This window comes from Lissotriton vulgaris, chromosome 1_1, assembly GCF_964263255.1.
Source record: "Lissotriton vulgaris chromosome 1_1, aLisVul1.2, whole genome shotgun sequence".
Taxonomy (NCBI): Eukaryota; Metazoa; Chordata; class Amphibia; order Caudata; family Salamandridae; genus Lissotriton; species Lissotriton vulgaris.
This window is the reverse complement of record NC_141685.1, coordinates 1,649,661,347-1,649,805,525: the sequence shown is the minus strand read 5'-3', so window position 1 is coordinate 1,649,805,525 and position 144,179 is coordinate 1,649,661,347.

Below are 144,179 nucleotides of genomic sequence, written 5' to 3'. Positions count from 1 at the left end.
TTTTGTCATTCCTAAACCTTCATTTTTATTACGTATGTCACTCCCAGGTTAGGCTCTAAACAGCCTACTAGTGTGCATTATATTTAGAAGGTTGGACATGTAGTTGGAACTTTTGCATGTTGTGGTAGTGAAAAACTCTTACATTCGTTTTTCACAACTGCAAAGCCTACCCCTCTCATAGGGTAACATTGGGTTACCTTATCGCATTTAATATGTGATTACTTTCAATTGGGAGCATCTAGGAATATCAAACTTGGGGTCAAAAGAATTGCAATTTGAAGCCCTCTTTACTGGTAAAGTTGGAGTTTAAGTCATAATTCTGAAATTGAACTTTTAGAAAGTTGGCATTTTCTTATCCTAACAATTTAGTGCCTCCAGCCTATATCTTGAGTCACATGACTATAGGTAGTTGGCTGTTGGTATTTATGTGTTACTCCCAGACAGTGAGACAAAGGGGGATATATGTTGGCTGGATAAGTCATCTCATACTTGATGAAGGGGACATACCTGTCATCTACCATTCTTGCACCTCACAAAGACTCTACATCAGCACACTGACAAAGGGTTTGAGACTAGCCTTTTGCGCACCCCAGACAAGCTGGGGCCAGGGCAGAGAGGAAGGACATTCCAAAGACCTTTGGGGCTGGAACCCCCCAAAACCTTCTCCTAATTCAAAGCTGGAACCAAGTGTAAATATTGAACCCTCAGACCCAACTCTTCAGTACACCTCTGGACCTGTGGAAGACTCAGAAGAACGGGTGTGCTTCTGTGTTGTAAGAAGAATAACTTCTCTGCTGCCCTCCTACTTTGCTGCCCTGCTGCCTGAGTGATTAGGACGAGCTCTGCATCTTGAACCCAGGACCACAAATGTAACTCCATGGGCTAGTTGGGTCACCACCTGATCAGAGCCTCAGGGACAGAAAATGGTTGAACCACCTTGAACTCAGCACCTGAACTCTCTCTGATGTGAGTCACAACACCAAAAAGTGGTGCCACCTCAGTCCTGGACCCTTTGAAGTGGGCTTAAAGGTGCCTGCCCAGCTGTGGTCTTTGGTAGAACTGATGAGGGCGCAATGCATGTACTTGCAGTTTCACCTTGGAATTGCCATTGTGCAACACATCCTCAGCACGGGACCTCAGACTGCTCTGTAACCAGGATTTAAGAGACTTTATTCAGAATGACTACCTTGGTCACTGTATTCAGCCTGCGCTCCATTGTGGCCAGCCTGAACTTGTGACTTTGACCCGGTCTGGTGAGACCACATAACCACAGTTGACGTGTTGTGCTTTTAAGCATTACTTTTACCTAAATCTTTGGAATCTTCAGAATTGCATGTCTCAGCACTCTCTGGTTCTATTTTATTTTAAAGTATACTCTATTTTCCTTAAATGGTATGGGATTTTTCTTGTGTTGTGTTATTACTGATTGCATGCTGCATAAATGCTTTACACTTTGCCTCTAAGTTAAGCTTATTAAATATCTATGAAAATACTTAAATTTTTTCTCTGCAACAGACCCCATACTACCCACCTAAATACCCTAAAATGTGTTTTCTCTAGTAAATCATTTGGTCATTTTTTAAAGGACATTTAATAACATTATATATATCAAAATAGTTTGTTGTTCTCCCTCCTGCAGGTTATAACATTTTCTTGCCCAAGAGGTGTAAAAAAGTATCAAAGTTAATATTTTTAAAACCAGGAACTTTGCTAAGTTTCCAGACCATTTACTGCAAATCAAGGATAGTATCAAAACACAATACATGATATTCCTTAAGCACTTGGTCTAACCTTTGTCATTCCTTTTGTGCCAAACTTTAATGCTATTGATGGTGTTTTAACTAGAAAAAAGAAAATGTGCTAGCCCTCGGAATGATTTACCTCACAATTTTTGAGAATACAAACATGGGGGAACCTTTTGTTTGTATGGGTTATTTTATTTAAACCCTTTTATACATTTTTTATCATTTTTAGAAACATTTTTTCATGGGTGAGCAAAACACTAAATACAAACATTTACAATATTTACAGCTATCATACATACAGCTATCATACAACTATCCAACAACTGACATATATACAAATGAATCCACATTTATGTACAAGCTTCTTTTACAAGAAAGAATACGTAACAATTCGACAACCACAAATAGTTAATCTTTGCGGAAATTCAAATCATTATAGTGCCCCACCAGGGTCAAAAAACAGAAAAAGGCAACAAGAAATTGAATTTAAACTCTTCAATTAATTCAAATTGATGAATAAACAGCTGCAGATTACTAAATCAAAATGCCTATTTGCCGTTTGCCGACGCGTTTCGAATCTGGATACAATCTCAGATTCTCCTCAGGGCTCTTTCAATGTGGTACTCTAAAAAAAGAAAGGAAGCTTGTTGTAACCACTATTTATAGTGATGTGTGAACCCCCTGACTAGACAGATAGTCACAGGATTTTGTTACCTTCTTGAATGGATAACGCGGTCCCGCGGTCCAATTATTCAGGTAGGAATAGGGCATTTGTTTTGGCAGAGGTTCTGTTAAAAGAATATATATATGCGAGATGGTTACCAGACCATCCAGAGATGCGCAGTTACTGTGGCTCTACAACTATAAAGCTAACAAGTCCTACCTTAAGTTGTTAAAACGGGGACGCTACTGTTTTCTTTCACGCTGTGAATTCTCTGCTCACAAGGCGATATCACTACTGCCTGAAACGCACAAACATGAGCTGTGCTCAGTGCAAGTTGCTCTAATGGAAAACAACATTCGAAGTTACAAGGGAATGCGGTGGGACATACCTGGAGATTTTTGATTTTGGAGCAGAGGTGGTTGCTATTGCGCCAAACCCAAAGATCCTTTGCTATCGAGCGGGGGGCAAGCTGAAAGCTCCTCCGGGGCGTGCCACAAGACGTGCTTCAATCGCGCTGGTTTCTAAAAAAATATATTACATTGTTTAGCGCTGAATGCAGCATTTTCTCTGCCATAGTCTAAGGACATGCTGGCACTCACCTCACTCTCCAACAGATGGACCAGGAAATGCGAACTCATTGGTGTAAAACCACCATGTGAGGTTCCTACATCATGGCAAACCCGCCGCTCGGCATTATGGTAAATGTAGTTTCTCAGGCAATAAACGCGTTATGATTTTACAAACGAGAAATCTCAGATAAAGAGTTGAGCCCCGTTTGGGTACTGTTAAATTTGAGTATCAGATACGCTTCTTTCCTTAATAGCATTTGTTCACTATTTGTGCCCAAATTAGATTGATTTAGATTGAACAACACAGTCCAATGGAACTCATTTTCCCCATGTTTGTTGTCAATGAAATGTTGAACAAGGGGCGCTGTAAGCACCTTGTTCTTGATGCGTGACCTATGTTGCGTCATGCGTGTGTTGGCTTGTTGGCTTGTCTTGCCTATATAGATTTTAGGACAAGGACAAATAATGGCATAAACCACATACTTGGTTCTGCAATTGGTGAAATTCGAGTGGGTCCACGTCGTGGTAATGTGGTGGAAAATTTTCCCTTCAATGGTTGTGTCACATGCAATGCAATTCCCACATCTGTGGTGACCCTCTATCGGTTTAAGTCCCCATTTTGACAATAAGTCGCTTTTCGGTTTGATTGTTCTGATGTCTGCGCGGACTAGTTGCTGTCAATATTTTGTTTTTTTCTGAAAGCAAATATTGGACGGGGGAACGGTATTTCCAGTTCTTCTAGCAGATGCCAGTGTTTCAGGACCATTTGTCTTATTTTATGGGTTTCTGCACAGAATGTCGTGACGCAGACCAAACTCTCTAGTTCACGTTTACTTTTTGTCTCAAAGAGGCATTCTCTAGGTGTATATCGAGCCCTCTTGAAATAGTGTTTCAATAATTTTTTGGGGTAACCCCGCTGCACTAATTCATCGCAGAAATGTTGGCCATGTTGTTCGAACTGTTCAACTTCTGAACAATTTCTCCGGATCCGCAGGAGTTGCCCATATGGCAAATTCGCCCTCAAATTTCTGGGATGCGAACTGCCATAGTGAAGGATGGTGTTTTTGTCCGTTGCCTTCTTAAATAGTGACGATTTCAAGGTTCCTCCAACATTTCTTATTTCTACATCAAGAAAGGTCATTTTGACATTACTTGAATCGAGTGAGAAATGTATGTCCTGGTGTCTTGAATTTAACCAGTGGTGAAAGTTACTCAAGTCGGCGTGGCTCCCCTGCCACAAGAGCCACACGTCGTCGATGTAACGATACCAGTGCATTATGTGTTGTGTGTAAGGATTATTTGTCTCTACGAATTTTTTCTCGTATTCGGCCATGTACAGTACGGCCATTTCCGGAGCATAAGGGCACCCCATCGCGGTGCCCTTAATCTGCATGTAGAAGTCGTCATTGAAGCGGAAATAATTCTTTTTCAGAGTTATTTCAGCAAGTCTCAGTATGAAAGACGTGGGGACTTATTGTCAAAATGGGGACTTAAACCGATAGAGGGTCACCACAGATGTGGGAATTGCATTGCATGTGACACAACCATTGAAGGGAAAATTTTCCACCACATTACCACGACGTGGACCCACTCGAATTTCACCAATTGCAGAACCAAGAATGTGGTTTATGCCATTATTTGTCCTTGTCTTAAAATCTATATAGGCAAGACAAGCCAACAAGCCAACACACGCATGACGCAACATAGGTCACGCATCAAGAACAAGGTGCTTACAGCGCCCCTTGTTCAACATTTCATTGACAACAAACATGGGGAAAATGAGTTCCATTGGACTGTGTTGTTCAATCTAAATCAATCTAATTTGGGCACAAATAGTGAACAAATGCTATTAAGGAAAGAAGCGTATCTGATACTCAAATTTAACAGTACCCAAACGGGGCTCAACTCTTTATCTGAGATTTCTCGTTTGTAAAATCATAACGCGTTTATTGCCTGAGAAACTACATTTACCATAATGCCGAGCGGCGGGTTTGCCATGATGTAGGAACCTCACATGGTGGTTTTACACCAATGAGTTCGCATTTCCTGGTCCATCTGTTGGAGAGTGAGGTGAGTGCCAGCATGTCCTTAGACTATGGCAGAGAAAATGCTGCGTTCAGCGCTAAACAATGTAATATATTTTTTTAGAAACCAGCGCGATTGAAGCACGTCTTGTGGCACGCCGCGGAGGAGCTGTCAGCTTGCCCCCCGCTCGATAGCAAAGGATCTTTGGGTTTGGCGCAATAGCAACCACCTCTGCTCCAAAATCAAAAATCTCCAGGTATGTCCCACCGCATTCCCTTGTAACTTCGAATGTTGTTTTCCATTAGAGCAACTTGCACTGAGCACAGCTCATGTTTGTGCGTTTCAGGCAGTAGTGATATCGCCTTGTGAGCGGAGAATTCACAGCGTGAAAGAAAACAGTAGCGTCCCCGTTTTAACAACTTAAGGTAGGACTTGTTAGCTTTATAGTTGTGGAGCCACAGTAACTGCGCGTCTCTGGATGGTCTGGTAACCATCTCGCATATATATATTCTTTTAACAGAACCTCTGCCAAAACAAAAGCCCTATTCCTACCTGAATAATTGGACCGCGGGACCGCGTTATCCATTCAAGAAGGTAACAAAATCCTGTGACTATCTGTCTAGTCAGGGGGTTCACACATCACTATAAATAGTGGTTAAAACAAGCTTCCTTTCTTTTTTTAGAGTACCACATTGAAAGAGCCCTGAGGAGAATCTGAGATTGTATCCAGATTCGAAACGCGTCGGCAAACGGCAAATAGGCATTTTGATTTAGTAATCTCCAGCTGTTTATTCATCAATTTGAATTAATTGAAGAGTTTAAATTCAATTTCTTGTTGCCTTTTTCTGTTTTTTGACCCTGGTGGGGCACTATAATGATTTGAATTTCCGCAAAGATTAACTATTTGTGGTTGTCGAATTGTTACTTATTCTTTCTTGTAAAAGAAGCTTGTACATAAATGTGGATTCATTTGTATATATGTCAGTTGTTGGATAGTTGTATGATAGCTGTATGTATGATAGCTGTAAATATTGTAAATGTTTGTATTTAGTGTTTTGCTCACCCATGAAAAAATGTTTCTAAAAATGATAAAAAATTTATAAAAGGTTTAAATAAAATAACCCATACAAACAAAAGGTTCCCCCTTGTTTGTATTCTCAAAAATTGTGAGGTAAATCATTCCGAGGGCTAGCACATTTTCTTTTTTCTAGTTATATCAGGTCCAGCTGCCCCTCTGTCCCAGGACCAAACTCCGTTTTGTTTACAAATTGATGGTGTTTTAGGCACTTTTAAATCAAAATTGTATTCAAAATGTTATAAACACTTTTTTAACTTGCTTAAAAAAGCATGGGTATAACAGTTTTTAAACAGAAGTATCTTTTTTCAATCTTTTAGGTCTATAACTAGTTTTTTAAGCATCCAAAACAAGAATAACAATAAAACCAAGACAACTTTGTCATCAAAAAACAATATTCACCTCTAAAAACTAAGTATCCTTACAAAAACCTACCCAACAACTTGTTAACAAAATTTAAACCTAAAATAAAAAATTGATTTGTATTTTCTTTTCTTCAAACAGAATTAAAAAACATTAACAGGATTGTTATAAAAAAAACAAGTATAGCAAATATTGACATTATAATTTTATAAAGAGGTTTAAACAGAAAAAGCAAAACTATTTGTAAACTTTACTTTAAAAACAATTCAAATTATTTGTATTCCGTTTCAGATCATCTAAATATGGGAAATCTCTATAAAGCACATTATGTTCCTGATTATATGATCTTGGCAGTAATGGTCACTCCGTAGCAGCGGTAACAGTTTACCTTTCCGTCTAGGAGGTATTCTGTCTGCCCTATTTAGATGTCTGCCATTTGTCAGCTGAAAGACCGACCGGCTCCACCAGTCTTGCTCACCCAGCCCGATGGCTGATCTCAGTAGCCCAGCCACTTTCTCCCCCCCACTAATCACAATGTGCTTTCCCACCAAAGCAACTGTGACAGTCAAACTTCCACACCTGAGCAGGTGAAAGCAATGCATATAAGGCTGAAACTCACCATTGCACTTCGTGTACTGCCATGGATCTGATCCTATAAGTCATGCTGCTGCTTCAACACAAACAAAATCAATGACAGGTTCCTGTGTCCTCTGGGCCGTCTGCAGGGTAGTGCTTCTCTGGTTTGATATGGAGTGTGTTGTATTGAGTGGTATGCAGGTGAATGGAATTAGTCAACTCACATCAGGTGTGTGTATTTTGCATACATCCAATGGCCACAAGAATAGTACATACGGACTGTGTCCCACAATGACAACCTGCCATCGGGAAACAGACACCAGGACCCCGCCAATTCAACTGTGAGATCTAGACATGCGTGATGTAATCCCATCACCCTGACGGGATGAAGCAATAATCACCAGCTGAGGAGTCGACCTCATCAGCGGCGCATGATCCAGGACCTCAGCGAACAGCACTCCGTCAACGCGGAGTGTGGCCAGCCTGCCAGGATCTCTATATGGCGGGCGGGAACACGCAGAATCAACGGTGCTCTTGGAACAGCCGTCTCTGTGGTCCAGCAGTAAGAACGCCTAGATCGAAATCAGGCCCTAAGTTCTTTCTAAGAGAGGGAATAGACTTCTTAAGCATGGTGTGCACATTTATTGTAAGGATCAACTTACTGGGCTCAGGTGTCTTTGGAGATGTGCACATTATTTCTCAATCCTTTCAAAAGACATAGCAGATACTCGTGGTAATATTGTGGAGAGGACTACTGAGCAGGTCCACTCAGCCTCTGCAATAGAGTTAGAAGTTGAAAACAAGTCCAGCACATAAATGCTCTTGGTGCTACCTATAATGAATTATGTGGCTTAGTGTTGACAGGGGTAATACAGAACAGTCCCATGCATGTAGCAAGTAGTGTGCCCACAATCCATGATTTTAGAAGAATGGTGCAACAACATAAACAAGCAAGTAATCCATAACTAAGGACCTCTCAAACATATTCTAATATTAATATTCTCCCTAAACAGAATCCTTTAACATGAACGTTTCCTTATCTATGATGACATGCACCCTCAAAAACATATACTAATCTTTGCAATCCTACATCACTCTGTATCACTTGAGAATAGTGAAATTTGGATGATGAATGATCCATTTATGTTCACCCCCATTCATTCAACCAAATTTACACTATATATGGTCACATAAATAACACTACTATGCCACTAATTTATGCTTTACTACAAGACAAGCAATCCTCAACATAAGCTGAATTTATATCAGTAGTATCATCTAAAACTACAAAATAAAATCCTACGATAAAATCAATTGACTTTGCAATACATTTAGATTTATTGAAACAAACAAATGAATAGTTTTCATTTACCCCAGGTATATTTGAAAAAGAATCAAACAACATCCTTAGCTGAGGTTTGCATGTCTAGTAGTAAATTACAGTTTGAGCTAAGGAAACTAACAGCTTTTAGATCTGTGCCCCCTTAATGTGTAGATGACATATATATATTATTGTAGAGTCAGGCTATTTTACTCACAAAGAAGAGAAATTGACACCACTAATGAATTACTTTGAAGAGATAATTATTGGTGATCTAAACAGGTTGGGTTGCAGAAAAAAAATGCAATTGCCAATTGAACAGTGGAACTGCTACTCAAACTGCAAAGACAAATAATGTCATTGAGGATTGGCATACATCTTTTAGCAGCTCCATCGATAGAACTTACCCAAAACGGCATCTTTTTCTGGAAATGTAGAAAAAGAACAAAGCTTTCAGGAAATGGGATAGACACAATCTTTGACAGGTAAGTTTGAATCCTTGGATTTTGTAAAGAAGCAAAGAAATGTATGAAATATTATTGGCCAAAATCTAACGGTTTTCAATGCTGCAAGCTTCAGACTACCCTAACAATGTTGCATGCACATTACATTACTAATAACAATAATGCAAAAAAGGCATTACTCTCCTGTTTTGGAAGTAACATTACCGAAGTTCAATTGCCATTTTTCTAGATTGCTTTATATTTATTAAATTTATTTTGCCCTGCCTGCTGTTCTATTCTGTCTTCAACTCTTAGGTCCTTATTAGGATGTCAGATGGCCCGCCTCCGTCAGGTCATCGGTGAAGGTCTGTCTGACATCCAAGGAGTAGGTCCAACCGCCAGATTATGGTCCCATCGATCTGAGCAATGTCATCAGAGGGACCGACTGCTGCCTCCGACAGGATCAAGGATGCCATCAGCATGTCGGTCGGAGGCCTAATCATTATAATGGTGCATGCGGAGGCACCGCTGTAGGGATTAGGATGTCCCTTTCTAACAGCCTTACCATGTCATCCTTTCCAACATGGAAAGGCTGTCGGAAAGTGACTTTGTGGACCTTTAGCAGGACCACCAAACCCCTCAGACTGCACCATGTGGTCTGGGGGCACATGTAGTGCCCCCCCTAAACATCTATGCGCTGTTTGCCAGAAACATACCCTTTACCATTGCAACTTGTGCTGCGCTACTTTTCCGCAGCACAAGGCACAATGGTAAAGGCTATGTTTCCAACTGATATGCTGGTGGTTGCATCATTATAGCGACAGCAGAACAGCCGTCTACTTGTCGGGTGGTTCCACTCCCAAAACGATGTTGACCTGACACTAGTTCAACCGGCAATATAATAAGTAACCCTGGACATAGTACTACGCTATGCTAACGGAGCATACGTAGTTTGTACTAATTCGCACTCCGCAAATTGCACGTAGCACAGTACAAAAACTGTGCTTAATCACTTAGCGTAGCAGCTAAATCAACAACATCCTCAGATGCTTTGATAAAGCAATTTTAAAAGCATATAACCAATTCACAAAGTTAACTTTTTCAATTAAAACTTTAGGCATTGAAAGAGATGATGATTTTTGTGTTCCCCCTAATCTAGGGGAAGGACCAAGCAGATGCCTTGAACACAAAGAGCATAAACAAAAAGCATATCTTGTTGAACTTCAGTGGTGGTCCCATCCTCCTAGGACCACCCCAAGCACAGTTATAGGCAAAAGAACAATCCCAAACAAAGGCCCTGCAAAGCATTATGGGACAAGATTAGCAGTGGGCAGTGAATATTATAGTATCCAATATCAAAATAATTCTACAAACAGTTGCAGTTCAACTAGTTACTAGATGTTCCTCACGAGTCAAATGCAAAAGCATTGAAATTATTCTTACATCAAGCTGCAGTTCCACTAGTCGTTACTAGATGTCCCTCATGAGTCCAAATGCAAAAGCATTGAAACCCTTTCAGCAAGCATTCGCATTGTATTCACGCATTTGCATTTTGATTGACTATATATAGATATATATAAATATATATGTATTAAACAAATTTTGAGAATAATTTATAGTCAGAAAAACTATATTGTTTTTTAAGTATTATTATAGAGAAACCGCGCACCCTGCACGACTCTACGCGATGAGTGCCCACACCTTGCTAGTGCACATTTTAGAAGTTGCGCTGGATTCGTGACTTCGGCGTAGTTTGAAAAGTATTAAATATCATTAAAGAAATTATCAATAAAAGTTTTGGTTAAAGTGGTTGACTAATTTAGAAATCTATTTAAAAACAATTTTTTTCTGTGAAATATTAACGATACGAAATTTCATGACAGCGCGACATATGCGCATATGGTGCATGACCCCTCCCTGCATGTATTTCCTGGGTCGCACCAGGATCTCGCCGTGGTCGCGACTTCGGTGTATTTTCAAAGTTTGAAATATTGCTATTGAAAGTTAGAATATCAAATTGTAATAAAGACTTTTACTAAAATCCCTTTTAAAATATTGTATAAACATTTACTTAGTCAGCGGGAAAAGAAAGAATCTGATTGGTTTAAATCATATTCATTCTGTAAGAGGGAAGATCCATCCTTGTTATATTCCTCTTATTTTTTGGCCGTCTTGCTGGCAACACCTGTTCTTTGTTGCTCACTACTTTTTTCCAGTTTTTGTGTGTTTTGATTTCTTTAAAAGCATTATGGCATCTGCTCAAGGAGACATCAATCCATTGGATCTGTAAGAGGACGACATTATGGAGCCAGATAGAAATAGGAATGAGACTCTTGTGTGGGCCTTTTTTACGGTGCCAGAAGGCAGGAAGAAGGTAAATGTTCGCAAAGTGACTTGCACCATTTGTGCATGGATTTTGTCATGGGGCTCAGACAATAAATATTCATACCGGACATCCAGCTTGAAGAAACACCTTAAAACTCTCCATCCTGTACACTTGGCCAGAGAAAAGAGGAGAAGACAACTGAATGAAGCAGCACAGCAAGGCCTAAATGCCCCTTCTACCTCTTCTCAACAAGCTCCTCCTGCACCAAAAAGTGTGATGTCAAACTGTGCATCACGAAGCACTGCATGGTCGTTATTACGTGTGCCAAAAAAGCACATAAAAGTGATTTTTTTTATATAATGTGCTCCTAAATGTCTTTTCCTTTGCTTTTTGTTAAACAGCCCGTTTGCTGTTTTCAATCTTCTTTTGTTTAAAACAATCAAAAACACACAAAAAAGAAAAAAGGTTACAAAAATATATATTTTTTTAAATTGTTAAAAAAACAAAATAAAAGGTTCTTACAGAACCACATTCATTCGAGTGAATGAGTAGTGTCTAGGTGATTAGAGGACTGCATGGCAAGTGCACAGGAGATTGTAGCAGTGCATGGTTAGTGCCTCAGTCATTCCATGAGTACATGGGTACTGACTGGATGATTAGAGTCCTGCAAGGATAGTGCATGGTGAATTTATAAGTGCTTGGGTTTTGGCGGAGTGATTGGATAAGTACATGGTACTGCCTGGGTGATTGGAGGAGTACATGGGTAGGGACAGGATGATTACTGGAGTGCCTGGATGCTATGTTGTGAGATAGTATCTACCTTTTTGGACTTGGCTGTGTCCAGTCCCCATGTTCAGTTGTGAAGAACGTTCATGTCATGCTGTTCCACGAGTGACAGTTGGTGTTTAGCTAGCGTGAGGGGAACATGCTTCTCTTGCTGTACTGAGGAACTGTCTGTCTTGGAAATTAACCCCTGTTCCTAGTCCTTGTGTCCGATGTCATTACAACATTTCTGTAGTGACACCTGTGCAGCAAGTGGCGTGTGCGATAGACATGTCCGGCCGACCTGTCTGTTCTGTGAAGGGAGCTGCCTACTGTGGTGAAGCGCTCGCATTGATGCGCAGGAATATTCGAGATAAGGAGCATTTACATTCTTTAAGCGAGGCAGAGTAAAGAATGCTGTGTGAATAGAAGTTGGAGCCAAGCCAGCTAACAAGTAAGCCTTCTGGAGGTGGTGAATTTAAGTGAAAGAGAATAGCTTCTTTAATCTTTTGTGAGGAGTACTCTTGCCGCGTGTCAATATCAAGTAAATATTGACTGAGATGTTCCGTGTTGTGTAGAGAGTTTTGGATCCAAATTCAGCGTGTCAGCAGAGAAAATATTTTTTAAAAAAGAACTGTGTTGAGGAGAGCGTAACCGTCTTGAAATTGATGGCAGAATTAATGCGTAGTGAGATTGAGGGATACCTCTTGGCTTACTTCTCACATATCCATTCCTCTTTGTTCTCCTTTCCTTTCATGTGAAGGGAGGGGGTGTGTTGTGATGTAGTATCTACCTTTTATGGACTCGGCTGCGTCCACTTCCCACATTCTGTTCTTTAGAACGTTCATGTTCGGCTGTTCCACGAGTGACAGTTGGTGTTTGGCTGGCATGAGGGGAACACGCTTCTCTTTCTGTTCTGAGGAACTGTCTTTCTTGGAAATAAACCCCTGTTCCTAGTCCTTGTGTCTGGTGTCTTTACTACATTCTACCTGCATAATTGAAGAGTGAATGAGTAGTGTCTAGGTTATAAGAGGACTGCATGGGTAGTGCACAGGTGAGTGTAGCAGTGCATGGTTAGTGTTTGGGTCATTCCACGAGTACATGGGTAATGACTGCAGGATTAGAGTATTGCAAGGATAGTGTATGGTGAATTTATAAGTGAATGGGTATTGGCGGAGTGATTGGATAAGTACATGGTAATGAAGTTCTGACCCACATAGCTGGTCATACTTTAGATATTGTATTTTCAAACTCTTCTATGATTCAGTGCAAACCCTCACAACAATTTACTTTGTCTGACCATTCAGTTATTGAACATTTTATCCAGTACCTTATAGTTCCCAAAGTACCTAAATTAGCTACAAGTCTCTGCAGAAAATGTTCAAAGTTTTTTTTGAGGCCTCAAAATTCTGCATTGGACAATAGTGAGGAAGCACTGTCCAAATATAACTTGCAGTCTCAATAGTCATTGACCATATTGCGCCTCTGAAATCTTTTCCGAACCTTACTATTCGCCCACAGGCAGTTTGGTTCTCGACTCAACTGCGAGTTCAAAAACAACTTTGCAGAAAGTTGGAAAAAATTTAGCATGCTTTTTATGATGAGACGGGCAGAGATCGTTTTTATTCCACTCTGTCCAGCTATCATAAAAATATAAAATTAGCACGGAAAACCCACATAGCTTCTCTGCTAGCCCAGGCCGGCAACTCTTCCAAAACCCTGTACCAAATTCTTCAGTCTTTCATTAACCCCAAGGCTTGTGAAAGCTTAGATGCTCCTTCCCAACTACTGTGTAATGATATTGCTCTCTATTTTTCACAAAATATAGAGCTTATTTAGGAAAGAATTATTGCACTAGGAAGTCTGCAGCAGATCCCTATGGCTTGGAACCAATTAAATCCAATAGACCCTCAGTTGCTAGAGAACTTTCGGGCAATCACATTAGCAGAGGTTGAATCACTGATCTATAAGATAAAGTCTGGTTCCCCTTCTGACCATATGCCAACTAAAGTCATTCCGTGTCTAGTAACAAATCTGCCCCCCTCTATGCAATCTCTTATTAACCCCTTCGCTGCGGGGGTTAATCCCCTGCTGTGCTGGGGGGAGCACACAGCGCCCCCATGCTCATGACGAGCTGAGCTTGTCATGAGCTGTGGCGCTCATGACGAGCTCAGCTCGTCACAGGTGTATTGCCTCCCATGTAACGCTCAGCACAGCGGGGGAATTCTCCCCGCACCTGAGCGTTCCACGGGCCATGACGAGCTGAACTCGTCATGAGCACCGGAGCGCCGTGGCTCATGACGAGCTCAGCTCGTCATGAGCATCCAAGGTGTTAATCTCTCCTGAGCGGAAGTCCATGTACCACTGGAATGGAAAGTTGCTCAGGTTAGACCAATTCGTAAGAGTACTAAAATTCCATGGACCGATCTTTCCAACCTCCGTCCTATTTCACTCCTCCCAGTCCTGAGCAAACTAATGGCAAAACATGTAAATACCAACCTCTCCAACTATGTCGAACAGACAGGATGTTTAGATCCCTCTCAGTCCAGTTTTAGGCCCAAATACAGCACCAAATCAGCATTACTAGTGGTCACTGATAACATCAGGATGACCCTAGATAATGGCCACTTTATGATTCTGGTGCTGTTGGACCTATCCGCAGCGTTCAACACGGTTTCCCATAATATCTTGATTAAAAGACTGGACGAGGCTGGGCTAAGAAAATCAGCCTTACAATGGATGAGGAGTTTTCTATCTGACCGCTCCCAGATTGTCAACCAGGGCCCGTATCATTCAGCCCCCATAGAACTGTCCCAGGGAGTACCCCAGGGCTCATGTTTGAGCCCTGCATTATTTAACATCTATATTGCTCCCTTGGCAAATCTCCTGAGGACACATGGGTTCATCCCCAATTCCCCATATCATATGCTGATGATACCCAGTTACTCTTTCCATTTGATAAATTCACCTCTGCGGTACTAGTAGCCTTCTCCGATGGGATGAGAGCCATAACACACTGGATGAGGAATCATTTTCTCCAGTGTAATGTGGGAAAAAACAGAGATCATGTTCTTTGGAGAGACCCCCTCCTATTGACACCAGACTGGTGGCCGACCGACCTAGGTCCCCATCCCGCTCCCAAGTCTACAGTAAAAAACCTGGGCATCCGTGTAGATCAAGCCCTTATTTTAAAGGAGCACGCTGCTCAGACAGCTGGTTTCTGTTTTCATGTAATAGGCCTGCTCCACCGAGTTTTCCCTCTGCTCCCTGATTCTACCCGGAAAACTGTAGTCCAGGCGCTGGTAATAATTCGCCTGGATTACTGTAATGCCCTGCTGGTTTCTGCTAATGATGCCTCACTTAGTAGACTGCAGGTAGTTCAGAATACGGCGGCACGGTTGGCTCCTAATGCTCCCCCCAGGACTCCCTCTCATCCTCTATGGCTGAGATACCCATCACCCCCTCTCAACACAATCCCCAAGGATGGGAAACCGGAAACGGTTCTGAACTTTTGGAAGGCGGGAGGGAGTGACCCTCCCGGCCGTATTTATTAAAATATGAAACAAAATCAAAACATTAAAATAACAGTTTCATATTATGTACAATTTCATTTCCACATTACGATGTTTGGCTAACCTTAACAGATCTCTAATACAAAGGTTCTCCTAGCCGAACTAACATCCTACAAAACATTTCATTTGAAATTGTACATCCTAACGTTAAGGGCCAACGGCAAGGTCATAACCGGTGTCAGATCCCTAAACCAGAAATACCACCCTCACTTGTGAGGGGGCCAACCGCACAGAGGCGTACCTCAAGTGCATCTACCAATTTCCCTTGGACTTGACGGGGGCCCCAATGAACTCGACGCCATTTAACGGTCGTCCGAGGACTCGTGTGAGGTGTCTAAGAGGTAGCGTAAACCCCCTCCCGAGCCCCACACAACTTACACATCTGCCGTCGCAGATGTCCTGGCCCCGGGAAATTCCCCAGGAGGGCCCGTAGCCCCTCCTATCCAGGAAGGGGCCTTGACCACCTTTCCTTTCCTTCCGGCGGCCTATCCTTAGACGGGACCGCCTCCCCGTTGAGGGGCCAATGGCCACCTCCCCCGAGCGCTCCCATCCGTAATGGGTGACGCCCCCCCATAGGGATCTTCCAATTACTGCTCACCGATCATGACCTTACCGCCACAGACCGGATAGTTGACCGGCTATCCGGACCCCCCACAACACTCCTGCCTAAAGGTCATGTTATAAACTCTTTAACCAAGCTATGAGGTCTCCTATGAGTAACTCGTTCCCCACCCGGGACAAATGAACACCATCCCCCAAATACATACTGTCCCCTTTAATACAACCATGCGAAACAGAATGCAGTGTACGTGAACGAAACAATCTACTCACTTTGTTATTAATTTTTCTTACTGAATGATTCAGAGCAGAAACCGAAATAGCCCCCCGCCACACTTTTCGTGGGATCATATGGGACCATGCAATTATGCACCCTGGAACTCTTCTTGCCAACCAACTTACTGTGGAAAGCATTGCCTCAAGAAGAAGTCGTCTACCAGTGGCCACCAAATCGTTGCCCCCAAGATGGACTATGATTATAGACGGCGGTGACCTTGTCCGCCCTAACAAACCCTCAAAAAATGATTGAAATTGGTCAATACAGAGCCCGCCCTTTCCGTAGAAGGACACCCTGTACCCGTATTCCCCAGCCACGTGAATCATGTCACCTGCTTTGAATACGTCCGCGGCACGCCTCACGTATGAGTGGCCCACGACCCACACCTCCTTTTTCACAGCCGGTGATGTCTGACCGCTGGTCCCCAGGTGTCGGGTCGACTGCACAGTCCGCCCCGCCTCGTAGGCTTGCGCAACTGAAAACCAAACAAAAACAAGAAGCGTGAGTACATCATTACAGCTTCACAACATGTGCAACCGCACATACCTTTTATAACAGTTCGAGGACCAACGCCCCACACGTTTTACTTCTTCTACACTCAGACCCCTGGCTGTAGCCTCTGTAGCAGCCCCTATCCGAAAGGAATGGGTCCCAAACTCGCCGGGGTTCAAGCCCGCGGCCGAAATCGACATCGCAAGCACCCGCTGGAACTGAAACCTCGTCAGTGGGGTGGCGTCAGCGTGTCTCAACAAGGTCCCCCCCCATGATGCCACCCTTTGCGCTAAATATTCCTCTACGCAAACCACAGGGCACATGGAAGACCCGGGAATCCTCTGTATGACTATGCAGTCCCCAATCGCACCCTGATCGGTTTTGGACCTGACAAATGAGACAGTCATCGTCTCCCCCTTGACCTGAATGTGCTCTGGACACAGTCCCCCCATCGTATCCTGCTTGTTCTTCGCCACTAGTTCGCTTACCCGCATAGCCCCATGGAATGCCAGCGCAAAAGTGGCTCGGAATAACACTGTTTCATACTGGGATGAACACGTAGCAGGGAGTACGGATAATAACAGGGCCAACCTATCCAGACCTATCAGGTGCCTCTCATCTACGCTGCGACCCTCAAGGCGTTGCCACCCACGTAGCGCTTTTTGCACAACGAAAGACGCTGTCGGGTCCTGGATCCCGTGAGCCCTTGCCATAAAGGAAATGGCGGCCCGATGCCTCTGGGCCGTAGCTACTGATTTGCCTGCTCGACGTAAAGACAGCAGAAATTTTACTACAAACTCTTCCTGGCCCCAAAGCTCCCCCCTAGCAGTCCCCAAAAAGGCCCAATAGGAACGGAACGCCCCTTCGTATGCCTTCCTCGTCCTGGGTGCTAAACTCTCTCCCACGAGGTTTTGTAGTTCGGGGCACCGAGAGACCAGAGAGCTTCGGGAAAGGGTGCCGCCACCGGGTCCGCTGTGGGCAGAAAACCCCAGAAGGCCTGCATACGGAAACGAGAAAGCGCATCAGCCGCTTGGTTCATTACCCCCGGCACATGTCTTGCCTTAAATAGCACATTCAATTGCATACACAATAACACAATTTCTTTGAGCAGTCTCAGAATCCATTTGCATCGTGCTGCCTGACTATTGATACACTCAACCACGGTCATGTTATCAGACCAGAATACCACAGAGTGATCTCTGAACCCTTCGGGCCAAGTTTTCAGGGCCACCAGAATAGGGAAAAGTTCAAGAAAGGCAATGTTACTTGTCAGCCCGCACTCGTGCCACCATGTCGGCCATTTTTGAGCCGACCATCGAGTGCCGAATATGGCACCAAAACCAATACTTCCTGCCGAATCTGTCCACAGCCCCAGCTCCTCGGAGGACACCGCCGGTTTGTTCCAGACAATTCGACCATTGAAATCCGCCAGAAATGCCAACCAAATGCGCATGTCCTGGCGAACCTCTGCCGAGAGCCTCGTGCGATGATGACCCTCCTTCAGGCCGACCATGGCCTGAGCGATCGAGCGGGAAAAGGGGCGGGCCATCGGCATTATTCTCAGGGCAAAATTCAACTGGCCCACCACTTGTTGCAATTGATGCAATTTTACCTTAGCCTCACAAATACACGTCTCAAGAGATGCCCTGAATTTTAACACTTTTTCTTTTGGTAAACGAAAACAACCTTCCTTCGAGTCGAGCTCAATCCCCAGAAACTCGAGGCAAGTCGAGGGACCCACAGTCTTACCTGGCGCCAATGGTACACCAAAATGATTCATTAAGACACAAAATTCATTCAAAGCCTGTCCACATTCTGGATCCCCGGCTGCCCCCAGAAACAGGAAGTCATCGAGATAATGCATAACATGTTGAAAACCCGTCTTCTTTGTGAAGACCCATTGCAAAAAACAACTGAACTTTTCAAAATAGGCACAAGATATAGAGCATCCCATTGGCATACATCTATCCATGTAATATCGACCCTGAAACATGAAACCAAGGAGACGCTGATCATCTGGGTGTACCGGGAGCAACCGGAACGCTGACTCAATATCTGATTTTTCCATCAGCGCCCCGGGCCCCAGGCGATTCAACATGGCGACGGCCCCATCGAAAGATGCGTACCGCACCGAACACATTTCCGGGTCTATCGCATCATTCACGGAAAGACCACGTGGGGCCGACAAGTTATGTATCAGCCGAAACTCACCCGGGTCCTTCTTGGGGACCACCCCTAAAGGGGAACAAACAAAATTTGCTACCGGTGGCACATCAAATGGACCGGCGACTCGACCTCGAGTAACCTCCTTCCCAATCTTTACCTGTACCACGGTCGTATGCTGCAAGACCGACAGTTGGTTCTTACATCTTGCTACACCCTGAAAATCCCCCACTGGGATGCGGAAACCATATGAAAACCCGTTTCGCAACACCCCAGCAGAAGCATGATCCGGGTATTCGTTGAGCCAAGGAATCATTGCCATGGTATCAATCGGGGTAGGTAAAGGCGCCCCTCGGACTATTTCAGACCTGTTTGGCGCTTCCCCTACCACCGTTATCACCCGTTTTGGCTCTGCACATGGACTCAGGATGGGATGGCTGCCCACACCCCCCACATTCATGTTTGAACTTGCATGACCCCTGGGGCCTCGTACATTTTCCTCTGTTAAAATTCCAACAAATCCCCCTTTTACCTGCGTTGCCACTCGGTTTTGAGTGATATTCGTTACCTGCACCCGATCGAAAGGGTGTCCCAGAGTATTGGCGGGAGGATTCACCCCCACTACTTCCAACCAATGGTACTTTCAACATTCCTGTACTCTCCATTTTTTGCCATGAAACAGAGTCGTAACAATCCCAAGTCAGGATTGGGTTTTGTTCTTTCGATTTTCTAAAAATATTATCATAGCAGAACCACTGATTACCCCCATACGCTACGGAATACTCCATGATTCGTGACTGATAAATAGGCAACTCGGTCAGCAACTCGGGCCTACGCTCACCCATGATGGAGGTAAAAATGCCCCACGCTCTACCCCACGTACCAATGTTTTCGTCAATCTTAAAGGCGGCCATTTTGGCGCGCCAAACACTCGGATGCATGAGCTCTTTTTGGCTCTTAACATGCTCCATCTCATAATGGTCGGTAAGCAAAGAAAAAATGTTTACATACTTATCCGCCCAAATCTTTTCCTTAATTTCCAGTGGAACATGCTGAGCCACCTTCTCCCTTCGTGAAGGTACAGCCCCCTCCCCCGCAATCGGCAATGGCCGCTTACCTGAACCAGAAGCTGCATTTGCCGCCGAACCTGGGCCTGTTGCATTTTCCGCCCCCGGAACCGGCGGGGTAACAGACAATGGTGCCTTTGCAGCCTCCCTGGATTCCCGCAGCTGTCTATGTCGAACAGACAGGATGTTTAGATCCCTCTCAGTCCAGTTTTAGGCCCAAATACAGCACCAAATCAGCATTACTAGTGGTCACTGATAACATCAGGATGACCCTAGATAATGGCCACTTTATGATTCTGGTGCTGTTGGACCTATCCGCAGCGTTCAACACGGTTTCCCATAATATCTTGATTAAAAGACTGGACGAGGCTGGGCTAAGAAAATCAGCCTTACAATGGATGAGGAGTTTTCTATCGGACCGCTCCCAGATTGTCAACCAGGGCCCGTATCATTCAGCCCCCATAGAACTGTCCCAGGGAGTACCCCAGGGCTCATGTTTGAGCCCTGCATTATTTAACATCTATATTGCTCCCTTGGCAAATCTCCTGAGGACACATGGGTTCATCCCCAATTCCCCATATCATATGCTGATGATAGCCAGTTACTCTTTCCATTTGATAAATTCACCTCTGCGGTACTAGTAGCCTTCTCCGATGGGATGAGAGCCATAACACACTGGATGAGGAATCATTTTCTCCAGTGTAATGTGGGAAAAAACAGAGATCATGTTCTTTGGAGAGACCCCCTCCTATTGACACCAGACTGGTGGCCGACCGACCTAGGTCCCCATCCCGCTCCCAAGTCTACAGTAAAAAACCTGGGCATCCGTGTAGATCAAGCCCTTATTTTAAAGGAGCACGCTGCTCAGACAGCTGGTTTCTGTTTTCATGTAATAGGCCTGCTCCACCGAGTTTTCCCTCTGCTCCCTGATTCTACCCGGAAAACTGTAGTCCAGGCGCTGGTAATAATTCGCCTGGATTACTGTAATGCCCTGCTGGTTTCTGCTAATGATGCCTCACTTAGTAGACTGCAGGTAGTTCAGAATACGGCGGCACGGTTGGCTCCTAATGCTCCCCCCAGGACTCCCTCTCATCCTCTTCTTATGAAGCTACACAGGCTCCCCATTAGCCAACGGGTCAAGTTTAAAATCTGCTGCACTATTCATAAGCGCATGACATTGTTCTGCATTCTGTCCATCAACTGTGGTTTTTGCAATTGTCACCCCGAGTGGGATGGGTATGCTCAGAAGTGAGTCCCATGCTCTCCACACCACTGGATTCAAGCAAGCCGGGCTGAAGACGGCTGAAATGCCAGAAACATGTCTGAACTGGGTGGTGTGGAATGCAAAAAAACGATGGATTTAGGCCCAGATCTCTGTACTGGGGTGAATGTATGACATTGTTCTGCATTCTGTCCATCAACTGTGGTTTAAAAAAATCAAAAACACACAAAAAAGAAAAAAGGTTACAAAAATATATATTTTTTTAAATTGTTAAAAAAACAAAATAAAAGGTTCTTACAGAACCACATTCATTGGAGTGAATGAGTAGTGTCTAGGTGATTAGAGGACTGCATGGCAAGTGCACAGGAGATTGTAGCAGTGCATGGTTAGTGCCTCAGTCATTCCATGAGTACATGGGTACTGACTTGATGATTAGAGTACTGCAAGGATAGTGCAGGGTGCATTTATAAGTGCTTGGGTATGGGCGGAGTGATTGGATGAGTACATAGTATTAACTGGGTGATTTGAGGAGTACATGGGTAGTGACAGGGTGATTGCTGGGGTGCATGGTTACTACCTGGATAATTGAAGGAGTGAATGAGTAGTGTCTATGTGACTGGAGGACTGCATGGGTAATGCACAGGAAATTGTAGCACTGCATAGTTTGTGCCTGGGTCATTGCATGAGTACATGGGTACTGACTGGATGACTAGAGTACTGCAAGGATAGTGCATGGTGAATTTATAAGTGCTTGAGTATTGGAGGGGTGATTGGATAAGTACATGGTACTGCCTGGGTGATTGGAGGAGTACATGGGTAGTGACTGGGTGATTGCTGGACTGCAAGGGTACTACCTGGATAATTGAAGGAGTGAATGAGTAGTTTTAGGTGATTAGAGGACTGCATGGGTAGTGCACAGGTGATTGTAGCAGTGCATGGTTAGTGCTTGGGTCATTCCATAAGTAGATGGGTACCGACTGGATGATTAGAGAGTACTGCAAGGATAGTAGTGCATGGTGAATTTATAAGTGCTTGGGTATTGGCAGAGTGATTGGATAAGTACATGGTACTGGCTGGCTGGTTGGAGGAGTGCATGGGTAATGACAGGGTGATTTCTGGAGTGTATGGGTACTACCTGGGTAATTGAAGGAGTAGTGTCTAGGTGATTACAAGACTTCATGGGTAATGCTTGGGTCATTGCATGAGTACATAGGTACCGAGTGGATTATTAGAGTACTGCAAGGATAGTGCATGGTGAATGTATACATGCTTGGGTATTGGCATAGTGATTGTTTAAGGATATGGTACTGGCTGGGTGATTGGTGGAGTACATGGGTAGAGACAGGGTAATTTCTGAAGTGCATGGGTACTATCTGGATAATTAAAGAAGTGAATGAGTAGTGTCTAGATGCTTAGAGGACTGCATGGGTAGTGCACAGGTGATTGTAGAAGTCCATGGTTAGTGCTTGGGTCATTGCATGAGTACATGGGTACTGATTTGATGATTAGAGTACTACAAGGATAGCGCATGGGGAATTTATAGGTGCTTGGGTATTGGCAGAGTGATTGAATAAGTACATGGTAAAGGCTGGGTGATTGGAGGAGTACATGGTAGTGAGAGGGTGATTGCTGGAGTGTATGGGTATTCCCTGCATAATTAAAGGAGGGAATGAGTAGTGTCTAGGTGATTACAGGATTGCACGGGTAGTGCACAATGGATTGTAGCACTGCATGGTTAGTGTCTGGGTCATTGCATGAGTACCTGGGTACTGACTGGATGATTAAAGTACTGCAAGGACAGTGCATGGTGAATTTACAAGTGCTTGGGTATTGGGAGAGTGATTGGATAAGTGCATGGTACTGACTGGGTGATTGGAGGAGTGCAATAGTGACAGGGTGATTGCTGGAGTGCATGGATACTACCTAGTTAAATGAAGGAGTGAAGGAGTAGAGTCTAGGTGATTACAAGATTCCATTGGTAGTGCTCGGGTGATTGTAGCAATGTATGGTTAGTGCCTGGTTCATTGCATGAGTACATGAGTAGTGACTGGATGATTAGAGTACTGCAAAGAAAGTGCATGGTGAATTTCTAAGTGCATGGGTATTGGTGGAGTGATTGAGTAAGTACATGGTACAGGGTGGGTGATTGGAGGAGTGCATGGGTTGTAACAGGGTGATTGCTGGAGTGCATTGGTAGTACCTGGGTAGTTGAAGGAGTGAATGAGTAGTATCTAGGCGATTAGAGGACTGCATGGCTAGTGCGCAGATGATTGTAGCAGTGCATGGTTAGTGCTTGGGTTACTTAATCTTACCTTTTTTGTAGAAGTTATGAAAGTCATTGAAACATTTTTTCAGTTGTTTTATTATAATGTAAATTTAAAATATTTTTACACTTTTGAATTCGTTTCTGTAAAAGAGAAGAAAATTTACTATTATTACATATAATATTACAGTTTAAGAATACAACATAATTTTACAATTACATAACATATCCAGTTTACTTTTTTTGCTGTTTTCAGATTCTATTGAATTTCACCATACACAGTGATTTCAAATAATGTTGATTATCATAAAACAGCGGGCAGAAGAATACAATCAATAAGATTGTAAAAAAACAACAAATCTCTGTTCAAAATATTCACAACTTCCACTATCTGATTACATATTATAAATAAACATTTTCATTTATGTTGCATAAAATACAAAGACCAAATATATGAACTACTTTTTTCTATCACATTTTTCCAAATGCAATATCAATGAACCGCAATGAAAATAAAAACAGTAATTGGTCACATCTACCCAATAGGCCAAGTGATGTTTCCCAAACTGTTTCTATTGAAAATATCCAAAAATAACTCATTATTTTTTATATCTTCCCAATAGGCCGAGTGATGTTTTTGAATTCATTTGCATTGACAATATCTGAAATAAACTGGTTAATACATATTGACATCTTCCCAAAGACCAAATTATGTTTTCAGAACTTTGGCATCAAAAATATTAGGTATGAATTTGGTAATTCAAAGGGCAAACGGCAGTTGAATTCTAAATGGGCATCATTACAAAGTGCCCATCCTTTATTGCATCTTAAGTACACAATATAGCGTCCAGATGTTGAACTAAGTGCATCCTGGAAAATAATGGCCACTGCTTTAAAAGTTCTTCCTGAAATTGACACTTAACTTGCCACAACATTTTTAATTTATGTTTCCAATTTTCTTCCATCTGCTCTACAACTTTGTAACATTAAAAAGATATATTGTCCAAATCTTTCTATAGATAATGTTGACAACATTTCCGATTTGCAGTGAGTACATTTGATGTCTTGATTAGCAGATTTGACTAATTTGTTAAAAGACACTGTTTTGCAATCTGGTATTGTCAAATATATGAATCGTTCAGTGTCTATTTCAGTGGTAGAAGAAATAACAGTCTACAAATTTATGATCCCATCTGTAAAGTACTCCAAACAGATTTTCAATTTGTATTCCTTCACCTTCCAATACTGCAAGCATAAGCATAATAATTTCTTGAGCTGTACATTAAGTGTAAATTGTGAAGAACCAGAACATATATCCAAAATATGCCAAATGCCAAAAGCAGTTTGGATTTCAGTTTTATCAGTTGTCAATTTTTCAAAAATATTATGCAACAAAGAACAACATTTTGTTTCTCGATTCTCCATAATTTGATGATGTAGATTTTCTAGAAAAAACAAAACGTTCACAATTACATTATCATAGCAGTTGATACCTGAACTATTTTCTAACTGGTATCCTACAATATCATCAACAGTGGCCATTTTCATTTTCTTCGGAGCCTCAACATTCTCTTGATTTTTTTCTTCTTTGCAACCTCATTACAGTGTTTCTCATATTTTTATTTTGAACATACTACATGCTTTTCATATACTGGATATTGACCTAAGTTGGGAGCATACAGTCTTCTTAACCGATTATACTCTCTTACAGAATTTGCATCTGCACTAATCTTTCTCTCATCAAAACCAACCAAATACAATTCAGATAATGGTCTTACTCAAGACAATGCAACATATGCCATACTCTCTTTAAACACAGAATTTTCAATATTTACCAAACACTGTCTTGACTTAAACCTTGTGATTTATGAATAGTCACCGCATATGCTAAACAAAGAGGAAACTATTTTCTACGAACATGCAAATATTTGACAAGCAAGACACGAACAGCACAACATCCAATCTGTTTAACCTCTTCAATCTGAAATTCCATCTCAGTTTTGATAATTGACAAAATCAACAACTTTTCCCATTTCTCCATTGAATAAACCTTTTTCAACATCTAAATTACGCCGCAATATTACCCGACAGTTTGCACATACATATAAGGTCTTTTCCAAACCAGCAGTCTTAGATGTAGATTTTTCCAAAGAGTCTAATTTTGACTGCAGTTTCTCTCCTTCATGCTCTATTTTAACAGTGGCTTCCATTTTCATTATTGGTTGTTTCTCCACTTTCAACAGTTCTTCATTGAATGAAGAGCATTCTTTCAGTGTTGGCATAAGGCAAATTATAGGCTTCTTTTGTGCAATTTTTTGGTACATTGTTCCAGTGCAATATTTTCATTTGGAAACAAGTTTGCTAGTAGTCGACTTTGTAAAGCTTATTTTGCCATTCTTTGTCAAGACACCAATTCTAATATCTTGGAGAATGTTTCCATAATGTTCGTCACTTGATTGTGACGTATTCTTAATAAGTTCTTCATATTAAAAATGAGAACAAATGTTCACATTTCCAGTACTTCCCAATGATTTTTTAGTTTCTTCCTAAACAAGGGTCTCAAAAACTGGTTGACCTTTCACAGAAGTAAGTTGTAATAGATCGCCGAAAACAATTAGATGTTTTCCTCCAAATAAAACGTCATAGTCTGTTGCATTCTTAAATGTACAAAGGCAAGCATTAAGTTTGAGACCATGCTTACCTCAGCAATTATCAGAACTTTCATTTTCTTCAGTACTTTAGACACTTCATAACAAGCTTTTCCAGATAGCTTGTGATATTCCAACCTATTTTCATGCTCTACTGGTAACATGAGTAAATAATGTAATGTAATCACTTTAATATTGTGTGCTGATAACCCAGTTGAAGCGGTTACAACACAAGATAAATGTCAGTCAGTGGTTTTCTGTAGATAACTTCTCAAACCTTTAATTAAGAAACTTTTCCTGTTCCAGCTTGACCACTGATGTATATTCAAATAGGTTTAAAGTATGTGCATTGGCATTCTTTCTTTTCATGCAGTAAACCATGTTGTATCTGTTGTATACGTATCTTTCTGTTCAATATTCAGTTGTTCTTCTAAGTTTTACAAATCAATAGTGTCATGTTGTGCTTGTTGCATAGCTGTTTGCACTTCTCTCATTGCTATTGCAGCTTCATTTTCAACAATGGGTTCTCCTAATGGATCTTGACTTAGTGCAGCAGAGCTCTGACTATCTTGAAAACTGACTCTAGCTATTCGAACTGCAATCGTAGTTTCTTGATTAATCTCTTTGTTCAACATTTGCAGATAATTTGGAAAAATTGTACATTCAATGCTATCTTTACATGCATTGAACGAATCTGCATAACATTGAAAATATCCAAGTAATTCCATTTCAGTCTGCCAAGGCTTGAAGAGTTGTAGAATTGCTAATTGAAAAAAAAATCTCTTTTATCTGGAGTATCGCAACCGAGTTTCCTGTGATTAATCAGATATCCTTTGGCATGTTTTACCAAACATCCATCACATCCAATCACTGAATATGTTCCTTCATTTATATTTTCTTTTACATTTCTCTTAAAGGTGTAATGTTGCAGTACTTCATAGAGACATATGTTTTCCAGTTGTGGACTTCTTTTAGGATAGTACGTATCCAACATATTTGTTTTACGAATACTGTACTTTCCGGTTCATTCAGTGCCAAGTATTCAATTACTTGTACAGATTTCAATACACGATTTCATGTTGCAGCAAGACCGAGACTTACCCAAACCATTCCTCTTGACTTTGAATATAAACTTGCAGATGTCAACAAATCTGAACATTCATAGGATCCAATCTCTTGATGGGAAAGCATCTTCAAACTAAGCTGTACATATTCCTACTAAGACTCTTCTCTTGTGAAATATCTTCCCACATTTCTTTTAACTCCGTCTTTTCACATTTTGTTATCTAAGATGTAACATAGCGAGCAACAGCAATGGAATTATCTGTAACATGCTGGATATCTATATTAGCATTCCAACTTGACAAAATTACTGGATTGTAGTCATTAATATATTTTGATTCTTCACTTCTTTTTATATTGTAAGTATTCTTTGGAGATTTTTAGTGATAGTTTGTCTCACTTCTGACATAAAACTGTTGTCTCTTCCTTTGGAAATTACTGGACGTGGAAAACCAAATCGACATTTTGTATGGAATTTTTCCTTGGACTTGTATTTCCGTCGGCAATGCTTTCCACATTGATGATTTTGAAACTTTAAAACTTGCTCTCTTAAGGTGTTTTCTTCTCCTGTTTTTGAAATACCACATGTAACATAGTCTTCAATGAAAGATAAAACAGTCTCGTCCGTATCGGTTCCAAATTTAGGAGCATCCTTAATCCATAATAACATATGCATATAAAGAGCACCTCTGGCTTAGTACTCCTTTCTTCAAAAGAAATCAATAACTTCTCCAAGCATAACAAACTACATAGGGGTTCCTAAATTCCTTAGCATACATTTCAGTTCTCCGTGACGATGATACCAATTCTCAGTAGTGCCTCGTTGACACGTCATCAAATTAATCAACTGAGATTCTAAATGATCATCTCTTTGTTCCACTTTGTGCATGAATTCCTTTGAAGAAAGATATGTAAGATGAACTCCTGTCTTTAATATGTGGTTTACTTCATATGAAAGCGCAGACAAATCACTTTCAAACAAAAGATGAAATATGTATGGAATACATTGTCAAAAGTTTGGATCTTCTGAATATAATCTTGTACAATATTTCGAAGCTGGAATCTGCACAGGTTGTTCATATCTTCCACCTTTTCTAGTGGGGAACAGCTGTGGAAAACAACAAGCTTCTGAACTTCTTTCCCCAACACTCATGGGAGTTCCCTTTGCTTTCTTAATTTGGAATAATTGAATAGTAGTTCCAATCTCTTCTTTTGAATGTAAAGGATGATCACTGCAATGTTCATAAATTGCTTCAGTCCTGGAGACATCGACTTTTTCAATTTTGCCACTTGAAATTTCTGTGTCATCTCCTAAAGATATTTCTTCTTTGTCCACAGCTATATTTTTATACTAAATATTGTTCTGTATAAGATATAATGTAGCTTTTTTAAGTTTGCTCACATCTACTAACTCTTGTCAGATTTGCCGACTCTTTGTTGGTACACCATTAACTAGAATAACTACCGGTTCACTTTCTTCTCAATTAACACCAACTGTTTTAATATTTTTTTTTTAAATCCATAGGTAAATACAATAAACCTCTTAGTAAATCTGTAGGAGGCAACTTACCTGTTTTAGGCTCCATACGAACAATAGCCAGAAACAGGTGCACAGATTGAACTAGAATACATTCATATGTATTTAAATCTTCTAGTTCTGAAGGAATACCTTCCAACTCTAGGCTATTATGTACAGCTATAGCTGGTAATTTATTTTCTTCTAGTTTGCTGTAACAATGTTTACAAATACATTGATCAGTACCCAACTCAAAACGACCTTCCACCATCAAATAAGCACCAAATTGCTCCCACTTATCATTGTTTTCCTTTTCACTTTTTAAATACACATCAACATTACTAGTTTGATTTTTATAGTGACTACGTTTACAACAGATACAAACATATTTATTTCACTACAAACTACATTAAACTTTGTTATTTCTTCAGCAAACTTTTGAGTTCTACTTTCTTCCACCTCTTGTTCAACACCTATATTAATGACACTCTCACCTTCTCTATACTCTTCTTCAGGACTGAAAAAACGAAACAGTATTTCATCACAAACCTTTTTTACATCCGATTCTGAACCATGCAAAAGCTAAACATAATGCTAGACTCTTTACATAGTACAATCTTCTTACTAACTTCCGCATTTATGAGTGATGTACTGCTAACATTCTTAACTGATTAAAGAAACTTTTCTAGAAAGACAAGATAGAGAATGACTCTGCCAACCAGTATATTTTCTGACTTTGCCAGGATCTAATCCTTGCAACATTTTTATCTTCTGTTTAACACTTTTTGTTACTGTATTCTACTAAAAAAATTACAAAAATATCAATATATTCCTGTTGTATACTACAAATGATACTACAATCCCATTTATACACTGGAGCTTGAGAATGTCTCCCTCCAACTTCTTCAGATATTACTTCTTCTACATTTCTAGGAACCATTGTTTCTTTTTCAATTGGACAACCATTTTTAACCTCATAGGAACAACCATTAGTATCAACTGCATGAACTAATGTATTTTGTTGAAAATTGTTCTCTTTATTAAAAAAAGGTTCCCTACTAGAAATGTGCTTCTATTCCCCCCAAAACTTTGCAAATGTTAGTTCTATTGATCAGTCGTTTTCTTTTACTTTTCTCCTTCATAAAGTCCATTATTTTATTGAGTGTTCTCATTCTATTCAAAACTAACATAAACAATCTTCTTTTTAATTCAAAAGCCTTTTCACCTACACTTTCAATATGTTGTTTTTTTATAAAATGCAGATCGTTTCTTATATTTTTTCAAATGTTTCATTACATTTTGCATTACTGTACTTTTAAACATGCGTTTTCTTATATCTTTAAACGGTAGAAATTTTTACCAAAACTTGATCTTTTATCACTTTTTTTTTGATTTTCCTTCTGAATGATTGAACAAGTTTTCTTTTTGTTTTGTCCATTTTCTAAATTCATAATCTTCTTTAGAAACTCTTTCAACAAAATCTTTTGTTCTCTTACCAGAAGCCTTTTTCTTTACTGTCAGATGTTCTACTTTGTCTGATTTCTTATTTTCTCTTTTTTTAAATAGGATTCTTTTCTTTCTTTCCTTTTCTTTTCTTCTTTTTTGGTCATGATGAATCTTTAGTAATGATAATGGTGAGTATCTGAAAAGAAAGAAAAGTTTAATTACACTTGTTAAATCATTTACTATTATTAAAATAATTATACACAAAACCTTATAAGTACACCAGTAAAATCTGGGGCATTAAATGACTACATAGGAAACACCTGACTTATTTCATTACTACAGGGATAATATCTGAAGATTTACATCACTACATAGGAAGTGACTGACTGATTCTATAAGTCTATGAGTACTGACTAATTAATTACACAAGTACAAGAGTAATCTCTGCGTAATTGAAAGAGTACAAACATACTCCCTGGGTAATAGAAGCACTGTATAGCTAATGCATTGGTTAACACCTGGCTGGTTGCATGACAAAAGGGGTAATATCTGGGGATTGAAATGACTACATAGGAAGTGACTGGGTGATTTTATAAGTGCATGGATAATTCATGGCTGATTGCAGAACTACTGAGGTAGTGTCTGAGTGAATAAAGGAGTGCAAAGGTAGTGCATGGGTGATTTCATAACAGCATGACTACTGGCTGAGTGATTACATATGTACAACAGTAGTCTCTGCATGATTGAAAGACTACAAACATACAACCTGGGAAATTGAACCTCTGTATAGCTAATGCATTGGTGATTGCATGAGTACAACAGTACCATTTGGGGGATTAAAGGAGTGCATTGGTAAAACCTGGCTGTTTACTTCTAGGCTGGTTGCAGGACTACTAAGGTAGTGCCGGAGTGAATAAAGGAGTAGAAAGGTAGTGCATGGGTGATTTCATAACAGCGTGACTACTGACTGAGGGCCTGATGTAGGAGCCTTAATACCGGTCGGAAACGGACGATTTCGGCCGTTTCCGACCGGTAAATGGCCATTTGGTATGTAGGTGCCCGTTTCCGAGGGCATATGTAGGTAACTGCACATTTACCGAATCAGTAAAATTACCTAATCGGTAAAATACCGATTCGGTAATTCTACCGATTCGGTAAATTCCTAATGTAGGTGGGACTCTTCTGAGTCCCACATGTGTTACCGAATCGGTATTTTACCATGAAATACAACTTCATGGTAAAATACCGATTCCGGTGTGCATGCACATGTGTGCATGCACACCTATGCCATGTGGCAGGCAGACCTGCCCCTAGGGCATGTATGCCTGCCACATGGCACCCAAGCCTGTATTGGGGGTGCTAGGGGGTGTCAAAGTGACACCCCCTGCACCCTTGCAGAAATCGGTAATTACCGAATCGGTAAATACCGATTCGGTAATGCCCTTTGATTCCTATGGGCTTCAAGGCCCATAGGAATCAATGGGGGATACCGATTCGGTATTTACAGAATCGGTAAATACCGAATCTTACAGATTCGGTATTTACCGATTCTGAAATACCCACATCTCCCCCCCTCCAATTTACCACTTCTCAAATACCGAATCGGTATGATTCGGCATTTAAGAAGTGGTAAATTGGAGTTTACCTACATCGGGCCCCGAGTGTTTACATAAGTACAAGGACACCACCTTCAAGATTGAAGTAGTACAACGGTAGTGCCTGGGTGAATATATAAGTGCATGAGTAATACCTTGGTGATTGCATGAGTAGTGCCTAGATGATTGCATGACTGCAGCACTAATACCTGAGTGTTTACCGCAGAGCATATATAGAGCCTGGATCATTCAAAGACTGCATGCACAACACTTGGGTCTTTTTATAACTGCAAAAGTGCAAGGCCTAGACAAAAATAAAGCAGCACATTATTCCATAACTCAACCATAAGGCTCTCCATACTGTTAAAAGTTTGCATATATACTTCTCTACCTTTTCAAATCATCATCATATCTAAAAGAAATATGCATACAATATTTCTGGAAAATAGTGAAACCAACAAATTGCAACATGTAATAGATCTGCCTGAGTGATTGCATAGCTCCATGGCTTGTGCTTGAATGATTGTATAAGTGCAAGGGTAGTCTCTGGGTAATTGGAGAAAAGGATAGATAGTGACTGGCTAATTGCATGATTGCAGACATAGAGGTTCAGTGCATGGATAAATATATGGATAGCTGCTGACGGCATATACAAATTATTGAGTAGTGCTTAGCTGAACAGATGAATGCAACAGTGGGGCCTGGATGATTCTATGACTGCGAGGGTAGTGTATGGGTTATAACATGAGGGCATAGGTACAGCCTGCATGATTGCATGACTGTAGGAGTAGTACATATATAGTGTCTATCTCATTGTATGACTGCAGCAGTATTATCTGGAGGATTCCTGGAAAACATTAAAAGTGAGTGGATGGGAGGCAGAGATGGCTTTCGACTAAGATGGCCACTCAAACAGATAGCTCTGTGTTGCCATCAAACAATCCTGAAGCAATCCTTTGTCTGCGGGGTCTCCCTGCCCTAAATTGTGCTGCCAGCGATTCTGGAATTGCTCTGGAGCAAGACTAGCCGTCCCTGCGCATTTCACGCCCAGTAACGAGTGAGCGGAGAGCATTGGAAGGAGGAGCCCTTCCGCTAGGCCGACATCCCCGGACTGCAGTGGAGAGGATGAGGCAGATGTAGATTGATGGCTGCGCGGTGCGTGGGCGCTGCTGGTGCTGAGGCACGAAAGGCGACGCTTGATGGGGCTGCAGGCGGCTGCGGTACTCTCCGTTGCTGTGCAGGCAGTGCCCCTGTAAAGTACAGCTTGCTTTGGTGCAGATGGAGTGCAGGCACCTCTGGAGCCCGGAGCAACAAAACTGAAGGCGGCATGGAATATGGTGCCATTCTAAAAATTCCCACTCCTTGGCAGCAGCTCTCTCCCTCTGAGCTGCTGTGAGAGCCGGGAAGACACGAGATAACACCCCGCCACGACCTTCCATGGAGCAGCTAGGAGGAGCACAGACCTCAGTACGACTAATGAGGTAGAGTGGGTGGCGGTTTGACATCACCACAGATTGCCTGATGTGTAGAACTGTGCTAATGGTGAAATAGGGAATTTGCTGTTTGGGGACAGAAGCTTCGACTTAACGGTGCGGTGAGCTGTGGATATTACAGCTTGGGCTGTATTATTATTGTAATTTTATTGTATTTGTTTTATTGTCCTTTTGCTTTCCCTTCTTCCCCCAGTGCCATTATTGTGCCCTCTTCCCTTTTATCCTTATTTTTCCTTCTGTATCCCTGACCGTTCATCACTCCCATTTTCCTGTAGCTGCGTCCGCTGCGACCTGCCCCCGCTCTCCCATTCGTCCACTCCCCCTTCCAGCTGCTCCTCCCTTCCACCTCCCCTTCTTATGGTGGCCGCACTGCTGGCTCGCCGAAGGCGTGCCAAAGTCAAGCCCATCTGCGCCCGTCGCTCCTGGACCGCGCCCAGTGCCAGAACCCCTGGCCCCCATGACACCCAGCGCTGCTACGACACCAACACCCAACACACACTCAACGCCGTACGAGCACACTTATGCTTCCTGCCCACCCAAAGCGCACCTAAGGCTGCCAACCCGCCTCCAAGGACAGGACGCAACCACCTCACATGCATACTGCTGAACACCCCCTCTGCACGCAAACTCGCCGTCGAACTCTGGGACCTGTTCCACACATCCTCCCCGGACATAGCCTTCCTGACAGAAACCTGGATGAAAGACTCCTCGGCACCTAATATCGCCTTAGCCATCCCAGACAGCTACAAAGTCACCTGCAGAGACTGCACAACAGAGTAGGAGGTGGGCTCGCCATCATCCACAAAACCACCCTCATGGTCTAGACCAATTCCGATGACACCCTCAGCACCGCCGAACACCTGCACTTCCAGATCCACACCGATCCCAACACCACCCTCAGAGGATTGCTGATCTAGAGACCCACCGGACCCCGGCATCAGTTCAGCGACTCCATCGCCGACTTTTTCAGCACGCACGCCCTCGCCTCCATGGACTACATCCTCCTCAGAGACACAAACTTCCTCCTCGAGAACAACAATGACACCAACTCCACCACCCTGACCGACATCCTCGCCAACCTCGGACTCAGACAGCTCATCACTGCGCCCACCCACTATGCCGGCCATACGCTTGACCCCATCTTCTCTACAAGCACACATGTCTTCTTCAGCCACACCACCAAGCTCCACTGGACTGACCACCGATGCATCCACTTTACCTTCCAGAAACCCACCATGCACCACTGCACCCAACGGGTTCCCCACCGCAGCTGAAGAAAAATCACCGAAGACCAGCTAAACATCGCCCTCACCAGATGCCCTCTCCCGATGCCCACCCACCAACCCCACCAACCCCGACACTGCTGCCAGCAACCTCAGGTGCTGGATCGAGGACTGCGCCAACACGCTCGCCCCTTTCAAGATACCCTCCAACAGACACACAACCAAGAATGCCAGCTGGTTCTCCGCAGAACTTCAGACCTCCAGACAAACCTGCCGGAAACTAGAGAAGAAATAGCACAGCGAAGAGACACCGGAAAACCCAGAAGCCCACAAGAATGCCCTGCGCCAACACCATCAACTCATGAGAGCCGCAAAAAGGAGTTCCGTCAAGGACCGCCTAGACAACAACCCACGCAACAAAAAAGAGCTCTTCAACATCATGAAGGAAGTCTCCAACCCAGCTCCTACACCAGCGCCATCCTACCATCACAAGACCTGTGCCACTTCCTCGCCACCTTCTTCCACCGCAAGATCAATGACATCCACGACAGTTTTGACAACCCGACCACCCCAACAACCAACGACACCTCAGACCCTACGACCACCACCCACAGCGACCCATTGCTCACCTGGACCCACATCAACACCGTCAAAATCATGAACACCACCCACTCTGGCTCCCCGTCAGACCCATGCCCACACCACATCTTCAACAAAGCCAATGCCACCATCGCGCCTCATCTCCGCAAGGCCATCAACATCTCCTTCGAGACCGTGACCTTCCCGGAGAGCTGGAAGCATGCCGACATCAACGCCCTGCTCAAGAAACCCAAGGCGAACCCGAGAGACCTCAAGATCGTCCGTCCCATTTCTCTGCTCCCGTTCCCAGCAAAGGTTATCGAGAAAGTCGTCAACAAACAGCTGACCCGCTACCTGGAGAAGAACAACATCCTGGACCCGTCCCAGTCCGGATTCGGCATCAACCACAGCACTGAAACCGCCCTCATCGCTGCCACGGACGACATCAGGGCCCTGCTGGACAAAGGCGAAGCGGCGGCCCTCATCCTCCTAGACAATTTTAAGCAACCTTCTACAACGTATGCCACCGCACCCTATGCAAATGCCTCCACAAGGCAGGGATCTGAGGCACGGCTCTGGGATGGACCGAGGCCTCCAAGATCATCTGCGGCGTTTCCCTCAAGGATCATACCTCAGCACGACATTGTTCAACATCTACATGGCCACTCTCGCCCATGTTGCCAGACTGCACAACATCCTCTCCTACGCTGATAACACAGAGCTGATCTTCTCCCTTACCAAGGACCCCATCTCCGCCAAAACCAACCTTCACAAAGGAATGAAACCGTCGCCTAATGGATGAAGAACAGTCGTCTGAAGCTGAACTCGGACAAGACGGAGGTCCTCATCCTCAGGTCCACCCCTCAGCCTGGGAGGACTCCTGGTGGCCGACTGCCCTGGGAGCAGCTCCAACACCCACCGACCAGGCACGCAACCTGGGATTCATCCTCGACCCAACACTCTCCATGACGAAGCAAGTCAACGCAGTCTCAACCTCCTACTTCAACACCCTCAGCATGCTCCGGAAGATCTACAGGTGGATCCCAACCGACACAAGAAGAATGGTCACCCAGACCCTCGTAGGCAGCAGGCTGGACTACGGAAACGCCCTCCATGCGGGAGCCCCAGCCAAACTGCTGAAACGACTGCAACACATACAAAATTTCTCTGCCCGCCTGATCCTCGACATCCTTCGACACAGCCACATCACACCCCACCTGAGAGACCTGCACTGGCTGCCCGTCAACAAGAGGATCACCTTAAAACTCCTCACTTACGCACACAAGGCACTCCATGACACCGGACCAGCATACCTCAACAGACGACTCCTCTTCTACACCCCTAACCGCCAGCTCCACTCCACCGACCACGCACTCGCTACCGTCCCCTGCATCTGAAGAGCGACCGCCGCCAGCAGATCATTCTCCTACCTTGCCGCCAAGACCTGGAACACCCTACCCATCCTCCTACGGCAGACTCAAGACCTATTTACTTTCAGGTGACTACTTAAGACCTAGCTCTTTGTGCAGCAGCACCCCCCCTTGAGACCCTCATGGGTAAGTAGTGCTCTTTACAAATGTTATGATTGATTGATTGATTGATTGACACACCTTAGGGCCTACGGCTACACCTACGACCTGGTGAGGGATTCCTGCAAATGACGACGCCATTTTGTGATCCCCCTATAAAACATGCACTGCTTGGTCTGATGCATGGTGCCAATGGCGGTGTGGTCTAGATTTGTATGGTGCATGCTGGGAGGTTCTGACTGAGTGGAACACTTGCAGGTCCCTGGTGTGAGCCTATGATAGGAGTTCCTGCAGGTGGGGGCCCCAGGTTGCGACAGGGTGTCGCTGTATGCCTCAGCGTCCTACAGAGAGGCCAGTTTGATACTCAAGCACTACACCTGATGTGTCTTGGATTCCCTGTTTGGAGCGCCCCTTTGTGGAGCTTGGTTGGCTTCTGGGTCACAGTGATGGTCGACTGTTGATCTGTGGTGGAGCACGGCTGAGCGGAAGATATAGCCCTGGTCCATTTTGGGCACCGTTCTGAACAGTGATAATGAGTGGGCGTTGGGGTTGCCCCAAAAAAAGTTCTACCTGGAGGATGCTACTCGCCTGGCTTGAGAGCTGAACACACAGCAATGGAATTGGCTGAGGGTAAGGTGCGATGGGCAGAGTAGACAAATCACAACCTAAGCTTACATTTGATCCAAAGATAGCCAAGGGAAGGGACAATGCCCCGGAAGATGGGGAAAATGTGCAAGACCAAGCTCCAGAGGAAGCGGAAAGGGACATTCGCACTATGCTTGTCGCAATGGAAAAAGGTCTGCAGAATAGCCTCTCTAATCTGGGACCAAAATTGGATGCCATCTCATACCGAATAGACAGGATGTCAGAACGAATGGACAAGCATGCTGAACTACTGGTTATGTCGGAACAGTGGATCACAGAGGTGGAAGAAGCGCAGACGACAATGGACACTAATCACAAGCAAATGGGTAGGGTGCTGCAAATACTGCAAGACAAGACAGAGGACCTTGAAGCGAGGTTCCGCAGTAACAATATACGGATAACGGGCCTTCCGGAGTCGACCCAGACCGGCAACATGGAAATCCATGACACCGGACCAGCATACCTCAACAGACAACTCCTCTTCTACACCCCTAACCGCCAGCTCCACTCCACCGACCACGGACTCGCTACCGTCCCCTGCATCTGAAGAGCGACCGCCGGCAGCAGATCATTCTCCTACCTCGCCGCCAAGACCTGGAACACTCTCCCCATCCTCCTACGGCAGACTTCAGACCTACTTACCTTCAGGAGACTACTTAAGACCTAGCTCTTCGTGCAGCAGCACCCCCCCTTGAGACCCTCATGGGTAAGTAGTGCTCTTTACAAATTTTATGATTGATTGATTGATTGATTGACAGACCTTAGGGCCTACGGCTACACCTACCGACCTGGTGAGGGATTCCTGCAAATGACGACGCCATTTTGTGATCCCCTATAAAACATGCACTGTTTGGTCTGATGCATGGTGCCAATGGCGGTGTGGTCTAGATTTGTATGGTGCATGCTGGGAGGTCCTGACTGAGTGCAACACTTGCGGGTCCCTGGTGTAAGCCTATGATAGGAGTTCCTGCAGGTGGGGGCCCCAGGTTGCGACAGGGCATCGCTGTATGCCTCAGCGTCCTACAGAGAGGCCAGTTTGATACTCAAGCACTACACCTGATGTGTCTTGGATTCCCTGTTCGGAGCGCCCCTTTGTGGAGCTTGGTTGGCTTCTGGGTCACAGTGATGGTCGACTGTTGATCTGTGGTGGAGCACGGCTGAGCGGAAGATATAGCCGTGGTCCATTTTGGGCACCGTTCTGAACAGTGATAATGAGTGGGCGTTGGGGTTGCCCCAAAAAAAGTTCTACCTGAAGGATGCTACTCGCCTGGCTTGAGAGCTGAACACACAGCAATGGAATTGGCTGAGGGTAAGGTGCGATGGGCAGAGTAGACAAATCACAACCTAAGCTTACATTTGATCCAAAGATAGCCAAGGGAAGGGACAATGCCCTGGAAGATGGGGAAAATGTGCAAGACCAAGCTCCAGAGGAAGCGGAAAGGGACATTCGCACTATGCTTGTCGCAATGGAAAAAGGTCTGCAGAATAGCCTCTCTAATCTGGGAACAAAATTGGATGCCATCTCATACCGAATAGACAGGATGTCAGAACGAATGGACAAGCATGCTGAACTACTGGTTATGTCGGATCAGTGGATCACAGAGGTGGAAGAAGCGCAGACGACAATGGACACTAATCACAAGCAAATGGGGAGGGTGCTGCAAATACTGCAAGACAAGACAGAGGACCTTGAAGCGAGGTTCCGCAGTATCAATATACGGATAACGGGCCTTCCGGAGTCGACCCAGACTGGCAACATGAAACTCCATGACACCGGACCAGCATACCTCAACAGACGACTCCTCTTCTACACCCTAACCGCCAGCTCCACTCCACCAACCACGGCCTCGCTACCGTCCCCTGCATCTGAAGAGCGACCGCCGGCAGCAGATCATTTTCCTACCTCGCCGCCAAGACCTGGAACACCCTCCCCATCCTCCTACGGCAGACTCAAGACACGCAGCTGCTCTTCCCTTTTAAACACCTTTCCCCGGAGATAATTCAATCCTTTTCCGATGGGATGAAGGCAGTTGCTAGGTGGATGTCCTCCAACCTCCTTCAATGTAATGTTGGAAAAACGGAGGTGATGCTCTTCGGGGAAGCTAGGATTCAATGGTCCCCCGACTGGTGGCCTTCAGACTTGGGCCCAGTTCCTGAGCCCAAAACAGTAATCAAGAATTTGGGAGTCACATTGGAGCCGGAGCTGACCATGAAGCATAATGTTAACATCACTGTGGGATCCTGTTTCCATGCGATTGGTCTGCTCCGTAGGATTTTTCCTTTTCTACCGGACTCCCATAGGAAAACCTTAGTTCAAGCTCTGGTCATAAGCAGACTTGATTATTGTAACGGTCTTCTGGCAGGTGCAAATGAGGAGGTTCTAGACCGTCTACAGGTGGTACAAAATACCGCAGCTAGGCTGGTGTTAAATGTACCTCCTAGATCCCCCTCCAAACCACTACTTCAAAAACTACATTGGCTACCAATACGCCAACGTGTGAAGTTCAAGACCTGCTGCGTTATCCATAAGGGACTTAATCAATTGGGACCAGAGTATCTAGCCAGCAAGTTTGTTCCCTATGCCCCTATTCGTTCCCTCAGATCCAGTGACCAGCTGTTACTGAATGTTCCTAGGATAACCAAATCCAGACTAGGTGGTAGGGCCCTGTCTGTAGTAGGTCCTAATCTCTGGAACTCCCTCCCTCTTTCACTAAGACAGTGTCATAACCACTTCCAATTCAGAAAATGTCTGAAAACCTTTCTGTTTGGCTCAGTTTAGTTGTTTATTTTCTGGACCCTGAACCTCACAATACTCTCTTTTTAATTGAAATGCTCCTCTGTCAGTTGTATTACTGGTTGCCAACAGCGCGGAGATACTCCTTCGGGAGTCTATTCACAGCGCTATAAAAACTCGCAAATAAATAAAATAAATAAATACTTACCTTCAGGAGACTACTTAAGACCTAGCTCTTCGTGCAGAAGCACCCCCCCTTGAGACCCTCATGGGTAAGTAGTGCTCTTTACAAATTTTATGATTGATTGATTGATTGATTGACAGACCTTAGGGCCTACGGCTGCACCTATCGACCTGGTGAGGGATTCCTGCAAATGACGACGCCATTTTGTGATCCCCCTATAAAACATGCACAGCTTGGTCTGATGCGTGGTGCCAACGGCGGTGTGGTCTAGATTTGTATGGTGCATGCTGGGAGGTTCTGACTGACTGCAACACTTGCGGGTCCCTGGTGTGAGCCTATGATAGGAGTTCCTGCAGGTGGGGGCCCCGGGTTGTGACAGGGCATCGCTGTATGCCTCAACAGCCTACAGAGAGGCCAGTTTGATACTCAAGCACTACACCTGATGTGTCTTGGATTCCCTGTTCGGAGCGCCCCTTTGTGGAGCTTGGTTGGCTTCTGGATCACAGTGATGGTCGACTGTTGATTTGTGGTGGAGCACGGCTGAGCTGAAGATATATCCCTGGTCCATTTTGGGCACCATTCTGAACAGTGATAATGAGTGGGCATTGGGGTTGCCCCAAAAAAAGTTCTACCTGAAGGATGCTACTCGCCTGGCTTGAGAGCTGAACACACAGCAATGGAATTGGCTGAGGGTAAGGTGCGATGGGCAGAGTAGACAAATCACAACTTAAGCTTACATTTAATCCATAGATAGCCAAGGGAAGGGACAATGCCCGGGAAGATGGGGAAAATGTGCAAGACCAAGCTCCAGAGGAAGCGGAAAGGGACATTCGCACTATGCTTGTCGCAATGGAAAAAGGTCTGCAGAATAGCCTCTCTAATCTGGGAACAAAATTGGATACCATCTCATACCGAATAGACAAGATGTCAGAACGAATGGACAAGCATGCTGAACTACTGGTTATGTCGGAACAGTGGATCACAGAGGTGGAAGAAGCGCAGACGACAATTGACACTAATCACAAGCAAATGGGGAGGGTGCTGCAAAGACTGCAAGACAAGACAGAGGACCTTGAAGCGAGGTTCCGCAGTAACAATATACAGATAACGGGCCTTCCGGAGTCGACCCAGACCGGCAACATGGAACTCCACGACACCGGACCAGCATACCTCAACAGACGACTCCTCTTCTACACCCCTAACCGCCAGCTCCACTCCACGGACCACTGCATCTGAAGAGCGACCGCCGGCAGCAGATCATTCTCCTACCTCGCCGCCAAGACCTGAAACACCCTCCCCATCCTCCTACGGCAGACTCAAGACCTACTTACCTTCAGGAGACTACTTAAGACCTAGCTCTTCGTGCAGCAGCACCCCCCCTTGAGACCCTCTTGGGTAAGTAGTGCTCTTTACAAATTTTATGATTGATTGATTGATTGATTGACAGACCTTAGGGCCTACGGCTGCACCTATCGACCTGGTGAGGGATTCGTGCAAATGACGACGCCATTTTGTGATCCCCCTATAAAACATGCACTGCTTGGTCTGATGCATGGTGCCAACGGCGGTGTGGTCTAGATTTGTATGGTGCATGCTGGGAGGTTCTGACTGAGTGCAACACTTGCGGGTTCCTGGTGTGAGCCTATGATAGGAGTTCCTGCAGGTGGGGGCCCTGGGTTGCAACAGGGCGTTGCTGTATGCCTCAGTGGCCTACAGAGAGGCCAGTTTGATACTCAAGCACTACACCTGATGTGTCTTGGATTCCCTGTTCAGAGCGCCCCTTTGTGGAGCTTGGTTGGCTTCTCGGTCACAGTGATGGTCGACTGTTGATCTGTGGTGAAGCACGGCTGAGCAGAAGATATATCCCTGGTCCATTTTGGGCACCGTTCTGAACAGTGATAATGAGTGGGCGTTGGGGTTGCCCCAAAAAAAGTTCTACCTGAAGGATGCTACTCGCCTGGCTTGAGAGCTGAACACACAGCAATGGAATTGGCTGAGGGTAAGGTGCGAAGGGCAGAGTAGACAAATCACAACCTAAGCTTACATTTGATCCAAAGATAGCCAAGGGAAGGGACAATGCCCCGGAAGATGGGGAAAATGTGCAAGACCAACCTCCAGAGGAAGCAGAAAGGAACATTCGCACTATGCTTGTCGCAATGGAAAAAGGTCTGCAGAATAGCCTCTCTACTCTGGAAACAAAATTGGATACCATCTCATACCGAATAGACAGGATGTCAGAACGAATGGACATAAATGCTGAACTACTGGTTATGTCGGAACAGTGGATCACAGAGGTGGAAGAAGCGCAGACGACAATGGACACTAATCACAAGCAAATGGGGAGGGTGCTGCAAATACTGCAAGACAAGACAGAGGACCTTGAAGCGAGGTTCCGCAGTAACAATATACGGATAACGGGCCTTCCGGAGTCGACCCAGACCAGCAACATGGAAACATTTGTGGAAAAGTTGCTGGTAATATCACTACTTGGAAATAAAACATTCTCTCCCATCTTCGTAGTGGAGAGGGAGCACCGCTCATTGGGGCCGCACCCAGTCCTTGGTGCACACCCGAGGTCGATAATAGCAAAATGACTGAATTACCGCGCCAGGGAGTCAGCGCTGAAGGCAGCTAGAGAAAAACAGTTGTTCCAGTACGATGGATCCAACATATCTATGTATCCAGATTTGCACGATTCGGGTGCAGGAAGCGCGCAAACAGTTTGCGCCACTGAAGTGCCAGCTGCGAGCCCTCAACTTAGACTACACCATGCTGTACCCAGCAAGACTCTGAGTCAATCAGCAGGCCAGTCAAGAAGTTTTTTCAGAACCAAAAAACACTTCAGAAGGCCCTGAAGGAGTTGTCTAGGGAGAAGCGCTGCAGCCTGGGGCGGAGTACCCTGGAGGGCGCGGTCGGGGCCGCTTGGACGATCAGGACTAAACACTGGACTGCAGGTGTTACCTATAAGAGGGTCGCACTTGGTGGAGGTTGGTGAGGAAAGGTACATTGGAATGTGGGATTGCAAGAGATTTGCCTTGTTTTGATGTGTGACAGTTAATCGGAAAGTACCACAGAAACGGTTGGGCTATAGAATTACTCGCAGAGTGCTTAGTTCTTACTGAGAGATGCATCATGATACTATGGGTGTGTGGAGTTGGGTAATGAAGGGGGGGGGTAATTTCTATTGCATATGCTTTGTAAAGGTTTGATGGAAAGCATAGGAGGAACCCCGTCTAGTTTGGTTGAATTTACCAACTAGTCGGGCAACATCTGCCCACAAGTGTATCACACATTCTGGGAGTTCTACTAAGGTGGGAGGGTTTCTTTGTTTAAATCTCACCTGGTTTGGGTTACTGAACACTCCAATGGTGAAGGGGGAATTTTTTGTGGTATCTCGTCAAGGCAATGTTGGGGTATGCCTGGCATGGGTTGGGGGAGGGAGGGTTTGGGGCTTATGAAGTATGGCAGTTATTCTGTTGACACAGGTTGATATTTAGCGCATGCCTATATTCCAGGTCTGAGTGGCAGGTCGAGAGTTACAGACACTACACACCCCCATGACAGCCCCTATTAGGTCCAGTACTACTGCCACTACTTGCACAATCAGAGCACTCACATGGAATGTGCGAGGCCTCAATAACCATAGGAAACTCAGAAATGTCCTGGCTTACTTAGTGAAACACAAAGTGGATATTGCGCTCCTACAAGAGACACACCTCCCCCCAACAGTCCTGTGCTGTGCAGTAGGGGTTTGCTGGGCAACATAAAGGCAGCGGGTTTCATCACACATGCATGAGGAGTGCTAACATGGGTGAATCCTAGGGCCCCTATCAAACTAGAGCCATTATACACGGACCAGGGTGGGCGTATTGTGATGTCGAGATGTATGGGCAAGGGAATGGAATTACTCCTAGTTAATGTGCACGGCCCGAATTTTGACAACCCTAGTTTTTACACCTCCCTGTTAGAGACAGTGCGTGGGTGCGGGGAGGGGGAACAGCTTTGGGGTGGCCATTTCATCTAGTCATGAACCCACTGAGGGACCGGTCGTGGGGGCCGGATAGACATATTACTGCGTCTGCCCACACAGTTGTAGATGTGATGATACAGCTTGACTTATGCGATGAGTGGCTGCAGAGGTATCCAGAGAAGGAGAGAAATACGCACTATTTGGCGTACCATGATTTACATACCCGCATAGATTATTGGCTGGCCGCTAGATGGCTCCAGGAGATTGTCCGGACCTGTGAGGTCTACTCCGTACGCTTTCAGATCTTTCATCGATCTTGCTATTATTTGACGCCCCACAGAAAATCATCTCCCCTTCACATGGAGGTTCCCACCCTACTCTTTGCTGGACACCATTTTCAAGGAGGAACTGGCAGAAGCGATTGAAATTTTTTTTGTCACAAACGTAGGGTCAGTAGATAGTTTCCAAGTCATTTGGGAAACGTTTAAACTATATATCTGAGGCATTACGATGACCAAGCACTCTGGAGTCCTCAGAGCGATGCTCAAAAGGCTGGCAGATCTGGAGGGTCCTTTTGCGAACTTTGAGAAACGGTTCTTCGTTAGAGCTGATGATGATGTCACGCAGGAGTTTAAAGCGCAATTAGGGGAATACCACAACGCAGCTGATGCAGAAATTAAACATCTGGGTAAAAAAACATTGCTCGCATATATGGTGAGGGTGAAAGGCCGAGCGCTGTCTTGGCCCAGCTCTTCAAAAAGAGGCGGGAGAAAACAATAGTAGCGGAGGTCCAATCTGCGGAGGGGGACGCACTGTTAGAAGAGGCGGCTATAGCAGAGAGGTTCTGACAATATTACTCAGAGCTTTATTCAACTCGCGGTAGTGGCACTGAAGCGGAGACATTGGACTACTTGACACATATAAAGCTCCCATGGTTAACAAATCATACAAGCTTTGTTGGGTATGAAATCGGGGAGCGTGCCGGAAGTAGATGGGCTGATGGTAGCGTTTTACAAGGAGCTCACGGACGTACTGGTACCGCATTTAGTTACCCTCTTTGATGATATGTATGTCACAGGTACTATGCCACCTTCGATGAATGAGCTGATCGTTGTTGCTATTTTGAAGCCAGGCAAGCCTCCGGATGTGTGCACTTCCTATCGCCCACTTTCCCTGCTTAATGTAGATACAAAAATGTTTGCAAAGATCTTAGCCAACCGGCTCGTTCTGCTTTTCCCGATATTGGTGGCGCTGGAACAGGCGGGTTTTGAACCAAGTAGAAATTTAATGTACAATTTGAGAACAGTGTTTGGAGCGATCCAACACACTAAACTGGAGATACAGGCGGTAGCTGTATTTCTCGACATGGAGAAAGCCTTTGAATCGTTAAATGGCCCTTTATGCGGCAGGTTCTGATAAGGATGGGGTTGAGCGCCGTCTTTTTGCAATTGATAGGGATATTATACAGCACACCCACTGCTAGAATTATACTTGGAAACCTGGTGACGGATGATATACACATCACTAGGGGTACATGGCAGGGCTGCCCACTACTCCCTGTTTTATATGTGCTGGTGACTGAGCCCTTGGCCTGTGCACTCCAGGAATACCACAGACATAAGGGTATAAGATTTCTGAGTTACGCACTGATTGTTTCCACCTATGCGGATGATGCGTTATTGTATGTGCGTGACCCATATCGACACCTCTCCTCTGTCCTGCGTGAAGTGATGAGATTTGGAGCTGTGTCAGGGCTCCTTGTTAATTGGCCAAAATCTATAATATGGTGATACTCCTCCGATTTTTGTTCCTTTTCATTAATATTCCTGTGGTCTCCCTTGCTCCTTATTTCAGAAACTCACAGCATTAATTATTAAGTTGGCTTGGGCTGGCAAGCAGGCACAGGTCAGATGGGACGTACTTACTTTACCATACCATATGAGGGGAATGGGTGCCACAGACTCGGATCTGTACTACAGGGCAGCACAGAGCGCACATGCTTACCACTGGATGCATTTCTCGCTAGACACTCCACACTTGTGTATAGAGAAAGATGTGGCCTCCCCTCTACTCATGCCAGTATTACTGTTTAAACCTCCTGATCGTAGGACCGGTATATTAGATTCAGTGAATGCTACAACGCATGCTTGGCACTACCTCCTGAAATCACAGGCAGGTGCCATATTGTACTCACCCGCGCACACCGCTGGAGTGCTGCCACTGGCTGGCCCTCTGCAGGGACAGTGAGGTTACACATACACTCAACTCAGTAGGAGTGATAGATGTTGGGAATTTGTTTGAGGGGGTACAGCAAAGATCTGGGAGGAGTTGGTGACTGGAGATGCAGCAGCAACCCCCCTTACTAAATTTCAGTACCACAGAACACGGCACACATTGTTACACATACTGGGTGGGGACTTGTTGCAACCCCCGGAACTGTCCTCCTTTATCCTATGTTATCAAATCTGAATCGCCATTCCGGATAGTGTCAAAGATTTATTGGCTGTCCAAGGCCTACAAGGAAAACCATTACACTAAAGCTCGTCTGGCTTGGCAGAGGAATTTGGGCAGGGATATAGATGATGATATGTGGACATTTTGCTGTACTAGTACAAAGCACATATCTTCAAATGGTAGACACAGACTGATTCACTTCAAATATTTAAATAGGGTATACTACACCCCAGAGAGATTGAATAGATATGGTCTGAGGGAAGGGGTGGAGTGTGAACGCTGAAGCGAACAGATAGCTCACTTTATACACTTTTCCCGGCTTTGCCCCGGGATCGCCACATTTTGGGACTTTGTTTTTAAGGAGCTGGGACAGGTGGTAGATCTGGTCCTCTCCTCATACTGGCACTATTGGGCTACTCCAAACAGATACCAAAAGGGGATCAGAGGTTGGTGGATATGGGATTGCTGCTAGCTAGGCGTAGAGTAGTGATGTGTTGGTTGCGAGGCCCGACCCCTACAATAACAGAGTGGTCGAATGACATGTTGAATTGCAGCACACAAATGGAGAATTATACTGACCTTCTTCCGCCACATAGTAGGCCTAAGAATTTTTGGGCATTGCACAAAACATATGTGGCCAATAGGGAGGGAGGCACTACACCCACGGAAGCTAAAACTCAGGAATTAAGTGGGATCAACATTGCTGACTAGTGGCGGAGGGTCCCCGCGGTTCACGTAAAATGTCAGGAGTGTATCATAGTGATGCTGTGTGGACTCTATTCGTATGGCACCCAGATGATGTTATTATGTGGGAATGCAAGGCTGGAAAGTTTGAGACAGGGCGGTGGGAGGTATGCCCTACTAATAAAATGCCTTGTGATATGCTATGCCTGATAACTTTTGGAGATGTGTTGTATGCGATGCGATGGATATGTGTCACTGTTATTGCCAGCCCAAAAGACTAAGTCTCATGTTTGTATTAAACAAAACTAATAAACTGTTTAAAAAAAAGTGAGTGGATGATATTATAAGTCCATGAGTACTGCCTGGGTGATTACAAAACTACTAGGGTACTACCTGAGAGATTAGAGGACTGCAAAGGTAGTGCCTGGGTGAATTCATAAGTCCACAAATACCAGCTGGGTGTTTACATAAGTACAAGAGTAGTCTCTGCATGTTTGAAAGACTAAAAACATACTGCCTGGGTAATTGAACCACTGTATAGCTAATGCATTGGTAATTGCATGGGTGCAACAGTTACGTTTGGAGAATTCAAGGAGTACATAGGTAACACCTGGCTGATTACATGACAATAGGGGTAATATCTGGGGATTGACATGACTACATAGGAACTGACTGGGTGATTATATAAGTGCATAGGTACTTCTTGGCTGATTGCAGGACTGCTGAGGTAGTGCCTGAGTGAATAAAGAAGTGCAAAGGAAGTGCTTGGGGGATTTCATAACAGCATGACTACTGACTGAGTGATTACATAACTGCAAGAGTATTCCCTGCATGATTCAAAGAGTGCAAACATAGTGCCTGGGTATAAATATCAACTGAAACTACTGATGACTCATTGAGTACTGCCTAAGTGAATAGATAAACGCAACAGTAGGCCCTGGATGATTCTATGACTGCAAGGGTAGTGTGTGGGTGATGACATGAGTGCATAGGTACAGCCTGCATGATAGAATGAATGTAGGGTTAGTACATAACAAGTGCCTGGGTGATTGCATGACTGCAGGAGCCATATCTGGGCGATTTCTACAATAGATAGAATGTGATTTTATAGCTCCATAGATCCTGCTTGGGTGATTTCAGAAGTGCTAAGGTACTGCCTGAGTGAGTACAGGAGTTTAAAGGTAGTGCCTGGGTGATTTTATAAGCACATATCTCAGTCACAACACCATGCAGAGCTCAAAACTTAACAGAGTACACTTCAATTTTGAAACGGACACTGAAAATTATGTGCTATATATGAAATCTAACTTTCTTCACATGATACAAAATACTCTAACAAATAACATCTCTAAAAAAAATCTAAATGCTCAGTTTCAGGCTTCTGCTTAGCAATTCTATAACTACTTATAATAAAACACCTACCCAGATACAAAGTAGGAACTCTACACATATCTTTAGTAAAACTGTTAACATATTCCTAGAAGCATACATGAATGTGTCTCTACCATACCACTATCCAAACCTTAAAAGTTCACAGAACAAACTTAACATTTCAGACAAACATAAAAAAATTATGCAGAATTTTTCAACCGTACTTGTCTAGAGACTTAAAAAAAGAATCTAATTAATAACAACGCCTCTTTATTATACATCATGCACCTTCAAATGTATAAAACATATCAAAATACACATAGAAGTAGAAACATAGTTCAGACAGAAGTCCATGCACACCTTAAAACTCAACAGACTCCAGATCCAAATTTAAAGCAACAGCTAAAATTATGCGGTATACTTGAATGGTACATATCCACACACAAAAACAAACTACCACAATCACTAATCCATCTTACAATATACACATATCACTTTTTTAAAAACGAACTCAAACAATATATAACTACAATAAAACAAACTCCAATACACATATATTCATTTATTCCTATATCTCACACCCCACACATTTAAAATTATTTTTAAAGTTTAAAATAAACCTAATCCATAATACACCTCACAAACTTATAACTCACCTTTCAAATAGATGTGGAGTTTTTCAAATATCACAAACTCATAAAAGATTTGCTTATGCACACAATCAATGTCATGAACCGGTCTCATCAAGGTAAACCAGTAATGGCAAAGTGTCCATCTCTTTCTCCACACAAATACATATAACTAACCAATAACATTCCATCCTACATATTTTAAATTTAAAAAAGACATTTCTATTGGTTACACATATTGACTCTTACAAACAGACTTCTAAAACTGCCCAAACTCATTCTTTAGGGTTCTAAAGTTGCGACCCTACCGTGACGGAGCCGCGCACCCACACAGGAGTTGAAAAACATGTTACCAATAAAAACTCAACTATTTTTCAGGACACACCACGTCTAAAAATACTCTTGACTTGGGAAATCTTACTTTTAATGAACTTTCACTTACATATACATCACAATTTCACATTTTAAATCCATTCCTTCCCCCATTCTGCTTAATGCCAGTTTCCATAGCAACAGTTCTTCCACAAATTAATTGGTGAGTGCCCCCTGGACCTGACCCACCCGGGGTCTTAAATACAACGAAGAGCGGGAGTCTGCGCTTTGTTTTTTATTTTCAGCCAGATTTGTGACCCCAGCGCGAATTCGGTCGATATAAAAAATGCTTTTTTTGTCCCTGGGGGTCCTTGTGGGATCCCCTCTGCAGGCCTTTTCATGTATGTTTATCTTTGTTTCACCCTCTTTCTTGTGACTCGGCTACTGAGTCACAAGATGGCTGCCAAAAGTTCCTAGTTTGGAGTGTTGGCAGCAAATCAGAGTGAAGCTTGTGCCAGGAGTGTTCGCGTTTCCTACTCGGTGCTCAGATGTCGATATTTTTCTTTTTTAAATTGCTCAGGAACTACTGAACGGATTTACACCATTTAAAAAAGAGCGCACTCTAAACCAAGACCTACCTTTTTGCCAAATTTTGTGTAATTCCATTCAGCAGGTCAGGCTGTAGCCTGTGATAAAGATTCCTATGGAAAATAACATTGGGAAAACGCCCTTTGGGACCCTCCTTTTTTCTAGGCCCCTGCTGGACAAATTACCCCAAAACTTTCAGCACGCAAACTGAGCGGTCCAACCCTAGTTTTTTGAAAATTTTGCGAAGATTTGTCAAATGGCGCCAAAGATATTGGCAAATCAAAAAACGCTTTTCCTATGGAACTCTAACTACCTACTGGTGACCGCCAGTAGGTAACATATATATATATATATATGTATATATATATTCACAGAAAAAACCATAGGTTATAGTGGATATATAGTTAGGAATTTGCATTTACAAAACCTTGAAAATTCAATGAAAAAACCATTGGTTTTAGGCCATATATAGTTAGGGATTTGCATTTACAAAACCTTATTTTACTCGCATAAAACCATTGAAATTCCATATATAGTTATAAGCGCTAACTATATATCGCGCACCCGCAATCCACTGCTGATGATGTCACATATTACATCATTCATGACATGGTTAGTGACATCACTGATGACATCACTGATGACATCTCAAATGACATCACTGATGACATCACTGATGACAACATCCAGTGACTGTATGTTTCTGTAAAGTTAAAATATGTCTTACATATTGAAGAATGAGTGGATGTATAAGTGTCTGGATGAAGGATTTAGTAGGTGCATGACTGACTGTATGAGTGAGTGATTAAATGTGTCTCACTGAGTGCATGGGTTAGTGACTAAACTGTTTTAATTTGTGCATCATTATATCTGTTGTTCTACAAACTGCTGCATATGTTGATCAGTAGCTATATGAGTAACTGTATGGGTTATTCATTGGTTGTCCAAGTATTTGTATGGGAAACTGAGTGTGTGTGTATGGGTGGCTGGGAGGTGTGTGACTGTACATAGATGTGTGAGTAGTTGATTCACTATATGTATGGATTCAAAAGTGTATGTGGAAACAGCTGTATGGGCGGTTGACTGTGCATGAGTGTATTAGTGAGTGAATGGATATCTCAGTGCTACATGTCAAATTAAGTACATATGTAAAACACAGTACATGTGAGAGTTGACATCTATAAATAACTGTGCATAAGAGCCGCCAGTGAATGTGTGAGTGGCTGTATGGATCATTGTGAACATGTATCAGAGATTGTATAAGAGAGTAAAGTAAATATGTGTTAGTATATGTTTGAATAAGTAAGGTGTGTATAACTGTATAGTTGAGAAAATGGAGGTGTGATTGATTTTTGGCATAACTGACTAGGTGTGTGAGTAACTCCATGGATGAGTGACAGTCTGTGACTGTCTGTTTACACTGATTGTATCTAAGGTTATATTAGAGTCTGAAGAGGTTCATGGTATTATCACATGAATGATATCATCAGTGATGTTATCAGTCATGTCAAATGAGATGTTTTCAGTGATGTCATCAGTGATGTCATTTGAGATGTCATCAGTGATGTCATCAGTGATGTCACTAACCATGTCATGAATGATGTAATATGTGACATCATCAGCAGCGGATTGCGGGTGCGCGATATATAGTTAGCGCTTATAACTATATATGGAACTTCAATGGTTTTATGCGAGTAAAATAAGGTTTTTTAAATGCAAATCCCTAACTATATATGGCCTAAAACCAATGGTTTTTTCATTGAATTGTCAAGGTTTTGTAAATGCAAATTCCTAACTATATATCCACTATAACCTATGGTTTTTTCTGTGAATTTCATTGGTTTTTTAATAGCAAATATGAAAAGCTTTAAAATGTCAAGTACGTGATAGATAAAAACATTTTTGTATTTATGCACGCTGATGTGCTTTGAACGCTGCCCCCCCTCCCCTCTTTTCTCTTAGTAGTACTCTCTCTTTGCAGATAGTGAACGGTAGTTAACGCAGGCCTTTGCCCCCGTTGTAATCCGTCGTGCCTGCTTGTCTCTCCATTTGATTGATTGTTATCCAAGCATTTACTGTTTTAGAATTGGTTCTCTTTGGATCATTCTCTATTTACAAACAAGCACAAAGTCGCAATACTCTGTTTAGTCTTTGCAGATAGTGAAAAATCGTGTAAAAAAATAAAAGTAATCGAGCAAAATCAGTAGGCCACTAATTGGATCTCTTTTTGACCTCGCTAAAATAGAAATATTAGGAACAACCCTTCATGAGAAATACGAAAATAGTGAGATGAACTGAGCTCCACACCATGAGGGCTGCAAGACAGCTCGACTCCGTCACCCACCCCGCCCAAAATAACGACAAACCCTATGGAAATATTAAAAATATAGACAACACACCAGCAAAGAAACAGGGTAAAACATTTTATTAAATAACTATTTACATAACTATTTTATACTTTTTATTGCCCGATCCGGCTAGCTCAATCGATCGAGCATGAAACTCATGCACTCTGATAGCAAGCGTTGCTACTGATGCTATGCAGACCAAAACTGGTTTTCAGTTTGTACATTTTTCTAGATTTTTCAATCCAAGGTTGGTTGACTTTGTAGAACGATGGCTTCAGATTTTCAACATACGGTGTGGTGGCGCGGACTGGGAGGGGGCGCTTCGCTCCTGCCCCCTCCCCAAGTAAGTTTTTCATACGTGAAAGTACGTTAATGGTTTTGGTCCCTGAGTTGCTTCAATGTCACTGCCATTCTCAAATGGCATAAGTTCTGGATGTTGGGTGCCATAGTTAAAAGTTCTGAGCAGTGCTTGTAACACTGTCTGAAGCTTATTTCCACCTACTGCAGCTTCACTATTCTCAAAGTAAGTGAGTGTCGTTTGTGGACCTGACTGCATTAGAAAACAATGTGATATGTTACCTTCCTAAACAGCTTGACGGAGGCCCCTGAGGGGCGGTGTGATGGCCATGGACTCGGAGAAGACGCTTGGCTCCGACACCCTCCCCAAGTCTTATAGCACTGGTGTAGCCTGAGATCGCCCCCGACATAAGCGGCCGGCTCCCGGGGTCCGGTGGAACTTTTTGCCTTTTGATGACTCTTCAATTCTGGACCTTGTCCCACAATCCGTTTGACCTGAAGACACGCTGTAGTGGGGCGCCCCTTTACCGTTTCAGTTGACATTCCGCCCGCTTTTGCTACACTGTGCCTCTTCCGCCATTCTGCTGTTTACCGCCCGCTCTTGCGACTACAGCGTCTCGCTCATCATGTAGTTGAGTTGCTCCCGCTCTTGCGGTGCAGCGATAGGCGGCTGCCACAGGACTCTCAAAATGGCAGCCGGCTCTTCGGTTTTGGGCCTGGTCCACTAAAATGGCCCTGGGACACCTTTGAACTCGGACGCTTCCCTGATAGGGCTTGGGTCCCATTCTCGAAAGCGTCCCCTCAGCCGTGAAGATTCTACAAAAGTCTTGGGGGCCTCCGACTCCCGCAGGCTTCTGGTGGGGAGCGGCTGCCATGATTGCTCGTGGAATGGCCACGACGGAGCTACGAGATGGTAGTGCTCTCATGCTGACGCCAGCTTTAGTCTGAAACATCCAGAAACACTGTAGACTACCAATTCGATCAGTTCCGGTAGCGCCCCAACATGACCCGGAAGAGAAGAACTTGCCCTCCCCTCTTTGACTGATGGTTCTTGTTGCCTGTCCCCTCTGTTGTCATTTAACAGAACTTTTTGGACTGCTGAAAGGGGTTGTGTTCCGAACGCTGGTTGGTGGAGACATTTTGACTATATTCTTGACCTACGTTGTCGCGTAATGCGTTATATGACACGCCGCGTTAGCGCACCCGGAAGTGATCCGAGGCGCGGCACGCAGCGCGTAACGTAAGCATAACAGGTCATGTGACTTGTTAATAAAACTTTTCATTGGTTCATTTTGCTTTTGTTATTTTAATGATGAAAAGCTTGGTCATATGACCTAAAAATTACGCTTTTTATTGTTTTCGAACATTATTTTTTTTAAAACATATATGTTATAATATTCCAGGCTAATGTACTTTCCCGGAAAATTTACAACTGTCCTGCAAGTAAAATATATTCCTTTTTCGAGAAAAAGGGCGTTTCTTCGTTCCATGACGGAGCCGTTGACTAAAAGAGACTCGGCCTGCTGTCTTAGTCGCCGATACGCCTGATTATCAGATTCTTATCGATCACTTTATGTTGCAGAAATGAAAAACACAACTGCCCTTGACCATTTATCTTTACTACGTTCCTACATATTATACCTTTTATCCGTCATGTAATTGGACTGCTTTATTTCACTTGCCTTTTACTGATTCGAAAACAGTGACTAAAAGTAAAAACTTTACCAATGTAAATACTACTACCGTGTTTTGTTTTAAAAACCTTTATTGTGAAAATGTCAGTATACAAATACGGGCCTATAACCACGTGGGCCGGCCACGGAGCAAACTGAAATCGTATATGATGAGGAGACATTTACACTGTAGAGGAACGTAACGAGCGGGCCATTAGGTTGCAAGAACAAAGGTGTCTAACAGTTGCGGAATCGGTGGACGTACATTTTGTAATTAAAATATGACAGGGCCACTTACAATAACATTTTCTAGATATACATTTGCGGGCAAGGAGTTACGAGTCCCATTTATACCGGCGCCATTTTGTGCGAGGCCGGGCAGGTCCAAGATATAGTCAAAATGTATCCACCAACCATCGGCCAGACCAGAACCCCTTTCGGCCCTTTATGCTACAAGATGGTGTCTTCCATTCAGAAAATATTGTTGGCAGCATTTTGAAAGGAAACAGAAACAGCCGTTCTCCTAGTGAGTTTCACATTGTTACATTTAGGAAGAATGTTGAAGAGTAGTATGTGGAAAATCTGAAGCCATTTTTCTACAAACTCTCAATCAGACTTGGATATAAAAAAAAATCCTGAAGAATGTACAAACTGAAAACCAATTTTTGTCTGTATAGCATCAACAGCAACGCTTGAGTCAGCTTTGTGTCAAGCCGCCATTTTCATTCAATCAATAGCGTCCCCCTGCACACATTCAGGGACCTGGTCGTGTCTTCAGATGAAACGGATTGTAGGAAAAGAAGCAGAAAGGAAAAGGAAAAAAGTTCCGCCGGACCTCGGGAGCCGGCCGCCTATGTCATGTGCGACCTTTGGCCACACCAGGGCAATAGTGAAGCTGCAGCAGGTGCAAATAAGCTTCAGACAGTCTTACAAGCACTGCTCAGAAATCTCAACTGAGGCACTCAACATCCAGGACTTGCCATTCGGATCTTGGCGCCTTGTGCTGGTTCCGACCTATTCACACATCGGTCCACTACTGACATCACCTCATAAGCCAACGGGGCACCCCACGCCGACTTTCGGCGCAGCATTGTAGGATGGCCACACCAGTGCGGCAACTTGCTGGACACAACCTCGGTGCCATCCGGGTCTCGGCGCGTTCGACTCACTGTACCGCAAGAGTGACCGCAACTCAGCTGGACACGCTGTCTTTCGGCGCAGCATTGTAGGATGGCCACACCAGTGCGGCAATTTGCTGGACACCACCTCGGTGCCATCCGGATCTCGGCGCGTTCGAGTCACTGTACCGCAAGAGTGACCGCAACTCAGCTGGACACGCCGTCTTTCGGCGCAGCATTGTAGGATGGGCACACCAGTGCGGCAATTTGCTGGACACCACCTCGGTGCCATCCGGATCTCGGCGCGTTCGAGTCACTGTACCGCAAGAGTGACCGCAACTCAGCTGGACACGCCGTCTTTTGGCGCAGCATTGTAGGATAGCCACACCAGTGCAGCAACTTGCTGGACACTAACTCGGTGCCATCCGGATCTCGGCGCGTTGTGCTGCCTTCGGCCTATTCGCACATCGGTCCGCTACTGACGCCGCCTCACGTGCCAACGGATTTTCTACGTTTTTTGTAGCCCTATGCCGCATAACAGGTCATGTGACTTGTTTATAAAACTTTTCATTGGATCATTTTACTTTTGGTTTCCTAAAGATGGAAGGCTTGGTCATATGACCTAAAAATAACACTTTTCATTGGTTTAGAACATTTTTTTTTCCCAAACGATGAAAGCCCCACCTTGTTTCTGGATCATTCAGACTGAAGCTGGCGTCAGCATGAGAGCACCACCATCTCGTGGCTCCGTCGTGGTAATTCCGCGAGCAATCATTGCAGCCGCTCCCCACCGGAAGCCTGCGGGAGTCGGGGGCCCCCAAGACTTTTGTAGAATCTTCACGGCTGAGGGGACGCTTTTCGAGAATGGAGCCCAAGCCCTAGCAGGCAAGCGTCCGAGTTCCAAGGTGTCCCAGGGCCATTTCAGTGGACCAGGCCCAAAACCGAAGAGCCGTCCGCCATTTTAAGAGTCATGTGGCAGGCGCCTATCGCTGCACTGCAAGAGTGGGAGCAACTCACCAACATGGTGAGCGAGACGCTGTAGCCGCAAGAGCGGGCGCAACTCAGCTGGATGGCCGCCACCTGGGGAGGCCCGTTCACGCCGCCTCCCCCACGCCCCCCCCCCCCCCCGGGCCGCCGCACGCACATTTTCGGAGCAGCATTGTAGGATACCAAAACCAGTGCGGCAGTTTACTGGACATCACCTGGGTGCCATCAACATCTCAGCGCGTTCTGCTGCCTTGGGACTATTCGCACAACAGACCGCTACTGACGAGGCCTCCCCCCGCCCCATCCGGGACGCCCCACGCCAATTTTCGGAGCAGCATTGTAGGATCCTAAAACCAGTGCGGCACCCAGGCGACATCACCTGGGTGCCGTCCAGAACTCTGCACGTTGTGCTGCCTTGGGACTATTCGCACAAAAGACAGCTTCTGACCATTGTTGCTTTTTTGGGTGAAAAATGTTTAAATGTTTTTACAGTTTTTGTTCCGTTCATTATAGTTAAATGTTAATAAAGTTTTAAAATCTAACTTTGTTGGAGTGCTATATATGTTTAAAAAATCGAGTGAATGGGGCCTTGAATCGGGTTATTGTCATGTGTGGGCTTTGCAAGTGTACTGCTACAAGATCGGACATTTCAAACTCAAATGCACGTTCTTTTTCTTACCTTTCCGAAGCATGGAGCGCAATAGCAGGCAGAGAAAGGGTGATGCACGTGTTGAACACTGCCTGGCCTGGCAAGTTGCTGGCAGTGCCCCCCCCGCCCGCTCCTGAAAGAGGGCACACACACACCGCCGCCCCGAGTACTTCACAAATCTTTAAAAGACCATGCGCTTGTTCATGAGGCTTAAATGGTTTATCACCCCTTCTAGAACCCCTGCATCGACCCTCTGACGTTTCCTGGAAGAATTAGCACGTAACACAATACCAAGCCCTGTCAGCTGAAACCCCCGAGAAATCATGGGGCATATTATCAAGGGGGTTTATTTCCGCTTTTTGGGCTTTAAAAGCCAAAAAAAAAAGAGATAAAATTATCTCCCTATTACCAAGCTGTCGCTAACACCAGTTAGTGACAGCTAAAAGGTGATAGCGACCATCTTGGGCCCCGCTTTGCATATCAGTGATATTTATCACTAATGACATGCAAAGTGGGCGTGCCAAGATTTTAGCGACTGGAAACAGTCCCTAACCATCGCTATCTCCTATTACCAACTTTTGGAGATATTCGCGCTAAGCGCGAATATCTCCAAAACCTAACACCTGCCCTGAGCAGTTTTAGCCATGTTATCCAATGGGAAGTGGATAACATGGCTAAGAGCATTTGCTGGATAATGCATGAATATCGCTGACTTTTCAACGATATTCATGCATTGCGGCCGTTTTTTATCGCATTTGCGATAAACCTTGCTAATAGCAAGGTTTATGTGCGATAAAATTCGCCGATGTGCGGCGATAATTTTTGTCTCTAAACAAGTTAGAGACAAAAATTATCGCTAGTTGTTGGTAATATGCCCCCGGGTTTTTGCTTGCAGGAATCGGGAGGCGGGAGACTAGCACTGAAATCAGTAGTCTCACGCGTGAATCGGAAGGGTTGGCATGTCTGGATACTCTACAGCTGGGGCCATAAACTACATCCGCAGGGCTAGGTGATAGCCTAGGTCCGGCCTGGACAATCGGACACAGAGGAAGAGGAGTGTCAGAGGGTGCGGTAGTGAATAGGGTGAAAGGGAGGTGTCGGGCGGGCACAGGGTGTGATTCTCAGAGAAGAGCAGCGCAGATGGGGGGAAGTATATGGCCCATGCATGAGAGAAACAGCGGGGTGACCAGTGCGTGGGGGAGATGCTTGCGAGGGTGGGGAGCCATGCTGAGGATCGGCGGCGTGCAGAGAGTGGCCCTGGTCAAGGCATCTAAAATGGCTGCCGTGCACGACAAAATTGTGGCATTGGACAAAAACGCAAGATGGCGCAGACAATGTTTATCAATAAGGATTCATTTATAACAAAATATTTACTCGCAGTGACAAAATGGTGGTCAACACTTCCTGATTTCCATCGAATCGAACGTTAACAAACGTCACGCAGCAAAAAAAAAAAAAAAAGCTCACGCACAGAGCAGTTTTTTTTTTTTTTTTTTTAATTTTTTATTTTCCTTCATTACAACATATTGTTATGAGCATTACATATATCACAATTTTATACATTAATTTATAATATAATACTTTAAACACCAGCATTAATTAATGATAACATACCACTTGTATACTACATTTACCTAAAGAAAACTTACGCATACTAATATTCAGCTATACTAATCGATCAAACTCAAAAAATACCACAAAAGATAGAGAAGATGAAAGCCACAGACAATAATGGTAACGATACCATCAACATTCTCCTTCCCCCTCCCCTAGTTACTCCTTCTTTGCCTCTCTTTCCAGTTACATATTGGCTCCCAAATTCTACTCCCCAATCGTCTTCCATTTCTCCCCTTTCGAGCGTACATTTTTTCCTCTATATTATATGCATACAGAGTGTTTGCTAGCCAGCATTGCAAGCTCGGAGGGCTTTTATCTAGCCAGGCCCTTGCTATTGTGAGCCTATATACCGCCATTATTAGAAACATAAATTCAGCATATTGAACCTGCTCCTCATTATTCACACCTAACATAATCCACGTTGGCGTAAGGGATATCTCAATGCCGAGTGAAGTTGCCAGAAACCCCTCGATTCCACTAATCAATGAACGCAACTTGGGGCATGTTGCAAAAATATGTACACTATCTGCTTCCAGCTCGTTGCATCTAGGGCAGTTGATACCTTGATTCCCCCCCCATTTTGCAATCTTTGCAGGCGTAAAATACAAGAAATACAGTGTTTTATAATGCTGCGATTGCAACGGGGCAGCGCAGATTATCGTACAGCCCAGGTTTAGAGAATCATAAAACAAACTACCATCAATTCCCAATTTATCCTCCCATTTCTTACTAAATTTATCTAAATCGTCTTGCTTCTCTTCCACCAATGCTGCATAAAAAGTTTTAATAGAGCAATCCCCCATCAGTTTTATTTTCTCCATAATCCCTATTTTATTAAAGCCCGCTGGACCTCCGACTTTGTTGTTAAGAATGCTTCTGACCTGTAGATATTTAAAGAATCCCCTATTATCTAGGCCGTATGTATCTCTCAGCTCTGAGAATTGCTTAAAACCATCCTGTGAGAGTAAATCACCAATTTGCATGACCCCCCTTGTAGCCCAGTCTGCCATAACATAATCAGCAAAAATTTCCTTAGGCAGTGAACTATTATTGAATAATTGGACATACCTATTATACCTTCCCATCTTTAGTTTCTTTAGAAATGCATTCCAAACCGTCACTGCCGCTCTTACAGTTTTAAACTTAGTCCGTTTAAAATAACTATAATCAATACATTTTAAAAAGCAATTCTCAGCGTTTACCCCTAACGCGACAGCATAAACCTCTGTCGACATCTGCTGCAAACTTACATCATCAGAATTTCCGCCAATAAGGCCTTGGATATATTGGAGCACCGTAGCCATGTAATATAAACGAAAATCTGGTGCCCCCCACCCTCCTTTTTCTCTAGGAAGCGTCATGTACCTATAGGCCCTCCTGGTCTTACCTTGGGCCCAGATAAATCTATTACATATTGCCTCTATAGTGTTAAACCAACTGGCTTCGATCAACAAGGGTACAGCCCTGAACACATACAAAAATTTAGGTAAAATAATCATTTTGATTATGTTTGTACATCCAACCAGCGAGAGGTGTAGGTTATTCATTCTTTCCAAATCTTTTTTCGTTTGGGCGATCAAAGGATCCATATTTTTTTCCACAATTCTACTTACTTCCGCTGTCATTTGCACCCCTAAATAGGTTGCTATGTTCGTTACTCTATCATCGCTGCAAATAGCCCACTGATTTTTAACTATCTGTGTTTTTGTAGTGTTCAGGCTGTAGCCTGAGAACTGACCAAACCTCTCAGCTTCTTCTTCAATTACCCTAATGGCATCTGAGGGTTCTGGGGTTAAGATAGCGACGTCATCCGCATAGGCTAACGCTTTAATCCTACGACCATTTAATACTATTGGTAATATCTCTTGATTGAATTCCAATTTCCTTACATAGGGGTCCAAATATAAAGCAAAAAGCAGAGGAGAAGAGGGGCAGCCCTGCCTTGTACCTCTTTGAATGCTAACTGCATCCGAGTACCCTCTGTTGACTCTTATCCTGGCTGTCGGATCAATATATAGTGTCTGTAAAGCCTTTATAAATCCTGGACCTATACCGTGCCACCTCAAAACCTCCCAAAGGTATCTCCATGAGACCCTGTCAAAGGCTTTTTCGGCATCGAGAAATACCGCTGCCATTGGATTTTCTAAAATATTTGCAACATCAAATGCCGTAATTGCTAACCTCGTATGGTGGGTTGTTCCCTTGCCAGGGATAAACCCATGCTGAGAGGGAATGACTAGGGATTCAATTTTTCTGGACAATCTTTTTGCTAGCATCTTGGAGAACACCTTGACGTCGGCGTTCATTAACGTGATAGGTCTGTAAGAGCCCGGAGCATCCGCCGGCTTACCTTTCTTCGGGATAACAATGATGTCTGCACCTCCCCAAGAGTGCGGGACAGACTCACCTACTTGTGCTAACAGCATCATGCTAAACATATCTGGTAACAGAGGGGATTGAAAGATTTTATAAAATTCAACTGGGATCTGGTCCGGACCAGCGGCCTTCCCAGATGGCAGCTCACTCAGGGCCTCAGTCAGTTCCTCCACTTTAAATTTCTCTTCCAACTCTTTCCTATCTGCCTCATCCAATTTTGTCGACTCTATCTCCCTCAAGTAAGCCCTTATGTCCTCTTCTCCTCCATCTCCTTCTAGTTGGTATAGTGCCATATAAAACTGCCTAAAGACCTCTCTAATCTGTTCTGGACCCTTAACTTTAACTCCTTGTTCATTTTTAATCTCTTTAATATCTGCAACCCCACCTCTTTGTCTAGCTCTTACCGCAAGTATATGACCAACTCTCTCACTGAGTTCATAAGCCTTCTCTTTATTAGCCATGTACTTCTCCACTGTTTTTTTTGCCATCCCGTCCATAACTTCCGCTCTAAGTACAACTAGTCTCAATAAAATCTGTTCGAGTGGTAAATGCATATTTATAGCCATCATAAGTTCCTCTTCTAGCTCTCTAATTAGTTCGTTGTCTCTCACCACTTTTTCCCTCTCCCTTTTCTGTGCAGAAATACCATAACTCAGGGTCATTCCTCTTATCCCAGCTTTGCAAGCATCCCACTCCATCCCTGGTGTTGAGGTACCTCTGTTAATTTCCCAATATTCCTTAATCCAATCAGTCATTTTTTCCCTGTATGTTTGGTCCTGAAGCAACATTCTGTCAAATGTCCATTGTGACGGCTCCTTATTTCTCTTTTCCCCCAGATTTACACTTAAGACTAGTGGGCTGTGGTCAGAAATAATCCTAGGTTCTCTTTCTATCTTTACCCCATCTATTACGTCTCGTGTAATCAAAAAATAATCCAGCCTAACTAAGGTCTGATGGGGAGCTGAAAAAAAAGTACTCCCATCCAGATTCGGGTGACACTTTATCCATGGATCCTCTAAGGAATTATTTCTTGCCATGTCAGCCAGAGCCCTGTAGGTTCTCTTTTTCCTCCCTGCGTATTTCCTATTGGAGTCTAGAAAGCTACTATCTGCGTCATGCAGATTCAAATCTCCACATAAAATAATAGGCTCTGGCCACTGTGCAAGTTCTGTATCCAAAAATTGAAAAATATCAGGATCATCACCAGTGGACCCATACACTGAGACAAGGGTAAAAGTTTCTCCCACAAATGTTAATTCTGCTATCACCCATCTTCCCCATTGATCCTCCAACTTTCTCTTGACTAGTGTATCCTGCCTTTTGCCCAGGATTACCACCCCTCGTGTCTTAGTATTCAGATTGGTTTTTGCTAAAACCTTAAAACCCAATTGATCTAATAAGTAAGCCTTAGTGCCCTCGATGTGTGTTTCCTGAAGACACACCAGGTCTGGTTTTAATGACTTTAGCAAAGCAGCAGCTTTTAATCTCTTATTCAACTCATTAAGACCACATATATTTAATGAAACTATTCTACAGGTCATTATGTTTCAAAAATTTTCCTAATCCAAATTTCCATTTGCCCCAACAAGCTTTGGAGAATATCCTTAACATTTCCCGCACATTTTCCTTCTTGGGTATGTTTGTATATTTTAGCCCATGCATCTTTTGGTGTATTTTGCATACCTTCCTACTACTTACTCCCTCACCGTGTTTATGCTCAAAACCAACCTGTTTGTCTCCCCCCCTTGCCACCCACCCCTCTCCCCCCCTTACCCCCCACCCCTTAGGAGCCCCCCCCCCCCTTGCTACAGGCAAATAGGCCAATCCTGGCCTATGTGTAGCCTCCTATAGTCTGTAGAGTCGCTACTCTCTCCCATCCTGGTTCCTTACTGTTAAGTCTCACCTAGTCATTCTTACGGGGTCCTTGGTGGGGTTCTCGTAGGAGACCTTGGTGGAGTTCTTGATCTAGTTCTACTCTGATTACCCCTGCCAACTTCCGATATTTCTGCTAAGTATTCTGCTGCTTTTACTTCTGAGGTAAACATTCTGGTATAGCCTTTCCTAATCACTTTCAGCCTAGACGGGAACAATAGATACGCTTCTGCCCCTTGCTTTTGGAAAGGCCCTATCAGCTGCCTTAGCTTCCACCTCCTTTCCACCGTAACATGGCAGAAGTCCGGTCTGGAGAAAAAGGTGTTCCCGTCGGCTATCTTCCTTGAATCAGGCCTAGCTTTGTCTATTATCTCCTGCCTCGCTAGAAAGTTGCCTAAGAAAACCAACATTGCTCTTGGGAACCCCTTCTCATCCCCTCCCTGCTTCTTCTTGAACAGTGGATACCTATGTGCTCTCTGCACTTCCACATCCCAATTCCATTTTGAGTCGGGAAAGGCCTCTTCCAGAATCTTAATCACATACCCTCTAGGGTCCTGCCCCTCCTTTCCCTCCTCTAGGCCCAAGAGTCTAACATTGTTTCTCCTTTGACGGTTCTCAAAGCTTTCTAGCTTCCATTGAAGATCTTCAACCACCTTCACTTGATCCGACTTGAAAGATTGCCAGTCTGTCACCTCATCTTCAACCCTGCTTGTCCTTTCCTCAACTTGTAAGACTCTCTCTTCAACCTCCTCCTGTTTTCTGCTTACTTTCCTTAATGACGCTTGAAGCTTTTTAGTGTCTCTTTTTGCCCTTCTACTCTCAATCCTTGCCTCTTTCTGCATCTGTTTCAGAGTCCCAAACAGCATTTCAAGGGTTACATTCTGCGTATTCTGCCCCCCCTCCTTTTTCCCCCCTCCCTCCTGCTCGCCTTCGTTGTAGGTCTCTGAAGTAGCGGCATAATCCCACGACAATTTCTTAGTCATACTGCTCCTTGATCCTCTACCACCTCTTCTTTTGCCACTGCCAAGTCCTTTCCTCTTTTTCGTTGCAAGATCATCAGAGCCCCTACTAGTATCTGTATCAGAGGTGTGCTCAGTACTTTCCTCATCCTCAGATTCCAATGGCTCCTGTTCACTAGCATTCGCATTTGAAGAATCAGACTCCTCATAAACCGAGAAAAACTCGGGCGAGCCTCCCCTCATACTTCTGTCTATATTTTTTGTACTCCTGCCGATATCATCGCTCATATACAGCCCTTTCTGCTCAGTTAAGCTCTGGGTGCTGCCCCAACTTGCTCCTGCACCCTGGACAAAATTGCTGTGTGATTCTACCTCTACAGCCAGCAGAGCGTCCAACATCAGTTTATTGTTTTTATTCTCCAATGTGTTTGACACGAGGCTGCTGTTCTTACCGACCTCCTTGTTCTCCTTACTGCAAGCTGCCGCTTCAGTGGCCTCTTCGTTCTCCTCCGCACGCACTGAGCCGACTACTGCAGCACTCGTAGGTTGCCCAGCAACCAAGCCGTCTCTGACGCTTGCGTCCTCGCGGTCCTCGCGGTCCGCCGACCCTGCTACTGCTTCCGCGTTCTCCTCCAATGCGTCTCCATGGATGCCATCAGACGCTCCCAACAGCACTACCTCCGCCAGCGGTTTCTCCTGGCATGAATCGATTCCCAGAGACTCAGTCCGTGGTACCGTTAGGGAAATTCTCGGCATGAAGGACTCAGGTAGAGTTGCTTGGCGTTTCTGATCTTTCATTAACGCTGCTTGTGCTGCTTGCGCGCGCTGTGATTTCCCTTCCAGTGTAATCTCCCTCGCCGTTTTCGTTATCCCCGAGCGGGTCTCCGGGCCGGCCTCGGATTTCTTATCTTGTTTTTCATTCTTTTTCACTACTGCACTCTTCGAGGGTCGGCTAGGGATTTCCGGTGCTTTCTTCTGCAAGGCGACCTTTGGAACCGCTCCCTCTTTTGCAGCAGCTAAGGCTTTAATCGATCCCACATTTGACTTCTCTCTGTCTACCTTGCCTCTGTGAGACATGCTGGTAGCCACCTTCACAGAATTTAGCGCCCCTCTCCACCAAGCCGGCCACTTCAATGCCTTCAATGACTTCAATGCCTTCTTTAGCACTATCTTCAATCCTGGGTTATATGTTTCCAGCGGAGCACGATGAAACTGGCAGGCCAGACCCCACATCCCTAGTTCAGCAGTACTTCAACATCTTCTTGGATGGGAGAGAGTTAGAGTGCGACTACTCTCTACAGAGCTACGGCGGCCATCTTGCCTCCTCCTACTGGACAGAGCAGTTTTTAGCCATGTAATCCAATGGAAGGTGGATAACATGGCTAAGAGCATTTGCTGGATAATGCATGAATATCGCTGACTTTTCCGCGATATTCATGCATTGTGGCCGATGTGCGGCGATAATTTTTGTCTCTAAACAATTAAAACGAAGCACAAAATGGCGAATTCCCGTTTCGCTACCAGTTTGCGGCCCAGTTCGCGGCCCGTGAAGCGCTTCTACCGTGAAAAATCATTTTTTTAAATTTTCCCCACGGGACCCTTTAATAACCCCAACAACAATCCTAGGGGGTCAAGAGGGGTATACCTTGCCCCCTTTCAATAAATTCCCCCTTCGTTTTTCACCTCTTCTTCTCTCTCGATCCTACCGAGAGATAAGATGGCTGCCGCTCCGGACTGTTTAGAATGTTGACAGACACCGGAGAGCCAATCAGCTTTCTGTTATCCAATGGAAGGTGGATAACATGGCTAAGAGCATTTGCTGGATAATGCATGAATATCGCTGACTTTTCAGCGATATTCATGCATTGTGGCCGATGTGCGGCGATAATTTTTGTCTCAAAACAATTAAAACGAAGCACAAAATGGCGAATTCCCGTTTCGCTACCAGTTTGCGGCCCAGTTTGCGGCCCGTGAAGCGCTTCTACCGTGAAAAATCATTTTTTTTTTATTTTCCCCACGGGACCCTTTAATAACCCCAACAACAATCCTAGGGGGTCAAGAGGGGTATACCTTGCCCCCTTTCATTAAATTCCCCCTTCGTTTTTCACCTCTTCTTCTCTCTCGATCCTACCGAGAGATAAGATGGCGGCCGCTCCGGACTGTTTAGAATGTTGACAGACACCGGAGAGCCAATCAGCTTTCTGCGCGCAAAGTTCCGTTTCGCGAAAAGTAAGCGGACCGGATCGCTGCCCGGAGCACTGTTACAGATATATATCTTGTTTTGAACGTTAATTTCTCAAAAACTACTGGAGCACATATATTGAGACCTAGCAAAGGCACATCGGGCTAACAGTCCCTACAATTTTGCCAAGTTTCGTGCAAATCCATTCAGCCGTTCGAGCTAAAAGTGAGGCCAACCGCCCTATGGAAATTAACATGGGGAAAACGCGTTTTGGGACCCCCCTTTTTTCTCGGCCCCCCCTTGACGAAACCCCCCCAAATTTTCAGGGGCTGCTCAGAAACAAAATGTGCCATTTTCCTGAAAATTTCAGCCGATTCCGTCCACAAACGCCTAAGTTATTAGACATAGAATTTTCAAAAATCCCATAGGGAAAAAATCCTAACTATATATACCTACTGGCGATAGCCAGTAGGTAATATATATATATATATATATATAACCTACTGGTGGTCGCCAGTAGGTATATATAGTTAGGACCTAGTTTCCATAGGAAATCCGCAACATTCTATTGGGAATAACTTTGGCGCCGGTTGATGAATCTTCGTGAATTTCTCAAAGAAGATGGCCCGCTCCGCTCAGCTCCTTCTCTGAAATATTTGGGGGAATTCGTCAAGTGGGGGCTGAGAAAAAAGGGGGGTCCCAAAACGTGTTTTCCCAATGTTATTTTCCATTGGACGATTAGACATGGCTACAGCCCGAACGGCTGAACGGAATTACACCAAATTTGGCAGAGAGGTAGAGTTTGGTTCGCAGATCGCCCTTTTGCTTAAATGGTGTAAATCCCTCCAGTAGTTCCTGAGAAAATCAAAAGGGAAAAAAGTATATATCTATAAGCACGCACCGTACGCGCACGGGTCCGCGTACCGTACGCGCGCGGTACGGGTACGTGCGCGGACCTTTGCATGCGCGAGCTGCATGCTGATTGGCTGTCAATGTCTGTCAACACTCCAAAACAGAAATTGTTGGCAGCCATCTTGTGCCTCGGTAGACTGAGGCACAGGAAAGCAGAAAAACAAACGTGTAGAACTCATAAAGGGGGCAGGGTAGAAGCACCCTGACCCCCTAGACCTGCTCAGGGGGTCCCACAAGGACCCCCCAGGCCCCAAAAAAATGTTATTTTTTAAAAGAAATCACGGGGTACGTGTACACAATTTTTTCTTTGGGCCTTGGGGGTCCTTGTGGGAACCCTGAGCAGGCCTAGGGGGTCAGGGTGCTTCTACCATGCACCCTTTGCGTGTTTTCCACCTTTGTTTCACAGCTTTCTTGTGCCTTGGTTTGCTGCCAACACTTCCTGGTTTGGAGTGTTAACAGACAGTGGCAGCCAATCAGCATGCCTTCCTGAGAAAGCAGCATGCTCATTGGCTGTCAACACTTCTAAGCAGGAAGTGTTGGCATCCATCTTGTGCTAGGTAGACTGAGGCAAAAGAAAGCAGAAAAACAAACGTATTGAAAAAAAGGAGGCAGGGTAGAAGCACCCTGACCCCCTAGGCCTGCTCAGGGGGTCCCACAATGACCCCCAAGGCCAAAATTGTTTTTTTTTAAAAACCTGTATGTTTATTTAAAAAGTACCCCCCCATGGGGACCAAATCGCGGGGGCATAGTGATAAAGAAGTGTGGGGGTGCCCAATCACCCCCAAACTACCCTGGGGACCGCCGCCCTCCGGGGCTAAGCAAAGCAGCCCCCTGGCGCATACTGGAGGCTCCTGGTGGGCTAGCTGCCCCCCTGGGACCCCCAGTATCCAAGGGGAATTAGTTCCCCCTCTGTAAACATGCCCGGGGGCTGCATTACAGAGAGGTGTAAAAAAGGGTGTGGCCTCATTACACCTCTCTGCAATCAGCCCACTGGCTTATACTGGAGGTTCCAGGTGGGCTAGTTGGCCCACAGGGACCCCCAGTATGCAAGGGGAATTAGTTTCTCCTCTGCAAACGCGCCAGGGGTTGCGTTGCAGAGAGGTGTAAAAAATGGTGTGGCCTCATTACATCTCTCTGCAATGCAGCCCCCTGAAGCATACTGTAGGTTCCAGGTGGGCTAGTTGGCCCCCAGGGACCCCCAGTATGCAAGGGGAATTAGTTCCCCCTCTGCAAACACGCCCAGGGGCTGCGTTGCAGAGAGGTGTAAAAAAGGGTGTGGCCTCATTACACCTCTCTGCAACGAAGCCCCTGGTGCATTCTGGAGGTTCCAGGTGTGCTAGTGGGCCCGCAGGGACCCCCATTATGCAAGGGGAATTAGTTCCCCCTCTGCAAACACGCCCGGGGGCTGCGTTGCAGAGAGGTGTAAAAAGGGGCGTGGCTTCATTACACTTCCCTGTGGCGTGTTTTAAGTTGGGGAATTCATTCTTCTTCAATCCAGAGGTCCCCTAGAGGGCAACTAGCCCAACAGGTATCTCCAGTAAGCGCCATGGAGCTGCGCTGCAGAGTGTTGTAAAAAGGGGGCGTGCCCTCTGAACACCTGCCTGCAAAAGTGTAGTAAATCAGTATAAAAAATAACAATTAATACATTTAAAAAATTTCATTCGAAATTAAATGAAAAAAACATAGGTTTTAGGCCTGATATAGTTAGGAATTTGCATTTAAAAAACCATTGAAATTCACTAAAAAAACATAGGTTTCAGGCCATATATAGATAGGAATTAGCATTAAAAAAAACCTTGGAAATTCACTGAAAAAACCATAGGTTTCAGGCTTTATATAGTTAGGAATTAGCATTCAAAAAAACTTGCAAATTCACTGAAAAAAACATAGGTTTCAGGCCTTATATAGTTAGGAATTAGCATTTAAAAAACCTTGCAAATTCACTGAAAAAACCATAGGTTTCAGGCCTTATATAGTTAGGAATTAGCATTTAAAAAACCTTTCAAATTCACTGAAAAAAACATAGGTTTCAGGCCTTATATAGTTAGGAATTAGCATTTAAAAAACCTTTCAAATTCACTCAAGAAACTATAAGTTTTAGGGTTGTTATAGTTAGCTGGGCATTTCACTCATACAAAACCATTGAAATTGCTCCTATATAGTTAGTTGTACTAACTATATTTCGCGCACCCGCAATCCACTGCTGATGATGTCACATATTAGATCATTCATGACATGGTCAGTGACATCACTGATGACATCTCAAATGATATCACTGATGACATCCCTGAGGACTGCATTATTCACTGAAAAAACAATAGGTTTCAGGCCTTATATATATATATACATATATATATGTATATATACACACACACACACAAACACATATAAATGCACATCTGATGTATATAGTTATATACTATAATTAGCGCATATGTCATTAAAGATTTCTCATATAATGAACATTTAACATGTCCTAAAAATTCTGCTATACTTCTGCATCCCAAGGCCTTACTATACCTAAAGCCTTCTGATGTGAGGTCTTCTTTCTCTTCTTAACCACATCGCTGCTTGAGAGTTTCCCCTGCTGTGCTGGACAGCAATGAAAACGGGTGTGGTCATGACGAGCTCATCTCGTCATGAGCACAGGAGCACTGTGCTGCATGACGAGCTGAGCTCGTCATGAGCATGGAAGGGGTTAAGTAATTATGTTAAATTACCTTAGTTTTTTAATTGATGTATCATTGATTTTCCTTTGAACAAAGTTACTGTGTTGGGATGAACCTGTGAGAGGTAGTGAGACTCGAGAGGCCTGTGGCAGCATTCTCAGCTAAAAAATTTTTTTTTTGATCTCTACAGATGAAGGATAAAATCTACAAATGTGTCTAAAGATGAACAGCACTACCTGCACCAACTTTGGTGAAATGCTACTACTAATATTCAAGAAAGCGCAAATTGTGAACTGCATTCACCATAATGCAAAGGGGCAAACTATGCTGGGATGTGAGGTACTGTGCCCCATGCCCTTTATATTTACCATTATGTTGTAGATATTTTAGGAAGCAAGGTTCTTGACAACAATATTTTTGTGGTTGAAATTTCATCATACATTCGTACAGCACCTGGAACAATACCCCCTGCATCAATCACAAACGTCCCTATCTTGCTCTAATTTATGAAAGAGAGGAGCACAAAACTCTATAACAAAACAACAACAACATAATGAAGTAACAGTCAACTATCACTCTCAGGTCTCACCACCAGGGGACAAAGTTAGTGTAATGCACCTTCAAGAGCTGTAAACAGACCACAGAAGTTTGAATCTTGAGAGGACACTGCTGTGGAGGTTGCAAGAGTAGTGCATCTTTAGGGAATCCACATATAGAAAAATAGGTTGGTCAGTCACTAGCATGATCATCAGCAAGACAGCTAAAGTTGGACATCACCTAAGAGGTACATAAAATGTATCTCATAGTTGGCACTATTAGGAGGAAATACAAATATTTATAGTGTATCAATTTGGAGGGCACATGTTTAATTGTCACCATCAAAAATACTGCAAGAATGGGGCATGTTTAGGGTTCATCACGTCAGAAGTCTATACAGTCATGATTTTCCATGGGTACCATCAGGGATATAGGAAGAACGATACATCACTTGTTTTCTCTGTGATGGTTAGGATGTGCCATCAATGAGAAAGCAATCGTGGTGGGTGCATCCTCATGCGGAATCATTGTGAATAAAGCAAGAGTAGTACTTCTTCATGGGCAGTATTAAAATAAAAAACAAGAAAGGTAAATCTTAGGGGGATACTGCCATGAGGAATGGAATTCTCAAGAGTGAAACATGTTAAGGGCATCACAGCAGGAATAACGTTGTTCATTTTCAGAGGGCCCCATCTTGGAGAAAGCATTAGTGATGCTTCTTCTGCGAACATCAACAGGGAGATAGCAAGACAGGTGTGAACATGACATAAGAAAAAAAACAAATAGGGGAGCATGTTTGCAAGAACCATTGTGGAGAAAGCAAGAGTGGTGTATTTTTAGCACTGACCCTCAGGGAGAAAGTACAGGTTTTGGATGTGTCTAAAACATGAAAATTTGAACAAATTTCTGTTAATCACATAAAAAAAATATGAGGATGCTCTAAGCATCAGTAGTGGAGTCAAGTGCACTGTGGCAAGGCAGAAAATATATTTATATCCTTTAAGCAGCGGGCGGCGGGCGGGCTCGCGTAATGGAAATATCGCGGAGAGAAACGGAGATTGGTTCAATCTCCGTGCCTCTCTGCGATAGTCCCTTCCGCAACTTCCGCCCACCCCTAGTCTTGAGAACTGCCATACAGTTAGTGGCGGTCCAATAGCCTGATTACGAGGAGGGTGGTTGAACTGCCAAAAGGCCATCACCCTCACCAGGATCTTGGTTCCAGTGGTGGTATTAGGAAAAGTGGCGGTCTATAAAGGCTGTGCCGATGCCGGCAAAGCCATGTTGAGCACGACGTGCCTTTCCGGAAAATGTTGTGCCCCCCTCTGTTTGCACTGTTGTACATGCACTGTGTGCCTTGCACAACATGGTGCAAGGTACACAGTGCGCTGACTGAGGGCCAGCCAAACCGTCATGCGCACTCTGTATGTTCTCCATGCAGGCATCATTACAGCCTGCGTGGAAAACATGCACAGGTCCCCAGCCCCTCTCTGAGCGCTGAACCACAGAGCTCAGACCAATCACCAGGCTGCATTGCAGCCTGGTGATTGGAGCATTGCAGCATTGTGATTGGCTCAGGTGAGCCTCAGCCTGGGTGCTTCCTGTTTGGAAGACTGTCCAGGATAGAAGACGGCAGAATGACAGTGGAGAGGTGAGGGGGTTCGTTTTTTTACACTCAGTTACCCCCACCACACCCCATCAGTGCTGGCCGCTGCTGTCCGCAACACCGCCCTCCTGGTGGTGAGGTCGCTCTGTGGCGGTTAGGATGCCACTGTCTATGGGGCATTCTCCTGACTGCCGCAATGATGGTCCGCTGGTTAGATCGCCAATCTCCTAATCAGTCCCTTAGATACTAGTAGGCATAAGAGTGAGGTCATGATGCAGACAACCTTCAGAAAAAGATCAACATTAGCATCCAGTTTTAGCTGAACATGCAAAACTTAAAGTCCTCGCTTTCAGTGCCAAGGGTGTTTTTTTTAAATTTATAACTTGTTGACAATTATGCACACATTAGATTGCAGGATAGCTTGATTGGAAGGTCATTTACAGCAGAGACACAGCTGAAGCTTGGTAGCATAAAAGGCAGCATCACCAGAATCACAGGAGATTCTCTTGTGCCTCTTCCCCATTTCCCCCCACACTCCCTTTCTCCGCCCTTCGCAAAACTAATACATTTTCATTATCAGAGAGCCTCCAGGGAGAGCAGCAAAAATAGTCCTTGTGTCACAATCTGATTTATGTTGGGGAGTGTGTTATATGGAAAAGGCTTCTCATCAAGACTTCAATTTGGCAACAGTAAATGATTACAGTCTCTCCAGGGTGAGACCCCGGGGGCACCAGGTCCCAATAGTTGGATAATTGTTCATGGCAATAGGTAATGTCTCTGATCCAGTCCTGGATTTGTGGTGTCTGCGTACTTCTCCAACCCATAGCAATCGTGCGTTTAGCAAGGAGGAGCATTGGAGCAGTAAGTCTGCAGGAGCCGCTGGCCACATCCACCACATAGCCCAATAGCCCACTTAGGGGAGATGGGGATATCAGTGCAATTGTGACTTTCCCTATGATACAGAAGACCTTAGCCAGATCCAAAAAGTCCTTTAATCTTCACATGAATATTGTTAAAACAGCAATGTGTTTTGTCAATTTCTGTGGACTTCATCAGGGTATGTTATTTAGTCATGTCCTTCTCTGACTATAGTGTCATGTGTGTCAGCACTGTACTATTCCAGTTCTTTAATTTTCTCCTTCTGTGTCCCTCTTGGATCCAGGGTAGGTTCAGTGCCACTCTGCAACAGTGCCTTTATAAGCTCCTATTGCTGCTGACATGGTCGGTGTCTGGCCGGGTCAGACCCATTCGGTATATTAGCACAGGGGTCCGGAATACTCGATTTAAGAATTTGAAGTGGATTAGCCATAATCTGTAGTTGGGGGATAGCAATTTAAATTGACTGCAGCAGAATGTCCATTGCGTATCAGTGAGAAGGGCGAGGTCCCTCCCCCAGGCTTCACGGGCTAGTGTGGCTGCCGCAGCCGCGGTGTGCTGCATGTGGTTGTATAGAGACACAATTAATTTGCTGTGAGTGTATTCGGAGGAGCTGGGAAAGTGTTGAATAGCGCCTGGCACGTTATCTGTATTTGGTAATATAGAAAGGTTTCTAGGGGTGTGCAAGGGCCCGCAATCTGGGTTGGGGGTGAGGAATTGGTCATCCAGAAAAAGGCTACAAAGGTGTAAATTTTGAGCTTGGTATAGTGACTGCAGGTGCCCCCGTCATGCATAGGGGGCAACAGGGGATGTTTCGCTACCAGGATCGATGGAGCATAAAGGTATGGGGTTCCTGCACGGTGTCACAACCCAATCCATGCCCACCGCCTGCATTGCAGGGTGTCTATTGCTGAAAAGGGAAGTTTGTATGGGAGAAACAGTGCTGTCGATAAAGGCTAGGGGGGGAGGACAACGTCCGTCTCCACTGCGACGTGAGGTTGTAAAGGTGTTGGGTGTGAACAGTAATGTAAGAAGTAATGTAAGAAGTGTGTTTGGGCTCATAGCGCATATAGCTGTAGGTCTGGTGCTCCCATCCCACCCCGTGCTTGTGGCAGCGTTAACAGTTTGTATTTTTTACGCAGGGTTGTTGTCCCACCCAGACAAATGTGATAAGATTAGAGCGGAGTTGTTTGTAGAAGGCCTGTGTGATTGAGATCAGAATGTTTACGATTAGATATTTTGGTAAAACAACCATTTTTGTAATGGCGATCAGACCCACCATAGACACCGGGAGCTTAGAGCACAGGGGAATTTGGTCCTCAAACCATGTCATAGCTCTGCTAAAGTTGGCTTTCCAGAGCTCCACAAAATTTCTGCTGATAAGAATCCCTAAATATTTGACGGGGCTGGTGGCCAACTAGAGCGGGTATTCCATAAGGAATGGAGCAGCCGACTCTATAATAATAAGCATAGATTTAGCCCAGTTGACTTGAATTCCGGACATGCCTCCAAAGCATATGCTTTAGCAAATTAATGGGGAAAGGTTGTGCTCTGGGTGGCTCACATAGAGAGTAAGGTCATCTGCATATATGGACACAATGAGACTGAGAGTTGTGAATTGCAGCCCGTGGTTCGTGTGGTGTTGTCCAATATGTGCAGCCAGGGGCTCCATCACAATGGTGAAGAGTAGAGGGGAGAGTGGACACCACTGCCCAGTGTCTCTGCTGACCAGCAAGACGACTGACTCATTGTCAGTGAAATTGCTCTCCCACCCTCGCAGCTCCACCAATAAGTGAGGTGCCCCTGCCCCTGCACTCCTGAGTGTTAGTGATCGAGGCCCTCCTCCACCCGCAGGTTTCCCTGCGCCTCATCCCTGGTGGTCCAGTGGACCTCTGTCTCCTTTCTCTCACTCTGCTCCTTCACTCGTTTTTCTACCCTTTCTATCTTTCACCCTTCTGCACCTTTCTGCATCTCTGCTCTTTTGTGCCTTATTTCTGCCCATTTTCTCTTTCTCTCCCTCTGCTCCTTCACTCGTTTTCACTCGTTTTTCTACCCTTTCCATCTTTCACCTTTCTGCCCTTTTCTGCATCTCTGCTCTTTTGTGCCTTATTTCTGCTTATTTTCCCTTTTTCCTTTATCCCTTCTTTCCTCCCTTTACCTTTCCCCGCCGCTGCTTCCCCCGCGGCCCCTCCCCCCCCCAGCGCGACCGGCCCAATCCAGCTCCTCTCCCCGCTCCCGCCTCCAAGCTGTCCAACCCTCCCCGACCCCTATTTATTGGCGGCCACTGCGGGGACAGGCGAGCAAGACCACTGACTCATTGTCAGTGAAATTGCTCTCCCACCCTCGCAGCTCCACCATTAAGTAAGGTGTCCCTGCCCCTGCACTCTTGAATGTGAGCGATCGAGGCCCTCCTCCACCCGCAGGTTTCCCTGCGCCTCATCCCTGGTGGTCCAGTGGACCTCTGTCTCCTTTCTCTCATTCTGCTCCTTCACTCGTTTTTATACCCTTTCTATCTTTCACCCTTCTGCACCTTTCTGCATCTCTGCTCTTTTGTGCCTTATTTCTGCCCATTTTCCCTTTCTCTCCCTCTGCTCCTTCACTCATTTTCACTCGTTTTTTTACCCTTTCTATCTTTCACCTTTCTGCACCTCTGCTCTTTTTTGCCTTATTTCAGCCCATTTTCCCTTTCTCTCCCTCTGCTCCTTCACTCGTTTTTCTACCCTTTCCATCTTTCACCTTTCTGCCCTTTTCTGCATCTCTGCTCTTTTGTGCATTATTTCTGCTTATTTTTCCTTTTTTCTTTATCCCTTCTTTCCTCCCTTTACCTTTCCCCGCCGCTGCTGCCCCTGTGGCCCCTCCCCCCCCAGCGCGACCGGCCCAATCCAGCTCCTCTCTCCGCTCCCGCCTCCCAGCTGTCCAGCCCTCCCCGACCCCTACTTAATGGCGGCCGCGGGCTGCGGGCACGCCGCTGGTGCACCAATGGCGCGTCAAAGGCAAGCACGTCTGCGCCCATCCGCGACCCGTCCGCGACCAGCACCAGGAACCCTGGGCCTCCGCCCCGCCAACGCTACGACCCAGCAGCACTCCACGCACTCAACCCAGGCTGCAACAACAACTGCAAGCTAGCATCACCAGCCGACACCCATGGACCCTTCAGCTGTCACCGCTGCCGGCACACCTGCAGCACTGCCAAGAACACGGATCCAGCACAACCCGCCCACAAGAACACAACCGAACCGAAGACCCTGCAATGCATCCTCCTCAACGTCCGATCCCTCCACAAACACGCCACAGAAATCTGGGACCTCCTCGACAGCACCACCCCGGACGTAGCATTCTTCACCGAAACCTGGACCAACGCCACCTCAGGACCAGACATCGCCATCCCCCAAGGATACAAGATCTACAGGAAGGACCGCCCCACCCACCCAGGAGGAGGAATCGCCATTGTCCACAAATCCAGCCTCCGCCTGAGCACACTCCCTGACGAGTCCACAGAACTGATGGAACACCTTCACTTCAAGATACTGGCCAGCCCCATTGCCGCCCTCCAAGTAACCCTAATCTACCGACCCCCTGAACCCCGGTGACCCTTCGCCAACTCCATCACGGACATTATCTCCCCGCAGGCCATCCCATCCACCAACTACACCCTGCTGGGAGACCTCAACTTCCACCTCAACAATCAACTGGACCCCAACACCACATGCCTCCTGGACAACCTCCACAACATTGGACTCTGCCAGATCGTGACCGAGCCCAGGCACTCAGCAGGACACACCCTCGACCCCCTCTTCACTACAGGAAACTCCATCACATTCAGCCACACCACCGAACTCCCATGGACCGACCATCGTTGCGTCCACTTCACCTTCAGAACACCCACCATCCACAGACACCAGCACCTGCTTCCACAAAGAAACTGGACCAAAATCACCGACGACCAGCTCATCTCCTCACTCAACAACTTCACCCCACCCATCGCGGAAAACGACGACCCCAACACCGCAGCCCGAACCCTGCATAGATGGATCACGGACAGCACCAACACCCCCCTCAAGAAAAACAACAATACCCGTGCCAAGAAAGCCAGATGGTTTACCACCGAACATCGAGAGTCCAGGCTCACATGCCGCCGCCTCGAAAAGGCCTGGAGAAACACCAAATCCACAAAAGCCCACAACAACTTCAGAGCCGCCACCAACGCTCACCATCAACTCATCAGAGAAACGAGGAAAAAAGCGATTGAAGAAAGAATCTCCACCCACGCACACAACAGCAAGGAACTCTTCAGCATCATCAAGGAGTTCGCCCAACCCACCAGCGAGTCTACCGACATCCCTCCCTCACAAGACCTCTGCGACAAACTCAGCACCTTTTTCCACCACAAAATCAAGAGCATCTACGACAACTTCGACGAAGACAACCAACACACTGAACCCTCACCAACCACCCCCGACACCCGGAAACCAGCGATTGATGACTGGACAGACCTCACCATCAAAGACACACTGAAGACAATTAAGTCAATCCACTCTGGGGCCCCCACAGACCCTTGCCCCCACCAGATCTTCAACAGAGCCGCTGACACCATTGCACCCATGCTCTGCCACACCATCAACCGCTCCCTGGCGACCGCCTCGTTCCCAGACAACTGGCAACACGCTGAGGTCAACCCCCTCCTGAAGAAACCCTCAGCGGACCCCACTGACCTCAAAAACTACAGACCCATCTCCCTGCTCCCTTTCCCAGTGAAAGTCATCGAGAAAGCCATCAACAGCCAACTCGCCAGATTCATTGAAGAACACAACATCCTCCTCGCCGCAACAGACGACATCCGCACCCTACTGGACAAAGGAGAAACAGTGGCCCTCATCCTCCTAGACCTATCAGCGGCGTTCGACACAGTCTCTTACCGCACCCTAATACGCAGACTCTACGACACAGGAATCCAGGACAAGGCCCTCGACTGGATCTGCTCCTTCCTCTCCGGCAGGACGCAAAGGGTCAGACTACCCCTTTTCCCCTCAAAGACCCCACACCTACCACCTGCGGAGTCCCCCAGGGCTCCTCCCTCAGCCCGACGCTCTTCAACGTCTACATGGCTCCACTTGCCCCCATCGTCAGAACCTACGGACTCAACATCGTGTCATACGCGGACGACACCCAGCTCATCCTCTCCCTATCCAACGAGCCCAACACCGCCAGACGCAACTTTCGAGAAGGCATGGAAGCCGTCGCCAAATGGATGAAAAACAGCTGCCTACAACTAAACACCAACAAAACAGAAGTACTCATCATGGGCCCAAACCCCGACGCCTGGAGCGACACCTGGTGGCCCACCGCCCTCGGAAACCCGCCAACCCCCACAGACCACGCACGCAACCTGGGAATCATCCTGGACTCCGAGCACAAAATGGACCGCCAGATCAACTCTGTCTCATCTTCTCGCTTCCACACCCTCCGCCTCCTTCGTAAGACCTTCAAATGGATCCCCCTCGAACACCGAAAGACAGTCACTCACGCCCAGGTCACCAGCAGACTCGACTACGGCAACGCACTCTACGCTGGAATAAACAAAAACCTCATCCGCAAGCTACAGAACATCCAGAACGCCGCCGCAAGACTGGTCCTCAACTTGCCAAAACACTGCCACATCTCCCAGCACCTGCGCACACTCCACTGGCTCCCCGTCGAGGCGAGAATCACCTTTAAGATGCTCACCCATGCACACAAGGCCCTCCACGGTACCGGACCAGCATACCGGAACAGCCGGCTCAAATTCCACGCACCCCAAAGGACCCTACGATCAGCCCAGCTCTCCTACGCCGAGGTCCCCCGCACCAGAAAGACCAGATAGGGAGGCTGCTCCTTCTCCTTCCTCGCGGCCAAAGCATGGAACGCCCTTCCGCTCCACCTCAGACAGACAACATCGCCCCCCATCTTCGCAAGAAACCTCAAAACCTGGCTCTTCGACAAACCCCCTCCTTGATGGAATGGAACCTGCACCCCCCCCACCCCTAGCGCCTAGGGACCCTTACGGGTGAGTAGTTGCGCTTTAACAAACTCCTGATTGATTGATAGAGTAAGGGGTCAGAGATCTGCCCATTGAGGAATATCCAGGCAGTGGGCAGGGTGTAGAGAAGACAAATCTGTGCAAGAAAGTTGGATCCGACCCCCAGTCTGCTCAGTAGCGGGAAGAAGTATCCCAACTCCAGTGTGTCGAAGGCTTTAGTAGCATCAGGCAGGGCAGCCACTGCAGGAGTATGTGTATGTAGATAATGCATCACTACGAACATGGTCCGGAGGTTGTGGGTTGTAGAACAGCCTTGTATGAAACTAGATTGATCAGACCTGATCATTTCCGGGAGAAGGAGATGCAGCCTATTCGTCAGTACCTTCGCAAATATCTTATTATCTATATTGATGAGTGACAGGGGTTGATATGATCGTACTGGTTAACTGGCTTGTCTGTCTTTAGGAGAGTGAAGATTACAGCCTCCTGCATCGACTGGGGAACTAAGCCCACCTCTGGCGCATCACAGTAGACGTCCAGGAGTTTGGGGATTAAAATATCAGAATATTCTTTACAAAATGCGGCTGCTAGCCCATCCGTGCCAGGGGCTTTGTCTGGGGGATGGCCTGTAATTGCCTGTTGTACTTCTTTGGCCATGACGAGGGAGTTCAGGAACTCCTGGTGTGAATCTGATAGCCACACCAGCTCGATGGCATTGAAATATGCCAATAGTTCTAAGGGTAGTCGGCTGGGAAGTAGAGTAGAGGCAAACAAATAAATCGACCATGAATTGTATCAGGTCCGGGGTAGCAGAGTGGTGTCGTTCTTCGGAGTCGACGAGGTCGGGATGTAGGAAAAGCATGCGGTTTCTAGAGCAACCTGGCTAATGTTTTGCCTGAGCGATCTCCTTCGCCATACATGCACGCCTGCGTCTCCTTACCCAGGAAAAGGACTTCTCTTAGTGCCTCCTCCTTATACGCCGACATCTTGCCGAATATATTGGTGTCATTAGAGCGATGGAACGGAGTTTCTAGTGCGGAAATGTTGGTTTCCAGTGCCAAGATTGTCCCACGGATTGATTTAAGAATACTGTGCTGCTTGGCTATGCAAACTCCACGGATGACTACTTTGAAAGTGTCCCAGAGCACGGCAGGGGAGCCGACTGAACCTGCGTTGTGCTGGGAGATGCCCTGAATGGCTGTCCGGACCTCTTCCCTGAGTACCAGGTCTCTAAGGGCGCTTGGAGGCAGCCACCACGAGAACGCTTTAAGGCCGCATGAGGAGGCCGAATGACCAATTGAAACAGTGCGTGATCTGCGAGAGTGTGCGGCAAGTGGGTGCCTGCTGACAGCCAGGGCAGCACATCCCTGGATACCAGCCAATAGTCTATTCTGGACCATGCTCAGTGTTGCAGGGAGAAGCATGTGCCTTCGCACGCACTGTGGTGTGTGTTTAGCTAAACGTCTGTGATCTAGTTGTCTATGATGATCGAGGCAAGAGTTGAGGCAGCCTGCGGGTGGGAACGTCTGGAGCTGCCTGCCCTGTCCAGCACGTCCACCAGCGGAACATTAAAGTCGACGCACCAGAGCACTGTTCATGAGTGAGATCCGGAGATCAAATACCAGACCCTAGCGCACATTAGGACCATAGACGATGGCCAAAATCAAGGGGTGATTGTGAAGTGTGCCAGTCAGAATAATGTATCGCCCTTCATTGTTGCAAATGTAGTGGTTGATGGTCCAGGTCAGACCTATCTGAATAAGGACACAGACCCTCCTCCAGTGAGTGTTGCTGATGAGGTGGGTTTCTTGGAGGAAGCAGATGTCGATCATGTATCTGTTCAGGTAGGCATGCACAAGGCATATCTTTCTGCCAATGTTTAGCCCCCTTATGTTCCATGTGATGAGTTTAATCAAAGCTACCTTGTCCATGTATGTCTGGGGGGGTGGCATGATGCGCTGGGGAGAGATGCTGTGCTGTGCAAGTGGTAATATGCGCTGTGCCTCTGTCTGCACATGTAGTGGTGGGAGATACATGTGTATGCCATTAAGCCAACTTTTTTGGCATTGAACAAAACTCAATGAACTGTACCTCAACAAACCCAGCCCGCCCATCACTCCCCCACCAACTCCAGCCCCCCAATTAGGCTGAGATATCCCATCCCATGAAAGTAACATCCAGGAATTATCCCTGGGGGCAGTTGAGTCTCCACTTGTACTACACGCCGTTAGGCTCGGTGCCTGAGCATAAGCTTAGAGAGAGCTGCCACTGCGCACCCCCTAGTTCCCCACAGACAATGTCCAGGATTGCGCTACAATGATACAATTGACAACATAGCAGGACATAAACTAAGAACATCATAGTGAAGAGAGCAGAAACGATCATGTGCCATGGGACAATGGCCCCTCCTCAGCAAACCAGTACTTGCGTTCTTACATCCTGGGGTGGGTTTTATCGGATAGTGGCTAGTCATTGTCACTGAGCCATGTCTCTTATCCCCTGGTCCCCTGAGAGCGGCTGGATTTGAAATGTTCTTTGGAAAACTAGAGGGCCTGCTTCGGATCAGTGAAGTGGTGTGTTTTGCCGTTCTGGGTTACTTTGAGCTTGGCGGGATATAGCATGACGTACTTTATATTGACTTTGCTGTAGAAGGATTGTGGTTGCTAGGAAATCACAGCGGGTCGCCTGCACAGCCATAGTGAAATCCAGGACGAAAGACAGAATGTCGCATTTATATTGGATTTAGTCCAGCTCTCTGTCCAGTGGGAGGACCGCATTGCGATTCTTGTAATGCAAAAAAGAGGCCACAATTGAGTGAGGCAGTGTCCCGGAGGTGGTTTTGGGCCCAGAGAGCTCTCTCAACAATAAAGACGGGTGTCATCTCTGAGCCAAAGAGGCCCCACAGCATGGTTTCCATGAAGTCCTCCATTCTGGTAATCGCGGCAGATTCAGGCATGCCCATGATGCAGTGATTGCTGTGCCTCGATCGGGCCTCGAGGTCTTCACTCTTTTCTTTAATGAGGTCTAGCACTTTCTCCATGCGTAGGAGGCATTCAGAGGTGGCAGATTGATTGTTATCTTCTTCTGATATCCGAGATTCTGGATGATCAAGCTGAGAGTCATGTGCATCGACCTGGTCTTGAACTTGTCCAGGCGGGAGGTAAGTAGATCTAGTTTGGAATCATGTTCTTCAATCTGGACTTCACCTCCATCAGGATTTCTCTCAGATCCAGGTCTTGTTCTTCTGTATCGTCTGTGGGGTGTGAGGCAATGTCTTTCTCTGCCTCGGGTCAGCCTGCTTGGCGCTGCGTTTCTTTTCAACGGAGAGTTTCGATTGCCTTCCCTCCGGCTTGCCCATGGTCATGGTAGGAAGAGCTCTGTGTCCGGTAGATATCGGGCCAACAAGCCCGGGTCAGTGTGGGGAGAGCTGCTCAACAGGAGGGCTTCGCAGCAGACCCCACCACGTGTCGGGTCCTCCCTCAAAGGGTCTCTAAGAGGCGCAACCACAGTGGGCCCTGAACCGGGGCAGCGGACCAAATGGTAGCAACAGCCAGCGGAGCCGCTGAGCGCTGCCGCCATCCAGGCCACAGCCACGCTGAGTTCACTGCCCCCTCCACCCACAGGCAAGACCCAGGAGTCTCCAAACCGGGGAGCAGATGGTGCAAACAGCAGCAGCAGGTCAGAGCCACAGATCGCGGCACACAGTCCAAGCCTGGCCAGTGGGGGATGGAGTTTCCCCCCAGTGAGATTGCATCAATGTGGATGCCAGTTGAGTAACTGGGAGGGGGTGCGGCTAGGCCTTGTGCACCACACCCGATGGATTGGTGCCGCCCCGTAGTGCAATCGCTTTCAGTCACTGCGTATTCCAGCTGGGATGATCCAGAGAGCCCTCTGGCGCACCACCGCAGGGCAGCAGTCTTGATTGTAGACTGAGCACCTCGCTTCTAGCACCGGAACAGCAACCCGGGCATGCTGGGCTGGCTAGCCGCAGGGCCCCAGCAGGCCTCAGGCGTCATCTGGCGGTTACGTCTTGGGGCGCCCTTCATCCTGGCCCCAATGTGGGCTCACCACTGTCCCCAATGCGGCGCAGACACACACCGGGCGCCACCCCAAGTAAGCCTCAGTACCGCAGCAGCATCCGGAGCCTTCCGCATCTCACTCCGTCTCAGCAGTCCGGCTTTGCAGTGCCGGTGCCACCACGCCAGCCGGGAGGCCCAGATAGGCCGCAAGTCCCACCTGACCCTCTGGTCTGATATTTATGGCCATAATGGCATTAGCGACGGACCCGTGCCACATCCGCCGTACTGCTGACACCGGCTGGATGTCATGCCCTCGGAGTCATGGCCGGATGGGTCCTGCAGCAAATGACCTATGCCAGAACTCGCTTATAATGCGGCCATCTTGCGCCCCGGCGAAACCACCACCCCCGGTGCCAAGGGTGTTTCACATCTCGATTCAGACTTGGGCACTTCTGTTTAACACAGTTAGCATGGGTAAGAAATAATGACAGTTACAGGTTACCACCATTTCAAGCCAGAAACATTAAGTAATGTGTTTAATTTCGCAAGAGTGGTGCATTGTCATCTGGAAACACTGTGGAAAAAACAAAACTGATGTTCTTCGGCAAGCACCATCAGGGAGAAAATAGTAGTGGTACATCTTGAAGTGGTCCTAATTAGGGAAACGTGCTTGGTAACCAAGTACAAGGGTTGCATTTTCTGCTGGAAAATAAGAAAACTGTGAGGAGTACTGGCAATTAGAAAAAGACACAACTCCAGCTGCGTTCCAAAGATTACTGAAAATTGTGACACGAAAGGAGTAATTAAGACTGCATATGAGAAGAAATCAGTAAGGCACCATAAAGAGACCCCTGCGGATGTGCGTAGAAGCTCAGTTGCATAAGCATTTTATGACAACAATAAGGAACAGTGGGTTTTAATCTCAGGCTATAGAAATTAGTTCCCAATGTGTCCAATGAAGTAACATTATGCAACTCTCTTTTTGAATACTGTTCTCGCTTCGACTTCCAGCAGTGACGTGTTCTTACTGAAAAGGATCTGTTTTCGTCTAAACCTTGTCCAAGAAAGTAAGATTTTAGTCAAAAACGAACTGACTCTTGATGTACGCATCCACTCTCCCCTAACACGTACAGAGACACAGACACTGACAAACACTTATGTATACACTGAAAGAGTTTAGTTTGCGGAATGAGTGGTGATGCGATACTATGCGTTGACTCTCTCCGTAATGGAATACAATAAATCCTTCCTAATACTGTTTTTCCCCTTTGCTGTTTCATATGTGTTGAAACATGAGACTGAACTATTTTCTGTTGCATGCACATCTTGAAGTTAACCATGCTTTCGACACTGTTGCATTTCATGAAAGATAAATGCTTTTACAATTACATTTATATAATTATAGTTCACTTACTGTGACTAATGAGGACGATTTTCACCAAGGGTTTCTGACTGAAATGAAACAGACAAAGATAGCACAGCTAGGTACTACACAGAGAAAACCACTTTCTAAACATAAAAGGCCAGGTGTATTAAACTTTTTAGCAGTCAAAAATTGTGCAATTTGCTAAAATTGTTGGGTTTGTATCCACTAAAGTGTTTTGTTCTGTTAAGCAATATGTACTAGGCTCAATCCGAAAATGGGTTTAGGAATGGATTACGAATTACAGTTTGGAAGGGGCTCATTGTGGACATCCTTTCCACAGCTGTTATTTCTATCCATATGTATTAGTAGTTTATGAAAGTATAACCATTCAAACGTTACTGACAACCAAGTGGGATATTAGCTTACTAACAAAAGGGAATATATCCTTTTGCACCCCATCCCCTTTGTGAATTTGGTTAAAGGATTCAGGTCAGTAGACAGTGTCCAATATAGTTTCGTTTTTTACTTTTTTGGACCAGGCACCAGTTGACCAGCTGAGGGACTTGCTGCTTTTGGCATACATATATATACTTTTTGCTCACTAGGATACTGTAACAATCATTAGATTAAGTAAGACATAGCTGCAGAGAGAACCAGCTCACTATACCCAAACTCTGCTCACCCACAAACTATGGGTACTTGAGAATTCTGGCCACAGTCTTCCTTCTTCAGGTAGCCCATGTGTTACGAGCATAATGGTTTTGTTGTCGTCTGAGGCGATAATGGATGTGCAGGAAGCACAGGGTTATCATACTTCCCACAGGAACACAAAAGCAGTTCTCTCGTGGGATGTTACTTAAGAGACTGCTGAATTTAGCTCCAGGGTGTCAATCTGTGCAAGCAGTCACCCAGATTGCCCATGCATAGTGCTGACAAACCTCGCAATGGTGTTCAGGAAGAATGATGTGAAGAAAGGGACAAGAGTAATTAGGAAGGTTGAGATAAATGCAATTCAAATTTTCCACAGCTAGGGTGGGTAGAAAATCATGATTTTATTAAAGACACGGAGGCTGATATTATGCATATCTCTGTAATTGGCTACTCACAGCAGCAACTAAAAGCAGTGAAAAATAACTTAGAATAGTACACCTAAACATTCTAATGTCTTTATAATCCAGTGTGTCAGTCTTCTTCCTTGTTTAGGCTTTGAACATGCTTGAAAGTTCAAACCATGAATAAAACGGTTACTAAAATGTAGAACTTAGAGTCCCAAAGATCCTTTTCTTTCTTCAAAATGACTTCGTGTACTCTCCTCTTGAAAAGAAACATAAACAAAACATTAATGGGTGGGAATCTAAAAGGGAGGGATAATATCAGCCTCCATGTCTTTAACACCTTGGCTGCTAAGGGTTTTCCCCTCCTGTGCTGATCTTAGGAAAGCTCCATTATTCATGACGAGCTCGGCTCGTCATAAGCACAGCTCAACCGTGCCTTATGACGAGCTGAGCTCGTCAAGAGCATGGAAGGGGTTAATATAATCATGATATTCTACCCACTTGGGGGGCGTGGCTTGGCGCCCGACGGTATGGCGGCACCCGTGTGAGGCTCTGCGGAAGCCACGGGAGATATACCGTCTACTGACCGTCTTTTCCTGCTGGAGAGTTCATTTTGAGCGTCGGAACACACCTGGACACCGACGCGACTGTCGAACCTGTGCCAAGATGCTTTGTTAAGAAGAACTTTGCTGCAGAGTTTAGCTTCGCCTCAGGTACGGACGCGGCCGCCATCTTATGACGCCGCTTACCTACAGCCGTCTCTGCCGCCTCATGAAGTTCCTTCTTTGACCGCATCGCTTTCCTACTTGAACTTTCACGCAGCGTCCAGCATCTTTGTGACTTTTCTTTTGATCTGGGAATTGTCTTCGTTTATTCACCTTACAGAAACTGCTGATGGTTTCCTCCTCATACCTCCCGACCGCCATTTCGCGATATCGTAATTGCGCCACCGCTTTGTTCTATGTTATGGCGTAGGAGTGTATTACATCTTTAGTGGATGCCCCCTTCATTTTCCTACTTGCTGCTGGACTGTATTTGCGAGGTTTTTTTTACTGACGAGGTGCTTCTTTATTCAGTTTTTTCACCATGATAACGCGCTTCCTCTCTGTTAATGCAACATCTTTGCCTCACTATTCCTTATGGTGAGAAGTACTAGTATGTTAGTTTTGCCATACTCTGGCACACAGCTTCGGTTTCCAGGCGGATTGCCGTTGCGTCAATGTCCATTTGATGCCAGTCATGCCTTCAATACCTTCAACCAATGCACTCTGACTGCAACATGCTCCTGTTTCCACACCAATAACCATTTTTATTAATGCTGCTTGGCACCATGTGGATTTTGGAGTTACTGAGGACCTCGACTTTCTGCACAGTGATGAGTCGCTCCTTGGTGGTTTTTCTTGGATGCGTTACTGGTACTTTTAATTCCGCGCTTATTTACATCTGAGGGCTGTTACTCTCTCCAGTTTGTGACTCTTGAGATTTTCTCGCACATGCCTACTTATGGTTTTCTGCCTGATGATGACCTCCTTTGACTCAGCGTAGGGGCATATTCCTTATCTATGGCTAGCTGTGCAGTTTTTTCAAGCCTCACTGTATCGTTCTATCCTATTGCACAGATAGTACGTGCTGCGCAGGTGATTTCATCCTTGCTTGGTTCTTATGGGACATACCCTCCAAATCATCTACAAAGGTGGCCTTTGTGAAGAATTCTAAAGGGTTTTCTGTGCTCTTCAAATTGGAAGATTCTATCGCCTCGTCTGGATCGGATACAGTCATGGATTCTCCACCACCAGCATTCGGGAAATGCACCACCAAGAGATTGAAGAAGGACCCTCCTTCGCCACCCAAGCAGTCCACTTCTGTCTCTATGGAACTCTTGTTGGAGGAGATTCGTTCTTTTCGCCCTTATATGGAGCAAATTGAGACTCTACGTCCTAACATGGAGGACACTAATGCCAAGCTTCAGGCTCTCACGGAAAGTTGGTCACAAATTGATACAAGAGTCTCATTGGTTGAACAGTGGGTTACCTCCTTCCAGGAAACACGCACCAAGGTCTCTCATCTAACTACACAGGTGGATTCCCTCCAGAGGCAAGTGGAAGAGTTGGAAAATAGAAACAGGCGTAACAACCTCCGCATTTATGGCTTGGCGGAGGGTCTTGAGGGTACGGACTCTATCACTTTCTTCAAATCCTTCCTCCCTAAGTTACTTCACCTACCAGAAGGCACGTCCCTCAATATTTAGCGTGCTCATCGACTTGGTTGTCCACCTTCCTCCACTCCACAACACAGCGCCCAGAGGTGTTATACTTTACTTTCTGGAGTATACTGACCTTCTGAAGGTTCTCATGGCTGCCAAGGCTTCTCCCAAATTAACATGGTCGGGTTCCTCCTTGTTCTTAGCTCAGGACTATGCTAAGGTGACTGCAAACCGCCGGAAGGCCTTCCTCGGCATGAGAGACGACCTACATTCCATGGGTGCTAGATGTATGTATGTATTTGAGCTTATATAGCGCACAGCTACCCGCAGTGGGTGTCCCGGCGCTTGCTTTGGGAACCCGTCCTGGTATTCCCCTGTGAGATAGCCCCGGCAGGGTATCCACAAGGTGAAAGCCAGGCATCCCGCCACGAGGGGCCGTTGTGGAGATTAAGCAAGCTATTGCCCAGAGTCGCAGAGTGTGGACCCGTGAGTCGAGAGGCACCGGAGCGAGAATTATCGAGTCCGTGGAATTTTTAGCCCAAGACCCGCCGAGGCGGGGAATTGAACCCTGGTCCAGGGCCGATCTCAGCTTCCGGGTCTGCCGCCTCTAACCCCTGAGCCACACTTCTCCACTGTGGCCTGTACCATCCCTGCCTCTTCAAAGACACCTACAATAACAAGATGACCACGTATGAAGATCCTGTGCGATTACAGAGTTTCATCAATGCACATAAAGCCACCGCCATGGACTCCTCTGGTCCTTCCTCTTCTCGCCCTGGCTGAGTTGCCTTTTTGCTTATCCTCACATTGCTCATGTTTGCTCTCTTTTGATGTAGATTTGTAATTCATCTCTTTTGTCTCCCCTCTTACCTCCACTGGATTTTTTCCCTGTTTGATGATGTCTCCCTTGTTCCCCGCCTAGCCGTCCTTGGATGTGTTGCCTTGCCTTCGTGGTCCCCCCCCCCGACTCCTTCTCGTCTTCTCCCCTTGTAGGTATTTTTATCCTTTGTTTCTTCCTTCTCCCTTGTTTTCTTATGTTTCCTCACCTTCTTCGTGTGCTTCAATATCCTTGGTTGTGCAGTAATTATAACTTTCTCCTTTCAGGTTGTACTTCTCTTTCTTTTCTTTCCCTTTTCCTTTTGACCTTCATACATTCTTCTCTGCTTTCTACACTACTTTTTCTTTCAGCACACTATTTTCTTCTCGTTCATTTCTTCTTTCTCGCCTTTCTCTTACTCTTTATTGTTTCTTTCTTTTCTTTTGATTTCTTTTCATTCATGGGTTTCTACCTTGGCTTCATTTGTTTCGAATTTGTTACATTACTGTACATGTTATGTCCTTGAATATAACTTCCTGGAATGTTAAGGGTATTAACCCCCCAATTAAGCGTCAACGTATTTTATCTCACCTAGCCAAATTGAATGTTGATATTGCGTTTCTTCAGGAAACTCACCTTTCTGATACAGAATCTGCTAAACTTAGGAGAGGATGGGTGGGTGAAGTTTTTTATTCGCAAGGTGATGGTAAACGAAATGGTGTTGCAATTCTTTGTAACAGGTCTCTCCCTCTCACAGTTATTTCCCAAGAATCTGATACTAATGGCAGATGGACGCATGTCAAACTATCACTTAGAGGTGTTCCAATCTCTCTTCTTAATGTCTATGGTCCCACCAGTTGTGAACCCCTTTTTTGGGCTGAGTTTTCTCAACACATCACCCAATTCATGGACGACAATTTCATCCTTGCAAGGGATTGTAATCAACCCTTTGATCCGTTTATAGATAGGAAATTTGATGCCATTTATGTTCCCACTAAATCACACAAACTTTTTACCCAAGCTATATCTCAACATAAGCCTGTCAACTCTTGGCGACTCTGCAATCCTACTCTGCAGGAGTTTACCTTTTATTCACCATATCACCGCTCCCAATCACGGATTGACTAAATGTTTCTTTCCCATGATCTTGCTCAACCGCTTAATGTAGTGGAAATTGGTCCGATTCTGCTTTCGGATCATGCCCCTGTTGTAGTCAGCTTGATGTGCTCCCTAAAGTTGATGGGCCCAGGAGATGGCGCTTTAACAATACTCTCCTCCTGGACTCCAAGTTTTCCACTTCCTTCACTGCCTTTTTTGATGATTTTTTTCTGTTAAACGATGTTCCGCCCATTTCGAAGCATACTGTCTGGGGTGCCTTCAAGGCAGCTGCACGCGACTTCATTATAAATTATGTCGCAAAGAAACGTAGGACTGCTTGCCAATTTACTAAAACCCTCCTTCTTGACATTAAGAGATTGGAGCACGCCTATTTCACCTCACATTCCAAGAATAGTCTGACAGCTCTGGTCGCTGCTAAGCTCAAATTTAATGAAAAATATACTGAAGATGCTTCCCTATATTTACTCAAGTCAAGTGCTAAGTTCTATGGTAGTAGAAACAAAGCTGGGAAAATTATTGCCAATTACCTAAAGGTCAAGCACAACAAAATGAATATTGAATCTGTTTATGACACCAATGTACACTTACAACACAAAGATGTCGATATCCTTGCTACATTTTCACACTTCTATGAAACCTTATACTCCTCTGATACCCAACCCTCTTCTCATTCTCTCACACATTTCTTCTCTACTATTCAAACACCTGCTCATTTCCCTCTTGACCTTTCCGCTTTGGAGACTGACATCTCACAGAAAGAATTGCTTACCGTGCTCCAGCGTCTCAAACTTAACAAAGCTCCTGGTCCTGATGGTTTTACTGTTCAGTTTTACCTTCATTTCTCCAAGTTATTGATTCCGAAGCTGCATGCCCTTCTTCATTCCTTTGCTGATTTGGGTGCCTCCTCAGGGTCTTTTTCAGATGCGCACATTTGTTTAATACCCAAACCTGGAAAAGATGTGCAACATTGCAAGAACTATAGACCTATCTCCCTTGTTAATATTGATTATAAAATGTTTGCTAAATCATTGGCGATAAGGCTGGATCATTTGCTTCCTGACCTCTTAGGAGAAGAACAATCTGGCTTTGTTAAAGGTCGTTACATCACTGACAACACCAGGCTTTTATTTAACATATTGTCAAAATCATCCCATCTCCAACACTCCCTTGCGGCGATAGCCCTAGATGCTGAGAAGGCATTTGATAGGGTTGAATGGCCACGCTCTCGGATGGTTTGGGTTCGGCCCTAAATTTATATCCCTGGTCTCATTGTTGTATTCTCACCCACGGGCTGCAGTTTACGCTAATGGTCAAATTTCCCCCTACTTTGTCCTTGGCAGAGGAGTTCGCCAAGGATGCCCCCTCTCACCTTTTCTTTTCAATTTTGCTTTAGAACCTTTCTTATCCAGACAACGCCAGAACCCCGAGATTCATGGCTTTCAGAACGCGGAAACCTCCATTAAGCTTGCTGCTTATGCAGATGACATCTTACTTTTCATCTCTAATCCCTTGGTCTCCATTCCTGCTTTTTTGGAGGAAGTACGGAATTATTCCTCAATTTCTGGCTCTAGGCTTAACAATGATAAATGTGAGATCCTTCCCCTGACAAAATTCACCTTTAAACCTGATTTTAGCGCTTCCAATTTTACCTGGAGCCCTTCCCACATTAAATATTTAGGATTGCACATCACCCCTTCCATCCCCGACACTGTTTCCCTTTGCCTTACTAAGTGCATTCAGAAAATATCCGACCTTACAGCCAGATGGCATCCTCTGTACCTGTCTTGATGGGGTCGTTTAGATACTATTAAAATGATGTTATCCCCCATTGTTTTATACACACTCTCCAATCTCCCTGTCTTTATCCCAGCCAAATTTTTTAAGAAAATCAATGCAATCTTGTCCTCCTTTTTATGGGTTAACAAAAAACCCAGAATGTCCCTTGCTAGGCTTATTCGCCCCGTTTCAGAGGGAGGAGTTAATTTTATGGACTTCCCGGCTTATCATAAAGCTTTTTTGTTACGTCAAGCTTCCTTTTGGTTACAGGACCATGACTCTCCCTGCCCTTTGTGGACTAAGGTTGAGCGCCTTTTCCTTTCCCCTTTCTCATTTGCTGAATATGTCTCTTTTTCACAAAACCCTCCTCAATTCCCACTCTCATTCATAAATTCACGGTCAAACTCCTTTTATCTTCTAACCCCCCCCCCCTGCGAATATTGCCGATTTCCTCTCATCCACTATTTGGCACAATAAATACCTTTTATCCGAGGTAAACCCTTTTACTGGAAATCTTGGAGATCCAAGGGACTGTTGTGGATATCGCCGCTCTTCTCACACTCCACTTTTATGCCTTTTCACACCCTATGTTCCACCTTTGATTTGCCCTCCTCTTTTGCTCCCAAATATCTTCTCCTCAAAGCAGCGGTCATGGAGGTTTATTCGAGACTCTTGCAGGCGACCCCTCCTCCTACTTAACCTAACCCTACTCTCCAACTTCATTCTCTCTTACAAGCTCTCCCTAAAGCTTCAGTTATTTATAAGCACCTTCATGCATGTACACTCCCCAGACCCAAGTCCAAGGTGAAGGAGCATTGGGAAAATGATTTTTCTACATCATGACCAGTATCTTTGTGGGACAAGATTTGGACAAAAGTTCGTAAAACCTCTAGGGCGGCGTCCTTGACGCAATCTATTTTTTTCATATATAACAGATTGCTTCAGACTCCTTCTACCCACCACAAATGATTCCCTGCCACCCCAGATGTATGTTGGTCTTGCTTCTTACCCAATGCCGCTCTGTTTCATATGTTCTTCCTATGCAAGAATGTACATGCCTTTTGGTTACAGGTTTGGGCACAAATTAATGTTATTTTCCACACTTGTATTCCCTTCTCTCCCACCCATATCTTTTTAGGAAGTCTTTCTCCTTGTTGGGATGAGACCAATCTATATGTTCATATTGTTGATTTACTACTGGCTGTTGCGTTTCAACAAATTACTATTAATTGGAAATCTTCTTCTACCATTACTTTCAAAGCATAGTGGTATAATGTTTGTCACAATCATAGGCTTGATACTGTTTTTGTCTTTCCTGCCCAGATGGCAGCTAAACGTGCAGATTTATGGCTTCCTGTTACGATGTATTTGGATAATTGTTCAACTTGTTCCTTTTGCCTGTGACCTGCTCAGCAGGAGGTTTCTAAACCCCCTTGATGCCCTTTTTCATTCCCTTTTCTTTGTTATCATATTTACCTGCATAACCTCATTTGCATTTACTTTTATTGTATAATTATTGTACCCTTTTCACTCTTTTTATTGCCCATGATAAGTTTACCGTTATTCCTTCAATTCTACAAATGTACTCTGATTTTTCTTCCCGTGCTTTCCCTTCCCTCCCCCTTTTCCCCACAATGTTTTTGCTGTATTATGTATTCATACCTTATATTATGATTAATAAACTTTTCTTGAACTAAAGAAAAATGATATTCTACCCACCCTAGCTGTGGAAAATCTGAATTTTATGGGAAGGCACGGTGGACAATATTATCCTTGCCATAATACTCACTACTGGACAATCCACAGGCTTGAAGTAAACAAATGTTAACACATAATCAGATGACCAATCAGCCGCAGCTAAGATCCCTGTTAAATCCCCACCCAAAAGGAGCGCTTTAGAAGCCATAGCCTCCCCTCGCAGAATGGGCACCAAATTTAGTCAGATCTATCCCCGCTTTTCTCATGACCTCTAGACCCAGCAGGCCAAGGTCGGCGCGTAGACAGCCTTGTGTGGGGTTCTGTCAGAAATGATCAATTGAGAATTCGCATTGCACCTCAAACACACCTCTCATACTCGCGTGAACACCGCACCACGCACAGCTTTCTACATTCATCAAAGCTAGTATAAAAAATACTTTTAGACATCGTTTAGTTCTCTTAGAGATACTGAAGCAAACCCCTTCCGGAACAAACCTGTGCCCTGTAATCTCTAGTGCTCTCACGTCTGAAACCCTTCTGAAAGATATCACACACAACAACATAACCAACTTCAAAGAAAGAGTCCTTAGATCCCAAAAATCGTTCTATTTCCAACTCATTAATTCCTTCAAAACAATATCCACATCCCAAAGGGACGAATACTTAGCTCCCAGAGGTTCTTTCGTTCTTACACCCAGCAAGAGCCTCCTAATTACATCCTGTTGACCTATTGGTAAGCTATCTATCTATCAAATCATGACCTGCCGAAGTAGCTGACCTGCAAATGTTAAAAGTACTGTAAGAATCCCCATTGAGAAAAACCTCAGCCAAGTAATTAATTACTTCCACCAGAGGTACTGATACCGGATCCAGACTCCTCGAAGTACACCAACAAACCCATCTAATCCAGGCCAACCTGAGGCCTTTGATGTCCCTGGAGCCCATGAATCCTTAATGAGCTTTGAAGCTTCGGATGATAAGCCCGGCATTTGCCAGGCTCTCCCAAAACCAACCAAGCCATTAACCTTAAATGTCCCTGAAGAACCAATTCGTGAAATTCTCCTGAAGCGTTGGTCAACTACTCTGGTTCATTTGGAAGAAGTACCGGGTCGTCAATCAATATTTATATAACATCCGGATACCAAACTTGGGAGTTCCAAAAAGGGGCTATTAACACTATCTCTGCCTTTTCCTTTCATACTTTCAAAACCATATGAATCAGAGCAAAAAGGAGGGAACGCGTAACACCGATACCTGTTCCAAACTTGCAGAAAGGCATCCACTGTCTCCGCAGCTGGGTCCGGCCTCCAACTGTAAAATCTTGGAGTCAGAACATTTACTCTGTTTACAAAAAGGTCTACCACCAGTGGGCCCCACTTCTTGTCTAACAACAAAAACACTTCCCTGTTAAGTCTCCAATTGCTGAAATACTTCAGCTGCCTTGACTTCCAATCCGCTATGGTATTGCTCAACCCTGGTGGGTATTAAGCATAAATCATAATCTTTCTGCTCAGACAGAGATGTCAAAACTCCTTTTCCAAATCTGCTGAAGCTTTCGAACGCGGTCCCCCCAATTTTTTCACATATCTCATTACGGAAATGTTGTCCATCCTTAAGAGAACACAACATTTTGCCTGATCCCTGTTGAAGCTCCTTACTGCAAAAGAATCTGCCAACAACTCTAAGTAGCTGATATCCATTTTCCTCTCCTGACCTCTCCACTTCCCTCCTGTTGTCAATGAACCACATCTGGCTCCCCAGGCCTGAAGGCTGACATCTGATTCTATTACCATGTCCGGGGTTGATCCGAAAATTGCCCTTCCATTCCACGCATCGAGATTCTGCAACCACCACTATAGTTCCTCCTGCACTTCCAAATCTATCTGAACTCTTTGCAAATAACTCACCCCTTGGTGTAAATACAAAGTCTTTAGCCTCTGAAGTGGTTGATAATGTAAGGGAGCCACTATCACACGAACTGCCAAATTTGGGTGCTCCCGAGCCAGTTCCCTGCTCTCTGACGTTATAAGGATATTGTCTAAGTACATTATCAACCTTTCTCCCTTTGAGCATGAACATGACGCCATTAGTCACATTACCTTTGTAAAACACCAAGAGGCAGATGTCAATCCGAAGGTGAGACTTTTGAATCTCCACATGGTACCTTGCCATTAAAATTTTAAAAGGTTTCTCTGCTGGACACAGACCAGAATAGTCAAGTAAGCATCCTTTAAGTCTAGGCAAATCAGCTAATCTTGTTTTCCTTAAAATGTCTCTCAACATGTGAACACCCTCCATTTTGAAATTATTGTATTCCACCCATTCATTTAGACCTTTGAGATTTATCACTGGCCTTATAGTCTTGTTCTTCTTCTCCGCGAGAACAAGATTGCTTACAAACCCAACATAGGAACTGTCTGCTTCCTCTATGGCACCCTTCTTTACCAACTCTTGAACCTTCTGACTATTTTCTCTTGCTCTTTTGCAAATCTTAACAGAGCTGGACGTCTTACCTGAACTGGTTTATCTACAAAGTCTATTCTGTAACCACTGACAGTCTGTACTACTCAAGAATCGGGGGAAATTTGTTTCCACCTGTTTAAAATATGGGCAAGTCTGCCACCCAATTTTTCCGGGATAGACAAATGGTCTTTTGCCAAACATACCTTGAAATCTTGATCTTCTTTCTCCTCTAACACAACCTCTTCCTCTCTGCCTCTGAGGTAGGAATCTGGGAGAGTAGCTTCCAGATTGAAATACACCGGGTCTGAAACCATGGGAGAAAGGGCCTTGTGAAAGTCCAACATCTTGGCCGGGTAGTCGACCCCACATTCTCCTAATCATTTCAAAAACATTCTTTATGTCCTTTTGGACTTTTTTTATTGAGTTAAAGGCTCCTGCATACCGAGCCATCTCCTTTACGAACTTCTCTCCAAAGAGCAAACCATTAGCCTCCTGACCCGACTACTTATATGCTAGCTCTGCTAACTTTGGGTCAATAATGAGCAAGCTCTTGCTTCGCTCAATACACAGGGAAGCTTGGCATTCCCCAACAAAGATTCAGCTTGTTGTATCCACTGCCGTAGCTCCTCAGTATTAACTGCACCTTCTTGCAGATAGGCCTCCTCACATAAATCAAATATTTTAGTCAACAGACCAAAAACATCAAGAAGGCGGTCTTGGCACGCATTCAAACCTCTATCTAGTACACATCTTGGGTCTCTCCCCAATTTATTTGAAAAAGGCAACATTTTGGCGTCCAATTCTGGTGTGTAAGCTGCCTTATTTGCTAAGGAGAGGCTTGGACACTATGGGTCGGATTTACAAGCCCCTTGCAACACATCTGCATGCCATTGTGTCACATCTAATTTCAATCATTATTTCGGCCGATTTGGCCATCAAAGATATGCAAAAAAAACACATATGGAACAATATAAAACCATCGAAAATAGACAGCAAGCACATATTGTACAGTGTAAAATCATTCCACCCTAAGAAATAAATACTACTAGAGTGAAAACAGATAAAAGACCATACATTTAAAATTCTTAATCTTAAAATTAGGTGGAGAACTGCGACTTTGGAATACGGGTGCGAGTATGCCAGACATTTGTAAGAAATTTAGCTAATGCAAACACCGTTGGTCCCGAGATGTCAGTTTTTAAAATTCTGTACATCGGGAGGTCTGATGAGTGGTAAGAGCCAATATTTCCTGGCGGCCTTGTAAGTTGACGCAGCAGCAGCGTACACCATGCACCACGTTGTGACTTATTTACAATGTGAAGCATCTAGGCAGATGCGTCACGTTGTAAAACACTGCGCCACATGAAACCTGTGCCAGGTTTCATGTGGGCGTTATGTCACAGGGTGGGCGTTCCGTCGCAGGAAAGCCTCGTAAAAGTGACTCCGTGAAATTTACAAGATTTCACTGAATCAGTTTCATGACGCCGCTGCTTCAAAGCCTTACACTTGCTTTAAGCAGGCATAAGGAGTGACGTACACGTTAAGTATGGGCGGCCCCTGAGCATTTCTGGAGTTGCGTTGAGCTTGTGACATGACTCCAGCAATGCCCCACCCTTATGCCACAAGAAGCAACACTTATCTGCCTATCTTTGTGCCATGGCAAATGCGACTCATCCGTGGTGGTGCAAGGGGAGAATTGCATGTCGTATCTATTCTGGCGCATCCTTGCTGATTTGCAGAGATGCGCCAGTCCTTGTAAATAGGCCCCTCTGACTTTAGTCTAGTCCTAACTTCTTTAGGCATTTCCTTTCTAATCCAGTATTCCACATACTGTGCCATATTTTTGGCTGGGTCCCATTGAGGAGAGAGTGGATGCTGAATAGTGTTAGGTTCAAACATAAGTTCCCCTAATGGATCCATGACCTGATCCAAAATATTTGCGTCTCTCTCTTTTTTAACTCTTTTCCTCTTATCATTCTCCTCATCTGAGGAATCACAATCTGAAGAGCATGAGATAATGTTGTCCCCCCTACTTGAGGACTTATCACAGACGATAGCTCTGCAGTCCCCTTTAGTGGCCTTTATAGCCTGATCTTTAAACTCCTTATGAGTTGTCTTCACCAAGCCTTTCTGAATAAAGGCCCCTTGAGCTTTCCTCAACTTGTCCCAGATGTTTTATCTTCTGGATCACCTTCTTTCCACTTACACTAGCTGTGATCCCATCCAAAATCTCTTCAACAGACCAGAATAGCTCATCATTATTTCTGCTACCAAACCTGCCCTCAAGCTTATCAATACAATTGTCCACATTTTTACCTAGTTGTGAAGCCATGGCAGAGACAGCCTTCTGAACTCACTCCTTAACTCTTTTCAACAGTATCACCATTTTCATTATTGTGGTCTATTTTACCTAAAGACTAATAAAGCTCTTCAAATCAAATGTAAAATAACCAAATTCTACTTAAAGGAACAAAATTGTACTTCTAAATTCACCTTCCTCTAACTTGAACCCCAGATCAACTCAAATCAGCTGTTGCATTCCTGACCGCAACAGTCAACTCCTCCGCCAACTCCACTGCCCTGATCGACAGCCTTGCCAACCTCGGACTCAAACAGCTCGTGATGACACCCACCCACGCCGCTGGACACACGCTGGACCCTATCTTCTCCACAAGCCCCCATGTCTCCTTCAACCACACCACCGAACCCCACTGGACCGACCACAGATGCGTTCACTTCACCTTCAGGAAACCCACCACACACCACCGCACCCAACAGCTGCCACGCTGCTGCTGGGGCAAGGTCACCAAGAACCAACTGACTGCCACCCTCGTCCTGAGACCACCTGCGGACCCCACGACCCCGACACCACCGCGACCAACGTCAAACAGTGGATCAACGACTGCGCCAACACCCTCGCCCCTCTCAAGACCTCCACAGCCAACCACACCAACAAGAAAGCCGCCAGGTTCACTGAAGACCTCCGGATCCCCAAGCGCACCTGTCGGAAGCTGGAGAAGAAATGGCTCCACGACCAAACACCAGACAGCCACACAGCACACAAAAGCACCACCCGCAGACACCACCAACTCACCAGGACTGCCAAGAGGACAGCCTTAAAGGACCGCCTAGACAACAATGCACACAACACCAAAGAGCTCTTCAGCATCGTGAAAGAACTCTCCAACCCCAGCTCCAACACCAATGACATCCCCCCATCACAAGACCTGTGCGACTCCCTGGCCACCTTCTTTCACCACAAGATCACTGACATTCACGACAGCTTCAACTCCGAGACCCCCGCACCCACCACCGAGTCCACCACACCCGCTACCACTACCCGCACCAGCCGCCTGACCACCTGGTCCAACATCAGCGACGAAGACACCATCAAAACCATGAACTCCATCCACTCCGGATCCCCATCTGACGCCTGCCCTCACCACGTCTTCAACAAAGCCAGCACAACCATCGCGCCCCACCTCCGGGAAACAATCAACAGACACAGCAACCTTCCCAGAAAGCTGGAAGCACGCCGAGATCAACGCCCTTCTGAAGAAGCCCAAGGTGGATCCCAAAAACCTCAAGAACTTCCGGCCAATCTCGCTGCTCCCGTTCCCAGCAAAAGTGACAGAGAAGATTGTCAACAAACAGCTAACCCGCTACCTCGAAGACAACAACATCCTGGACCCTTCCCAATCCGGTTCCCGCAACAACCACAGCACTGAGACCGCCCTCATCGCCGCCACTGACAACATCAGGATCCTGATGGACAAAGGAGAAACAGCCGCCCACAACCTCCTGGACCTATCTGCTGCCTTCGACACAGTCTGCCACCGCATCCTATCAGCACGCATCCATGATGCCGGAATCCAAGAGAAGGCCCTAGCCTGGACCACCTCCTTTCTCTCCGGCAGAACCCAGAGCGTCCACCTACCACCCTTCCGCTCAAAAACCACTGAGATCATTTGCGGTGTCCGACAGGGATCCTCCCTCAGCCCTACGATGTTCAATATCTACATGGCACCCCTTGCCCATGTCACACGACAACATAACCTCAACATCATCTCCTACGCCGACCACACTCAGCTGATCATATCCCTCACCGAAGACCCCCACACCGCCAAAGCCAACCTCCACAGAGGAATGAAGGCCATAGCCGACTGGATGAAGGACAGCAGACTGAAGCTGAATTCAGACAACATGGAGGTCTTCATTCTCGGACACACCCCATCAGCCTGGGACGACTTTTGGTGGCCCACATCGCTAGGCACAGCCCCGGAACCCACAGACCACGCACGCAACCTTGGGGTCATCCTCGACTTCAACCTCTACATGACCAGGCAAGTCAATGCCGTCTCTGCATCCTGCTTCAACACCATCCAAATGCTCCGCAGGATCTTCTAGTGGATCCCTCCCGACACAAGAAAAACCGTCACCCAGGCCCTCATCACCAGCAGACTCGACTACGGCAACGCCCTCTACTCAGGAACAACAACCAAGCTCCTGAGACGACTACAACGAATCCAAAACGCCTTGGCACGTCTGGTCCTCGACGTCCCCCGACGCAGCCACATCACACCCCACCTGAGAGGCCTGCACTGGCTCCGCGTCAACAAGAGGATCACCTTCAAGCTCCTCATCCACGCACACAAAGCACTACACAACACCGGACTTACATACCTCAACAACTGACTCAGCTTCCACACCCAAACCCGAATCCTCCGCTCAGCCAACCTCGCCCTCGCCACAGTTCCTCGTATCCGGAAAACCACCGGCGGCGGCAGATCCTTCTCCTACCTCGCAACCAAGACCTGGAACGCTCTCCCTACCAGCCTGCGACAGACTCAGGACCTGCTGGCCTTCTGAAGACTTCTCAAGACCTGGCTCTTCGATCAGTAGCGCCCCCCACCCCTCAGCGCCTTGAGACCCTCATGGGTATGTAGCACGCTTTAGAAATGCAGTGATTGATTGATTGATTGAGTCTGACAGAAAAAACAATCTTTTAGCCTCTTTTGCTTGTCCTAAAGATGGCCGTCAAAGTAGAATAGTAAGAGACCTTAGTTAATCAATCTAAAATGGCCACTGCATCATGTGACACTCTTACGGTGGCCCATAAACATTAATCTTCCTTTGTGTCTCATCTACCATCAAATGAGTAACTTGTCTTTAAAATATGTTTGATATGTCCCTTATTCTCCCTTCAAGAGTGAATTTGCCTTATTACCCTTTCAAAAGTGAATTTGCTTTCACTTCGAGTTACACGTGAAGGCAAAAAAAAAACCTTCCCGCTCATGCGCCCCACCAGATTAAACACAGCGGAAGAGGTTTTGAAACGGACGCTCTCCAACGGGTGCTTTTCCTCGATTTTTGATGTTCTCCTTCCTGGTTTTCCGCTGATCTAAGTGCTAGCCTTAGGACTTTGAGCACTTTTGACACTGCAATTCAGTGCCAAAATACTGTGCTCATATACATACTGGTGATTGGTGTATATATGATTGGCTGATTTGAGTTAACTGTAAATCCCTTGTCTAGGGGTAAGGAACACAGCCCGGGCATGTACCTCAAACACTCTTCCGTGGGCCTGCAACACTGATTGTGTCATCCCTGGAGGTAAGTAGCTCATCAATCAAGCCACAAGTTTGCCCTGGTGTGGCCTGTGTGTGCAAGTTACTGTTACTTGGCTTGGTATCTCAAAAGCTATGTGCCAAGGTTCGGCATCTCTTTTGCTATTTCGAAGTTCTCTATGGGGACAGAGTGAGGTGTCTGGAAGAGATAGGGCATGTACGTTACATGCCAGGGTTGTGAATGGCACCGGATGGTGTGTTCGGTACAACGGGTCCTGCTTCTCACATTGGATTATTATTGAGAAATATACTGAAAAGCTATTGAGCGGTATTTTCTACTTGCAGAATAGTAGCGGTCTAGTGTTTGATATTGATGGGTTTGAAACGATGAATCCTCTCCAGGAGTGTAAGTGGATTCAAATGCCGCTTTGGCAAAGTGAAAGACACACAGTTGATGGACGGAATACAGAAAAAACCAAAACATTCACCACCAGTCACAATATCAGGGTTAAATCCATCATTCTTTTACTAACCATGCCACCCCAGTTTAGACCTGGCCATATGCAAATCAGTCTTGACCCAGTGCCTCATGGGAACAGTCCAGCCCTAACTTGGATGCCAGGTCCTCCCTGGACCGGAAACAAGTATCCTAGGACCGGTTTCTGGGCTTTCCCCCTCATCAGATAGCTTGAATCCAGTGGCACAGTGAACCTGGGACACAAGTCTGAGCATACACAACACACTTAGGGCGAGAAAGCAAAGGACACACACTTTATGGACAGAATGCAGAACAAATCAAAACATTCACCCCCAGTAAAGAGAACCATGCCACCCCAGTTCAGACCTGGCCATATGCAAATCAGTCTTGACCCTGTGCCTCATGGGAACAGTCCAGGCTGAACTACCAAGCCAGGTCTTTCCTGGACCACAAACAAGCATCCCAGGACCAGTTTCAGGGTTTCATCCCTCATCAGCCAGGATAGCTTGAATCCAGTGGCACAGTGAGCCCGTCACCCACGTCTGGGCATATCCAGTGCACCTAGGGCGAGAATGCAAAATACACACAGTTGATGGACGGAATGCAGAACAAATAAAAACATTCACCCCTAGTCAAGAGATCTGGGTTAAATCCATCATTCTTTTGCTCACCATGCTGCCCCAGTTTAGACCTGGCCATGTGCAAATGAGTCTTGATTCTGTGCCTCATGGGAGAAGTCCAACCCGAAAAGCCAAGCCAGGTCTTCCCTGGACCAGAAACAAACATCCTAGGACCGGTTTCGGGGTTCCACCCCTCATCAGCCAGGATAGCTTGAATCCAGTGGCACAGTGAGCCTGGGACCCACGTCTGGGCATTACCAGCGCACTTAGGGCGAGAAAGCAAAAAACACACAGTTGATGGACGGAATGCAGAACAAATCAAAACATTCACCCCCAGTAAAGAGAACTGAGTTAACTCCATAAGTCTTTTGCTCACCATGCCACCCCAGTTCAGACCTGGCCATATGCAAATCAGTCTTGACCCTGTGCCTCATGGGAACAGTCCAGGCTGAACTACCAAGCCAGGTCCTTCCTGGACCAGAAACAAGCATCCCAGGACCAGTTTCAGGTTTTCATCCCTCATCAGACAGGATAGCTTGAATCCAGTGGCACAGTGAGCCCGTCACCCACGTCTGGGCATACCCAGTGCACCTAGGGCGAGAATGCAAAATACACACAGTTCATAGACGGAATGCAGAACAAATCATAACATTCACCCCTAGTAAGACATCTGGGTTAAATCCATCATTCTTTTGCTCACCATGCCGCCCCAGTTTAGACCTGGCCATATGCAAATGAGTCTTGATCCTGTGCCTCATGGGAGCAGTCCAACCCGAAATGCCAAGCCAGGTCTTCCCTGGACCAGAAACAAGCATCCTAGGACCGGTTTCGGGGTTCCACCCCATATCAGGCAGGAAAGCTTGAATCCAGCGGCATAGTGAGCCCGGGACCCACGTCTGGGTCTACCTGGCGCACTTAGGGTGAGAAAGCAAAGGATACACAGTTGATGGATGGAATGCAAAATAAATCAAAACATTCAACCCCAGTCAAGAGATCTGGGTCAAAGCCATAATTCTTTTGCTCACCATGCCACCCCAGTTTAGACCTTGCCATATGCAAATCAGTCTTGACCCTGGGCTTCATGGGAACTACCAAGCCAGGTCCTCCCTGGACCAGAAAGAAGCATCCTAGGACTGGTTTCGGGGTTTCACCCCTCATCAGCCAGAATAGCTTGAATCCAGTGGCACAGTGAGCCTGGGACCCACGTCTGGACATTACCAGCGCACTTAGGGCGAGAAAGCAAAAGACACACAGTTGATGGACGGAATTCAGAACAAATCAAAACATTCACCCCCAGTCAAGAGATATGGGTTAAATCCATCATTCTTTTGCTCACCATACCACCCCAGTTTAGACCTGGTGAAATGCAAATCAGTCTTGACCCTGTGCCTCATGGGAGCAGTCCAAACCGAAATGTCAAGCCAGGTCGTCCCTGCACCAGAAACAAGCATCCTAGGACCGGTTTTGGGGTTTCACCCCTCATCAGGCAGGATAGCTTGAATCCAGTGGCATAGTGGGCCCGGGACCCACGTCTGGGCGTACCTGGCACACTTAGGGCGAGAAAGCAAAGGATACACAGTTGATTAATGGAATACAGAAAAAACCAAAACATTCACCACCAGTCACAATATCAGGGTTAAATCCATCATTCTTTTACTAACCATGCCACCCCAGTTTATACCTGGCCATATGCAAATCAGTCTTGACCCAGTGCCTCATGGGAACAGTCCAGCCCTAACTTGGATGCCAGGTCCTCCCTGGACCGGAAACAAGTATCCTAGGACCGGTTTCTAGGCTTCCCCCCTCATCAGATAGATTGAATCCAGTGGCACACTGAACCTGGGACACACGTCTGAGCATACACAACACACTTGGGGCGATAAAGGAAAGGACACACACTTTATGGACAGAATGCAGAACAAATCAAAACATTCACCCCCAGGAAAGAGAACTGGGTTAACTCCATAATTCTTTTGCTCACCATGCCACCCCAGTTCAGACCTGGCCATATGCACATCAGTCTTGACCCTGTGCCTCATGGGAACAGTCCAGGCTGAACTACCAAGCCAGGTCTTTCCTGGACCAGAAACAAGCATCCCAGGACCAGTTTCAGGGTTTCATCCCTCATCAGCCAGGATAGCTTGAATCCAGTGGCACAGTTAGCCCGTCACCCACGTCTGGGCATACCCAGTGCACCTAGGGCGAGAATGCAAAATACACACAGTTGATGGACGGAATGCAGAACAAATAAAAAAATTCACCCCTAGTCAAGAGATCTGGGATAAATCCATCATTCTTTTGCTCACCATGCTGCCCCAGTTTAGACCTGGCCATATGCAAATGAGTCTTGATCCTGTGCCTCATGGGAGAAGTCCAACCCGAAATGCCATGCCAGGTCTTCCCTGGACCAGAAACAAACATCCTAGGACCGGTTTCGGGGTTCCACCCCTCATCAGCCAGGATAGCTTGAATCCAGTGGCACAGCGAGCCTGGGACCCACGTCTGGGCATTACCAGCGCACTTAGGGCGAGAAAGCAAAAGACACACAGTTGATGGACAGAATGCAGAACAAATCAAAACATTCACCCCCAGTCAAGAGATCTGGGTTAAATCCATCATTCTTTTGCAGACCATGCCACCCCAGTTTAGACCTAGCCATATGCAAATCAGTCTTGACCCAGTGCCTCATGGGAACAGTCCAGCCCTAACTTGGATGCCAGGTCCTCCCTGGACCGGAAACAAGTGTCCTAGGAACGGTTTCTGGGCTTCACCCCTCATCAGATAGCTTGAATCCAGTGGCACAGTGAACCTGGGACAAATGTCTGAGCATACACAACACACTTAGGGCGAGAAAGTAAAGGACACACACTTTATGGACAGAATGCAGAACAAATCAAAACATTCACCCCCAGTAAAGAGAACTGGGTTAACTCAATAATTCTTTTGCTCACCATGCCACCCCAGCTCAGACCTGGCCATATGCAAATCAGTCTTGACCCTGTGCCTCATGGGAACAGTCCAGGCTGAACTACCAAGCCAGGTCCTTCCTGGACCAAAAACAAGCATCCCAGGACCAGTTTCAGGGTTTCATCCCTCATCAGACAGGATAGCTTGAATCCAGTGGCACAGTGAGCCCGTCACCCACGTCTGGGCATACCCAGTGCACCTAGGGCGAGAATGCAAATTACACACAGTTTATGGACGGAATGCAGAACAAATCATAACATTCTCCCCTAGTCAAGAGATCTGGGTTAAATCCATCATTCTTTTGCTCACCATGCCGCCCCAGTTTAGACCTGGCCATATGCAAATGAGTCTTGATCCTGTGCCTCATGGGAGCAGTCCAACCCGAAATGCCAAGCCAGGTCTTCCCTGGACCAGAAACAAGCATCCTAGGACCGGTTTCGGGGTTCCACCCCATATCAGGCAGGATAGCTTGAATCCAGCGGCATAGTGAGCCCGGGACCCACGTCTGGGTCTACCTGGCGCACTTAGGGTGAGAAAGCAATGGATACACAGTTGATGGATGGAATGCAAAACAAATCAAAACATTCACTCCCAGTCAAGAGATCTGGGTCAAAGCCATAATTCATTTGCTCACCATGCCACCCCAGTTTAGACCTTGCCATATGCAAATCAGTCTTGACCCTGGGCTTCATGGGAACAGTCCAGGCCGAACTACCAAGCCAGGTCCTCCCTGGACCAGAAAGAAGCATCCTAGGACTGGTTTCGGGGTTTCACCCCTCATCAGCCAGAATAGCTTGAATCCAGTGGCACAGTGAGCCTGGGACCCACGTGTGGACATTACCAGCGCACTTAGGGCGAGAAAGCAAAAGACACACAGTTGATGGACGGAATGCAGAACAAATCAAAACATTCACCCCCAGTCAAGAGATATGTGTTAAATCCATCATTCTTTTGTTCACCATACAACCCCAGTTTAGACCTGGCCAAATGCAAATCAGTCTTGACTCTGTGCCTCATGGGAGCAGTCCAAACCAAAATGTCAAGCCAGGTCGTCCCTGCACCAGAAACAAGCATACTGGGACCGGTTTTGGGGTTTCACCCCTCATCAGGCAGGATAGCTTGAATCCAGTGGCATAGTGGGCCCCGGACCCACGTCTGGGCGTACCTGGCACACTTAGGGCACGAAAGCAAAGGATACACAGTTGATTCTGGAATGCAGAACAAATCAAAGCATTCACCCCCAGTCAAGAGATCTGGGTTAAAGCCATAATTATTTTGCTCACCATGCCACCCCAGTTTAGACCTGGCCATATGCAAATCAGTCTTGACCCTGTGCCTCATGGGAGCTGTCCAACCCGAACTGCCAAGCCATGTCCTCACTGGACCGGAAACAAGCATCCTAGGACCGGTTTTGTGATCTCACCCCTCATCAGCCAGGATAACTTGAATCCAGTGGCATAGTGAGCCCAGGGCCCAAATCTAAGTATACCTGGCTCATTGCGGGCAAGAAAGCAAAAGACTCACAATTTATGGACTGAATGAAGAACAAATCAAAACATTCTCCCCCAGTCAAGAGATCTGGGTTGGTTAAATCCATAATTCTTTTGCTCACCACTGAGCAAAAGTTTGCCCACTTTGGCAAAGTGCGCATTTCAATGCTTGTGGCTTTGTGTGCCTGTCGTTCTGTCTCCTAAATCACATCTGGGTGCTGAGGGGACAGCTACATCTGTGCATTTATGATAGAAGGCCATAAATTAGGGGCTTAATGGAAACTGAAGACCCTCGACTTGAGCAGACCTTCCAGGACCGTTACATGGGGGTAGAATTGGCACCTGCATTTTTGAGGGGCAGGGTCATGGCCCCAATAAATATAATGAGCAAACTGGTTATCGGACAATTCCATCGTATTCCTCCTATTTAGGATGGGAGATTTTGATTGGCTTTGATGCCTCCAAGCCAGCCAGAAACTGCAGGGTTTAACACTCACATCTTCACAATAGACCACAGGAATAAGTCCTTGAAAACATACTTTGTCCACCTCTTGTGGTTCAGACAGCTCTTCCGATTAGTCACGCTTCCTGCCATCTCCTCTCTTCCCAATGAGAACCTCACTAACAGTTGTCTAATACATAACAAATACCTTTTTATTAACTAAAAGAAGGTGTGTGGAAAGCTACAGCATTTGCAGTGGAAGAGAAAAACCTCTCATGCAAAATAACAGTTCAAAGTGGAAATATAGGCCTTTCAATGTTAGCATATACATCTTTGTTAATATGGCATCAGTAGTTAGGCTAACTCAAGTCAGTTCATTATGTCTCTTCACTCGTACGCTCACAATGCCTAGGCATGTCGACCTATAAAAATATTTGCATTTACTGTAGGGTGTTATTTTGTACACATCTTTGCACTTTTTAGTTAAATGAGTTTTCGTTTACAAAATTAGGAAAATCGCTTCAGCAGGGGTCTATTTAAATAGGAAAATCTGTTTGTAGAGATCTCCACACCTTTCTGCCTATGCCCATCTGAAGTGGATGTCCCTGCAGCAAAAGTGGAATGGAAAAGATTAGAGACACAACCGTTACCTGACCTGAATCACACGTACCTGACAAATATAAGAAATATAAGCACCATACCATAGCATCTACCCTCTTTCCAATGGACTGGGTGACTTTGTTGACTGCCAGTGACCCAAGGATATGATACAGTCTCAAGAATTTATCCCACCCAATTGAAGAAGTAGAGGAAATTCACTGAGGAGGATGCAGACATGGTAGTCACCTTTATTATAGATAAGTACATGGCCTGCCTCCAAACATCTTCTGTGTAGGAGAGAAGGTGGTCATAGAAGAATCTAGCATCAGGCCAGGGAAGAACCTAAACCCCTCTATCTTTCCACTACATTGTAACTTGTTACACATGTCAAAATTTCATCAGCCCTGATAGATATATACACATCTAACAAGTCACTAACACATAGATGTATCCCCCTATTCAATGTGCAAATTGATGTTATTATTCTTGAATCACTTTCTTTTATAGAACCTGTATGTGATCTGGATCATTAGCAACATCTGAAGTAGGAGTGGCCTCCACTGTGGCACAGTGATAGCCAGGACCATACCTTAACACAACCATACCACTCACACAGAGATGTCACACTGATAGCAAAGTCACAACCACACACAAGGAAAGTGCGTGCTTTGCTTGCCATAACTTAATGCTTCCATTAATCTATATTGTATATCGTGAGACAAAATATCCCCAACAAATACTTTTATTATATTTGAAGAGGATTCTAATTTGCTTATCTATTGTTTACATCTGTAGATGTGGGCCTCAGTCAGGCCTACTAGTGCTAGGGGTTCGCCCTTCTCTTCACACAAGCCCTCAGACAAGTAATTAGAAGTTGACATGGAAACTGAAAGGATAATAGAAATGTTTATTAAACCTCATGAGGTGGAACTACATTCACACAACACTCTTCGGTAGTGTATGAAGTAGCACAAGGAGTAGAAGAACCATGGGTCTTTTATACCCACATAGGAGCTCAAAAGAAGGAGGTACAAACACAAGTAGGAGAGTTACATACATTAGTGGTCATATAGAAATGCACAGCCAACAGTAAGGGAGGAGCTAGCATTTGCTGACTCCGGTAAAATCAACCTCACAGTTACAGTCTAAAACATCTATATGAACAGTTACAGATTCCTCTGCACATGTGCAGAGCGGCAGAGTGTAAGTATAGCTAGTCCTCTAAGCAGAGCACAAGGGTAAACAACAGTGAAGAAGGAAAGAGCACATGGTGAACACATGGCAGACAAAATGGCTGCCGAAAACAAGATGGCTTCAGCTAAATGCTAACAATGATCGCTGCCAATTTGCTACACATTCTTCCCCTTTAAAGGTCATATAGTGTATGCACATTCACCACCTGCCACCCCCATATCTTTTTCTCTAACCAGTGTGCCAACATGTGATGCATAGGGAAGACCCTGGTATGCCTTCAACAACATTATTGGCAATCTGTATAGCCATATTTCTCTCTGTGCAGGTGTCAGGATATTTAACATATTAATTTATAACTTAATATAGACACCTATATCATCAAATAGGTGTTCTAATGGGTGAACGTATATGTCTAATATAGCTGTTCTTATTTCACTAAATGCATCCTTCCATTGTACAGCTTCATTGGTTAGTATATGTAAGCCTCATGCCATCCACTCTATCCTCCCATGTCCTGATTTCACACCACATTTGAGTAATATGATTTTTGTCATACTAACTATCAAAAGCTCACATGGTGTTTATTTACAGAATAAAAAAATCTTTTGCCAAGTAGTTGGAGGAGATATTTATGCAGTTGTTTATGCAACGTTTATTAATAACGTTTAACTATGCACTGATACTATCAGTGTAGGGATGTTTCTTCCTCAGTTTATGTCTCTTTCAACAGCTTCACTGATACAAAGGCCTAATATGTCAATACTACACCTCCCAGATCAGACGACCTTAATTGCTATCCTGTAAGCATCAATTCATCCTTCTACCATTACTTGATCATAAAACTCTGATACCAAAATACAAGTCTATTCACAAACATTTGTAACATATTTCCTTCCTCAGTCATTTTCAGCAAATGCCCAGTCACTAATTTCTCAATATCAAATTATAATGTACTTTAGCTATTTAATTTTTTCAGACTTAATTCCATTTGTGTTTACTTTTTGCACCAGCCGCTGGATCTAGGGACACATGTCCACCACCTTATCATAGAAGACAATTTTAGCAGCTAACATTTAGGGGGAAGTCCACAAAAGAAGCATCTGCTACAGTAGCAGGTGGGAGACTATGATATCTGATTTGTATGGACATATTTTAACCAACATCTTCATTGTATAATATTCTAATCTATATTATACTATGCTAAGGTGTGATCTGTTGCTTACAACTATTGTACAACATCTCTAGGTTAGGCATATATACAACCTGTAATGTCAAACGTATTAGTTATAGGAGCATTTTCTTTCACATACTTAGGAACACGAGCCATACTGTCCACTAACGAAGGATGGCATTCAATCCCAGAAGAAAACCCTATGTCTTTGACTTCCACAGCTGAAGAGGAAGTGCAGATTGTTGCTCTGACCCAGAAAAACATCAACAGAAACAACTAAAGGCTAGTCATCAATCTCATTTATAGGGAATTGCTATGAATGAAAGTACCAAGAGACCCAGTAAACAGATATAACATCACAGAAACTTGTCTAGGCTATTCGAGCACTATAAGTACCTCAGTTGACTTTCCTTCTCTACTCCCCCAATGCCGGTACATCTCCAGTCTTCCCTCAACCATCTGAGGGAAAGAACCCCTTTGGTGAAGAGGACATCTCCTTCATTCTGCAATCTTCATCACACAACGGCCCCAAGAATCAATTGGTGTAATGACATTCTGCTAGTATTGCCAAATTACCATGTATCTTGGGGGGTGGGGTAGAGATTGCATAGACAAATGTATTCCTCTGGGAAGATCAGTTTTTTCAAGAACAATCCATGCACCCTGCACAACATCAAAAACCACAAGAAAAAGCCACTAGGTTAATTGGGAGAAAGACATGTCCTGAAAATCAATGGAAAAAGTCTGCAAGACACATTGAAATTGCACAAGGAACATCTCTGTTGTTAACGGAGGAAGATGCATGCTGTGAAGTCTTAGGGCCTTATTATAAGTTTGGATGTTTGGGAGCGGGACTGCCCCACTCCTGCTCCACCAAACCTGTGTAGGAACCACCTGCCTGATCAGGAGTTTTCTTCTGGTCTAGCTGGCAGTTCTTTGGTGCTCCCAGGGTGGTGTCTATAAAATAAGGACCGCAATTGAAACATCAAAAGCAGTACCTGAGCAACATGGGCTGTTGTAGTCCATGCCGTATGGGTACTGGTGTGCATGCAACTAGGGGGACACATGTTGTGCCATCCTGTGTGCATCCACATGGCGTGAGGCACCAGAGGACTCCGTAGGGTCCCCTTTGTTGCCTTACTGCCACACAGTCCATGGAGGTTGCACCGCTATGGAAAGTGTGGCATTGAGGAAACTTGTAATATGCTTGATGGGACGCAGCGGCCCCGCTAAGCATATTGAGACCTCAAGACAGCCGCCCCTCCATCAGAGATTCCTGATCCCTGGCGTTTGTGGTGTTCCAGGGGGGCCCACCCTCCTTGGTCCTAATAGGGTGGTCAGAAAACCCCCACTGCTGCGCCACTGTGAGTCTGGTGGTCTGTTGGCTGCCAGACTCATAATAAGCCCTTTAGGGCCATATGTATCAACATCCTTATTTGCGATTCTCAAATAGCGATTTTTTAGAAATCGCTATTTGAGAATTGCAAATAGGGATGTATGTAAAAAATCACAATTTTTTTGCGATTTCTTAATATTCCTTCATTTCGATCGCAATTAAGGAATACTTTCCCATTCATTTCTATGAATGGGAAGTTATTCTTAATTTGCGATTCACAAATTGAGAATCGCAAATTGAGAATAATTTCAAGGGTGCAGGGGTGTCAAAAGGACACTATGATGCGCCCCTGAAATAAGCATGGGTGCACATGTGGCGCACATACATGCCCTAAGGCAATGTATGTGCTTCACATTGCACTTTGGTGCTTCTTACATTGCATTTAGGGAATCGCAAAATTTGCGATTCCTTAAATGCATCGCAAAATAAGGAATCGCAAATGTTGCCATTCCTTATTTTGCCTTAATACATACAATTTGGCAAAATTGCATTCGCAAACACGAAGTGTGGCTCACCGGTTAGAGGCGACTGACCCAGAAGCAGAGGTCGGCCCGGGACCATGGTTCAATTCCCGATGCGGCAGGGTATGGAACCAATGTCAGCGGGCTCGATAAATCTCGCCTCGGTGCCTCTCTAACCATGGGTCCCACGCTGCAACTCTGGGCAATAGCTTGCTTAATCTCCACAACGGCCCCCTCGCTGCCGGGGATGCCTGGCTTCACCTTGGGGATGCCCAATAGGGACCATCTCACAGGGAAAGCCAGGACGGGTTCCCCAGCGGTACACAGCGCCAAGAAACTCCAGGGTGAACGTGCGCTCTACAAATTCATACTAACATAACGCCGAAATTCTGTGAATTTCGGCGTTTGCGAATGCAATTTTGCTTGGTACATATGGCCCTTAGGGCCATATGCATGAACACATTTTCCCATAGACACAGAATGGGTAAAACCCTTTGATACATCTGGCCCTTAGTCTTTTAGGTGATACAGGCCATATCACATAGTTGTTTGTGTCAAGCTTCATGTCCATCATGTGCCTCAGTCAACTGCAGAACAATACCAAATTACAAGCCCACTCTTACCACAAACCCTACCAAAAAACCATCTGTCCCCCTCCAACCCACCTGCTCCCACCCCAAAACCAGAACAACAGCCTAATGTGGGCCCAGATTTGAATAGTTGGACATGTGGATGATTACCCCTGGTGGCGGTTGACCTGAACATCATCCACCTCCACTGTGAACAAATTACCCATCACTCATTAAACCTATCTTCACTTAACACATACCAAGCATTCTAAAAACCTATCCTACCACTATTGTTGTTAATAGAAACATTTTTAGTGTTAACAGTTTCAATACCTATCACTTTCACTTATTTTTCATTTGTGTGTAATTCCATGAGTGCTTGGCCATGAAGATGGGTGTATGAGAATAATGTAATGGGTAGGGGTGGCAGAGTTCACAGGGTTTTGCCAACCGTGTGCTCCACGCAGAGTGGGGAGTCCTGAAAAATATAGGGAAGTGACGCAGATGGGAGTTTTTTCACTCAAGTGGCTTGCCATCGGTAAGTTGATGAGCGCTCACAGGACAAAATCTCTCTCTAGACCTCCTCCCAGCTAGATTTCTCATTGCGAGAGGTCACACCAGGTCATGACAGCTCGCATTCAGAAATCTGCCATTTGCATTGAGGAAGCTGCCGCTCAAGTAGAATGTCTACCCGAGCTAGCGGAAAGGAGCAGCGTTCTCTGGCGCGATGCATAGAGCTGTTCGTGCTCATTTTAAAGCACAGGTCAAACTCACGGCGCCAAAAATAAGCGTGAGCAGCGCAACTTAACAGACTCCACCGCTGGTGGAACTCTGTGGATCACGGTGGAATTTTTCTAGCACTTCGTGGAGTTAAGCGAAGTACAACTCTGTGAACTCCACCCAGACTTAGCAATGGGATGGATTAATGACTAGAGACCATTTAACAAAATCTCTTACAGGAACACACTCACTTATATCTGCAAGCCTTCCCACACACAAAGAAAAGAGTAAGAACACATCCATGTTAGTACACATTTTTTTTTTATATTTTGTCATTTTATAAAAATGAAAACAATTGGTTTGTGAGTTTTAGGGTTAAGTCAGTTGGGAAAGAGAGAAAGAACAAATATAATGCCAGAATCCAAGAAGAAAGAATCTACTTGCTAAGAGGTGGACAAATGAATAAAATAGGTTTGAAACAGCAGGGGACCAGTCTATGTACAACATCCAAACAATGTAGTCTGAATCTAAGTTCAGAAGTGTGTCTGAATGCAATGTTAACTTCCAAATTAAAAGTCTAAAGTACAACAGAAATGTAACATTCATCCTCAAACCCAGATGGAGCCCAAAATGCTAATACGCTTTGAGGGACATATTTCTCGCCATCAACTATAGCAGGCATTAGGACTACCTGGAGCTCCCCCTCAGGAGCAGGCACTTGTGGTTGGTGGGTTGGGAGTGGACACCTCCAGAGTATATGCACACACTTAGGTAGAGTTAGGGACCTCGAGAGAACCTGGCGCAGAGTCCCAACTCCGGACAACATGACTGCCCTCAAGCTCGCCACCCGAAAACACCACCAACTCATCCGCGCCACCAAGAAAACTGCATTCAAGGAACGACTGCACAATAACGCACCCAACAGCAAAGAACTCTTCAACATCGTCAAAGAGCTCTCCAACCCCAACGCTGGAAACAATGACATCACCCCTTCGCAAGACCTCTGCAACTCCCTCGCCTCCTTCTTCAACAACAAGATCGCGGACATACACAACAGCTTCAGCACCCAACCGACGAACGCCACGACCGAACCACCGCCCCCCACCACCACCCTCCGCGCCTGGACTCCGATCAGCACCGAAGACACCGTCCGCACGATGAACTCCATCCACTCCGGATCTCCGACCGACCCCTGCCCTCACCACGTCTTCAACAAGGCCGACGCTGTCATCGCACCCCACCTGCGGGACATCATCAACACCTCCTTCGATACCGCTACCTTCCCAGAGAGCTGGAAGCACGCCGAACTCAGCGCTCTACTCAAGAAACCATCGGCTGACCCCACCGACCTCAAGAACTACCGCCCCATCTCGCTGCTCCCGTTTCCTGCAAAAGTCATCGAGAAGACCATCAACAAGCAGCTGGCCGCCTTCCTCGAGACGAACGGCTCCCTCGACCCCTCACAGTCTGGCTTCCGGGCCAACCACAGCACCGAGACCGCCCTGATCGCAGTCACCGATGATATCCGAGCGCTGCTCGACAACGGAGAAACAGCGGCCCTCATCCTCCTAGACCTCTCCGCGGCCTTCGACACTGTCTGCCATGGTACCTTAGTACAACGCCTCAGCAACGTCGGAGTCCAGGAGAAGGCACTGGAGTGGATCATCTCCTTCCTCGCCGGGAGGACACAGAGAGTCCGCCTCCCCCCGTTCAGATCTGAAGCCACCGAAGTCATCTGCGGCGTCCCTCAGGGCTCCTCGCTCAGCCCAACCCTCTTCAACGTCTACATGAGCCCACTCGCAGACATCGCACGCCAGCACAACCTCAACATCATCTCCTACGCCGACGACACCCAGCTGATCCTCTCCCTTACCAACGACCCCGCCACCACCAGAGCCAACCTTCACGAAGGGATGAAAGAGGTAGCCGAATGGATGAAGAACAGTCGCCTGAAACTGAACTCGGACAAGACGGAAGTCCTCATCCTGGGATCCTCACCCTCCGCCTGGGACGACTTCTGGTGGCCCCCCGCCTTAGGCAGCGCACCCAAACCAACAGACCACGCACGAAACCTGGGCTTCATCCTGGACTCCTCCCTCTCCATGACCAGACAAGTCAACGCCGTCTCCTCGTCGTGCTTCAACATCCTGCGCATGCTACGCAAGATCTTCCGGTGGATCCCCACCGAGACCAGGAAGATGGTCACCCAGGCCCTCGTCACCAGCCGTCTGGACTACGGCAACTCCCTCTACGCCGGAACCACCACCAAACTCCAGAAGAGACTCCAGCGGATCCAGAACGCCTCAGCACGACTCATCCTGGACATCCCCCGTCGCAGCCACATCTCCGGACACCTGAGAGATCTGCACTGGCTCCCGGTCAACAAAAGAATCACCTTCCGTCTCCTCACCCACGCACACAAAGCCCTACACAGCCAAGGCCCAGGATACCTCAACAGCCGCCTCAACTTCTACGCTCCCAAACGCCAGCTTCGCTCGACCAGCCACGCCCTCGCCGCCGTCCCCCGCATCCGTAGAACCACCACAGGGGGACGGTCCTTCTCCTACCTCACCGCCAAGACTTGGAACTCCCTCCCCACACACCTTCGCCTGACCCAGGACCACCTCACCTTCAGGGAGCAACTCAAGACCTGGCTGTTCGAGCAGTAACAGACCCCCCCCCCCCAGCGCCTTGAGACCCTCTGGGTAAGTAGTGCGCTATATAAATTCGATGATTGATTGATTGATTGATTGACCAAGGGAGAATACAAACACAGAGATGCAACAACACCAGTAGGGAAAGTGTGGGACACAGAATGAGTAGGACTGGCTTCATTCCAGGAGAACATGAGGCAGCAGAGTTCTCTCAGTATGCTCTCACTTTTGCTGACACTTCTTAAAGCCCCATGAAATCACCTGCTGGCAGAAATTAAAAAGATCGTGGTCTTTTGAAAATCTGCCATGGTCACATATTTAGGGGCTGAGACACAACTTGATGGCTCATGTGTTCAAGGGTATTTTAGGAGTGAATCTTCTCTCAGCCACAGAACAAGAAGAGGGGGGGCACTTGCAGTAGGAAGAAGGGTAGCAGTGAATGCAGCTGGAGGCCCCATTGTTGTTGGGGTTGTAGCGTCCTCCCCAGCCTGGGTACCCACCAATGACTACTCCACTCACAGGGCTTAGTATTACACATCTTTATTCTTCTGCATGTAACTGCGAACTCAACATTGTGAACCAGCCATCATTGAATTCTGCTCCAAGCATACGTCACAGCTCTACAGAGTCCATCTGGAGCCAAAAGGGATTCATCATTGCGAACTCACAAAACACTAAATATTCGCCTCTGTTAAACAAAAATGTAAATTTTGTTTACAAAATATTTATCTACTGTGTGTCCTTTGGTAGACACCACTTGAAAAGGTTCTGCATCCAATGGAGCTTCACATTTTCTTTTCCGGGTTTGCTGTGCAATCACTCGAAGAAGACGATGTTCTTCGCATGTCGTCTTTTGTCAGCATATGCGTTCATCTTTTCTTTATGAATAGTCCTTCTTATAAGTTGCATTCTCGTTTCTCTCTCTCTGATTGATCCATTGAGGCAACTTGGTCTCGAACATCAATGTTGCAGGACTTTCAACTGTGGTCGAGTGAGGTGTTGAACTATAATCTCTTAGGAAACAGTTTAACACAGTTTTCAAATTGAGCTTCTCAAGAGTAGCATGCTGTACGGCTTTGTTTAGCTTACTCATATAGCGCCCAACAAGTCTGTTGGCCTGCGTCCACAGAGGTGTAGTCTTCTGATGCTTTATATTCAGATGCTATAGGAAATCTCTGAACTCTCGACTGTTGAAAGGCGGGCCATTGTCAGATTTCAATACAGCCAGAACACCCCAATTCACAACAATGTCATCTAGTCTCCCAATTACTCAGTTCTGAGTGATAGATGAGAGATCTTTGATTAATGGAAACTGTGAGTATTCGTCCACAATCATCAGGTGATGTCCATTGTCAAGTGGACCGATAAAGTCAATGGCTACTCTCTCCCATTCATGCTTTAGGAGTTCTACCATGTTTAAGGTGTGTTTAGTTACTTTTGTAAAAAAGGCAGTTGCATAGATGACAGGCCTTTAATTCCTTTTTAACCTTCTCATAGAGATAAGGAAACCAGACTCAGTCTCAGAGGGCTTTGTTTGTGGCAACGATTCCACAATGACCTTAATGGGCCACTGCAATTATTTTCTGTTGCAGACTCTACAGAATGAGAATTCCAGATCATGGAAGCATAACGCCTTAAAGAGTTATAGACATTTCATCTTTGACATTTTTGTATGTTTGATATTCACCATCCCTGGTGGGAGGTCGAGTGGTTGGTTCAATGAGTGATGTGTAATTATATCTCTCAGCTTTAGCATGTCAATATCATGGCTCATGGCAGTGATAATCTGGGCTAACGAAATAGAAGCTAATGCGTTTGATTTTACAATGAAATTTATATAGGCTTTAGCTATCTTGACTGAATTACCATGAACGTGTATAGGCACTCTGAAAAAGTAGTCAGCAGGGTTCTGATCCTTCCCTGGACGATGCATAATTGTACTCTTGTAATCATAGTCTCCATTGGGTATATGCAAAGAGTCACATTGGCCGGTGATTGCCAAATATAGTCATCAAAACTTGATGATCAGTCACCAGTGCAAAAGAGTTTCTGTATAGGAATACATGGATACGTTCACAAGCCAATATCATGGTTAAACTTTCTTTTTCAGGTTGTGAATAAGCAAGTTCTGTTTGGGACAAACCCCTATGTGCATATGCCACAATATGCCTTTGAGCATTTGGGTGTCCATTGAGCTGTGCAAGGATAGAACTTAACTCGACTGCGCTAGCATCAACAACAACCTCTGTATGAAGCTTCAGATTAAAATATGCCACTTTAGTGACATTCTCAATGACTTGTTTAATTTTGTGGTCTAACTTAAAAATGTTCTCACATTCTTGTGGCCAATTAAATAAAACATTCTTTTTCATCAAGCCTCTCAACGGAGCACTAACAGCGGCAAGGTCTTGAATACATCTGTAACAGCAACTGGCCATGCCAATTAATTGCATTATCATGTCAACAATGTGTGGATCTGGATGTTGTTCTCATTCAATTGCCTTGTTTGCCTGATGCATGTCAAAGCATATATGTACAGCTCTTTCACTATCCTTTTTGAGCACTGCCACAATGTAAGAAACCCATTGCGTTGGACCAGGAGAACGCTCATTGATATCATGCTTAAGTAATGATTCTACTTCTTTTTCAACAGCTTCTTGTAAATGGAAAGCAATTAATCTATGTCTTTGAGAAACAGGACGGACGTCCTCAATAATATGCAACTTTACAGTCTTAAGCTTTCGTAAACCATGAAACAACAAAGGGAATCAAGTTACTATTTGGTGGTGAGCATTCATGTTGCTTTTTACACAAATTAGTTCCATATCTGCAGCTGTGCTGATACTGAGTAGTCAACCACTTGACGCTGGTACCTTGAAGCACATGGATAGGTGCTTGGACTGTCGTTTTGTTGTGTTTAATCGTCTCTAAAAATGAACCTTGGCTTTTTGAGGGCTTATTATATTTTACAGGAGGGAATACCTCCCATATTTGATATAATGCAATACACTGAATGGGCAAACCACCATTACAACGTGACTATTACTTCGACATACTTTTACAACAGAACCTTTTCTTCAAAGGTATCTTTATTACGCATGCTTTAAATCGCATTATTTTACAACGCTAATACCGTTACAACGCAAATTGCGTAATAACGGAAAATCAGGATAGTTTTTTTTAGAAGAGTATCAGAGTATTAGTTTAATTTTTGTTCCCGTTTTTACACAAAATCGCTACTTACCGAATGAGGTAGCAGAGTTTATGGAAATTACTGCAGTGTGAAGTAAACAGGATCTTGGGCCAGATGTAGGTGGCCAAATACTGGTTAGTAACGGCCGATTTCGGCCGTTACTGACCGGTATTTGGAGTTTCAGATGTAGGGGGCCTTAAAAATTACCGATTAAGTAAATTTACCGATTCTGCAAATTTACCGAATCAGTAATTTGAGATGTAGGTGGCACTGAAAACTGTGCCACAGGGCCTTAAGGATTCGTTATTTACCACCAACTATTAGTTGGTGGTAAATAACGAATACCTGTGTATATGCAAATCTGTGCATGTACACCTGTACCATGTGGTACACATACATGCCCTAAGGGCATGTAAGTGTGTCACATGGCACACAAGCCTGAATCAGGGGTGCAAAAGGGTATCAAAGTGACACCCTAACACCCTTGGGAAAGGTGCCTGCATGCGCTATACTAGTCGCATTTAAGCGTGCTGCGCTTTTTATTGATTTTAAGCCTCGTTTTTCTGATATTTGCACTATTTTGTTGGAGCTTCGTTTTAATTGTATAACTGTTTCTGGCCTCTTACCTGCATTTAAATTGTGCCCCCACCGCGTTTTTTCGCGGAATTTCACCGGTTTTGTTATTTCTTCGTGGCGCTTGGCCGCCATCTTGGGGTGGTCTCTGCCTCCTGGGCCACTTGCTGCAGCGCTCTAGCGCTTCATGTAGCCCAGGTGAGCTGGTATTTAAGGCGAGCTCTCCCATTGTCCTCCCTTGGGAAAGGTGCCTGCATGCGCTATACTAGTCGCATTTAAGCGTGCTGCGCTTTTTATTGATTTTAAGCCTCGTTTTTCTGATATTTGCACTATTTTGTTGGAGCTTCGTTTTAATTGTATAACTGTTTCTGGCCTCTTACCTGCATTTAAATTGTGCCCCCACTGCGTTTTTTCGCGGAATTTCACCGGTTTTGTTATTTCTTCGTGGCGCTTGGCCGCCATCTTGGGGTGGTCTCTGCCTCCTGGGCCACTTGCTGCAGCGCTCTAGCGCTTCATGTAGCCCAGGTGAGCTGGTATTTAAGGCGAGCTCTCCCATTGTCCTCCCTTGGGAAAGGTGCCTGCATGCGCTATACTAGTCGCATTTAAGCGTGCTGCGCTTTTTATTGATTTTAAGCCTCGTTTTTCTGATATTTGCACTATTTTGTTGGAGCTTCGTTTTAATTGTATAACTGTTTCTGGCCTCTTACCTGCATTTAAATTGTGCCCCCACCGCGTTTTTTCGCGGAATTTCACCGGTTTTGTTATTTCTTCGTGGCGCTTGGCCGCCATCTTGGGGTGGTCTCTGCCTCCTGGGCCACTTGCTGCAGCGCTCTAGCGCTTCATGTAGCCCAGGTGAGCTGGTATTTAAAGCTCACTCTGCTAGCGCAGCGGTGACGCGCAGCGGTAGCGCCTGACTCGCGCCTGAGTCGAGCCAGAGTCTGCCCGTCTGCGCCCGTCCGTGCTAAGTACGCGCGGTACGCCAGGGATTTTCTCTTTTATTTGTGTGCCCGTAGCTGTCGCCCTGTCAGGATGTTTAGGTATTCCGGTGCCACGCTTCTTGCCATCAGAGATACTCTCCCACGCTGCTCTACCACACCCCACCATCCGCTGTGTGGCCCATTTCAGTGTGCTTGTAACAGATGGTCATTGGACCAGCCTGTAGGTATTCGCGAGCTCGCCATTTCTCCCGCCCCACGAGCCCCTCCTGGTCTCTCTCCGTTGCCTGATGGCTTGGGAGCTGGTCTACGTTTTTTAAATCTGAACACCAGATCACTAGTGAAACACCATCTGTCTGTGGCTGACCTCATCTTGGATAAGACACCAGACCTGTTGGCTGTAACGGAAACCTGGCTACAAGATACTGACGACGCCATAGTCAATCTTGCCTGTCCTCCGGGCTATTCATGCTTTAGGTCTAACCGCCATTCTAGAGGTGGTGGGATCGCCTTATTTATCAGATCCGCCTATACATGTACCTGGACGGTCTTGCAGATTGCTGGATGTGAGAGTGCGCTGTTTAAGGTTTCCATCAGCCCTCAGTTCTCGCTGTCAGGGATGGTTGTTTATCGCCCTCCAGGCAGCGATGTAGCTTTTAGAGGTGCCTTTCCGGAGGCTGTGAGCCTTTTGGCTAGTGGATGTGCTAACTTTTCTATCTTGGGCGACCTAAATCTCCACTTTGATAGGTTAGAGTCTCTGGCCATCAGTGGTTTTTTGGCCGATTTAGAGGCTTTGCAGTTGACCCAGCTTATTGCTCAGCCTACACACGTGGCCGGCCACACCCTCGATCCGTTTTTTACCACTCTCTCGGATGTTCGGATTGTGGCGGTTGATCCTGTGATATGGTCTGACCACTATCTGGTGTCTGCTTGGCTTCCCCTCCCTGCTAATCCCACTATACCGCCTCCTTTGCGGATACCCCGGCGTCACTGGAACAAACTTAGGTTAGAGGACCTTCACCGCATTTTGGGTGCTGAGCCATTAGGTCCCCTGCTGAATGCCACTTCGGGCTATGACCGGTTCTGTAACTGGATTACCAGGGCGCTGGACGTCCTGGTACCCATCATCTCCAGCAAGTCCAGTCCCCGGCAGGCTAGCCCTTGGTATGACAGCGCGCTGCGTGCAATGAAATCCTCTTGCAGACGGGCGGAAAGGGCGTGGCGTAAGTCGTACGATGCCGACAAGAAATCCATCTACCTGGCCTTAGTTAAGCTTTACCATCGAGCTATATGCAGAGCCCGGGCGGCGTTCTACGCAGCCGAATTTCGGAATAGCCTTAACCCGACTAAAACCATCTTTAAAACCATAAAAGATTTAATGGCAAAGAGAGTTCCCCCACAGTCGGATAGTTCCACTGCCCACTGTGAAGCCCTAGCCACCTTCTTTTTGGATAAAGTCAGGAAGATCTATCTGGCGTTTCCAAGCACACTGTCTCCTGTGATTCCCTGGAGCGGCTCTAGCAGCTGTCCATCGCTGCACTCCCTCCCTACCATCTCCAATGAGGAGTTCGCAAAGTGGGCCCTGCGAGTCAAGTCTGGATCGCCTGCAGACCCGGTAAGATCGGCTCTTTTCAGGGATGCTGCTTTTCAGGGCCGCACAGCAGTATGTTCCCTGATTAACCTCTCCCTAACCTCTGGCCTGGTCCCTGCCAAATGGAAGCAAGCGGTGGTTTCCCCGATCCTAAAAAAACCATCTTTGGATCCATCAAGACCTGAAAACTACCGCCCTATATCTTTGCTCCCTTGGCCGGCCAAGGTTATGGAGGCCCATGTAAATCGGGCCCTCACGGAGCATATGACCCTTGTGAATGTCCTGGATCCCACGCAGAATGGGTTTCGTGCTGGCCACAGCACTGAGACGGCCCTTCTGGAAATGGTTGAGCATTTGCGAAGTGTGCTCGATGCAGGTCAAACGGCAGCGCTTATTTTACTAGACCTGAGCGCTGCCTTTGACACTGTTTCCCATCGCATCTTGCTACACCGCTTGCAGGACATCGGCATCTGTGGGTCAGCTCTGCAGTGGTTCCGCTCCTTCCTCAGTGATCGCTCCTTCTGCGTTGCCACCCCTCCTTTTCAGTCCAAGTACCATCCTTTGGACCTGGGGGTCCCTCAGGGCTCCTCGCTCAGTCCCACGCTTTTTAATCTGTACGTGCAGCCGCTGGCTGAGGTCGTCAGGCAATGGGGCCTTACCATGGTCTCCTATGCTGACGACACTCAGTTGGCGGTTACGATCAGCGGGGATGCCAAGCAGGATGCCCTCAGGTTCCGAAGTGGACTGAGAGAGGTGGCCAGCTGGATGAACAACAACTGTCTCCAGCTGAACGCGTCAAAAACAGAGGTGATGATCGTTGGAAGGGAAGCGGACCACTGGGGGGACGAATGGTGGCCTCCAGAGCTGGGATCAGCGCCGGCCCCCGTCCTGGAACTCAGGAATCTCGGAGTATGGCTTGACCACACACTAAGCTTTGTGACTCATACAAAGAGAGTGGCGGCCTGCTGTTTTGGAGTACTTCGCGGGCTAAGACCCCTGCTGCGATTCTTCGATGCTCCTACTAGACAGCTGGTCGTTCAAGCAATGATCATCTCGCGGTTGGATTACGCCAGTTCTCTCCTTTTAGGAGCGAACCAAGCCGAGATTCTCCGTTTACAACGAGTCCAGAACGCGGCGGCTAGGGCGGTGGTTGGTCTGCCTCGAACCTGCCCTACCTCTAACACCCTGCGGTCCTTGCACTGGCTACCGATATGCAAGCGTATCCAATTTAAGGCTCTCTGCCTGGTTTTTAAAATTCTGAGAGAGTTGGCACCCGGAATACTGAATACACTGATCTTTCCCTATGTCCCTTCCCGCTCACTACGTTCCCTTGGACAGTCCTTGGTGGTCGTCCCCCGCTTCAGACTTAGTCGGATGGGGGGTCGCTCTTTCCGCGTGAAAGCCGCAACCCTCTGGAATGCGCTCCCCTTGGAAATCCGCCTTTTGAATGACCTAATGTCTTTTCGTAGGGCCCTGAAAACCTTCCTGTTTTAATTGTTTTCTAGCTTTTACTGTTTGCCTTTTGTTATCGGACCTAGTGTTGTGTTGTGTTTACCTTTCCCTGCGCCAGGACGCTCCTTCGCTGGAGCAGCTGTGCGTATTAAAATGTAACTAACATAACATAACCCTACCACGCTTGACTATTCAGTAATTTTACCGAATCGGTATTTACCGATACGGTAATTGCCATTGATTCCTATGGGCCTCAAGGCCCATAGGAATCAATGGCAATTACCGAATCGGTAAATACCGATTCGGTAATTACCGAATCTTAACGATTTGGTAATTGTTACCTAATATTTACCTACATGGCATTTACGGATTTGTAAATACCGAATCGGTAAAATTCAGTATTTACGAATCGGTAAATGCCATTTACCTACATCTGGCCCCTTGTATTTATTTATGCGAAAAGTATTTAAACATGCAGGGAAATCGATTTAAATTAGGATTAACATAATTAGAGCCCGGCTTGATTCTAAACGTTCCATTTAGTATCTTCTTAAAAACAATGCATTGTATTATTTTGCGATGTATTGAAAATCGTTGTAGAAGCATTTTTTTTTTCACAACAAATTTTATTGATTGAGCAGGTAAAAGCATGTATACAGTTCTCCACAATCAGGAGGTCACTGCAAACTATCAACACATTTATATCATTGTAGCCCAATCAATAAAAAGAAAACATTTTGCCCTAATCCTCCCACCTCCCACTACCCACCCCTAATCCCTCCCTAACCCTGTACACGCGATCATAACAAGCCTCCTGTAAGTGCCATCCGTATGCCAAGCGCCATGCGCCACTCTAGGCCTGGCATCCATCGCCCCAATCCAGATCATCGTCAGGTTCTGCTGGGGGATCTAGAGTCAAACCTCTGTAATCCACCCACCGTTTCCAGATTTTGTAATGTTTCCGGGGGCAACCTCTGGCCTCGAACACTGGGTGCTCCAACCCCATAAAATAATCCAGTCCAGCCTTCCACGCACTCGGGGGGGGGGCTCGCTCATTCTTCCACGCTCCTGCCAAGTCCCGCTTGGCCACCACTAGGCCCAACAGCAAAAGGTGACGTTTGTAAATATTCCCACCTATGCCCTCCAACACATGAAGGAAACCCAGACGATGGGTGCGGGGGAGATCCCAGCCCAGTACATCCGACAAACAACTCCAAACACCATTCCCGAACCTATTCAAGCCAGCACACGACCACACAGTATGTATCAGGGAACCTATCTCAGCTCCACAACGCAGACACTCCGGGGACCCAATCAGGCCCGCCTTCCACAGTCGCTCCCGTGTATAGTAGGCCCTGTGCAAATATTTAAATTGGATTAGTCGGAGTCGTACCGCAATAGCAGTCCCACGTGGGGACTCCAACGCTTCACTCCAGTCATTTTCATCCAGGGGCCTTACGTCATTTTCCCAGGCAGCCTTCAGCGGGAGCAGGGAGGAGGAACAGTGGGTGACCAGACTCTGATAGATGCGGGACACCTTTTTATCCCCAAGATCACCCATGAAAACCTTCGCTTCCACTCGGCTGAAATCCGGCAGCGACTCCAACCCAATTAGGCTAGGCGCCAATGCGTGACGGAATTGTAGATATCTGAAGAACTGAGTTTTAGGCATGTGGAACTCGTCTCGTAGGTCCTGGAACGACTTAAGTGTCACACCGGACATAACGTCTCCAAGCGAGGAAATCCCTATAGAGTCCCATGCGCTAAACCCCGTCAGCGAGGCCAGTGCGGGGAGTCATCCATTCTGCCACAATGGGGTCTCCGCCGTCAACCGTCCCCACCAACCCATACGACGCAGTGCTTGTCTCCAAACTGTAAATACCACTTGCGTAGCTGCGGGCAGCCATCTCCTGAGTCCGGCCGAGTACAAGATGGTATGTAGCGAGTTATTCCCCATCAGCGAGCGCTCCAGAGCATATGCTGGGTCACCTCCATCCTCATACCACCATTCATTTAAGACCAACAGATGAGAGGCCTGGTAATATGAGAGGATGTCTGACGTGGCTAGGCCACCACAATACGTGGATATAAAGCATGTGCGCAGCACCACTCTAGCGGCACCCCCTGCCCAAAAAAAGCAGCCCAGGACGGAATTTACCTGCCGGAACCACTGGGGTGTGATTGAATGCGGATGGTTCTGCAATTGATAGAGGAGGCGCGGAAGGGCGACCATTTTAAAGATCGCCGATCTGCCATAGATGGTAAGGGGCATTCGAGACCAGGTTTTAACGTCCGTTTGGACCCTCTCCCACACCGGTAGCACGTTACGCTCCCACGAGATCATCGCTGACTCGAACAAGAACACTCCAAGATAGAGTATGCCCCCGGCCGCCACTCGCAGGGCCGATGCCCACGAACCCGCGCCCGCCTGTCACCCAGCACCCACAGGGTGGACTTACGCGGGTTACGGTAGAGCTGTGGAGAAGTGTGGCTCAGGGGTTAGAGGCGGCAGACCCGGAAGCTGAGATCGGTCCTGGACCAGGGTTCAATTCCCCGCCTTGGCGGGTCTTGGGCTAAAAATTCCACGGACTCGATAATTCTCGCTCCGGTGCCTTCTCGACTCGCGGGTTCACACTCTGCGACTCTGGGCAATAGCTTGCTTAATCTCCACAACGGCCCCTCGCGGCGGGATGCCTGGCTTTCACCTTGTGGATACCCTGCTGGGGTTATCTCACAGGGGAATACCAGGACGGGTTCCCTAAGCAAGCGCCAGGAAACCCACTGCGGGTAGCTGTGCGCTATATAAGCTCAAATACATTTACATTTACATTTAGAGGCCCGATACTTCTCCAAAGATACGCATTATCTCCAACACTCGGGGCCCGATCTATTAAGGTCAGTGAGGAAAAATAGGACGTCGTCCGCATAGAGGGCGATTCTATCGGTAATGCCACCATCCCATACAAAACCCCGTAGCTGCGCATCAATGCACACCCAAGAGGCGAGAGGCTCCATGACCAACGCAAGCAAATATGGGGATAGCGGGCATCCCTGACGGGTACCCCGGCCGATGGTAAAAGTCTCCGAGATCGCTCCGGAGACACGCACGGATGCTGTGATGTCCTTATATAGAAGTTTGATATAGGAGATAAACACCGGGCCTAAATTAAGATGAGGCAAAAAGGTCCAACTCACCGAGTCGAAGGCCCTGTCTATATCCACCAAGAGCAGGGCCGCCTTCTTCCCCGTGGCCTTCATCGCGTCCACGGCCGTCTGCGCCCGGCGAATATTGTGTCGTGTCGCTCTGCGTGGCATAAAGCCCGCCTGATCCGGGTGGACCAGATCGACTACATACGGGAGGAGACGGTTCGCCAACGCCTTAGACAACAGTTTAGCCTCGATGTTGACCAATGATATAGGGCGGTACGAGTCGTGACGATCAGGGGGCCTACCTGGTTTCTGAAACAACACCACCTCAGCGTGGCGCCAGTCAGCTGGCAGCCTACCCACTTCCTGCGCTGCCTCTAACCCGGCCCTGTAATGGGACCCCAATTGTGGATGAAATTTCTTATAGAATTCACACGGGAAGCCGCTCGGCCCGGGTGCCTTCCCTGTGTTGAGCTGTCCCAGTGCATCACCCAGTTCCTCCGCCATGAGGGGAAGGTCCAACGCCGCTCGTGTCTCAGTGGAGACTGCCCTCGGGGCAGATCAGCGATAAATTTGTCAATCTCCTCAGCTGAAAGGCAATCCTGCGGCGCATAATGCTCTGCATAATAACAGGCAAAGCTAGCTGCTAGTGCCGCTGGGTCCGTAACGGTGACACCGTCACCATCTCTAAGACCAGCCAGGGCAAGTGGCTGCGGGTACGCTGGCACAGCCTTTGGAGCATAGTACAGGACTTGTCCCCCCATTGATATACCCTACTCCACGTGGCCAACCACGCCTGTCGAGCCTCGTCCAGTAACACCGATGCATAGGATTGCTGCGCCTGCAGAAGCAGCCGTACTGCCACCGCGTACACGTCCTCCTGACACCGTCGCTCCAGATCCTCCACCCGAGCCGCCGCCGCCGCCACTATAACTTCCCGACGCCTGCGACGGGCCGCCGCACACCACGCAATATCAATTCCCCTCAAGGTAGGTTTCATGGCTTCCCAGACGACCGTTAGATCTGTGCCTTCCACTAGATTTTCTGTTGTAGAAGCATTTTTAATAGGTTTGTATTGATTTGCGTTGTAACGGTATGCAGAAAAAAAACAGCGATGTAATGGTATTTGCGAACTAAAAAGATTGCTGTAAAAGCATGCTAACTAATGTTTATTGTTGTAACGTCTTATATTCCACTGAAAGAACGGAAGCTCCACTAAGACAATTACGGCAATACTTGTCAGGGTGAACAATAAAAAAACACGGAAATTAACATGGCGTTTACCCCTGGTACCTCGTAATGCATTTATGCAGCCCACAACAAGTAATACAATAGAAATGCAATATAAAAGACAACAACATCACTTGGCCACTTGAGCTTCCACGACTACCGCGGGTAAGTCTCTGTGTGGGACACTCTATTTGTATAACGATGGGCATCACTTCACAATTTTTAAAGCATTCTATGCTTACATGCAGATCGCCCAAGACAATCACTTTGCTTGGTTGCATTCTTCAAATTAACCTGAGAACTCTGATCGCCCTTAACTAACGAAGGATGCCTGAGGCTACCCAGACTGGGGGAGTCATTATTAAAAGCTTCCGCCCTCTTCTTGGCTTGCCCCTAATGGAACACACATTGACATATACTTCTATTACCCATAGGCTGCCTCGCCCCCCTTCCATGTCCTGATGAAGACCTACCACAACTTCTTAACTAAGCCTTGTCAGGGTCAAAACGTCGGCGATTTCACATGGTTCAGACTTATCAAGTCTCTGGTTCTAAGTAAATAAGCAACTTGTATATCTGCCAGAGACATTGTTGTGTCTTAGTACTCGTCATTCTCTTCCCTTGTAAAAACTGTACGTTTATTCACCTTGTATATATTATATGCACTTCACTCTTATCACTGAACACCAAAATGTCATGTTAGTACACATCACGCTAGATCATACCCTGTTTTGACAGCCTTGTTTACAGCCTGCAAATATATATAAATGCCATAATTTTAAAAATACCAAAATACATATAAATCTGTGTCTTTGTTTTGTGTTCCATTATGCCTGTGTTTTGTTTAAATCATTGCTTTGTTTGAGATTGAAGGCATGATTTCATCCATTGAGACTCAGGGTGTTCATTTACAATCTATAGGATTGTGACAGAGTGCATAACAATGTGGAACATTATAAAACCTCTGTCTTATGATCGTTAGAAGAGTTGGTTCAAGCGCAACCCTTATTGGGGGAGAAAAATGCACATATTTGTGTACATACATGTGGAGGCATGTGAGTGGCAAATTCAACATTTAACAAACATGAGGCAGCATGTGAGTGGCAAGTAATGTAATATAAGGGTGGAAGCCATGGGTACATGATATATGGAGCTCATAGATACAATCATAGCTGGCCCATGTGCTTGGAGGTCTCCTCAAGTTGGTTGAGTCCCCGCCCACTGTATTAAGAGAGTGAATCCACTTGCATTCTTTAAAGTTAAGGGACGCAGTAAGTGAGCCACCTCTGGGGTGTGTGTAAATTTTCTCTTCCACCCACTATTGTAGGCTTTCGGGAGGGCGGCCCAGTGTCAAAAATGTTCAACCAGCTGGGAACCTTGTACCTTGCATCTCACTCTACTCATATGTTGTAGGACTCATTGAACAAGTCTTTGAATCCATTGACTAGGGACTCCAGCATTTCACAAATAAGACACAGACCTACAGGTAAACTGGTTTCCATCGATTCCCCACAATCAACATGTATGCCTACAGCGAATCATGTCCCCACTGAGGCGTAATCTCTGATTATTGGACCTGAGCTGACTGAACACATGCCTATTGGACCCCCTAATACTGTCACTGTGCCTTCCAACAGTGTAGCCACTTCCAAAAGTGTAGTCACTTCCACCCTGGACTCAATAATAAATCTATCCAACTACGTATTTTCGGAAGCTGAGAAACGGATTATTTTCAAAGGTTTAACGTTTGTTCCCACTTCCCCTCCTAATGCATTTAATGTTAACCTGGAAAATCAGACTTAAATACTACTTTGCCAACAGTGAGTACAACCCTGCTTCTGCAGCCATTACGTTTAGACCAACATCAACCTTCACACCTGGGGCGTACTTTATGAGTCAGAAGATTCTGGCTTATGAACAGATTGTTCTCAAAGAAATCGTGGATCTAGTTGAAGATCAGAAATATATCAAGTATAACATCAACAAGGAAGAAAGGCTGGCATTACAATCACTTGGATCCAATGAGGCCATTGTCATCCAGTCTGTGGATAAAGGCGGAGCAGTGGTGGTGCAGAATATACCAGACTACGTGGAATAAATAGAACAACAACTTGGCGTGAGAGAGAGCTACCACCCAACACCCAAGGATCCGACTTCAGAGATTAAGATCTTTATTGAAAGTCTCACCAAGGAGGGGCAGGATCAAGGTTTCTTGAGCCAACCAGAGTTGGTTTTTCTGAACAAAAATGAACCAAGGATTCCCACGATTTACATCTTCCCGAGGCGCAGAAGCGTTTGTATAAACCACCCGGCAGACCCATCGTTTCTGGACGTGGGTCGATTTTAGAATCCTTAAACTAATTCTTTGATCACTTTCTTCAACCATGGGTGATGGAAACCAAATCGTTTGTGAGAGACACAATGCACATCATCTAGTTACTGGAGGGCCAACCATTTGATGTCAATACCCAACTCTTGGTGACCCTTGACGTCTTATCCCTGTATACCAGCATAGCACAGGGTAAGGCCTTAGACGTGACCAGAGAAACTTTGGAAAAGCATCCCAGACCACACTGGATACCAACAGGATTTTTAGTATCACTATTGGTACTTGCGATGAAAAAGAATGACTTCATCTTCAAGAACCAGTACTATTACCAGTGCAAGGGCGTTGCGATGGGGGCCGGATTTGCACCTAGCCTTGCCAACCTCTTCATGGATGCTTATGAAGATGAACACTTATACAGTCTCAGCAATTCCTACATAGACCACATCGCTGTATGGAAGCGTTCTATAGACGATGTGATAATGATATGGTCAGGCACTGCAAGCAGCCTTAATGGCTTCAAAGACTGGCTCAATAGCAGATCAAGTGATATTCAGTTTGCTATGGCCTACAGCAGTGAAACCGTTGATTTTCTGGACCTCAACTTCCGAGTTGGGGAAGGCTTTCTCTTCACCAATCTTTATAGGAAACCAACTGAATGGAATACACTTCTTAAGTATGACTCACACCACCCACGCAGCGTGAGGGACAACCTACCACATGGGCAATTTCTCAGGCTGGGGAGAAATTGCATACGCAGGGTCGATTTCTTTAAGAAAACAGAGACTCTCACTAGTCATCTGAGAGAGTGAGGTTACCCGATGGGATTGCTTAAACATGCCAGTAAGCGGGCTTGGTACTGTCCCCATGACCACCTTCTTCATGTGAAACCCAAATCTACAAGGACAGAGAACATCGTCTGTCTAACTACTTTCAACCCCAAGAGCAACAAGATTAAAAATATTGCGAAAAAATATTGGAATCTGGTGGCCAGTGAATTAAATACTACAGAAGATCCCATCTTTGCCTTCAAGAGAGGCAAAAACATCAAGGACAATGTGGTCAAAGCCTATCTTGAGCCACAAAAGCCACTTGACATCAGGGGCCAATTGAGCTTGCCCCCCATGACTGGACATCACAAATGTAGCCATTGTAAGGCCTGTCCACTGACCATTGAGGGGACAACATTCACACACAAGAATAGAACATACGAGCTCACCCTATTCACAAACTGTAACAGCACAAATGTGGTGTATGCCATCCAATGCCCGTGCGATATGTTGTATATAGGACAGATGATTCAGAAAGTTAAGGCAAGAGTCCTACAACATATGAGCAGAGTGAGATGCAAGGTACAAGGTGCCCCCCTGGTTGAGCATTTTGGGACCTTGAACCACGCTCCTGAAAGCCTATGATGGTGGGTGGTAGAGAAAATTTGCACAGACCCCAGAGATGGCTCACTTACTGCATCCCTTAACTTTAAAGAATGCAGGTGGATTCGCTCTCTTAATACAGTGGACAGGGGATTCAACGAACTTGAGGAGAGCCTGGAGCAAATGGGCCAGCTGTGATTGTATCTATGAGCTCCATATATCATGTATCCATGGCTTCCACCATTATATTACAATACTTGCCACTCTTAATTGTTACATGTTGAGTTTACTTTGATCCGGCTCACATTTGCCACATGTATGTACACAAATATGTGCTTTTTTCTCCCCGCACAAGTGTTGTGCTTGTACCAACTCTTCTAACTATCAGCAGACAAAGGTTTTATGGTGTTACCAGACACTACCTACCTCATCGTTATGTACTCTGTCACAATCCTATAGATTGTAAATGAACACCTTGAGTCTCAATACTTGTATAAAAATGCTTGCATGTTATGTCCTGCTGTTTTTACAAATGTTCGTGCCTCCTTACATTTGACTTACTGTTGGTTCGCATGTATATTATAATTATTGTACTTTGCATATGATGAATAACTGTAACGTAGCTATTGTGACTTATCGGTTATCTATCCGAGTGCTCAGAACATAGGTGGCGCCTTCATATGATCATTTCAGTGCTTCTTTGTGCACACGCAGTTTCTCACCAATCGAAAATCCGTGTTTTTGTTTTGTGTTCCATTATGCTTGTGTTTCGTTTAAATCTTTAAATCATTGCTTTGTTTGAGATTGAAGGCGTGATTTCATCCATTGCATACGAAGCAATTATTCTCTGATTGATTCTTTTTTCCTCAAAGGAATAGTTTTATCCCCGACAGAACCATTGTTGTTTTTGCATATTCATACCCAGGTTCTGAGCGACACAGGGTTACCCCATTATTGTTTACTTAGTATGGCTCTATAAGCACAATTCTGACCACTTCTCTTTGAGCCACTTTACAGAGGGCAGTGGTAAGATGACTCTCCTGAATGGGTTTGGTAAGTCAATTATTTCTTCTCTACATGTCAATTTGCACTTTCTGACAAATGGTTGATCTCAACCCTGCAGCTTCTATTTGCAGCACTATTTTGCAATTCATGATTATCAATGGCTGCTCTTTAAAACCCTAGCTACATGTGCCTTTAGCATTAACACTCTGTATAACTTTATTTTGCGTGGCAGAGCTTTAACTTTATGCATGGCATGACTAGCAGGTTCTCGGCCAATGGTGTGTAGAGTCTCTGCAATGCTTATGTTATCTTTAGCTGCTTCACAGTGGCTGGAGCTGTGCTTTGATTCTTCATGCATTAAGAATCTATTCCACACTTCGACGACGGCACACATGGCATGCATAGGCAGTTTGCAGGGACCATGGCAAACTCTCTGGGAGAGCATTGTTGATCTACTGGTTGCTTATCCCTCCTTCATACCCAGTTGTAGCGTCCTCTCAATCATGGGTACCTGCCAATGAGTACACCACACACACTTGTATTACATTTCTTTATTCTTCTGTGTGTAACTGCGAACTTAACATTCTAAACCAGCCTTAATTGAATTACACTCTAACCTTAGGTCACAGCTCTAGAGTCCTTCACGAGCAAGAAGGATCATTGCTAACTTGCAAGACACTACAGGGGTCTTTTAAGAGGTGGAGTGAACGTCTTCAGTCCATGGTGATGGAGGGATTGCTCCTGTTACATCACAGATGTATCTTGTTGTTTGCCAGGAGGAGCCATATTTCCTTATTCCTCCTGGCATGCGGTGTCCAAATCTACCCCATTCTCGGTATTCTCCAGAGCCTCTGCCTAGAGCAAATCACTCCGTAGCAAAGTAACAAATATTTTCACTGAGACAGTGAACACATTTTTTTGTGTTGCTTGCCTTGTAATATGGAGTTTGTGTTTGATTGTGTGTCCGGTAACTTCATTTAATTGGTCCATGGAAAGTTTTAAAATGCAGCATATGAAAGGCAGCAACCTAGGAAATTATGGTTGGCTTGTCATATAGAAAATCCACAGAGAGGGAAGAAACAGGTATATTTCACATTCTATAGTTTATTAATATTCTCATTTAAAAGACATAAAAAACATTTCAGACAGAAGTATATTCTTCTGCAACAATCATATCATTATAATTTAACAAAGAAATAACAGTCACAAAATTATACAAAGTCAAATAAATTAGGAAAATGAATTAAAAAGTGGCACAATTCACGACGCGCGTTTCGGCGACCAGCACCTTCTTCAGGAGTAGCCACGTACTACCTACAGATAAAACATAACATATAAAAAAGGAAATCATATAATCATTCGAACATTAAAATCAAATCCATTCTTATTACATCAATTATTTCACAATTTATCCACATTTATGAACAACCATTCAAACCTCTTTTTATATGACAAGCCATTATAGAATTCTAATAAAAGGACAAAACATATTCGCAATAATATTCATTTCATTGCTCATTTTCAATATGGACCTCCATGAAGGAAAAAGTGCAAAAGATAAGAATCACTTCACATAATAAATGATATTTTATTATAGGGGTCACAAAATTATCAAGAGACCAAATCGAATAATGTCGACCTACAGCAAGTACATCTATACTTACAGATTTTCTAGGTATTATCAGCTCAACAGGATACAGAGCCAGTAATCCTTCTTTTGGGGCAGAGAGCTAGAGCTAAGTGGTGGGTGGATAGGGGGGGGAAAATGGAGGAAAAGATAAGTACATTATTTTCAAAGTTATACTATAAATTTAGTGTAAAATATAATTGGGAGCTTACAATAAAAAAATTATCACAGTTTCCAATATATATGTTCAACTGCGAAGCTTCGTATTTTTACGTATTTTTACTTTCAATCCAGCAATTTCTATTGCGATGTTGCAATGTCTAATGAAAAAACAAGATTATAAAACCTTGTTAATATTAAAAACAGCAAGGAGATGAATGGCTGCACCAAGTTCACAAAGATGGATACACTATCGGTTATTATGAGGAAGCTGGCCTCCTTTCGGTATTGCTGATTGTACGATCGCAGCTAGAATGAGGACATATATTTTTTATATCAGGGAGGGTAGACAATGCTCCCAGGAAATGAGATATAATTTCATTTGGTACTCAATTTATGTAGGACACGAATATTTGAGGCCGAGATGACAAAACCAAGTTTAAAAGGATGGATACATTTGTTGTTTGTTTCCCGGAAAGTCTGGCCTCCATTCAGTATTGCTAATTGCACGATCACAACTTAACTGAAAGCATATATATTTGTATCGGAAAGAGTAGACAATGCTAACAAAACCAGAAAATAGGTATGATTTCACTCGATACTCAATTCATTTAGAACAAAAATATATAAAGGACAACGGAGGATACAAATTCTATGCCAATACATCACATTGCGGCGAAAATTATATATATCAAAGGAATGGCAAATTACCTGGTAGTTTTAAATTTTATGATATGCCTCCGGGATACTTTAGAAGATAGAGAATGCGATCTATGAATATTAAGAAGCAAGAAGATATAAAGAATTAGTATACATTCCTCTTTTTATAAGTATTGTCTCAATATTATATGGTAGTTGCATCAGCGTACCTGCGCCGTGTATCGTTTAGCGGGAAAGGGGATTCCTCCTGATATGAGGTAAATTGTCGATATGACACCGCTAAAAAGAAGGAATAATATATCACTAAATTTAAAAATGCCACGTACAATTAAGTGACACGAGGTAAGATAAAAACTTTTCATAGTGCTTACCTCTTATTATACGATTAAGACGGACCGGAGGCGGCAGGCTGGTTACGACGTTTTACGAAGAATTGGAAAACGCCATTTTGAGAAATAGAGGGCTTTTTAAATCAAAACTGATTGGAAAAGCCCGCCTAAGAGATCACATGATTTCGAAAATAGTAAAAATAGTCGCAGGACTCAATCTCTAATACCAACGTAACCAACGTAACCCAAAGAGACTCCATATTAAAAATAATAAAAATAGTCAAAGGGCTCAATTCTCAATACCGATGGTAAGTCAATAGACGATCCACTTGAAAGGTCACATGATATTGCAAATAAGAAATATAGAAAAAAGACTCATTGCTAATTACTCAGGACTCTATTTTGGATACCATACTTTATCGATTTCGAAGCAAAACAGGCCAAAATTTCATAAAAAAATAGAAAGAGACTTAATAATTATATTCAGCGCGGATTGGAGTCCAAAAACAGATTCGTCCCTAATTCTACTGGATCACCATAAAGGAATATTCAATATTGAACATTCAGTATCTGTTTTCTCATTAAATGGATCGACATTATATTAAGGGGATCACAGCATCAACATATTGCGTTTTCCCATGGAGTATCACTGTTTAATTCGCGCTTGAAAGTGTCAAAGATAAATATCCAGTAGACCGCGTTTTTGTCGAATTGAGCTGCCTCCTTTCGTTTCAGGTGTGTGTATTTTCTCCAAGATACGCCACCTGAATTCATCTGGGCTATGATTTTGTTCTAAAAAATGTTTTACCATTCGAGCCAAGATTTTTTTGGTTCTTATGGCAGAACGGTGTTCCGATAGTCTAACTTGAATACTTCTAGAGGTTTCTCCTGTATATCCAAGTAGGCATGGGCACTGAATAAAATAAATGACATTGGAAGTTTTGCAGTTCCACATACAATTAGCATTAGTGGTATGACCATTGTGAGTGAACTGTTCCCCAGTAATGATGGTATTACAAGATTTACATGAGGAGCACGGCATAGTGCCTTTAATAGGCAAGGTGGTAACAATTGATCTCTGCACACAAATTCTGTTGATTGGATGTATTTTCAAACCGGGAATGTACAATATAATCCTTGATATTCTTATTGCGCCGGTGCGCAAAAAGCGGTTTGGATAATTTCTGATTATTTATACAGTTACTATTCAGTATGTGCCAATTGGAGGTGATGATCTGCTTTACATTCTCATTAAGAGTAGAGTGCTTCGTAATACAAACTACTTGTTTATTGGTTTTGGTAGGCTTATCTCTTAGAAGGCAATCTCATTCGTAATATCGTGCCCTCTTATAAGAGTTCCTCACCAGCTGGTGAGGATAGCCTCTTTCAATGAATTTAGATCGCATAACTGCTGCTTGTTTATCAAAGTCTCCAAGATTGGTGCAATTGCGCCTGACTCATAAAAATTGTGAAAATGGAATACTATCTTTTTGATTCCGGGGGTGAAAACTCTTATAGTGCAAAAGCATATTTCTTGCAGTAGGCTTCACAAAAAGGTCGACCTTAAGTATACCATCATCATTTATAATGACAATATCTAAAAAGTCGACCTTTACTGCGCTGATGTGTGATGTATATCTCAGATTGGAGTCAGCAGCATTGATCCAACATAGAAATTCATTTAGCGTCTCTCTCCCATTGGTCCAGACAAAAAATATATCATCAATATATCTGGACCAATGGGAGATCGACTCATAAAAGGGAGCAATTTCATTGTAGATGCATCTGTTCTCAAATTCCGCCATAAAAATATTGGCGACCGATGGGGCTACAGATGCACCCATGCTTACGCCTTTAGTTTGGCAGTAAACATGGGTACCAAAACCAAAGATGTTCTCAGTGAGAACTAATTTCAAGCAGGCAAGTACAAAAGTAATAGGACAAGGTATCTTTTGTTCCTCAATGAACCATTTGGTAGTTTCCATTGCTGCTAACAGAGGAATATTACTATTTAAAGATTCCACATCTAATGTGACAAGGAGATCATTTGTCGAATCAAATGGTAAATTTTCTATTTTGGCGATCATATGGCCAGTATCCCTAACATAAGATGTAATTTTAGGAATATAGGGATGAAGATAGTTATCTACATATTTAGATAGTGGTTTTGTAATAGTACCTATAGTAGATACTATTGTACTGTAAGGTGGATTGTTTTGATCTTTGTGTATTTTAGGCAATCCATACACACGCCAGTTTACCCTGACTGTGATTCAAAAATTCATATTCTTTCTTTGAAATATCTCCATTATCAAGAGCTTGTTTAGTTAAACATGAAATTTCTTTTGAGAGCTTAATATTCAAATAAGATTTTACTTTAGTGTAAAACTGGGGGTCATCTAGCATTTTATACATATTTGCTTCATATTGTGAAGAGTCAATAACGACTATTCCGCCACCCTTATCGCAACTCTTTATAGTCAATGTTTTGTTTGACGAAAGGGATTTTAAAGCCAAGTGCTCATCTTTACTTAGATTATATATTGGTTTAGGAATATAGCGCAAAGCTTGATCTAGTTTCTTCAGGACCACTTATTCAAATGCTGCTACTTCGGGTCCTAATTGGTCCAATGATGGGCTGAACGTGGATGGGAGACAAAGAGTTTTTATATTATCGTTTCTGTCTTCCACTACATCATTTGAATCAAAGAATTTCTTAAGACGTATTTTTCTAAAAAAGGAAATAATTGCACAGTATAATTCAAAGAGATTAGCAGTAGAATGAGGAACACATGATAAAGCCCTTTGATAACAGACTTACACTATGATCATCCAGCACAGATTGAGATACATTGAAAATAGGGATTACATCCCTGGCTTCCAATATTGGCGGGTTCTGGTTTCCCTGATAAACTGGGGTTCCTCTGGCTGATAATGGTGCTGAGGTTTGTAACCTCCAATGATCTGTGCTTGGAAGCGCACCCTTGGACGTCCCCGGTTCGTCCCGCGATTCCCTAAAAAAGGCTGTCCTGGGTTACGTTTAACATGTGTTGGATTATAATTTGATTCTGGATCATAGTATGCATCATTACTATCCGTATCTGAATCTGACGTTTCAGAGAAGGTATTAATCTTTTGTTGTTGGGCCTTATTCTCATCAACATAATGATTTTGTTTATAAAAATAATTTTTTAGGTACGGATAGGTATTCTCAAATGTGAAAAATCTCTTATCCCTAATTAATTTATCATTTTTTTGTTTATCTAGATAGTTCGAAAATAATTCTAATTCTTTATTTCATTCTTCGATTTTTTTCATCGCTTCTTCTAAGCTACCAAGTTTTTTGATTTTGTCTTCTAACTCTTCTACCTCTGTTCTTATCCCTACTGCTAGTTCTTTTGCAGTCTCAACGATTAAAATCATCAGGTCTCGTGAGCACCTACTAGCAATCATGCTCCATTTCTCTAAAAAGGCTCTGTGATGCACAAATAGACCGGGGATGTTACGTACACGCAATCCTATTGGAATTATACCTGACCTTAAATATGCAAGCATGAACTCACCGTGAGCCTCCATACGTTTTAATTTCTTTTTCAGATTTAATAATTTTCTTAAATCATCCTGATTATGACTAATGCCATTTGATATATTACCAAAAGAAGCAGATGTTCCTACTAATAGGGCAAATTCCTCATCCGTGAACCCAAACGTTTGAAATTGGTCCATACTGGGAGGAGTTAGAGGAGAGAGGGAGAAAAGAAAAAGAGAGAACAAAATATTAATATCACAGATTGAAAATATGAGCAATGAAATATGACACAATGTTCAAAATAACAATAACAACCAATTATATAAAGATTATTATAACAGCCCTGCACAGACAAGCTGTGGGTAAAAGTAAGCATATGTATCAAGGACCCCCTGAATGAACAATTCCTAGGTCAGGGAAAGAACAGCATATGAAAGGCAGCAACCTAGGCAATTACGGTTGGCTTGTCATATAGAAAATTCACAGAGAGGGAAGAAACAGGTATATTTCACATTCTATACTTTATTAATAATCTCATTAAAAAGACATAAAAAAACATTTCAGACAGAAGTATATTCTTCTGCAACAATCACATCATTATACTTTAACAAAGAAATAACAGTCACAAAATTATACAAAGTCAAATAAATTAGGAAAATGAATTAAAAAGTGGCACAATTCACGACGCACGTTTCGGCGACCAGCGCCTTCTTTAGGAGTAGCCACGTACTACCTGCAGATAAAACATAATATATAAAAAAGGAAATCATATAATCATTCGAATATTAAATTGCAAATTCATTCTTATTACATCAATTATTTCACAATTTATCCACATTTATGAACAACCATTCCAACCTCCCTTTATATGACAAGCCATTATAGAATTCTAATAAAAGGACAAAACATATTCGCAATAATATTCATTTCATTGCTCATTTTCAATATGGACCTCCATGAATGAAAAAGTGCAAAAGAAAAGAATCACTTCACATAATAAATGATATTTTATTATAGGGGCACAAAATTATCAAGAGACCAAATCTAATAATGTCGACCTACAGCAAGTACATCTATACTTACAGATTTTCTAGGTATTATTAGCTCAACAGGATACAGAGCCAGTAATCCTTCTTTTGGGGCAGATAGCTAAAGATAAGGGGTGGGGAGATAGGGGGGGAAATGGAGGAAAAGATAAGTACATTATTTTCAAAGTTATACTATAAATTTAGTGTAAAATATAAATGGGAACTTACAATAAAAAAATTATCTCAGTTTCCAATATACATGTTCAACTGCGAAGCTTCGTATTTTTAAGGATTTTTACTTTCAATCCAGCAATTTCTATTGCAATGTTGCAATGTCTAATGAAAAAACAAGATTATAAAACCTCGTTAATATTAAAAACAGCAAGGAGATGAATGGCTTTACCAAGTTCACAAAGATGGATACACTGTCGGTTATTATGAGGAAGCTGGCCTCCTTAAGGTATTGCTGATTGTACGATCGCAGCTAGAATGAGGACATATATTTTTATATCAGGGAGGGTAGGCAATGCTCCCAGGAAATTAGATATAATTTCATTATGTACTCAATTTATACGAATATTTGAGGCCGAGATGACAAATCCAAGTTTAAAAGGATGGATACATTTGCCGTTTGTTTCCTGGAAAGACTGGCCTCCATTCAGTAATGCTAATTGCACGATCACAACTTAACTGAAAGCATATATATTTGTATCGGAAAGAGTAGACAATGCTCCCAAAACCAGAAAATAGGTATGTTTTCATTCGATACTCAATTCATTTAGAACAAAAATATATAAAGGAAAATGGAGGATACAAATTCTATGCCAATACCTCATATTGCGGCGAAAATTATATATATCAAAGGAATGGCAAATTACCTGATAGCTTTAAATTTTATGAAATGCCTCCGGGATACTTTAGAAGATAGAGAATGGATATGAATATTAAGAAGCAAGAAGATATAAAGAATTAGTATACATTCCTCTTTTTATAAGTATTGTCTCAATATTATATGGTAGTTACATCAGCGTACCTGCGCCGTGTATCGTTTAGCGGGAAAGGGGATTCCTCCTGATATTAGGTAAATTGTCGATATGACACCGCTAAAAAGAAGGAATAATTTATCACTAAATTTAAAAATGCCACGTACAATTAAATGACACGAGGTAAGATAAAAACTTTTCATAGCGCTTACCTCTTATTATACGATTAAGACGGACCGGAGGCGGCAGGCTGTACGACGTTTTACGAAGAATTGGAAAACGCCATTTTGAGAAATAGAGGGCTTTATAAATCAAAACTGATTGGAAAAGCCCGCCTAAGAGATCACGTGATTTCAAAAATAGTAAAAATAGTCAGAGGACTCAATCTCTAATACCAACGTAACCAACGTAAAAATAATAAAAATAGTCAAAGGGCTCAATTCGCAATACCGATGGTAAGTCAATAGATGATCCGCTTGAAAGGTCACATGATATTGCAAATAAGAAAAATAGAAAAAAGACTCATTGCTAATTACTCAGGACTCTATTTTGGATACCATACTTTATCGATTTTGAAGGAAAACAGGCCAAAGTTTTTGAAGGAAAACAGGCCAAAATTTCATAAAAAAATAGAAAAGAGGTTTAAAATGCACACAGCCACCGAAGGTAATGAGCAGGATATAAAAATCACAAGTCCAAGGATGAATGTAAATGCATGTAAATGAAGTTACCGGACTGACCGGAAAAGGCACACCAGAAGCCTATAAATCATTGCAATGCGAGAAACTGTGGAGAATCTGAGAATTGCTCAGACCACCACAACGATTCAGGCAAGATGTGCGTTTATTTGCGTTTCACACGCAGCCTGCAACGACGAGTTTCGGGCTTCAAGAGCCCTTGATCACATTCAGCAAAAATTACGTCACTTGTGCTTTTTATACATTTTTTTACATCAAGGTGCACACCCCCTCCATTGTGTGGACTACAAGTCACATGATGAATGAATATGAAGGAAAGACTACTGAGTGGCTGCTCGTCTTTCGGAGTGATGATAAAGATAATAACTGCTTAAATGCATAACTAAAATCTTATAAAACATTGAATCTCTGTTTAGAACCTAAGGCGAGTTTGTAAACATTACTAAATTTCAACATTGTCTAACAGGATAAATTCTCATTTCATGTATTTACAATATTGTCCTTAAAGTTATTGTGCTTTAGGTCAAACTTCGAAATCCTTCGGCAAGCTCTACATTGATCGAACAATGTAAATTATAAATATACTAACCCCTTCATTCATACATTCAATTAGAATTGATTTGAGTCCTGCTTGACCATGAACAGTGCAAAATGTTTCCAAAAGTGCTTAGTTTTGTGCAGAAGTGCAAAAAGTAATAAATATAAAGTGTCTATTGTGCGGATTATATCGACACAGTCAACAATATTGAAAATTCATAGCTAAATAAAACTATATACATACAAATGTATGTTATCATACAGTCAAATATTGAAAACAATATTACCAATGTCCATAGGACGTATGGAAGAAGCCATGAAAAATATATCTTGTTGTAATAGTTAATATAAACTGAGTTAAAAACGAAAGAGAGTCACAAGAGTGAGTGCTGCAGAAGAACTATATATACACATGGACTGAGGAAAAAAGTGCAAATTCAAGACTTCAGTGAACTGTAGCAATACATACATAATAAAACACTATCTACAAGTATGTGTACATGTCCTTCGAGTTATTGAGACCCCTTGGCCATTTTCTATCTAATTCTAGTATAAACTTGGTCTCCAGCTGTCTTAATTTCTTTTCTCTATTGCCGCCCCTTTTGCATTTTGGAACAGCGGCAATGACGAAATAAGAGAGGCAATTGATGTCTTTGTTATGGCACTTCGCAAAATACCTAGCCACGGGGTAGGCAGCATCATTATGGAGGATGGCTCTCAAGTGTTGTAGAATCCTGACATGTACCTTTAGCTTTGTGCTTCCCACATAATTTAAACCACAGGTACATTTCAGGATATAGACAGCAAAGTCCGTTTTCCAATTGAAACTCCCCTTGATGGAAATAGGGGAAGTATCAAAAGGGGTCTCATATGTCGACTTATTACAGTCGAATTTGCAAGTCCGACATGCAGTGCATTTTTTAAAACCCTTTGCAGGCTGTAACCACAGTGTCGGTTTTCTAGTCTCTGGAGAATTTTTGTCCAGGTCATTGCCCATGGATCTACCTTTTCTGAAAGTCACAGCGGGGGGAATTGATAGTCGTTCTCCCAGGAAATTGTCAGTAAGGACGATAGGCCAATGTTTGTGTACAATGGCTCTGATTTTCCTTTCCTGACGAGAATAGGTAAAAATTAGTCTGGGGTTGTCTGAGTTGGTATTTTCAGATGTTGACTGAGTGGACCCCTCTTTGAATAAGCTGCTTCTGGGACGTTTATCAGCTTTGTTAATGGCCACAATAATGATTTTATTGCTATAGCCTCTCAAACTTAGCCTGGTGCGCATATCTTCAACACAGTTTTGGAAGTCATCCTCATCACTACAAATACGTTTAAGTCTAAGGACCTCACCGTAGGGTATACTAGCGATAAGGTGCTTAGGATGTGAGCTGTTGGCGTGCAATGTAATATTGCCAGCCGTGATCTTTCTGTGTAACGTACTTTGCAATCTGTTATTAGCAATCTTAAGCTTGACATCCAAAAACTCTATTTGAGTGGTGTGTATATGTGAAGTGAAAGTTAGATTCAGGTTGTTATTGTTGATACTATCGACGAACTGCTGTGCGGAAGCTGTGTCACCGCGCCAGATGAGGAAGGACGTATAATTTGATAAACCTCACCCCTGTGTAAATAATCATCGAATGTATACTCCCAGAAATTATGAATGAGATTGTGCCATGATCATTATACAAACATCAAGTAATTGATTTGGAAGCTCCTAAATATAGATCTGAGTATGTACTTTACAAAGAATTTGTCATCAAAATAATCCGATAAAATGTAGGAATTTAACAAGATCGAAATGAATGTTGTAAACTTTAGAGTTGGGAGAAACTTGGAGATGTAGTAAGATCTTTACATTGGGGGTTTATGTTGAAATAATGACATCGCAGTCATCATCAAGCTTTAGTATATTGCATTGGACTGTTAATATTGGTACTAGTAGAATGTCTTCCATCTAGAAATGCTCCATTTTAGGGAGGAAAATGTTTAAATGCACTGTTTTTTTGCACTGTACTTTACAGAAATGTAGGTTGACAAAGTTGCATGATTGATACACCCCCCCCCCCCAAAAAAAAAAGTAATTACTAAAATGGAGCTATGAACAAGGATGTCAAATAATGGCA